The sequence below is a fragment of the Salvia splendens genome, chromosome 16, assembly GCF_004379255.2.
Source record: "Salvia splendens isolate huo1 chromosome 16, SspV2, whole genome shotgun sequence".
Classification (NCBI taxonomy): Eukaryota; Viridiplantae; Streptophyta; class Magnoliopsida; order Lamiales; family Lamiaceae; genus Salvia; species Salvia splendens.
Window position 1 is genome coordinate 27143155 of NC_056047.1, and position 144179 is coordinate 27287333.

At 39.1% G+C, this 144179-nt stretch overlaps 8 protein-coding genes, 1 long non-coding RNA gene and 2 pseudogenes across 59 annotated transcripts; 7 read left to right on the forward strand and 4 right to left on the reverse strand.

Annotated features, from left to right (window-relative positions):
- Window positions 1-57212: 57212 nt before the first annotated feature.
- Window positions 57213-57740, forward strand: LOC121770431 (uncharacterized mitochondrial protein AtMg00810-like). Its single transcript, XM_042167161.1, has one exon. The coding sequence runs from the start codon at window positions 57213-57215 to the stop codon at window positions 57738-57740; it is 528 nt and encodes a 175-aa protein (XP_042023095.1).
- A 586-nt stretch (window positions 57741-58326) lies between these two features.
- LOC121771619 lies at window positions 58327-61251 on the forward strand (annotated as a pseudogene).
- Window positions 61252-61306: 55 nt separating this feature from the next.
- LOC121771621 (G-type lectin S-receptor-like serine/threonine-protein kinase At1g11330) lies at window positions 61307-62650 on the reverse strand. The gene is made up of 4 exons (XM_042168450.1): window positions 62552-62650; window positions 62007-62461; window positions 61780-61930; window positions 61307-61705 (listed from the first exon to the last, which is right to left on the reverse strand). The coding sequence occupies exons 1-4, from the start codon at window positions 62612-62614 to the stop codon at window positions 61421-61423; spliced, it is 954 nt and encodes a 317-aa protein (XP_042024384.1). The 5' UTR covers window positions 62615-62650; the 3' UTR covers window positions 61307-61420.
- A 10581-nt stretch (window positions 62651-73231) lies between these two features.
- On the forward strand, window positions 73232-73760 carry LOC121770432 (uncharacterized mitochondrial protein AtMg00810-like). Its single transcript, XM_042167162.1, has 2 exons — window positions 73232-73529; window positions 73579-73760. The coding sequence occupies exons 1-2, from the start codon at window positions 73232-73234 to the stop codon at window positions 73758-73760; spliced, it is 480 nt and encodes a 159-aa protein (XP_042023096.1).
- Window positions 73761-74345: 585 nt separating this feature from the next.
- On the forward strand, window positions 74346-77270 carry LOC121771620 (annotated as a pseudogene).
- A 55-nt stretch (window positions 77271-77325) lies between these two features.
- LOC121770433 (G-type lectin S-receptor-like serine/threonine-protein kinase At1g11330) lies at window positions 77326-79237 on the reverse strand. The gene is made up of 6 exons (XM_042167163.1): window positions 79058-79237; window positions 78855-78957; window positions 78571-78761; window positions 78026-78480; window positions 77799-77949; window positions 77326-77724 (listed from the first exon to the last, which is right to left on the reverse strand). The coding sequence occupies exons 1-6, from the start codon at window positions 79235-79237 to the stop codon at window positions 77440-77442; spliced, it is 1365 nt and encodes a 454-aa protein (XP_042023097.1). The 3' UTR covers window positions 77326-77439.
- On the reverse strand, window positions 78913-80270 carry LOC121771622 (G-type lectin S-receptor-like serine/threonine-protein kinase At1g11300). Its single transcript, XM_042168451.1, has 2 exons — window positions 79033-80270; window positions 78913-78961 (listed from the first exon to the last, which is right to left on the reverse strand). Exon 1 carries the CDS (start codon window positions 80149-80151, stop codon window positions 79351-79353), a length of 801 nt encoding a protein of 266 aa, XP_042024385.1. The 5' UTR covers window positions 80152-80270; the 3' UTR covers window positions 78913-78961; window positions 79033-79350.
- A 587-nt stretch (window positions 80271-80857) lies between these two features.
- LOC121771627 (protein ALP1-like) lies at window positions 80858-81817 on the forward strand (the record flags this gene model as incomplete). Its single annotated transcript, XM_042168460.1, has 1 exon — window positions 80858-81817. A coding segment is annotated over one exon (960 nt), but the record flags the coding sequence as incomplete, so codon positions are not given.
- A 15787-nt stretch (window positions 81818-97604) lies between these two features.
- Window positions 97605-98318, forward strand: LOC121770434. The gene has a single exon (XM_042167164.1). It carries the CDS (start codon window positions 97605-97607, stop codon window positions 98316-98318), a length of 714 nt encoding a protein of 237 aa, XP_042023098.1.
- A 5030-nt stretch (window positions 98319-103348) lies between these two features.
- On the reverse strand, window positions 103349-104320 carry LOC121771624 (E3 SUMO-protein ligase SIZ1-like). Of its 2 annotated transcripts, XM_042168453.1 has the most exons (3): window positions 104099-104320; window positions 103862-103947; window positions 103349-103801 (listed from the first exon to the last, which is right to left on the reverse strand). In XM_042168453.1, the coding sequence occupies exons 1-3, from the start codon at window positions 104175-104177 to the stop codon at window positions 103586-103588; spliced, it is 381 nt and encodes a 126-aa protein (XP_042024387.1). In that variant the 5' UTR covers window positions 104178-104320; the 3' UTR covers window positions 103349-103585. The 2 variants fall into 2 exon arrangements, with proteins under 2 accessions (XP_042024387.1, XP_042024386.1); XM_042168452.1 differs by having other exon boundaries at window positions 103349-103947.
- Window positions 104321-122988: 18668 nt separating this feature from the next.
- LOC121771628 lies at window positions 122989-142312 on the forward strand. 50 transcript variants are annotated; one of them, XR_006044144.1, is made up of 36 exons: window positions 122989-123241; window positions 123311-123443; window positions 125095-125253; window positions 125386-125572; window positions 125709-125823; window positions 125911-126012; window positions 128416-128619; window positions 128772-129030; window positions 129141-129239; window positions 129560-129699; window positions 129906-129989; window positions 130651-130753; window positions 130829-130916; window positions 131677-132914; window positions 133013-133207; window positions 133429-133520; window positions 134008-134086; window positions 134222-134259; window positions 134444-134791; window positions 134893-134995; window positions 135123-135204; window positions 135356-135483; window positions 135551-135616; window positions 136191-136353; window positions 136469-137320; window positions 137678-138025; window positions 138127-138229; window positions 138357-138438; window positions 138590-138717; window positions 138785-138850; window positions 139425-139587; window positions 139703-139997; window positions 140452-140754; window positions 141351-141450; window positions 141519-141610; window positions 142165-142312. It is a non-coding gene; the product is annotated as an uncharacterized LOC121771628 (long non-coding RNA). The 50 variants fall into 50 exon arrangements; XR_006044146.1 differs by lacking the exon at window positions 133429-133520 and having other exon boundaries at window positions 134444-134518; window positions 134727-134791; XR_006044145.1 differs by lacking the exon at window positions 133429-133520 and having other exon boundaries at window positions 134444-134518; window positions 134730-134825; window positions 134912-134995.
- Window positions 142313-144179: the final 1867 nt, after the last annotated feature.

Genomic DNA, 144179 nt, shown 5'->3' on the forward strand with positions numbered 1-144179 from the left:
GTAAAGAGAGACAGATTTCTTTTCAAGCCACGGGCGAAGAGCCGGCTATCTTGTATGGGATCTCCATGAACCGACGAACCTCCATAATCTCCGCATTGCAAGCAACTACGATGATAAGAAAAGGGCATCCAGCGTATCTGGTATACTTGAGTGGGGAAGAAAAGAAGGATTTGAGAGTGGAAGACGTGGCAGTGGTGCGAGATTTTCCCGATGTGTTTCCAGAAGCTTTGCCAGGACCGCCACCCGACAGACAAGTGGAATTTACTATTGAGTTGGAACCAGGGTCTGCGCCAGTATCAAAGGCGCCATATCGAATGGCCCCTAAGGAGTTGGCCGAGTTGAAGGTACAGTTACAAGAACTGTTAGACTTGGGTTTCATTCGACCCAGTGTGTTACCATGGGGAGCGCCAGTTTTGTTCGTTAAGAAGAAGGATGGAACGATGAGGATGTGCATCGACTATCGTGAGCTTAACAAGATGACCTTGAAGAATAAGTACCCACTGCCAAGAATTGACGACTTGTTTGACCAACTTCGAGGAGCGGGCGTATTCTCGAAAATGGATTTGAGATCAGGGTATCATCAACTAAAGGTCCGACGAGAGGATGTGCCTAAGACTGCTTGTCGCACTCGTTATGACCATTATGCATTCGTCGTGATGCCATTTAGGCTGACCAACGCCCAGCCGTTTTCATAGACTTGATGAACCGAGTTTTCCACGAGTATCTTGACAAGTTTGTGTTAGTCTTCATCGACGACGTGTTGGTATACTCGAGGAACGAGGAGGAGCATGGACAGCACATACGAACAGTGTTGAAAACGTTGCGAAGGGAGAAACTTTATGTCAAGTTTAGTAAGTGTGAGTCTTGGTTGACTCGAGTGAACTTTCTTGGTCATATTGTGACGACAAATGGGATTCAAGTAGACCCAGCAAAGGTCGAGGCCGTACAGAATTGGAAATCGCCGAAAACGCCAAGTGAAATCCGCAGTTTCTTGGGATTGGCAGGATATTATCGACGATTCATCGAGGGATTCTCTAAGATTGCGAGACCGATGACGCAACTACTAAAGAAAGGAATTAAGGTAGTTTGGACGCCAGAGTGCGAGGCGAGTTTCCAATTATTGAAGGAGAAATTGACTACAACACCAGTCCTAGCGGTACCAGAACCCGACAAGGACTTCGCCGTCTATACGGATGCGTCGAAAGTAGGACTAGGATGTGTGTTAATGCAAGATGGGAAGGTGATAGCATATGCTTCCCGACAGCTGAGACCGAATGAGTTGAATTTTCCGACGCATGATTTGGAGTTAGCAGCAGTGGTGCATGCACTGAAAATTTGGAGACATCATCTCTATGGAGTGAGATGCGAAATCTACACCGATCACAAAAGTCTCAAGTACTTCTTCGAGCAGAAGGAGCTAAACATGCGACAACGACGTTGGTTAGAGGTCGTGAAAGACTATGACTGCGGTATTAATTACCATCCGGGCAAGGCGAACGTGGTCGCTGATGCTTTGAGTAGGAAGAACCAACCTCAACTGGCTTATTTCCTAACGCAAGAGGAAGCGTTGATTCACGAGTTCGACAAGATGAGTTTGGAGATAGTGAAAGCGCCCGAGACAGTGGGTGCAAGATTGGCGACGCTAGTGATTGAGCCAGATTTGAAGACCAAGCTCATAGAAGCCCAGCGACGTGATGGAAAGTTGGAGGAGTTACGTGCAAAGGTGAGAGCCGAAAAGCTTGATCATTGCCGCGAGGAGGCGGATAATGCTTTGACGTACGATGGACGTTTGTGTGTGCCGAGCGATGAGGCGCTAAAAGATGAGATTTTGAGTGAAACGCACGACACGCCTTACACCGCACACCCCGGAAGCACGAAGATGTATCGGGTTTTGAATCAACGGTTTTGGTGGAATGGAATGAAAGGGGACGTAGCGTCGTATGTGGAACGATGTTTGGCATGCCAACAAGTGAAGGCCTTGCACCAACGGCCATATGGGAAGTTACAACCGCTTGAAATTCCCGAATGGAAGTGAGAGCCTCTAGCTATGGATTTCGTGACGGGTTTGCCAAAGTCACAGAAGGGCAACACTGCGATTTGGGTAATCATTGATCGACTTACTAAAAGCGCGCACTTCTTACCGATGAAGATTACTTATGGCGCGGACAAACTAGCAAAGCTCTACGTGAACGAGATTGTGCGTTTGCACGGAGTGCCAAAGACCATTGTATCCGACCGCGATACGAAGTTCACATCAAAGTTTTGGATGAGTATGCAACGCGAATTGGGCACACAACTGAACTTCAGCACTGCATATCACCCGCAATCGGATGGGCAGTCAGAGAGGACGATTCAGACACTTGAAGATATGTTGCGAGCAGTTGTCTTAGATCGAGGGGAAAGTTGGGAAATAGTTCTACCATTGGTTGAATTCGCCTACAACAATAGCTATCAAGCGACGATCGATATGGCTCCGTATGAAGCCTTGTACGGCAGGAAGTGTCAATCCCCACTTTATTGGGATGAAGTCGGCGAGAGGAAGATGTTAGGGCCCGATGCTATAAAGAAGATGACTGAAATTGTGCATCAAATCCGCGCAAGGATCAAGGAAGCTCAAGATAGACAGAAGTCGTATGCGGACGTGCGTCGAACGGAAATCAAATTCGACGTTGGTGACAAAGTGTTCTTGAAAGTTTCCCCGACGAGAGGAGTTGTGAGATTTGGAGTGAAGGGCAAGCTGAAACCACGTTTTGTGGGACCGTACGAGATCAACTACGAAGTAGGTCCTGTAGCGTATTGTTTGGCGTTACCTCCCAGCTTTGGGAACGTGCACAACGTGTTCCACGTGTCACAGTTGCGCAAGTACGTGTTTGACCCCAAACATGTGATTCACCAAGAGGAAGTGATCCTAACCCCCTACATGAGCTACGAGGAAAGGCCCGAAGCAATCCTAGATCGGAAGGTACAAGAGCTACGAAACAAGTCGATAGCGTCCGTGAAGGTGTTGTGGAAGCACCATGGTCCCGAGAAAGCTACGTGGGAATTAGAAGATAAGATGAAAGAAAAGTTTCCCGAGCTGTTTGTGTGAGACGTTTAAATTTCGGGACGAAATTTCTGTTTAGAGGGGAAGGATGTAACATCCCAAACTTTTGTGACTCTTTTAATACGTTATTGGAGTTTTGGAATTTATGAAACGTTTGATTTTATGTGAATAAGTGCTTTGCGTGAAATAAATTGTCGTGGTAATTGTGGAATGATGAGCTCGAGTTTTTATCGTTTTCCAATGTGAGGAAAAGATTAATAGGATCATGCATTAATCCTTTTTCGAGTCAATTAATTGATACTTCCGGTCATTCCGAAATTATTGAAATAGTACTTCTCTTTGTGGATTTAATTAATTGTTTTGGGACTTTATTCCAAATTAAATCCAAACCAATGGACCCTAAATTACACTACATGAAATTCGAACTCCATCCCTTTTTCCTTGGGAGTTTCGAAAATCTCCAATAGGAGATTGGATTATTTTTCATTTGCTTTAATTGGTGCTTTATGGACTCTCTTCTTTTGAAGTTAATCCAATTAAATCATGTTATATTTTATTTCTTCAACCAAAGTAAACAGAGAGTTGGGATATTTCCCTTGGCTATTTATCCTAGCAATTTTCGGCCCTCTCCAATAAAATTGGGAGAATATTTTGTTTGTTTCCTAATTTGGGGAATCCCTCTTTATTCAAATAAATTCCTATGTCAATTTAATTGGGGATGTGAATATTTTTCTACTACTTCCCTTCCATGTCACACGCCCCATACTATTATTTTCCTTGTGGGAATTTAATTGATTGTTACCTATTTTATGGGAGCCTTTTTTTTCCATAAAAGAAATTACCAAATTTAAATCCTATTCTATTTAATTGGGGATTTAAATAATTTCCTTGTGCAAAGTCCTTGAAATTTTCGGCCCCCACCATAATTTTCCTACTTGGAGATTTAATTTAATTGTTTCCTTGTATTCATTATTTTTATTTCCCAAATTGTGGATTTATTTCTCTCCAAGTAAATATCAAATAATCCCTTATTAATTTGCAGCCATAATTTTCGAAAATTAGGCTCTTTATAATTGTGGGATTTTTATTCATTGGCCTATATTTTAATTCCCCACAATTTATTTATTTAATTCATTCATGGACTTAAACCTAGCAAATAAATACAAATTAAACAAACCCTAGCCCCCATCCTCCTCAAATTTTCGCCACTTTCATTCTCTCCCTCTCCCACACGTTTTTTTTCATCTCCTCCACTCTCCCATCTCCAAAAATCTTCCATTCAAGTTTGTTCTTGCAGCCATTGAAAGTACCTTCGAGAGTTTCCAACGGATCGCTTCGTTCTTCTCTTCTACCGATTGGTTTTTGTAAAGGAAGGTATATTTGCACACTTTTTCTTCTCCTTCTCTAGTGAACCACGTTTTGAGTCCTACATGCATATAGAGAGTGTAGATTTGATAGATCGCAAGTTCTAATGGGAGGGAAATTGTGTGTTCGTAAGAACTTGTGTGGTTTTTACGTTGTTGATTGAAATCATGTGAGTTGGATCGAATTATTGGGTGAATAATATGAGTTTGTATACAAATATGTGTATGAGGAACGTGTAAGCATGATTATGTGTTTTCGAGCATGAAAAATCGGTGGTTGTGTTGTGGAAGTTTAAAACCTTATTTTCGAACTGGAACCAGAAATCTGTGATGCACGACCAGTGACTTATGATCTGTATTCGACCCATCAAAAGAACGAATTTTGCTACGACATTTTTACTGAGTAAACTTCAAGGTGTTTTCTGTGTCTCGTGTGAATTTCAGCCCGTTTTATCGAAAAATGAATTTTTAATAAATTTTTGAAGTCGACTGCGCAAATCTGCCAGAAACGTGAGTTCTCGCCATGAATGTTTCGTTTTCTGTTTGACTGACCAAATGACCTCCGATTGATGCGATTCTTAAACTATATGAAAATTTGAAGTGTCTTCTGTATTGTGTTAAATTTTCAGCCTTTTTGGGCATAGTATGAATTTATGGTGAATTTTTAAAATGAACTGCGCAATACTGTCAGAAATGGTATGTTCCGACCAGAGAGTTAAATATGTGATATGACTGGCTGAATGACGTGATTTCGATATGAAAATTTTCATGGATGAACTTGAATGTGTCCTCTGTATCGTGACCAAATTTTAGCATGTTTTGAGGTCGGGTGAATTTATAGTAATTTTTACAAAACGGTCGCGCAGTTCTGCCAGTTTTCTGTCTTGTTAAAATAACACTTATTTTTCAGGTTTAAAAATATTGTATGATGCATGTATGTCCAAGAAATGTGCTTAAATGTTGAAATCACTTGTGATAAGTTGAAATGTGTTACGTGTGTTTTACACCTTTGAGATGTATGTTGGGTGTGGGAAAATTGAGGAAAGCGATGAGAGAGAAACGATAGGACATGCATAGTAATGTGTGTTGTGTGAGGCTGACTTGTGTTGTCGTTGACAAGGGTGTTGTGTATTCGTGAACTCGAGGATCGAGAGTTGCTAAGTTGGGTTGTGATTTTGCTAAGAGAACGAGGTGGGCTTTCTTTTCAAACCTCTTTACTTTTCCGAAAAATATTATGTGGAGATATAAGGGTGGTTTAACTGTTATGTCATGCCATGGACTGTTTTGTTATGAGATTGTGTGCCTGATGCCTAGTTCGTATGAGTTTACTCCGTTAGGCTATATGGCTGTTTTGTGAAACGAATTCGGGTCCGAGTAGGGCCGTAAACCCTATCGGGCTGTGTACACTGGTGGGATCGTGAGCCGTCCTTGCAAGTCGGCCGGTCTCGTGGGCGAATAGTGTGGCCACACTTTCGTCGCACTGTGGTTGTGATTGTTGGATTGATGTGAAAAGTGGGGAGATTATTTGACTGGCCAGTCTATGAAATATTTTTGGTGTTCTCGTGATAATTTCTTTACTGCGTATAAAACTCGAGATCACTGGTATGGATGACATAACTTGATAAATGTTTTCGGCATGAGCCCATTGAGTACAACAAGTACTCAGCCTTGCAATTTCTTTTAAAAATTTTGCAGGTTGAGCGGGATGTTGCGGTGGATGTTGAGCTGGCTAAAGACCCTAGGATACGTTGTGTCGTCATACATAGGCGTGATCCTTGACTCTCTTGAAACCTTATTTATCCGCTGCTATGTTTTAATTTATGTCTTAAGACCTTAAGCTTTTCGTTTTGGTGTTGGAACATGTATGGTGGTGTTAGGATTTAAACGTGCATCTACGTTGTCTTTTGAAAATGGTATTCTCTGAGATTTAAGTTAAGTGCTTGTTCTACTTTAGTTTTTAGTTATTATATTTCTTAAGTCTAATTTTTCCCATTGTCTTTTTAAAAGTATTTTATCTTATGTCTTTTCAAAATAAAATATGACCTTAAAATATTTAAACTAAGTAGTTTTCCTTTCTTCAAATTAATTAAGTTGTTCTTTTTAATTTGTAATCTATGCATGTCGGTCACGATCGCCGCGTTTGTGGTACCCCTTGTATGGGCGGTCGTGACAATAAGTAGACTATGTAGCGTGTGTTCTGTGTGCATGTGTGCGTTGTGTGTATTTTGTGCACTTTATGTATTTTTTGTGTAAAGTGTATGTATTATGTATAATGTGTGCAGTTTATGCATAGTTATGCGTATTTTTGGTGTAGTGTGTGTAAAGTGGAGTGAGTTTGTATTTTGTGTGGTGTTTATAGTGCTTGTATTATGTGTATACACATCTGCATTGAGTGTACCTTGTGTGTGTATATTGTGTGTAGTTTTGTTTTCTTTTCGTAGTATGTGTGTTTGTATAGTGTGCAGCTTGTGAGTTTGTAGTGTATACTATCAATCTCTGCTTATGTGTTATGTGTGTAGCTTGTTATGTGTGTATAGTGGGTATTTTATGTTTAAAGTGGGAGTGTGTAATGTAAAGTATGTAGTGCGTAAAGTGTATATAGTGTGCGGAGTGTGCATAGTGTGTATTTTTTGTATAATGTGTTTAACTTAGTATAATGGGCAAGGTTTGTAGTATGTGTGTGTGGTGTGTATGTATATTATGTGAGTGTTTGTATTATACATATATGTATACTTGGTTGTTTTTTGTGTGTACAGTCTATAATGTGTGTGCAACATTTGTGGCTTGTGTATTAGTTGTGTGTACTTTGTGTATTGAGTGTGTGTAGTGCAGTGTATGTATTTTTTGTGTATTGTGTGCAACATAAGTAGACTATGTAGCGTGTGTTCTGTGTGCATGTGTGCGTTGTGTGTATTTTGTGCACTTTTATGTATTTTTTGTGTAAAGTGTATGTATTATGTATAATGTGTGCAGTTTATGCATAGTTATGCGTATTTTTGGTGTAGTGTGTGTAAAGTGGAGTGAGTTTGTATTTTGTGTGGTGTTTGTAGTGCTTGTATTATGTGTATACACATCTGCATTGTGTGTACCTTGTGTGTGTATATTATGTGTAGTTCGTGTAGTATGTGCAATGAGTGCATATTGTGCCAGTAGTGTATATATTATCTATATTTTGTGATTTTTTTTATTAGTATAGGAAAAATGTCTGCGATGTGTGTATTTTGTAGTGTGTATATTATCTATGTTTAGGGATTTTTTTTTGTTTTGTATAGGAAAAATGTGTGCAATGTGTGTGATTTTGCGTGTACTATGTTTAGTATGTGTATATACTCTGTGTTTTCTTTTTATAGTGTGTGCGTTTGTATACTGTGTGTGCAACTTGTGATGTTTGTAGTGTATAATAACAATGTGTGCAGCAGCGTGTGTATGTTTTTTTAATGGTGTGTATTGTGTGCATTTTGTGTTTAAGGTGAATGTGTATAATGTAAAGTGTGTAGTGCGTGGAGTATAGTGTGTATTTTTTATACAAAGTTTTTAGCAGCAGTGTGTTGTACTTTTTGTGTATTTTATGTTAACCACTTCAATTCACATGACCTACAAACTTTCATAATACGATCTCTGATAGGTAATAGCTCAAAGATAGGAATATATTGGTTAATATAATATCATAGTAGTCGTCATATATTAAAAGCTTATTTCATAAATCGCTATAATATATGTGTTTACCTAGCCAACAAGCAAACCTTTTGAACTGAAATTTCCTTGCACATATAAATTTTATGATGTCTGTAATGTAATGGAATCATCATTTATTTCTAGATGGGTGTTGGCAAGGGATATAACTCAGCAGTAGAGAGTCACATCGACGTGGTGGAAGTCATCAGTTCGAGCCTGATTATACCATTTTAATCCAATTGACCTACAAACTTTCATAGTACGATCTCTGTTAGGTAGCAGCTCCAAGATAGGAACATTTTGGTTGATATAACGTAATAGCAGTCGTCATATCTTAAAAGCTTATTTCATAAGATCGCTCTAATATATGTGTTTACTTGACCAACAAGCAAACCTTTTGAACTGTAATTGCCCTACACACATACATTTTGTGATATTTGTAATGTAATGGAATCGATGACAGGATCATTTTAGTCATTAGAGCATAATAATCATCGTTGCCTCGTTGAAGTTCGTTCAAACCTTAACTCTTTATATTTGAGTTACTAGGCAACAAGCAAACCATTTTGTTCAAAATAAATTACAAACTTTGATTTTACGATCTCTATTATGAAATAACATCAAGATATGATCATTATGGTCGATATAACATCATAGTAGTTATTATATTTTAAAAGTTTATTTCATAAGATAGCTCTAATATATGTGTTTGCTAAGCTAACAATCAAACCGTTTGAATCAAAATTGCCCACACACATGGATAAAGCGCCGAAGAAGACCAAAGTCTCACCCAACAAGCGAGGGAGATGCGTTTTTTTACTGGAACACGACGAAGCAAGAACCCTGCCAGTTGCCTCATCTCCCAACACTCAGAGTCATCCTATAAGGACAAAAAGGACAAAAATGGTGAAGTGAAAAGAAGAGGAAGGGTTTGATGGCTCTGAGCATTGAGAAAGATGTGCAGTGTGTATACGCATTTGTATTTTTTATATGAGTGTGTATTGTGTGTATTTTGTGCATTTTATGTATTTTTTTAAGTATATGTATTATGTATAATGTGTGTAGTTTGTGCATAGTTTTGCGTATTTTTGGTGTAGAGTGTGTACAATCTATACATAGTGTGTATTGTGTACACACACGCATTTGATTCGAATTGGGAGCCCGCGGTGTATTTGATCTGCGAGCACCCGCCGTAGATGTAGGAGTCGGAAGCGGAGGTGGCCAGAATGAAGAAGAAAATGGCTATGATTTGGCGCTGGATAGAAGGTTTTTCCATGTTTTGGATGTGTGTGTGTGATGAAAGTGAACTCAAGTGAAAGATGGGATTGCGTGGAGATGTGTGTTTAAGTAGGGTATTACTTTTGGGATGGGAGTATTTAATTGGAAAAAGAATACACTAATGAGTCCATAACTTTTTTAGTCATTGGTTGGAAAAGTCTTTAAATCATTATTTTAATGTTTTGAGGTATTGAATAGGATAATCAGTGTTTTAAAAATCGAAACCGGTGTAATATGTTTGGATTTGAGCGCAAACTCAAAGTCCTAGCTATCAGACCTGTTGTGGCCTTAAATTTGTTAAGCCTTACCACTTTCTGGTGTTTTTCGATTCACCTTATTCATGTCTCTACACCGACGATCACTCCCGACTCTTACAACAAGTATACTACTCCCTCCGTCCCTATGTAGTAGAGGCATTTCTTTTCGGCATGGGATTTAAGAAAATTTGTTTTAAATAAGTTAAGTAAAAGGAGAATAAAATGTAGAAAGGAAAATGATAGAGAGATGAAGAGAGAGTAAAGTACTTTTTGCCAGAAAAGGAAATGACTCAGCTTCAGAGGGACAAAGAGAATACAAATTTCACAGCTGTGTGCTGAATTTACGAGATTTAAGAGTGAGAATAAAATCCCACTAAAATCCAAAAATTAATCTTTAATTTGTCATGTGTCTCCTAGATCCAGTAACAAGGATTTAATTACTAATTACTCTCTCCGTCCTATAAAAATATGGACAATGGATATGGCACGAGAATTAAGACAAAATTGGTAAAGTAAGATAGAAGGGGATAATAGTATAGTAAAGTAAGAGAGAGGAAGAGAATGGTAGTTGAATGCACATTACTTATTAAATTGATATAACTTTGATTACAAGTTCTCGAAATAGAATAATTCGTCCTGTCAACTAAATCAGAGTTCGAAGGTGAGACTTTGAAATTCTCACTTAACAAAATAGAGCGGAATAGGTCCCTACTGAACGACTTCGTGTATGAAGACACGAATTGTCGAGCAATCCACATGATTATTTAATAGCATCGACTCCGATCAATTCTCCTCCCTCTTGACGTTCAACCTGCACATTTATAAATACATGCAGGGCTGAGTACAGGAGTACTTAGTGGACACTTGCTGAAAATCAAAACATACATTATATAAGTTGTCATCCATCAAAAGTATCACATGGGGGTTTTTTCTTAAAAGGCCCGAGCATACAAAAATTCTTTTGTGATCTTAAAAGTCCAACTGTAGTCTAAGTTCGTGGAATTTACTACCATGTCTGAGAATAGTGTACTGTGAAGGTGGCCACCTTCAACGGACACCCTCGCCGGCCAACCTTTCTAGGATGGCTCACGGCTCTTGTGCACATTATTCCGAACAGGATTTGTGGTCCTATTGGGAACCGAATTCGTCACTAAATTTTTGGCATCTCCAAACTCTCGGCATATAGCCCTAACAGACAGGTCTCGAAAACATACTTGTCCCCAAGTATAAAGAAAAAGATAAGACAAATTTCAGGCATGGTTTACTTATTTCAAGAAAGTAAAAGAAAACGAAAAATAAAACAAGACTCGAAATAAAAACACATATTCACATAGATGCATTAGATCGAATAAATTTCCAACAATCATACCCGAGGTCGAGGTCAATCCATTTGCTAGGACTATTCACTCGGTATTGCCACAAATTTAATACCTTGAATAATATTGCACAAGATAGTTCCTTAAGGTCTTTGTTTTGGGTGTAATGAGGCTTAAGGGTAGTGGTGTATCAAGGTAGGGTCCTAGGGGTTCTAAGTTTAAAAATATAAACTGTAAAAAGAAAAAAAACACGTGAGTCAAGAAACCAAAGATTTGAACTTTTTATTTCGCCACTAGATATCTCACTTGGTCAAGTGGCGACTTCTAGCCTTGAATTTTGACTTTATTTTCTAACTTTCGACTTGCTGGGTCAGGTTACAAATTTTTCCTGCCCTCTTTTCTCAAACTTTTCTCGATAACAACATTTTTTTTACTTGATTTCTGACTTGATCAACCTGATTGACTAACTTGCCAACCCGGCTACCCTTTTATTTTGACTTTCTATCGGTATTCCCTTTTTTCCTTTGAAATTGACTCATCTCTCTGACCCATTTTCCTCACGTGTTTATAAAAAGTATATGGATGTGGGTCTCTGTTTTCAAAGAAAGGGTAAAAGTGTATGGGTTCAACTTGGCTAACTAGGGGGTGCCTTGCTTGACAAGGCTGGTTCTTGGAGCCAAAGAAGAAAAGACTCAAATTGGTTAAGTCTTAATGCCTTTAGTCCTTACTACTTGTGCAATTTTCATCTAAATATTAAAATTCAGCCTCTCGTTAAAATATTTTTCTTTTGTAAAAATACTAGAAAGTGTTATACTTTGGCTTATAACTCACGTATAGAGAGGCTTCATAGTAAGTTTAAAAATTGAGCTTTTCCATCATACTTACGTCGTTTAAACTGATCAAGTTTTTTTGCAATCAAGTTTTTACATGTAAACATACTGATTTTTTTCTCTAACTCTTCCCAAAGTAATCAAGCCTTCCACTTATCTAATTTCATGCATATTGCCTATTTATTACTAACTGGTATTTTGTATTTTCAAAACTTTTGACATGTATGATTTTTAATTTCTGGAACTAACCCTCCCCCCTCCCACTGCATATGAACTCGTCCTCGAGGGACTGAATGCAGTGGAAAAAGGGTTAGGTACAGGTAACAACACAACAGAAAAACAAGGAAAACTTCTCACACTTAGACCAGACACTGGGCTAAGTGTGAGATAGTGCCAACAATCAAACATGCCTATCAAAACCAGAAAAACAACAAACAAAACACATAGGCAAAAATTAGCAAAACGAACATGCATAACTTCTAAGTTTAGACCCAACCCTAAATATCAGTTATACATACCAAAAACTAATAAAAATAAAAATTGTTTTGAAACTTGGAATAAGTAGAGATTGGGGGGTGTCACGACCGCCCATACTAGGGGTATTATAAACGAGGAGATCGTGGCCACGTGATAGCAATAAAGACAACATTTAAGGATGACAGTTCATAAGAAAGACTAAATTAGCTTAAAAGAAACTTAATGTCATAAATTCATTATCAATTAATGCAAAGACTTATAGCAAACGATTTTTCAAAGGAAGCGAGGGGGTAAAATAAATATCAAAATCCAATTAACCTCCAAAAGAACAATTATTTTACTTTACGAAAACCCATTTTAGAGTAACGAAGTAAACAACGGATTAACGTCTAAAAGGATTTGACATGCCAAAAATAGTACGAAAAATAGAACTCTTGGGGCATAGGAAAAAAAATATATAGCAGCGGAGATAAGGTTTCAAAGAGAGTCAAGGATGACGTCTATGTATAAAGACACAACGCATCAAAAATTTCCTAGGCCGACTCAACATCCAGCTCAACCTGCACATAGGGAAAACACATGCAGGGCTGAGTACTTGTTGTACTCAATGGGCTCATGCCGAAAACATTTTATATATAGTTATGTCATCCATACCAGTGATCTCGAGTTTTACATGTAGTTAAGAAATATCACGAGAACACAAAAATATTTTATAGACTGGCCAGTCAAATAATCTACCCACTTCTCAACAATCCATCAATCACAATCATCATTCCATGTGCGACGAAAGTGTGGCCACACTATTCGCCTACGAGACCGGCCGACTAGCAAGGACGGCTCACGATCCTACCAGTGTACACAGCCTGATAGGGTTTGCGGCCCTACTCAGATCTGAATTCGTTTCACAACACAGCCATATAGCCTAACGGAGCAAGCTCGGACGAACTAGGCATTAGACAACAATCTCATAAACAAAACATCATGGCATGACTTAACAAGTTAAACCACCCTTATAACACCACATCATATTTTCAAAAAATAAAAGATTTGTAAAAGAAAGCCCACCTCGTTTACTTAAACAACACAATACCCAACTCAAAGCAACCCTCGTTCCTTGTGCTCACGTACACACAATCCCCTTGCCAACACCACAACACAATCAACCTTCCATCAATATAAATTATCATGCATGTCCTATCGTTCCTTTCATCGTTCTCTTAAATTACCCACCCCAACATTCATCAACATAAGGAAAAACATGCCATAATATTTCTCAACTTATCACACATAATCACGTCATAAGATACATTCCTTGATCATACATGCATCATATAATTCTCCCAAACTTGGCAACAAGTATTATTTTGACATAACAGAAATCTGGCAGAACTACGTAGTCGTTTTGTAAAAATCACCAAAAATCCATCCGACCTCATATGAAGCTATATTTTGGTCACTACACAGTAGACACATTCAAGTACGTCCAGTTAAAATTTCACACCGGAATAATATCATTTGGTCAGTCAAAAAACACAATGCAACCCTCTGGTCGGAACATAAAAATTCTAGCAGTACTGCGCGGTTCGATTGAAAAATTTACCAAAAATTCATCCAATTTTCAATGAGGCTGAAATTTTCAAAAAACACAGAAGACACTTCAAATTTCATCCAGTCAATACTTCACATCAAGATAAGGCCATTTGGTTGGTCAAATAAAAAACGAAACTCTCTGGGCGAGAATACAAGTTTCTGGCATAATTGCGCAGTCAACTTCAAAAATTTATTAAACATTCATCTTTCGTCAAAAGCGGCTGAAATTCACACACAACACAGAAAATACCTCAAAATTTACTCAGTTAAAAATTTGTGTCAAAATAAGAGCGTTTGGCTGGTCAAACACACGTTGAAATTAGGGTTTATTCCTCATTCATCTAAACACAATTATTCATGCTTCCAACACACAATCATGCTTCAAAAAGTTCTCACCATCATGTTCTCATATATTCACACATCATTCACCAATGAATCATCCAAACTTCACACATATTCATTCAAAATCGCACATCCACAAATTTTCTCACACAAACATAAATTCCCACCGATTAATTTTGCGATCTTTGATTCCTACACTCACTATATGCATGAGGGATTCAAAAACAATGATGCAATGGAAAGGATTAGGAAAAGATTTTAAATTATACCTTCTTGAATCAAAATCAAACGGTAGAAACAATGATTGATGCGATTCTTCAGAAACTCTTGAAATTCCAACTCCAATGGATGCAAGAACACGGATTGAAGGAGAGTTTTTGGAGAGAATGTAAAGAGGGAGGAGGAGGCGTGTGAGAGTGAGGGAGAGAGAGGTGGACGGTTGGGAGAGGAAAAAATATGGGGGCTAGGGTTAGGTTTAGGTGATTTTATAGTAGGTTTAATCCCCAACTAAATTTATTTATTAATTAATTATGGAGGAATAAAATAGAGGCCAATAAATAAAATTCCACAATTAAAAGAAGGGAATTTCCGAAAATTAGCTATTAAATTAACAAGGAATTTATTTGGTATTTTCTTGGAGAGAAATATATTCACAACTTAGGAATTAAAACAATGAATATTTCATAAACAAGGGAACAAAATAAATTACATCTCCAAGTAGAAAATAAAAGGGGGAGAGAGAAAATTTAATGGGTGCACAAGGAAAATTATTTAAATCCTCAATTAAATAAAAATAGGATTTAAATTTGGTAATTTCTTTATAGGAAAAGACTCCCATAAAATAGGTAACAATTAAATAAATTTCCACAAGGAAATTTGAAGCATAAGGGGCGTGTGATATGGAGAGCACAATACTTGAAAAATATTCACATCCCCAATTAATTTGACTTATGTATTAATTTGGTATTTATTTGAATAGAAGGGATTTCACAAAGCATGGAAACAATTATTATTTCCTTCTTAATCAAAGGGGCCGAAAATTTGGGTATTATTCCCACAAGGGAATAATTCGAATATTAATCAAATTATGGTGAGGAAACAAAATGTGACAAGATTTAATTGGATTTAAAATAATGATGGGAATCAACAAGGTACCAATTAAATCAAAGAAATAATCCATCATCCTAATTAAATTAGGGGATTTTTTCGATATCCCTCAAGAATAGGCTAGGGTTCGAAATTCATGTAGTACAAGTTTGGAATAGTTTGTTTTGGATTTAATTTGGATAAATATCCTAAAATAATTAATTAAATCCAAGAAAAAGAATATAGTTTCCAATAATTAGAGGGGCAGAAAGTAGCCACTTTATTTGGCTAGAACAAAATGCATGCTCTTATTTAGATTAATTTCCCACATTGAAAAAAATATAAATAACACTTCATTCCAAATTACCCATGACAATTTATTCCACATGGCCAACTCAATCACGTAGCAATGATTAAATTTCATAAATAAAATTCCCAATCGACATATTAAAATAAGAGTCGAGAATATTTTGGGATGTTACAGGGGGGTTGTACTTAATGCCTTCTGGGGGGTTGACCGGGAGATGCTGAGGGTGGTCGGGAGGATGATGGGCGCCGGTTTGGAGGAGAGCTTGTAGAGGGAGGTGGTGGTTGTCTGGCGGGGGTCTGGTCGTGGGTGGTGCCCAACAACCTGGCCAACAGGACCAGTTGAGTATTTGAATTCTCCACCAGCTGCATCAACGCCTGCTCCACTCGGAGCTTCCATGCGTCATCAGCACTTGCGGCCTCCTCTTGCTCCATCCTCGGAGTGGGCGCCCGATGTGTATCCTCCTTTTCTCCTTTTGCAATGGTTTTGCTGAGGTCTCCCCCGGCCTCGTTCTCCTTTTGGGTTGGCTTCTCTGTTGCTCCCGTCAACCGGCTGCATAAAATTGAAACCCCCCTCCTTGTGTCTTCTCCAGTACCTGAGTTCTAACAAAAAAATCAAGGTCAAACATTTCAGGACCGGGGCCAAGGATGGGACGTCCGACACATTCTATAATCCAGTTTCTCCTCAAATAGGTTCCGAGGAGGTGTGATAGGCTTGCAGGTTCTCGGTGTCGTGTTAAGCAAGGATGTATCCCCCTGATCAGGATAGAAACCCCAGCTAAGCCTGAACCTGGTATCAAAGAAATTCCTCAACCCACTTCTACTGGCTAGTATAGTGGAGGTAAGGGTCGAATCCCACAGAGATGGATACGCTTTGGTAATTGTGGTGATAATCTGGAGGGTTTTGGTTAGCTACCACGCTTGGGTTGAGATTCTACCTAGACAGGAATTAAAGGTGGTACTCTACTGACTGGGTGGTGTGAAAGTGAATGACATGTAGTTGTGTACATGAGAGTGGGGGACACGGTGTTTCAGAGACAAGTGGAAAGTACTCGGTTACTATAAAAGGTTAAACGGAATATCAGAGAAAAAGTGGTGGTTGAGTGGCTACACTGTCAGATCTGTAGGGTACCAGCAGAAAAGCAAAGGACAAAAGCAAAAGCAACTAAAAAAAAGGCAAAAGTGGTCCCAAACTTGGATGTGGATGTTGTCTTCTTCAACAAGCATGAACAAAATCAAACAAACTCAGATTCCATAGAAGAAATTACAGATTAACAACTCCACAATTCAGGTCCACAAACTAATACTCTAAAATCCAAAGATTAATCTAGCGAAACAAAAATCACGCTTACTGGGTAACATGCAAGGTGGCAGAATTCACGTAAACTCAGATTTCATACTTAATCACTTCGGAACTAAATCTAGACAACAAACTTAACTAACAAACTCAGATCAAGCAACTCGAAATGAAATCATGCTTTTAACACTTAGAAATTACCGCGACAACTAGATCTAAGCTACCTAGGCAGAATAAAACATATTCAAACCGAAGGAAATGCATAAAAACAACTTCATTGCATAAAACGTTTGGATCACAACAAACACTTCAAAAGATCTCAACAAACTCTTCTCCGGTGGACTGATGTAGTTCAGGTGACCATGGCTGTGGCGAGGAACGAGAAGATTTGGACGATGCTGAAGGAACTTCACTACCGAGAGAGAGAACCCTAACTAAGCGTAAAAGTTGATGATCATCCTCTTTCCAAGTGGCTTCCTTTTATAGGGAGGCCTGCCCTTGCTTTTTAGGGTAGACTCTCTGCGTGAAATTACTCTTTTGCCCTCGTTTGTGGTTGATCCTTCCCTGCAATCCTTCTTCTCCATCTCGAGCCTTTTTGGCATGCATCCTAGTCAGTATTGCACCCTTCTGGTGCTCTTTTCACCTGAGTTATCCGAACCCTCTCGTACTGAATAGGACCTTTTTCCTGCACACTTTAGCAACTGTTTTGCAGATATAATCAAATTACACACGTTATACTGACTAGTAACCAAGGCCTAGAATGCAACTTATCAAACTGTTCACACTTACCACATGCTTGTCCTCAAGCGTGAAGAACAAACAAAAGAAATAAGTCGAATTCTAGCCTGGTTACACCCCTGACCGACTCTATCCTAACCTGGTTACACCCCTGACCGACTCTATCCTAAACTATACTATAAACTTTGACGCAAAGAAAAACACATAAACGACGGACAAACACATATAAACAGACACACCGCACTTAAACACATTGAACGAGCTATATTTTCAACCATCTCTCCCCTAGGGATCAGGTGCAATCCGGCTTTAGACAGCCTTGAACTTCTGCCGCCCCCCCTTTCATTCCCAGTCAGTATATCTGCTCGTCAAGATCACCCAAACTCTCGGCCAAACACCAGATTCGCTCAGTCACTCATTCCTCACCGGAAATGTTAGGACTGTTTTCTCTCAAAATGCTGAACCACAGATGCTTGGGACTCAGATCTCACGTGCGGCTCCTGAAGGGCTTTAAGGTTTGTAATGGGGCTATTGGTTTGTAGTGTTTGGAGTGGATGTTCCTAAGGCTCTAAGGTTCAAAAACTACTACTTTATTTTGATGTGGGGGAACTGTGAGCATTTGGCTCTTGGCTGTTGCTTCTTTTCGGCTAGACGTTTCCTGATATTGGACTCTAACTAGTCAGTAGCTTCTTTGTGGCTTCGCCACCCTTATATATGCAACCAATAATCATAAAATTGAAAGAATAAGAAAACTCCCTGCCCCCCACTGGCATTCTTTCAGCCACATGTATTAGGAGAGCTTTCCTTCTCCACTTCAGCCCTTGATTTTTTTATCAACCTTGGAGACCGCCTTGGATAAGAATTCATGCCTAGACAAAAGAAAACGATCAAAAACAGAAAAATAAAGAAAGCCGAAAGCTATTTACAGTGTCATAGAAACAAAATCAAGTAGATAACGCCATAGTCCCCGCCAACGGCGCCATTTGAAGAGAGGATTTTTGCACGTGTGTCGTGTGCACGTGTTCCCCCTTTCAACAAGATTTATAATTTTCCCACTAATGCAACAAATATTACGAAGTATAAGCGGCAAGAGCAGGGTCGAACCACTGAGACTAGGGACCTACTCGAGATTGTTTCTACTACACATTCAGAAAAGTGATCGGCTGCTGCCACGCAACGAGAGGGTTGAGTTTTAACTCCTAGACCTGGGAAATTAAACCTAATCTATTCTATCTACTGGGTCCAGAGAATGGAAATTGCTTGAAATATAAATGCATGCACGATTCCAAACTGAATTTAACTTTGGAACATTCACCGAATTTCCTAGGTCAAGCAAATAAATTTCCTAAAACAGTCAGACAACAGATTGTAAGAAAAACAGCAGAACAGATTTCCCTAAATAGCCTGACAGAAACTGTAAAAGCAAAAAGCAAAAAGCAAAAGCAAAAGAAAAGCAGGTCTGATTCTCTAACCAACTTCCCACTTCATCTTCTTCATGTAACTAAGCTAAAATAGAGTGAAAACAGAGCATTGAACACCATTGTCGAAATAAAACGATCATGCTTCAAAACCTCTCGTAAACACGAAATTCAAGCTAGAACTAACAGATCTACTCTCCTGGGTCAAGCGGAAAGCAGAATAAACACAGATATACATTGCATGCATCACCTAAACTAACAGATCTCAGAAATCGAGCACGAGAACAACTAGATCTCAACCTCTAAACTACTGGAAATCATGTAAACATCATGGATCTAAACATCTAAGCCATCAATTACGAAAAGCATCTAAGAAACATAAGTAAAAACATCATCAACATGAAGTAAACACCAAAGCTTAATAAAACATGAAATAAGTCGAGATCCAAAGGCGGAGTCGTCAATTCCTCCGATGAAACTCGAGATCTTACTACATCGTCTCAAAAACGGTAAAGAAAGCAAGGATCCAACGTCGGAGTCGTCAATTCCACCGTCGAAACCATTGAACTAAGCTAAGAAATCAGCAACCAAACTAAACTAAGCTAAGAGAGCAGTGGCGTTAAGCGCCTATGAGAGTTTCCTATCTAAACTACGAGAACGGTAGCGTTAAGCGCTACCGAGAGCTCCCTACCTAAACTACCATAGCGTTAAGCGCTCCCTTTTCTTCATTCATGTTGGTCCCTTTATATAGGGAGGCTTCAAGCTCGAATCCCTAGGGTATGCTCTTCATGATTTGACATTTGTACCCTTAAAATAGGATCTTTTAAATCTGCTTTGCTCCATTTTCCCTGCTCCTGGTAATTGTGTGCGTTCCTGGGTTCGGCAGATTTTTCACGCTCCTGGTCTCTTGATAATTCTCCTTGACCTAGCGGATTTTTGACACTTTTTACTCATTTTCTACTCATTTTGCATCTGCTCGGTCAATTTGCAGCATCTACTTGACCCAGCAAATATCTGCACACTAAAGCTCAAATTTGCGCATTATCTCCCCCAAAAAGCATGTAATATTACCAAAAAACAATGCATGAAACGAGCCTTATCAAACTGCTCACACTTAAAACATGCTTGTCATCAAGCATGAAAGACAAGAAAAAAAAATAAGACAAGTTTCAATGCATGTTCCCCTTTTAACCGACCCTAAGAAAAGAAAACCAAACTAATACTCCTAGACCTAGGAAAACTTGGACACAGAAAACAGACACGAACACTCATACGGAAAACAACATGACAAAGAAAAATACAAAAACACATAAACGCATAAGCTGGTATTTTTCCTAGCAGCCATCCCCACAAGTTTAAGGTCAATCCAAGCATTTACAGCCTCAGATTCTTTCCCCTCCCTTCTTCTATCTAGTCAAGCTGTCAGTTCGTCAAGATAGCCTTAAATTTTACCTTCTGTTGGATTCACTTGATCACTCATTCCTCACCAGGGATGTTAGGATCGATTCACTCTTAAGTCAATGACACACCACTGATGCTTTGGGTTATGAGAGTTTCTCCTTTCTATAGTCCCCTTTTCCTTTTAAATCCTGGGTCAGGTTACTATTGCTTCATGCTCTTAGATTTTTTTTTTTTCTTCTTTTCCCCCTTTTATATATATATTTTTCCCCCTGGACTTCGTCCAGCTTATACCTCCGAATTTTTAGTTTATTTCTCCCCTGGACTTCGTCCAGTTTATACCTCCATTTCCTGGACTTCGTCCAGCTTATACCTCCAGAAACCCTTTTTTTTTTCTCCGTCAGACTCTTCTCCCTAAGCATTCAGTGACGGTCCCCCTTTTTTTGTTAGCTCAAAGTGTTTAGGCTCATAACTCACTCTTATAGAGGGGCTTCACAGTAAGCTTAAAATTTAGGCATTTTCTATCATTCTTACTTCATCCAACTGACTTTGATTTATTAAGAGAAAAGGATTCACAAATTAGCATGTATTTTCTCTTCAATTACTCTCCCTAAGGGGCTTTTGCTATTTATTATACCAGTTATGCATACACAAACACAGAACCTAAAAAAAACTACAGACTCTTAGACCTAACAGATTATTTACATGCTCGACACTAACTGCACTAACGCTCTCCCCCTCCCACTTCGTTCATGCTTGTCCCCAAGCAATCCCAATGAGGTGGAAAACAGGGCAGTTAGTGGCGACAACAAAACAGAGATCACAGACAAAGAAAACACAAACTTCTCACACTTAGACCAAGAATTGAGCTAAGTGGGAGAAGACACAAACATCAACTAACATAACATATATACACAACAATCTTCTCACACTTAGGCCAAGCAATGGGCTAAGTGGGAGAAGATATACACAGAAAACATAAATAACAAACACAAGCTATATTAACAAAAACTTCTCACACTTAGACCAAGAATTGGGCTAAGTGGGAGAAGGCACACAAAACATACATATATACAGACACAACGAAGCATGCACGATAACAGAAACAAAACATGCATAGCAGACATCTTAAAAAAATAAAAACTGAAAAATAAAAATTACTTGGTCAATTGGGGGTGGTGGATCAATTTAGACCCTGGCTCCTTTGAGAGTCAGCCTTTCTGGGGGTGCTGGGGTGCTTTCCTTCTTGGTCCTCTTGCTGGTCATGGGGGTTAGTCCTCTCTTGCTGGTACATCAACATTGATAGTTCTGGAGTTTGTAGAACAGGTTTGGCCACCCCCTGCTGAGCAGAATCATCTGTTTCCCCTGTTTCTGACTTGCCATTCTGCTGGGTCAGGTAGTCGTCTTCCTTAATTCCTGAATTGGGAGCTTCATCCTTGGAATTCCTTGGAGGTCCCTTGTACTCTCTTCCTGACCTACGAAACTAAAACTTGAAATTCTTAAGCAAACTGGTCAAGTGGATGTAAGATCCAAATTTTTTTCATTTATAAACTTCTTTCCCAGATTTACTTAGAATTTCGAAAATATTTTTGGGATTAAATTTTTTTCTTTATTTGGATTTTAATAAGGAATTTCAGAAAAAACATATTCACACTATGTACAACTTTTGCTCAAGTATTCTTGGGAGTATACTGGTTCAGTCAAAAAATTTTCAAATCCCTTCCTATCTACCTGACCCAGCAGATTCCCAAAGAGTACTTAGCAAACTGACCTAGGCAATAATAAGGTGCATGCATAGTGGAATTTCTTCCACTATGCGTAACTCCGAATTATCCCTAAAAACTATTTTTTTTAATTTTTTAAATTTTTTTTAAAACTTTTTTTTCTTTAAAACTTAAAATCTTTTTGTAATTTTATGATTTTTAAAAATGTTTATGATTTTTTTTAGAAAACTATTTACAAAAATTAAAACTCAACTAAAAGTATTTACAAAATGAGCTTCTAAATTATCCAAGGATTATATATGCAACCAATAATCATAAAATTGAAAGAATAAGAAAACTCTCTGCCCCCACTGGCATTCATTCAGCCACATGTATTAGGAGAGCTTTCCTTCTCCACTTCAGCCCTTGATTTTTTTTTTCAACCTTGGAGACCGCCTTGGATAAGAAGTCATGCCTAGACAAAAGAAAACGATCAAAAACAGAAATTAAAGAAAGCCGAAAGCTATTTACAGTGTCATAGAAACAAAATCAAGTAGATAATGCAAAAGTCCCCGGCAACGGCGCCATTTGAAGAGAGGATTTTTACACGTGTGTCGTGTGCACGTGTTCCCCCTTTCAACAAGATTTATAATTTTCCCACTAATGCAACAAATATTACGAAGTATAAGCGGCAAGAGCGGGGTCGAACCACTGAGACTAGGGACCTACTCGAGATTGTTTCTACTACACATTCAGAAAAGTGATCGGCTGCTGCCACGCAACGAGAGGGTTGAGTTTTAACTTCTAGACCTGGGAAATTAAACCTAATTTATTCTATCTACTAGGTCAAGAGAATGGAAATTGCTCGAAATATAAATGCATGCATGATTCCAAACTGAATTTAACTTTGGAACATTCACCGAATTTCCTGGGTCAAACAAATAAATTTCCTAAAACAGTTAGACAACAGATTGTAAGAAAAACAGCAGAACAGATTTCCCTAAATAGCTTGACAGAAAAGCAAAAAGCAAAAAGCAAAAAGCAAAAAGCAAAAGCAAAGCAGATCTGATTCTCTAACCAACTTCCCACTTAATCTTCTTCATGTAACTAAGCTAAAACAGAGTGAAAACAGAGCACTGAACAATATTGTCGAAATAAAACAGAGCATGCTTCAAAACCTCTCGTAAACACGAAATTCAAGCTAGAACTAATAGATCTACTCTCCTGGGTCAAGCGGAAAGCAGAATAAACACAGATATACCTTGCATGCATCACCTAAACTAACAGATCTCAGAAATCGAGCACGAGAACAACTAGATCTCTACCTCTAAACTACTGGAAATCATGTAAACATCATGGATCTAAACATCTAAGCCATCAATTGCGAAAAGCATCCAAGAAACATAAGTAAAAACATCATCAACATGAAAGTAAACACCAAAGCTTAATAAAACCAGAAATAAGTCGAGATCCAAAGGCGGAGTCGTCAATTCCTCCGATGAAACTCGAGATCTTACTACATCGTCTCAAAAACAGTAAAGAAAGCAAGGATCCAACGTCGGAGTCGTCAATTCCACCGTCGAAACCATTGAACTTAGCTAAGAAATCAGCAACCAAACTAAACTAAGCTAAGAGAGCAGTGGCATTAAGCGCCTATGAGAGTTTCCTACCTAAACTACGAGAACGGTAGCGTTAAGCGCTACCGAGAGCTCCCTACATAAACTACCATAGCGTTAAACGCTCCCTTTTCTTCATTCATGTTGGTCCCTTTATATAGGGAGGCTTCAACCTCGAATCCCTAGGGTATGCTCTTCATGATTTGACATTTGTACCCTTAAAATAGGATCTTTTAAATCCGCTCTGCTCCATTTTCCCTGCTCCTGGTAATTGTGTGCGTTCCTGGGTTCGGCAGATTTTTCACGCTCCTGGTCTCCTGATAACTCTCCTTGACCTAGCGGATTTTTGACACTTTTTACTCATTTTCTACTCATTTTGCAGCATCTACTTGACCCAACAAATATCTGCACACTTAAGCTCAAATTTGCGCATTATCTCCCCCAAAAAGCATGTAATATTACCAAAAAACAATGCATGAATCGAGCCTTATCAGTCCTCCTGGGCAGTAGCCTTCTTGCCTTATGCCTCGCACACACACAGTCTCAGTGGGTAGTGGGTTATATCTGGGTATAACTTTGGCTAGAAAGAAGGGTTCTAAGGGATGGTTTTTTTTTTCTTTTTCTTTTTTCGGATGGGGGTTTCCTACTGCCTTCAAGACTTGCTACACGCGGTCACCTTACCCTAGGCATCATGTGGCAGCCACTCTTTTTTTTTCTAAATTGGTGGAAAGTGGTTTCACTTAGGCTTATAACTCACCATTTAAGAGGGCTTTTGTATCTGGCTATAAGGATGCTTTTTTCTCTCATACTTGCATCATTTATACTGACTAGGAGATACTAGGGGGTGGTTTCCATTGTCCAGCATGCCTTATCTCCCTCAATTCCCCTCACCGTCAGTTCAAGGCAGTTGAGTTTTAAGCCCATTCATAAACACATATATACAAATCCTAGACCTAAACAAACACTAGCACATACAGTTAACACATACCACACATATATACATGTCATAGTGGCCATTGTCTCCCCCCTCCCACTTCACAAGTGTCTGCCCTCAGATATGGCTGTGAAGTGGAAAATGGGAATGACTAGTATTGCCGACATAAAGACGCATTAACAAAACAAGAACAAAACATTCTTAGTCTAAAACTTCTCACACTTAGACTATGCAATAGGCTAAGTGGGAGAGTTGAAGACTTAAACAGAACTCAACAAACACAAACGTATATATACATAAACTTCTTACACTTAGACTATGCAATAGGCTAAGTGTGAGTAAACATGCACACGAAAAGAACACGGACATATACACATGCGCCAAAGTAACAAACCCTGTACTTCTCACACTTAGACTATTGCATGGTCTAAAGGCTGTGAATGGGGTTTGCATACACATATGACAAATAATTACTCTACCTAAAACAAACAGAACAACAAATAATAATAAAAAAAAAAAACTAAAACTGGAAAAGAAAACTAACTGGTCAGTAGGGTGGGTGGTCACAAATTCCTCCTACTCCTCTGCGGGGTAGGTTTGGGTGCAGGTGGTTCCTCGGGTTCTTCATCCTCGGACTCAGATTGATTCTCCTCAAACTCTGCCGGTACATCGGATCCTTCTTCCTCCGGTTTTTCTTCATTATTCTATGTTACCTGTGGTTCATCATTGTGGCCTCCATGGCCGCTCGTTCCAGCCCCCTCAGCTGTCCTTCCTTTTGCTAACTCCTTCAGTATGCTCTCCATCACCTTCGTCAGACGGGTCAACTCTGCCCTTGCTAAACCCTTGTCCTCTGCTAGTTCAGCCACCGCCCTCTCCAGGTTCGCTTGCCTCTGAGCTTGAACCTGTGTGCCTTGGCCTGCTGCTATTCGCCCAGCAGGGATAGCCTTTTCACCCATGGCGTAAAAACGCGGGGCTCCTTCCCTAATGTAGACGGTGTTTGTGCGGACGAAGAAAGGTGTATCGAATGGGCCAGGGGGTCCACCATGTACAAGGGAGACAAATCTTTGGCCTCCACAATGGTTATGTTGTTCCTCACGAAGGCTCCCAATATGTGGCAGATGGATAGATTCCTTGCAGGGTGTGTGGCAATAAGGTGGCATTGATAAGCGGTCCAGAACCCAAGATGTACTTTCTTCCCGCGTTTAGCACACCAGAGTAGGTAGAGTTCGGTCATGGATGTCCGGACGACAGAGTTTGATTGCCCTAGCAGATTGAAGTCCAGGTAGAGTTGGACGAGGCGCAAGATGGGGTTGTTGAAATGGATAGATCAGAATATGGTAGACGCAAACTGCTCAGCAGCTGGGTGAGTCAGTTCCTCCCTCGCTTCCTGGGGGTCAAATTCAATATGTCTCCGGGGAATCCCCCTCTCCCTACTTCTCCATTCTGGCCCTATGGCCTCTTCTAGGCTACACATGCCCAACCTAACTGTCCACTCCATCAGGCTCATCCCGAATACCCGAAAGGTTATCGACTCTTCATCCAGGTCAGTAGTGACCCTGAATCTAAAGGTGGTGAAAAATTCCTTTGCCAGCCTAATGGTATACTCGGGTCCCTATTTTCCAACAACCAGTCGAAACCCAACGCACGCATATGTGACAAGAAGGGCTCGCAGGCATTCAATTCATCAAGAGAGGAGAAATAGAGTACCTTCCCGCTCTTAATCTGTTTGCTGCCACGTCTTTATCATCGAATGCATCCTGAAGGTTTTTGGTACTGAAATGCTTCATGTCTTCTATCAGCTCGTCCGTGAGCTCTACCTTCCAACGCCCTTACTTCAGCCTTTCCACCGGAGGATGTATCAACTCACGGTGGTTGTGTGGGAGCTGCTGTTCGCCATACTCCTCGTCTTCTAGGGAGACGTCGCTATCTGACTCCGATTCCTCACTGGCAGTGTACTCACTGTCACTTGGCTCCCATTGGCGTGGTGGGACTCTCTGTTCTGGCTCTTTGATTACGACGCCGGCTTTGCCCGTACGTTGTTTCTTACTGCTCTGCTTCTTCGTGACAGGGGCTTTCCCTTTCCATTTCCTCTCCTGGAGGTACCTATCTTCATCTTCGTCTTCGTCTTCCTCCAGTCTCTTCTCTATTGGTGTCGAAGGCTCCTTCTGGATAGTAGGCCGGGTCTCCATACAGATATTGGTGTTGTCATCTACTGGCTCTTCATGACCTACTGACTTTGATGCGAGGTCCAGATCTTCAGCCATCTCGTCAGTTTCTTCTCTCTGGTCACTAGGCGTGTGTGAGATCATCTCTGTTGTTGTCGAGGCGTCTTCCAGGTTGGTAGCTGACAAGGATTCCTCCCCAGGTTTTGTAGGAGTAGTCCTTTCTTCTTCTTCACTAGAGATCTCCACTGCGCCTGCTGCCGTGTTTGCTCCTGCCTTGCTGGATGTCCATCTCCCGAGGCACCTTTGCGACACTCTCTTTGGCTTCGACCTTTCTACCTTAGGATCATTCTTCAACACCAATTTTCTTTTAACTGCTTTTGGTTTCAATACTGGTGGTACCACTGGCTCTGGTTCCTCTGGTTGCACTTCGGTCTCCTTCTCCTCGATGTGTTTATCACCCTCCCATGCTTCCAGCTGGGGGGTCACTGACTTCAGCTTTTCTTCTTCGGTCTGCTTCTCTTCCACCTCGTCTGCTGATTGGTGGGCTAGGCCGTCTGAGTCATTTACTGTGCCAGATTCTTCACCTCCTCCTACTGCCTTCGATGCGAGGTCCAAATGTGCTTTCGTTTCTTCTTCCAGCCTGATGTGGTGCATACAGACATTGAGGCTTATTCCCACCAAATTTGTAAGGCTCCATCAAATTGCTCCTTTGTTCTTGCTCAGCACAGTCAGTAGCCTTGCCTCTTGCTCTTCCGTAAGGCTGCTGCTGATAATTACCGGGTATGAGTCTTCTACCCCGAGGAAGACATACTTCAGGTTTGCTGGCAGTTTCTTTAAATCAACTTGTGGGGGAAGTGTGTCTACGGGTAGAAGGTTTTTAGCAGCATCCTCCTCTTTTTCTAATTCACCATCTGAGAAATCCTCTATACTGGCTGGAAGTTAAGCCCCTGCGGCTCCAATAAATTCTGATTTCTGACAAAAGTCCTTAATTGCTCCTTCTATCTCTTCATCAATCAACCCTTGGCTGCTGATCAGATCGCACCATGCAGCTGCTTCTACATCACCCTGTCCATACACATCCAACGCTTGGAGTTTTTCCTGCAATAATTCGGTCTCAAGAAAATCTTGGACTAGGGGGTCAATACATCAACATAGCATAGATTTTCAGACTCGATAGGCTTCTTCATGGCCTCATTGATATCAAAAGTGAATTTTTCTCAATGAAAATCAATGCAAATTGTTCCCTTAGCCATGTCCACGATTGTCTTAGCTGTTCTAAAAAACGGTCTCCCTAACAATATACCGCTAGACTCCCTAGCTTCAAACTCACTCATCTTGATCACATAAAAGTCAGAAGGGTAAGTAAAATTATGCACTCTCACCAATACATTTTCCAACACGCCCTCAGGATTTATGCATGACCTATCAGCCAGTTGGATTAACACCCTACTGTTTGACAACCTTACTCCCTTCAACCGATTATAGATAGAAAATGGCATAACATTTATAGATGCTCCCATATCACACATCGCATGCTCGACTTTTACATCTCCAATAGTTATGGGTAAGGTGAACATACCTGGGTCAGCTCTTTTGGACGGTAGCTTCTCCTGCACAATTGCTGACGCTATCCCTTCCACCATGATTTTTCCATCTTCCTGGGCCTTCCCGACTTTGAACTCCTTGATGAATTTCCCAAGCGGGGTTAGCTTCACGGCTTGGAGGAATGGTATGGTGACATCCAACTTCCCAAAAATGGACATGTAGTCCACTGGGTTCTCCTTCTTCCTCCTTGTCACGAAACGGTAAGGAAATGGTTTTTTCCCCTTCGCCTCTTCTACCGGTTCTTCAACAGCCTTCCTGGAGCCTTTCCTGGGCACATTCTGGGCTGGAGTCTCTGTCGTGAGTTCCGTTTCTTTAGGAGGGTCTTCCCTAGGCTGTACGCCTTTGGTTTCATCTTTTTCCAATGGCGCTCCTTCCAAGAAAAATGGATCCTGCATCTGAGGCAGAGGTCTGTTGAGCTCTCCCACCGAGATGATGTCGCTCAGTACCTTCATTTTACTGGGCTCTCCACTTGGCTTCTTCGGTTGGGGTCCATCATAGGCAATACCGGACCGCAATATGACCTTGCTCACATTTGCCTTTTCAGGTACATGGACTGTAGACCTGAGTTTCCCTAAATCCCCCTTCAATTCACCCATTTGCCTATTCATCATATCCATGTTCGCCTTATGCTCCTTCTGGGCATTCTGCATCCCCTGCACTACTTCATTATTGGACTGCAACTCACCCTTGATACTCTGCTGCGAAGCGAGCATTTTTCCATCATGTCCTCCATAGATCTCTTTGACCTGTTAGGATATTGGAACTGATTTGGCCCTTGGTGCTAGTTATACGGTGGGTTTTGGTTGTGCTGGTAATTCTAGAAGTTTTGCTGGTTCTGGTTAGGTGGATATTGGTTATACTGGGCAGGAGGGTTGTATGGGTCTTGGTGATATTGATTCTAGTTTTGGAACTGGTTTTGGTTCTGGTTCTGCTGGTATTGTGGACCTTGACTATGCTTATTCTGGTAATTTTGGTAGTTCCTCTAGTGGGGTGGTATATGAACAGGGTTTGAGTTTTGGCTCTGTGGGTTTTGGTTTTGGGGTTGTTGGTTCCTCCCTGACCAGTTGAATTGATGGTCGGGGTTTGCTAGGCCACGGTTGGGATCTTGGTTTGGGTGGGGGTTGTATTGGTTCTGACCTTGACCTTGGTTTTGATTTAGGTTCCCATCTCCCCATCAAAAATTTAGATGGTCCCTCCATGGTGTGTCCCCGTTGTCTCCCCGGAATCCAATTCCCACTGGAGTTATAGTATCCTGTAGCATTTACTTGCTCCATATTGACCAAGTCATTCGGGTGATCGTAGGTTCGCCCTTGATTTCCCTGCTCTATACCCTTGTAGCCCCCAGTTGGGGAAGGCGGTGGCGTGTTCTTCTCGATCGCGCTCAGGAGCGTCTTTTTCAGCTCTTCCATCTTTAAGTCCATCTTCTGCTCTATCTTATGCTCTTGGTCAGTGGGCGAAGCACGCGCAATCCTTTCCCTTTGCTGTATCCATCCCTCGAATTGTCGTACTCCTTCTTCGCGCTCAAAAGCTTCCCTAGGACCTTTTTCGCTTTACTGACCCTCAGTTGCGTGAAGCTTCTTCCTGGCGATGAGTTTGCCAGATCCTTTGTTGCCTTATTCATCCCCTCATAAAAGGTGTGATGTATCTCTATATCTGCCATGTGATGGTTTGGACACGCATCCAAAAGGCTCATATATTTCGCCCAATAATCGCTCAGGGGTTCATCGTACTCTTGCTTCACACTGGTTATCTCTCTCTTTAGCGCACTCGTCTTTGATGACGGGAAAAATTCGCCTAGGAAGGCTGACTTGAAATCGGCCCAACTCTCAATGGAGTTGGGTGGCAGGCACATGAACCATGTGTTGGCCTCCCCCTTTAGGACGAACGGCAAGGCCTTCAATCTGTAGTCATCCTCGGTCGCCCCCGTTGGCCTTCTCTGTGCCTTACAAATCTTACAGAACTCATGAAGGAACTTGTAGGGCCCTTCATAACTCTTCCCACAGTACGTGGGTAGAATTGCGATAACATGGGGCTTCACATCACAGGCTGTCTGTCCTGGGGTGACAACTATGGCTTGCGGCGGTTATCCGTCGGCATGCGTGTTCAGCGATCCGATCTCTGGGTCATCGTCTACGTGGGCAGCCATCCTCCTTGGGTTACCTTCCAATTGTATTACATGTTCTGGTATTCTTCCTTCTATGGTGTCTTGCTCTTCGTCACTACTCGTGCCTAGGTCAGACAGGGCTGTCGACAGGCCAGAACGATTGGTCACGAGTATAGTCCCTCGTTAGAGTATCTTCGGCTTCCAATGGTCAGGAGCCGGTGCTAACATCGAACCCAAACCGGCAACACCGGTCCTGTTATATACAACCATTTGCCTAGGTATGTGTGGAAAGTGATTTCCGGCAACACCGGTCCTGTTATATACAACCATTATGTATATATATAATTTGTCATTATGTGCAGTATATTATGTGGAAGGGCTCGAGAGGGGTGCGAAAATAGTGTATGGATCAAGTTATATGGAAGATAATCGAACCGGTTGGATCAGTTAGCAAATGTCGTTCCCACTTGATAACTGCAATCTCGCTCTTAATCATTTCCTACCAAAGTAATTTATAAACTCCTAATTTTGCACTACTTTAACAGTAAAGCGGCAAGTTCAGGGTCGATCCCACAGAGAAGCTAGTGTATCGATTGTGTGAGTAGTGAACAGGGGGTTGGCTGCTGCCACGCTTTAACTTTGGGAGTTTTTAACTACTGATTTTAACTTAGACATAAAAGTAACTAACTACTTGCTCAAGGGAAATTTAACTACTGGGTCAAGTGTAGCTCAGACAGGAATGAAATTTAACGACTTAGAACAGTAAGCACGATGATGAAAACGAAAGTAACTTTGATTAAAACTAAAACTGAGAACAGTACATCGTAAAATTTAAACTAAGCTAACACTTCGGAACTACGAAAGCAAGTAAACCGAGGAGATCCTCGGCGGGAAACTTAAGAATACGCCGACAGATATCAAGTATTCTGCAGCGCTCCTTCAATCGCTCTTTCTAACTAAGCATTACTTTATCTAAGCTAAGCTATCTAGAGAACTAAACTAAACTAGAGAGCTAAACTAAACTAAACTAAAGATGGAAAGTAAAGGATCAGATCTCCCCTCATGTAGTGGCACATCCTCTATTTATAGGCTCGGCACGTCCTCCGGCTGGATAACGATCTTGGCAGGGAATATTCGCTCATGCTGAGAGTGAGCGACTCATTGATTGCTACGTGCTTTCCTTCTAGAATGACAACGCTTTTCTGTAACAGATTCATGACTCAGCTCCGTCCTTGCGTCTCATATATCAGCACGTGTCCCCTTCTAGAACGTTGTCCTTGATAACAGAATGTTGTGCACCATCCAGCTCATTGCCTCGCGTGTCCTTCTTCTGGAAGCCTGTGGTCCCCTCCTTGCCTGCTTGGTTGCTCCCCTTGATCAACTCCCCCGATTTCTGGCCTCTTTTCGCCTATTGTACTTGCTTGATCACTTTGGCCTTGTTGCCTTGGTCAAGCGGCATTCCTGCACATTTAACACTTGTTTTGCGCGATAAACTGATCAAGTAGCACACATTTTACCCTTAAACCGATGAATGAAATGAGCCTTATCAAACTGCTCACACTTAAAACATACTTGTCCCGAAGTATAAAGAAAAATAAAAGAAAAAGATAAGGCAAATTTCAGACATGGTTTACTTATTTCAAGAAAGTAAAAGAAAACAAGACTCAAAATAAAAACACATATTCACATAGATGCATTAGATCGAATAAATTTCCAACAATCATACCCGAGGTCGAGGTCAATCCATTTGCCAGCAGCTTATATTTCTTCCTTTTTGCTTTTGCTTGATCAAGGAGTCAGTTTGTCAAGATTGCTCAATTTAAAAACCACTGTTGGATTCACTCAGTCACTCATTTCTCACTAGAGATGTTAGGACTGTTCACTCAGTATTTCCACAAATTTAATACCTTGAATCGGATTGCAAAAGATAGTTCCTTTAGGTCTTTGTTTCGGGTGTAATGAGGCTTAAGGGTAGTGGTGTATCAAGGTAGGGTCCTAGGGGTTCTAAGTTTAAAAATAAACTGTAAAAAGAAAAAAACACGTGAGTCAAGAAACCAAAGATTTGAACTTTTTATTTCGCCACTAGATATCTCACTTGGTCAAGTGGCGACTTCTAGCCTTGAATTTTAGCTTTATTTTCTAACTTTCGACTTGCTGGGTCAGGTTACAAATTCTTCCTGCCCTCTTTTCTCAAACTTTTCTCGATAACAACATTTTTTTACTTGATTTCTGACTTGATCAACCTGATTGACTAACTTGCTCAACCCGGCTACCCTTTTATTTTGACTTTCTATCGGTATCCCCTTTTTTTCCTTTGAAATTGACTAATCTCTCTGACCCATTTTCCTCATGTGTTTATAAAAAGAATATGGATGTGGGTCTCTCTTTTCAAAGAAAGGGTAAAAGTGTATGAGTTCAACTTGGCTAACTAGGGGGTGCCTTGCTCGACGAGGCTGGTTCTTGGAGCGAAAGAAGAATAGACTCAAATTGGTTAAGTCCTAATGCCTTTAGTCCTTACTACTTGTGCAATTTTCATCTAAATATTAAAATTCAGCCTCTCGTTAAAATATTTTTCTTTTGTAAAAATAGTAGAAAGTGTTCTACTTTGGCTTATAATTCAACCTATTTATTACTAACTGGTATTTTGTATTTTCAAAACGTTTGACATGTATGATTTTTAATTTCTGGAACTGACCCTCCCCCTCCCACTGCATATGAACTCGTCCTCAAGGGATTGGATGCAGTGGAAAAAGGGTTAGGTACAGGCAATGGTACAACAGAAAAATAAGGAAAACTTCTCACACTTAGACCAGACACTAGGCTAAGTCTGAGATAGTGCCAACAATCAAACATGCCTATCAAAAATAGAAAAACAACAAACAATACACATAGACAAAAATTAGCAAAACGAACATGCATAACTTCTCACACTTAGACCCAACACAGGTCTATGTGTGTAACATCCCAAAATTTTTGTGACTTTTTTTATATGTCGATTGGAAATTTCATTTATGAAATTTAATTGTTACTACGTGATTGAGTTAACTATATGGAACAATTGTCATGAGTAATGTGGAATGAAGTGTTGTATATTTATATTATCCAATATGGGGGATTAATTAAGTGAATCATGCATTTTTGTTCTAGCCAAAATAATTGAGAACTTTTGGCCCCCTTCAATTATTGGAATTAATATTTTCTTCTTGGATTTAATTAATTATTTTGGGATTTTTATACAAATTAAATCCAAATCAAATTATCCCTAAATTGTGCTACATGAAATTCGAACTCTAGCCTATTATTTTTGTGAGTGTCGAAAATCCCCTATTTTAATTAGGAGGATGGATTATTTTCTTTGAATAAATTGGTGCCTTGTTGATTCCCTTCTTTTATTTTAAATCCAATTAAAATCATGCCACATTTTGTTTCCTCACCATAATTAAATGAATATTTGAATTATTTCCTTGAGGCAATTAGAGCCAATTTTCGGCCCCTTCCTTATTGTAGAGGAAATTATAATTGTTTCCTATTTTGTGGAACCCTTTTTATTCAAATTAATACATATGTCTAATTAATTGGGGATGTGAATATTTTCCTTCTATTTTGCCTCCATCCCACACGCCTACATGCTTTTGTTTTGCCTTGTGGAAATTTATTTACTTGTTACCTATTTTATGGGAGTCTTTTCCTATAAAGAAATTTCCAAATTTAAATCTTATTCTTATTTAATTGAGGATTTAAATAATTTCCTTGTGCACCCTACTAATTTTCGCCCCCCTCCCTTTTTATTTCCTACTTGGAGATTTAATTTGTTTTGTTCCCTTGTTTATGGAATAGTCATTGTTTTATTTCCTAAATTGTGAATCTATTTCTCTCCAAGTAAATACCAAATAAATTCTTGGCTAATTAATTAGCAAAATTTTTGAAAAACTCACCCCCAAGTCACACACCTATTTCCTTCTTTTAATTGTGGAAGTTTTGGCCTCTATTTTATTCCTCCACAATTAATTAATTTGTGGGATTAAACCTAGAAGTATAAAATCACCTAAACCTAACCCTACCCCCATTCTTCTCCCTCTCCCACACGTCAATCTCTCTCTCCCTCTCCCTCACACGCCTCCCTCCTCCCTCTCTTCATCCTCTCCAAAATTCCTTCCATCCTTGTTCTTGCATCAATTGGAGTTGGATTTTCAATAGTTCCCGACGGATCGCGTCAATACTTGCTTCTACCGTTTGATTTTTAATTCAAGAAGGTATAACTAAAATCTTTTCCTCATCTTCTCCTTTGAAACCTCCCTCATGCATATAGTGAGTGTTGGAATCATAGATCGCATAATTAATCGGTGGAAATTTGTGTTTTGTATGAGGAGAATTGTGAATATGCGATTTTGAATGAATATGTGTGAAGTTTGAATGATTCATTGGTGAATGATGTGTGATTATATGAGAACATGATTGTGAAAACCTTTTGAAGCATGTTTGTGTGTGGGGAGCATGAAAAATTGTGTTTGGATGAATGAGGAAGAAACCCTAATTTCGAAAGTGTGAAACCTGAAAACTGTGGTGTTCGGACAGTAGATTCCGACGTATGTTTGACTGACCAAACGATCTTATTTTGGTGCGAATTTTTAACAGAGTAAACTTCAAGGTGTTTTCTGTGTTGTGTGTAAATTTCAGCCCCTTTTTACGAAAGGTGAATGTTTAATAAAGTTTTGAAGTTGACTGCGCAATTCTGCCAGAAACTTGTATTCTCGCCCAGACAGTTTCGTTTTCTATTTGACGGACCAAATAACCTCTTTTTGATGTGAATTTTAAACTGAATGAAATTTGAAGTGTCTTCTGTGTTGTGTGAAAATTTTAGCCTCATTGGACATCGGATGAAATTTGACAAATTTTTCAATTGAACTGCGCTGTACTGCCAGAGTTTTTGTTTTCCGACCAGAGAGTTGCACTTTTGTTTTGACTGGCCAAATGACATGATTTTGGTGTGAAATTTTAACGGGATGAACTTGAATGTGTCTACTATGTTGTGACCAAAGTTTAGCTTCATATGAGGTTGGATGGATTTTTGGTGATTTATACAAACCAACTGCACCGTTCTGCCAGATTTGTTATTATGTTGAAATATCACTTGTTGCCAAGTTTGGGTGAATTATATGATGCATGTATGATTAAGGAATGTATCTTACGACGTGATTATGTGTGACACGTTGAGAAATATTATGGCTTGTTTTCCTTATATTGACGAATGGTTGGGATGGGTAATTTAAGAGAACGATGAAAGGAACGATAGGACATGCATGATAATGTGAATTGATGGAAGACTGATTTGTGTTGTGATGTTGGCAAGGGTTATTGTGTGTACGTGAGCACGAGGAACGAGGGTTGCCTTAAGTTGGATATTGAATTGTTTAAGCAAACGAGGTGGGCTTTCTTTTACAAATCTATTATTTTCCGAAAATATGATGTGGTGTTATAAGGGTCTTGATTGAGATTGTGTTGTGATGTTGGCAAGGGTTATTGTGTGCCATGATGTTTTGTTTATAAGACTGTTGTCTGATGCCTAGTTCGTCCGAGCTTGCTCCGTTAGGCTATATGGCTGTGTTGTGAAACGAATTCGGGTCTGAGTAGGGCCGCAAACCCTATCACGCTGTATACACTGGTGGGATCGTGAGTCGTCCTTGCTAGTCGTCCGGTCTCGTGGGCGAATAGTGTGGCCACACTTTCGTCGCACATGGAATGATGATTGTGATTGATGGATTGTTGAGAAAGTGGGGAGATTATTTGACTGGACAGTCTATGAAATGTTTTTGTGTTCTCGATGATATTTCTTAACTACATGTAAAACTCGAGATCACTGGTATGGATGACATAACTGTATAAAATGTTTTCGGCATGAGCCCATTGAGTACAACAGGTACTCAGCCCTGCATATATTTTTCCCTATGTGCAGATTGAGCGAGATGTTGCGATGGATGTTGAGTCGGCCTAGGGAATTGGGATGCGTTGTGTCTTTATACATAGGCGTCATCCTTGACTCTCTTTACAACCTTATTTCCGCTGCTATATTTTTGAACTATGCCTCAAGACTTTATTTTACTTCGTACTACTTTTGGCATGTCAAATACTTTTAGACATTAATCCGCTGTTTACTTCGTTACTCTAAAACAGTTTTTCGTAAACTAAAACCTTTGTTCTTTCAGAAATTAATTGGATTTTGATATTTATTTTTCCCCGCCGCTTCCTTTGCAAAATTCGTTTACTATAAGCCTTTGCTAATTAATAATGAATTTATGACATTAAGTTTCTTTAAACTAAAATATTATTCTTTTAAGCTAATGAAGTCTTTCATATAATCTGTCATCCTTAAATGTTGTCTTTATTGTTATTCCGTGGTCACGATCTCCTGGTTTATCGTACCCCTAGTATGGGCGGAAATGACAGAGTGGTATCAGAGCTTCGTTCTTTCGCTCTGGTCAGAGAGTCTTCTTACTTCTTAAGTCTAGAATAGTAAACCTTAAACTAGAAGGGTCACGAAGGCTCAACATCCAAAGCATCACGCTCAACCAAAGAAAGTGAGGTATGTTTTAAGTTGTTGCAAACATGTGAGATCGATGCATAAAATTGACGATGATATGATGATGATGTTTTGGCAAGTGTATGCATGCGAATGAATGTTATACGTGAAGATGAATTGTGATGATATGATTATGTGGAATATGAGTATGATTGACATGATAATTTAGGCACGTGTTATATATGTGAATACGATGTTGTGATAGTATGATTATGTGAAGTATGAGAATGATTGACAAGATGATCTAAGCACGTGTTGTATGTTGATTATGTATTTGTTATAGTGTGATTATATGGAGCATGAGCAATATTAGTATGATGACTAAGTATGTGTTATATGTGTGAAAGTACTACAACGTGAGCATGTGAACATAGGATGATGGAGTGTTTTACATGTAGGATGAAGGTTGATGAGTTGTTTTGAGTATGTTGAATTTTTTGTTTTTTTGAAAAAAAAAAGTAATTTAAAAATGTTGTTTCAAACATATATGTGAAGTGCATGAGTGTTTTGTTTGGAATACAAATGTGTTATGAGTTTTGAAAGATTTGCATGGTTTGATATGTAGAAAAAAAAAGAAAAAGGATTTTGTGGTTGATGTTTTGTAATATTAATGACTAGTTGTTCTAGTGGAGTTTGATTGAGGAAAAATGTTTATGTTTTGCAATATCGTTGAACTTCAAATGAAAACATGTTAGTTCTTTCTTTTGGAGAAAATTAATTGATCAATGGAAAATATTGTGTTTATGAATTGTTCAAAAAAATTTAATTACCTTTTCGTTTGGAAAATTGAGCCATGGAAGTGTGATGTTATGTATGTTATGAGGTGCGAAGTATGATGCGTTATTCTATGGAGTGTTTTATACGAGTGATGAAAGTTGATGCGAAAGTACGTTTTAGTTTGAGTCGAAACTTTTTTTTCGGAAAGTGTGAAAGTGTAAAGAAATTTTGTTTCAAAAGTTGTGAATATAATTGTGAAGTTCGAAAGTGTTTTGCTATGGGATGTGAAAATGTTGTGTGTATATCTTGAGGTCTGAATGACGTAAATTGTGGTAATTGTGTTGTGAACTTAGAGTACCTAAAATATAAGCCTAGTTGACCGCGCGAATCATAGTTCCAAGTTGAAAACTTAACTATTGCTTCTCTGAGCAATGAATCGTACGAGAACATGAAAGTTGAGGCAAACCCTTAAGTCAAGGTGCGAGACAAGAAGAGCTGAAGCTAAGTGATATTTTCATGCAACGACGAGCGGTCATACTCGCGATTTAAATTAGTATAGTGTAATCTTGCGTAAGTGGTAACACAATGGAGATGATCTTCATACCCTGCTAAGGAGCACGAGGATGACAACAATATCCTACGAGGATAATCATTATGCCATGCAGAGAACTTTATGAAGATATGGACTCCGACTATCATTATTAGTGGCATTGACACAAAGAATCCCAGCGTGGAATCCACAGTTCTTAGAGCGATGTTACTAGTCTCGGCTTGCGAAAGATGAACGAGGTGGTGCGACTTTAATAGCTATAACAAACTAATTTAATCAACATTCTTACTTGGATTCTAAGAAGTTATTTTTCAGGACCTTTCAAATAACCGTGAGCCCTTGTCTATTTAACAATTGTTTCATTCACCCCTTGCAAGTGATACATATTATTTCTTTTCCTCCATTGAGTCATAACTCACTTTCAATTCTTGGAAAGTGGTGTTGCCTTCATAACTTTGGACAATTAGATTGATTGTAGTCTTCTTTGACTTATTATTTATACGAACAATATTTTGACTTTGTGAGTCTTTGCTATTGAACTGCATTCCTAAGGCTGCTTGCAGTCATGTCCTTAAATATAGTCACGTTTCACAGACATGTTTTCTATGAGATATTCTTCTTTGAACTTTTGTTCAGCTTTTCATTTTGTAACCATGTCTGTGTCAAGTTCTTTCTCATAGAGTGAAATTCTTTTGGTTCAGTTCCACTATATGTATTCTTTCCATAATAGAACCATTCTTTTACAAAACAAAGTTAAGGCCTACATTTTGTACCTTTCCTTAACAAACTTAATCCACTAGTTTTTTTTCAAAAGCCCCTTTGACTTTGGTTGCCTTTCACAAACATATAAACCCATTGATGTGATTATATTATTCCACATTATGATTTTCGTTGAACCATGATCAGTACCGCTTTGTGACATCTGCCTACATTTCTCAATCCTCATACAACTGATCATTTTTTTTTCTCAACCCTATAAGTCATTATCCATTGATAAGTGGACCTTTCAAATTTGGTCGAACAATTGAATTATCTTGTTTGGTAGCCTACTATGAGAATTGACTTTAATTCGATTTCATCCCATATTCATGACCTATCTTATGTACTTTCAAGCTCCGTGGGGATGATCAAAACCAATTGTTACAATTCGAAATCGGTTCATATCCAAGTTAAGACTGTTTGATTAAACTTTGAGTTCTTGATACATATTCCGAGTTTTTGATGCAATATTTGCAAGGAGAGGCAAATTTCTTTTCGAGACCCTGGCGACGAACCTCCATAATCTCTGCTTTGCAAGCAACCACCATGATCAGAAAAGGGCGTCTGGCGTATCTTGTGTACTTGAATGGAGAGGAGAAGAAGGACTTGAAAGTGGAAGACGTAGCAGTAGTACGAGACTTTCCCAATGTGTTCCCTGAAACCTTACCTGGACCGCCACCCGACAGACAAGTAGAGTTTACCATCGACTTATAACCCGGATCTGCGCTAGTATCGAAAGCACCGTACCGAATGACCCCTAAAGAGTTGGCTGAATTGAAGATTCAGTTGCAAGAACTGCTAGACTTGGGATTTATTCGGCCTAGTGTATCACCGTGGGGAGCGCCTGTGTTGTTTGTGAAGAAAAAGGACGGAACGATGATGATGTGCATTGACTATCGTGAGCTCAACAAGATGACCTTGAAGAATAAATACCCACTGCCAAGGATTGATGATTTGTTTGACCAACTTCGAGGAGCGGGCGTATTTTAGAAAATGGACTTGAGGTCGGGATATCATCAACTAAAGGTCCGACGAGAGGATGTGCCTAAGACTGCCTTTCGCACTCGTTATGGCCATTATGAATTCGTCGTGATGCCATTTGGGCTGACCAACGCCCCGGCCGTCTTCATGGACTTGATGAACCGAGTTTTCCACGAGTATCTCGACAAGTTCGTGTTAGTCTTCATCGACGATGTTTTAGTATACTCGAAGAACGAGGAGGAACATGGACGGCATCTGCAAACTGTGTTGGAAACGTTACGAAGGGAGAAGCTTTGCCAAGTTTAGTAAGTGTGAATTTTGGTTGACTCGATCGTGACGGCAAATGGGATTCAAGTAGACCCCGCAAAGGTCGAGGCTGTGCAAAATTGTAAATCACCGAAAACGCCGAGTGAAATCCACAGTTTCTTGGGATTGGCGGGATACTACCGACTCTTCATCGAGGGATTCTCTAAAATCACGAGACCAATGACACAACTTTTGAAGAAAGGAATCAAAGTGGTTTGGACGCCGGAGTGTGAGGCGAGTGTCCAACTGTTGAAAGAGAAGTTGACTACAACACCTGTTCTAGCAGTACCGACAGCCGACAAGAACTTCGCCATCTATACTGATGCATCGAAAGTAGGACTGGGATGCGTGTTGTTGCAAGATGGGAAAGTGATAGCATACGCTTCCCGACAGTTGAGACCGAATGAATTGAATTTCCGACGCACGACTTGGAGCTAGCAGCAGTAGTGCATGCACTGAAAATTTGGAGACATCATCTCTACGGAGTGAGGTGCGAAATATATACGGATCACAAGAGTCTCAAGTATTTCTTTGAGCAGAAGGAGCTAAACATGCGACAACGAAGTTGGTTAGAGATCGTGAAAGATTATGACTGTGGTATTCACTATCATCCGGGCAAGGCGAACGTAGTAGCCGATGCTTTGAGTAGGAAGAACCAACCGCAATTGGCTTATTTCCTAACGCAAGAGGAAGCGTTGATTCGCGAATTCGACATAATGGGATTGGAAATAGTAAAAGCGCCCGAGACAGTAGGAGGAAGAATCGCGACGCTAGTGATTGAGCCAGATTTGAGAACCAAGCTCATAGAAGCCCAACAACGTGATGAGAAGTTGGAAGAGTTACGTGTGAACGTGAGAGCCGAGAAGCTTGATCATTACCGTGAGGAGGCGGATAATGCTTTGACATACGATGGACGATTGTGTGTGCCGAGCGATGAGGCGCTAAAAGATGAGATTTTGAGTGAAGCGCATGACACGCCTTACACTGCTCACCCCGGAAGCACGAAGATGTATCGAGATTTGAAGCGACGTTTTTGGTGGAATGGAATGAAAGGAGACGTGGCGTCGTATGTGGAGCGATGTCTAGCATGCCAACAAGTGAAGGTCTTACACCAACGGCCATATGGGAAATTGCAACCACTTGAAATTCCCGAATGGAAGTGGGAGCATCTAACTATGGATTTCATGATGGGTTTGCCAAAGTCACAGAAGGGAAACACTGCAATTTGGGTGATCATCGATATACTAACTAAAAGCGCGCACTTTTTACCAATTCGAATCACTTATGGCGCGGACAAGTTAGCCAAACTTTACGTGAGTGAGATTGTACGTTTACATGGGGTGTCAAAGACCATTGTGTCCGACCGCGATACGAAGTTCACATCAAAGTTTTGGATGAGTTTGCAACGGGAATTGGGCACACAATTGAACTTCAGCACTGCTTATCACCCGTAATTGGATGGTCAGTCAGAGAGGACGATCCAAACGCTTGAGGATATGCTGCGAGTCGTTGTCCTATATCGATGGGAAAGTTGGGAAACTGCTCTACCGTTGGTTGAATTCGCCTACAATAATAGCTATCAAGCGACGATCGATATGGCTCCGTATGAAGCATTGTATGGCAGAAACTGTCAGTCCCCGCTCTTTTGGGATGAAGTTGGCGAGAGGAAGATGTTAGGACCCGACGCTATAAAGGAAATGACCGAAATTATGCATCAAATCCGTACAAGGATCAAAGAAGCTCAAGATAGGCAGAAGTCGTATGCTGACGTGCGCCGAACGGAGATCAAATTCGATGTTGGTGAAAAAGTATTCCTGAAAGTATCCCCGACGAAAGGAGTTGTGAAGTTTGGAGTGAAAGGCAAGCTGAAACCACGTTTTGTAGGGCCGTACGAGATTATCGATGAAGTATGTTCTGTAGCTTATCGTTTGGCGTTACCTCCCAGTTTTGGGAATGTGCACAACGTGTTCCATGTGTCGCAGTTGTGCAAGTACGTGTTTGACCCCAAGCATGTGATTCATCAAGAGGAAGTGATCCTAACCCCCGACATGAGCTACGAGGAAAGGCCAGAGGCAATCCTAGATCGGAAGGTGCAAGAGTTGCGAAACAAGTCGATAGCATCCGTGAAAGTGTTGTGGAAACACCGTGGTCCCGAGGAAGCCACGTGGGAATTAGAAGATAGAATGAAAGAAAAGTACCCCGAGTTGTTTACGTGAGACGATCAAATTTCGGGACGAAATTTCTGTTAAGAGGGGAAGGATGTAACATCCCAAAATTTTTGTGACTTTTTTTATATGTCGATTGGAAATTTCATTTATGAAATTTAATTGTTGCTACGTGATTGAATTAACTATGTGGAACAATTGTCATGAGTAATGTGGAATGAAGTGTTGTATATTTATATTATCCAATGTGGGGGATTAATTAAGTGAATCATGCATTTTTGTTCTAGCCAAAATAATTGAGAACTTTTGGCCCCCTTCAATTATTGGAATTAATATTTTCTTCTTGGATTTAATTAATTGTTTTGGGATTTTTATCCAAATTAAATCCAAATCAAATTATCCCTAAATTGTGCTACATGAAATTCGAACTCTAGCCTATTATTTTTGTGAGTGTCGAAAATCCCCTATTTTAATTAGGAGGATGAATTATTTTCTTTGAATAAATTAGTGTCTGGTTGATTCCCTTCTTTTATTTTAAATCCAATTAAAATCATGCCACATTTTGTTTCCTCACCATAATTAAATGAAGATTTGAATTATTTCCTTGTGGCAATTAGAGCCAATTTTTGGCCCAAGGAAAAAGGAGCAAGACACCACTTCGAAAGAAAACAAGATAGACATAGAGGCTATCCGGACACACTCCATGATCCAGTTAATCCATTTCCTTCCAACGCCCATGCCTACTAGCGTATCCTCAAGAAATTCCTAGCGAATTGTATCGTATGCCTTTTGAAAATCTAGTTTAACGATCGCACTGGACTACCATTACTAATTTGGTATTAATACACTCCCTCCGTCCCATAAGAATATGCACTCTTTTCTTTTTAGTCTGTTCCACAAGAATATGCACTTTCTAATTTTGGAAACTCTTTTCTCTCTAAGGAGGTGAGATCCATTTCCCACTAACAATACTTTAATTATTTTTCTCTCTACCTCTCTCTTATTTCATCAATTTTGCATTAAAACCTGTGTCGACCTTAAAGTGCATAATGATAAGGCTCGTTTCATGCATTGATTTTGGATTAGAATTCTGTGTTTTCGGAGCACTAATGTATGTTTCTACGTTCAGGTGCGTAAGAAATTTTCCAGACCCAGAAGTTTGTGCTAATTGACCTGGCAGATGCAAAAGAGATGATTTTGAAGTGAAACACCAGAAATTGTCGCTCGGACCTAGGAGAATCAGGAAGTTGACGACAGGAGCGGAAATAGAGTAAGGATCAAACTTTAAAAGATCCTACTCAAGGGGCACAAGCATCAATTCACCAAGAAGATGCTCTAGGGATCAGAGCCTCACCTATTTAAAGAGTTCAACATTGCAAAAGAGAGCATCTTGACACACACATTCGCTCCAACACCTTTCAGCTCACTTTCTTAGCTCCACACTTCAATTTACTGCACACTTGGACATGGGGTGATTTTCGGCTGCCGTGGTGGTTTTTCGTCTAGATTCTGCTGTGTAACACCGTCCTACGTGGGCGAAGAAACAATATTTCATTTTCTGCTTTAGATTACTTCTTAGTTTCAAGTATTTGCTGGTTTTTAGCTTAGTAGTTTCTGATTCTGACTTTGATCTGGTGGATTTGAACTTAGTTATGAATATTATGGAAGTTTCTGTTGGTTTTTATTTGGATCTTGCTGAGTTGATGTTTACATTTTGTTATTCTGTTCGTATTGAGTGATTGTTGGTTGTTTGGAGTTGGAATTTGTTGGATTGACGTTGGATTTGGTGGATCTGGTTGTGTAGACGTTGGGATCTTGTTGAATCGTGGTGGATCTGAATCTTAAATTGGTGGATCTGGAGTTTGCTGTTTAAATTCTGCATGATTATGGCTGTTTACTGTTCATTCTCGTATCTGCTTGGTCCAATAGTTTAGATCTGTTAGTTTAGGCTTTAATTTCTTGTTTAAACTTAGATCTGGAACTTGCTCTGTTTTCATGGTGTTTGATGCTCTGCTTTATTTTATATTCCCGTTGGATTCCTGAAGAAGACGAAGTTTGTTAGTGGTTAGGATCAGATCTGCATTTGTTTGTGCTTTCTGCTTGTCTTTTGTACTTTCTGCAGCTTTTCCAGAACCTGGTCAGTTAGGGCAATTGAAAAAGCCTTAATTTAAGCCAACTATGAAGCCCTCTAAAAGTGAGTTAAAAGCCTAGAGTAGAACACTTTCTACTAAATAACGAAAAAAATAGAGAGGTTGTCATTGATGCTAAGAGACAAATGACATAGGTAGTGAGGACTAAAGGCAATAGGGAGCCACTTGAGCTCAATTCTTTCGAACCTGCTGAACCTGCCTCATTGGAAAGGCACCCATTAGTGAACACTTTGAGCCTACATTGAATCTTCCCCATCTTTTTGAAACTATTGGCCTTCATGCCATGTGAACAAGGGGACAGGAATGGAGCAGCTCACCAATCGGGGTAGGAAATAGGGTGATAGAACATGGGAGAAAATGAAAAAAAAATTAGGAAAAGAATGGGCAGGAAAAGCTGTCACCCGGGAAAAAAATCAGAAAAGGAAACGGGCAGGAAAAGTTGTAACTTGACCTGGGAAAAAAATTTAGAAAAAAAAAATTAGAAGAAGGAAAAGCTAAGGGCAGGAAAATTGTGTAACCTGGCCCAGGAAAAATAGGAAAAGAAAAAGGGCAGAAAAAAAAATTTGATCTGCCCCGGTAGAAAAGAATAGGGAATAAGGCCAAAATGGCTAGGGAACATCTCCAAATTTTAGGAAATTAGAATTGTACATAGGGAGGTTGTCTCCAAATTTTGTCCCTAAGTTCACATGTCTGCAGTATGTTTTTACTTAGACTTCTTGAACTTCGGACCCCTAGGACTCTCGCCTATATACCCTGTAATCCAGTAGCCTCATTACAACCTAATGAAAAGACCTTAAGGAACTATTCTGTGTCCGTCGACCTCAAGGCATCAGTGGGATGGCAAAATGATGAGAGAATGATCCTAACATTCCTGGTGAGGAATGAGTGATCGAGTGAATCCAACAGATGGTAAGAATAAGGGCTATCTTGACGAACTGACAAGCTGACCAGATAGAAGAAGGGAGGGAGAGGAATCTGAGACTGTAGACGATTGGATTAACCTTAAGCTTGTGGGGACGGCTGCTAGAAAATCAAACCAGTTTATGCACTTATGTTTTGATGTGTTTTTTCTTTGTGTCTTTCTGTGTGTTAGAGTAGTGTTTTGTGTGTCCATATGTGTTTGAATCTCAGTTTGGTTTTTGTTCTTTTTCTTTAGAGTCGGTTAAAAGGGTAACCATGCATTGAAACTTGTCTTATTTCTTTTTCCTGTCTTTTTCCTGTCAGTTAGAATTCTTTGTTTTCGGAGCACTAATGTATGTTTCTAAGTTCAGGTGCATAAGAAATCTGTCGGACCCAGGAGTTTGTGCTAATTGACCTGACAGATACAAAAGAGATGATTTTGAAGTGACACACCAGAAGTCGTCGATCGGACCTAGGAGAATCAGGAAGTTGACGATAGGAGCAGAAATAGAGTAAAGATCAGACTTTAAAAGATCCTACTGTGAAGATTGGGATCTTGTTTAAACACTAGTTTGATTGGGATCTTGTTGAATCGTGGTGGATCTGAATTTGAGATTGGTGGATCTGGAGTTTGTTGTTTAAATTATGCATGATTATGGTTGTTTACTGTTCATTCTCGTATCTGCTTGGTCCAATAGTTTAGATCTGTTAGTTTAGGCTTTAATTTCTTGTTTAAACTTAGATACAGAACTTGCTCTGTTTTCATGGTATTTGATGCTCTGTTTTATTCTGTATTCCCATTGGATTCTTGAAGAAGGCGAAGTTTGTTAGTGGTTAGGATCAGATCTGCATTTGTTTGTGCTTTATGCTTGTCTTTTGTACTTTCTGCAGCTTTTCCAGAACCTGGTCAGTTAGGGAAATTGATCCCCACTTTTTGTTGCTAGTTTGTTTGGCCATTTTAGGAAAGTTAGTCTAGTTCTCCAGCTCTAGTTACGTTAGTTTAGTTCTCAAGCTCTAGTTACTTCAAGCAGTCCGATTTCGTTTCTTAAGTTATTTTAGTGTTCTGGGTCATGCATGTGTCGTACGTTCTTGTTTCCTAGACCCAGTAGATAGAGTAGTCTAGTTTTAATTTCCCAAGTCCAGTAGTTTAAATACTTAACCCACATGTTGCGTGACAGCAGCCGACCCTTCCCAAAACATCTCAAATGCAGTTTCGTAGCACGTCCGTACTCGTGGGATCGATCCTTTACTTCCCTATACTAGCCAATAGTGTAGTGGGTTAAGGTTTTGATGAGCTGTAGTTTCGATAGTGCACCCAACGACACCCGAATAGGTTTAGTAAATCCTTTGGACCAGGTGGTTTAGTAAATCCTTTGGACCTGTTTGCTTGCTTCTTATTTGATCTAATTAATCCAGTGTGTGCGCAATGAACTTTAAAAGCTAACATCACATATCCTTTGGGGATGGAGGGAGTATAATACTAAAGTTTGGGGGAAGAGTTGTACTCCTTTATTAGCTACTGGATTCACAACTATTAAGTATAAAGTGTCCACTATAGGGGCGGCGCGCTGGCCGCTCCGGAAGCGGCTACGCCGCGCCTGTCTATAGTGGGCGGGGCGGGGCGTCCGCCCTGAAGTGGACAAAAAAATCGGGGGTGGAAGGGCGTTCGGCGAGAAGGGGGCGAGGACGCGGCTGAGGAAGAAGGGGTGGGGCGAGGGCCACGGCGCCCTATTGCGTGGAAACGGGGCGGACGCAAGCGGAGCGGCTATGAAACGGCTGTGCGAGAAGGGGGGCGGCGGTGGGAGGCGGCTGTCCTCCTATAGTGGACACCCTAAAACCCACAAACTATTCTCATTCGGATTTTAATTTTTGTTGTGAATCCCTTCGTCTCCTCTGTTGTCGCACCGTTTGTAGTTAATGCCTTCCCCTAGAGGACGAGATATTGAAAAGACATCCGACAACAAACCATAGATCATTTGTTTGTTTCCTCCATTATCATTATTATTATTATTATTATTATTATTATTATTATTATAGTGGTTAATAATTTTATATTCTGCGTGAAATTATCGAGGAAATGGCGCATGCATTATCAATGTGTAGAGTGATATAAAAACTTGGAATTGTAGCATATATGTTGGGTGTAGGTCAACGTCAATTTATTAGAGTAAATTGGGGATCATACAATATGTATATGTATAACGAAACATATCACAAGAGAATAGTTATTGTTGTTGGTATTTTAGTATATATGTTGGTGGTACGTCAACATTAATTCATAGAGTAAGTTGGGGTTCATACAATATGTATATGTATAACGAAACATATCACAAGAGAACAATTATTGTTCTATGGTTACTTGACACATTTTAAATGACTTATGCCAATAGTGCTTGCATTCTCCATTATGGTTTCATCTAAAAAGCAAAGGATTAAGTGCATGCAATATCCAGAAGTATAAGTCAAATTTTGGTTTGTTTCGTAATTTTAAAATTTGAATAAAAAATTATCAGTTTAACAAATTCTCTATTGTCTAAAATGAATTTTAAGTAATGTGTACGCATATAAAAATTGTTGATGTCGATGAACAGTGATGTTACGTGACAATATGAATTATTAAGAATCTAAAAAATTTAAAAATAAAATGATATAAAACAAATTTGTTGAAACATGACGATTAAGAAATTTTAAGACTTTGTGATTTATCATTCAAATTTGGAAAGAGGAGGGACAAACCAATATTTAATCAAACAATATGATTTTATATGCAATTAATCCAAAAATAGATAACTTTCCTACATTTTTAGAAACTGAAAGAGGGTACTGATGGAGTTAGTAGATTATTTAGACAAATTCTATTCGTGTAATTATAAACATGTATCATGCATATAACTTGAATTAAATTATGTTTTTGATTAATTGAAATCTAAAACATGATTTTCTACAAAGAGAATAAATTACCCTCTTGATTCTCCAAAGAATCGCAGACAAGTGGCTTGCTACTTCTTCGCGTGATGATCTTCAATACTCGACAGCGAATCTTCTAACTGGTACCCAAACAATATTCTGATATCAGGGTGGGCTGATCTTATCAAAATATATAGGAAAAATAATGAAGAGACGGAAATCTCACAGAGAGAGGAAGAAGGAAATCGGCGTCCACGAAGAGAGAGGGAGTTGAAAATAAGTTTTTTTGTTGGTTTGTTGTTTTGTTTCTTTTATTTGCTTTGAGACTCTCTACTCACCAGTTGTCGGGGGTTTGAGCATTTTAATGCATTGATTGCACTTATCAGAAAAAAAAAATTCACTTATCTCTCCTATTTATGATAAAAAAAAAAGTAAGAGAAAGTAGTGTTAGTGGATTGTGAGATCCGCATTATAGTAGTATTTAAATATTTAAAACTTTTCATATTTAGAAATTAGTCTAATTTTAATGGACAGCCCAAATAGTAAAACTAATATATTTTTTATGGACAGAAATAATAGTTTATGTCCTCTTTCTATTTCTTACTTTATTTTCACTCTTATTTTATTACATACTTCTATTCTCACTTTTATTCTATTTGTTTAAGAGATATTGTAATGGTAAGTTTTAATCACATAAAAACTCTTATTTTATTACATACTAGTATTAACCTCCGTACTATGCACGGGACATAAGAGTTTCAAATAACGAATACAAAATATAATAAAAATATAGAAAAGAAGAACTCAAAGCAATGTGAAGATTTTAAAAAATGGACTTATCTTCTCTCACTCTAAATGAAGAATTTACTACTCCTTAATGAATGTATTATTTATATACAATTTTAATTTATGATCCAAGTGGAGTAAAAATAATAAAATTAATGACAAAAAGAATATGTGTAACTAAGGATCAAAGAATATAAGTTAATTAGAATAAATATACAAATAAAGAAAATATGTGTGAGTAAAGATCAAAGAGTAGAAATTGGAATAAGAAACGTACAATAACAGTATACTCATATTAGATAATTCAAAAAATATTTTAATTAATTAACTATAAATTTTAAAATAAATATTAACTAAAACACACTAAAATATATAATATATATAGAGCAATCACACTTCAATGACATACTACAACTTCGTATAAAAATAGTAGTATTTTTTTAATATTCAGTTAAACTCAAGAATAATTAAAACTTTCGGTCATTCAATTTAATCGAATATAAAAAATGTCTTTATTTTTATGAGGATGAAATATTAAATATTTTAATTAAATAAATATAGCATGAAAATTAAATTATATATTTGTGTTGCCATTTAGTTTATAGATTAATTCAGAGAAGAAATTATTACAATGATGAATAAAATTTTAATTTTAATCCAAATAGAAGGCAAATTAAACTCTTTAGTTCCAATTTTAACTCAAATAAAAGGCAAAATAACAATACATGAAGAATTAATTTGATGGCCCGAACGAAATTAAAACCATGCCTAAGTTCATCATTTTTTTTTGCCCAATTCAATTTAACACAGAGAAAAAAAAGCAGCCCAATTTTAAAAATATACTCCCATCCGTCGACTGCCTCTCTCTCTTCTCTTCTCCACAATCCATTCCTCCCCCAAAATTGAGGATCGGCGAAACCCTAGCTCCATCGCCACCACCATTTCCCGTCACCATCGTCGACCACCACCGTGCCGGACTCCGCCTCTCCTCTCTCACCTCGCTTTCAAATTTTCCAGCTTAGGTAGGAACCTTAGCTTGACGTGAAACCGGAATCCCCCCCTTCGCCGCCAGTCGACCATCGCTCTTGGCGGCACCGACGCCTTGGCGGAAGCCACCGTCCGTCGGCTCGCTCTCACGACGGTAGAAATACATCCGTCGATCATCAGTGCCATGCGCCCACTGTCCGTCGTCTCCTCTCGTCACTCCACGGCGACCCGGCGCGCCGGCCTTGGTGTCGCCGTCGTCCAGCCTCAGCAGAGGGAAAAAGAGCATCGATCCCCCCTCCGAGCTCCGGTTCCGATCGAGAGCCCAGCCACCCGTCGGCCAGTAGCTATGCCCCCCCCCCCTAAGTCCTCGATGCACTCTTTCTCCTTCCTCTTTCTTCTTCTCACCCTTCTCTCTTCACGTTTCATTTTGCAGATTCAATGTTGCTTTTTAATTGTTCCAAAGCTTACTTGGGAAGCTATCATTTTATTGGACCAATTTTCTTCCAATGTTGCCATTTTTTTAAATGACCAAAAGGGTAACCACAGATGCTTTGAAGTTTCCCGTCAAAAAAGGCAAAAACGTCTTTTCAACAAACTGGCACTTTAGATTAGTACAGATTTCTATTCTCACTTTTATTCTATTTTGTTGAAGAGATATTGTAATGGTAAGTTTTAATCACATGAAAGCACTCACTGATGTTATATATTTTATTTTCATTGTATTGACGTGCTTGTACTCTCAATTTATTGATTTATTCGTAGAATTAAATTTGGATTTAAATATTAATATGCTCTTGCAATAATAGACTCCAGCAGATTGGAGTCGTTAATTTTATCTCCGGGCTTCTAAGCCCACTATGAGCATATATCGGTTTAAAAATTAGGCATCAGCCCAATAAGTACAAGCTGCATCGATCACGACATAAGTTGACCGGTTAAAGAAGTTGGGCTTAGAATTAGAATTAGAACTGGAATTGAAATTAAAATTTGATTTTTCAATTTCAAATTTAATATTTGGATTTAGATTTAGAATTGAATAACAATGTTAAATTTATCAGTTTCATAATTTCATGTTAATCACTCAATTTACCGAACTGTAGTAATTTAAAATTAATTCAATTCAATTCAATTCAATTCAATTCAATTCAATTTCATAGAATTTTAACCCAATTCAACTTCATTTCCATATACAAATAGACTCTCAATAGTCAATACAACAATTTAGTACTTCCGAAACTATAAATGGTCACTTGTCTAAAAAGAAAGAAATATATAAAAATCAAGCACGGACTATGTAATCATCACTCATCACATGATTTTTCTTAACATGTGGAGTACTAATATTATTTTTTTAGTCCGTCCAAAAATTATTAGCAAAATCGAAAAACTTGTCCAATGCACATGCTTTCGTTAAACGACTACATAGCCTACATGTTTTCTCTTTATTTTTTATTCATTCATATATATAAATATCCGTTATTTATTTCATTTTTGCTATGTAATTCCAATTCTTTGCAATTTTTTCTCCAGCTTCTTTCTATATTTGAATAATTTTAACAATCAAATTCTTCTTCTTTCGATATAGATCAATGCAGCGCCGGTAAGATAAATCCGACGAAGATAGTTCGTCCGCACATGACATTTTGAAATTACCGAGAGTGTTGTTGTGAGTTGATCATGCACGATCGTGAAGCTATAATAAGATTTAATTATAGAAATTTGCGTTCACTTGAGTCCTTAATGGATGATTATAGTTTTTAAATACCTATTTAACTTTTTAGAATGGTCTAAGGAATAGTACTCCATCCGTCCGATATAAGATGACACATTTTTCTTTTTAGTTCGTCCCAACTAAGATATTACATTTCATTTTTGGAAACTTTCTCTCTCCAATTAAATACAATAACTAATAACTCCTAAAATTCCATGCCAAGAAATGTGTCATCGACTGACGGATGGAGTACCATTTATTAGTACAAACAATAAGCCATGAAAATGAAATACAATTACATATGATGATGATGAGTTGATTAGATATGTCACAACTACTTTCTTCCGGTTTGGGACAACTACTTTCTTCCGGTTGCCCAAAATAATCATCTCACCAAAATTGGCAGAATCACCCAACCACCAGCTCACTTAACTGATTACATTTGTAACTCAGTTTCTTCTTCTTCCTCATATCCCATCTCATCATACTTTTCATTATCAAAATTATCACTACCTCATCTTAAATTTATCATTCTGATGACTGCTATTTTCGAGCCATCATCCTACTCTCAAGCTATCACCAGCAGCAAGCTATGGCTGAAGAACTAGCAGCTTTGATAAAGACCAACACTTGGTTAATCACTGCTCTTCCCCCGGGAAAGATTCCTATTGACTGCAAATGGGTTTATAAAGTAAAATTTAGAGCTGATGCATCTGTGGAGAGATACAAAGCACGTTTAGTTGCTAAAGGCTACACACAACATGAGGGAATTGATTATCTTGATACTTTCTCTCATGTGGCTAAGTTAACAACAGTCAAGTTTATTTTGGCTCTTGCTGCTATCAATGGTTGGTCTCTCTCACATCTTGACATTAACAATGCCTTTCTCTATGGTGATCTAGAGGAAGAAATTTATATGAATTTATCCACTGGGCTTCTTGTTGAGGAGGGCACTAATCCTACAGTAAAGCTTGTATGCAGGCTCAAGAAGTCACTTTATGGTTTAAAATAGTAATGTGAATCTTATGGATTCAAGACACATATGTTTGCCCCGGACTTGCTCTTGTAAATATTTCAATAACCCAAACAAACCCAACAAGAAATTAAACAATAAAAATGGTGGAAAAGGGAGAAGGTGAAGGTGTTATGATTTAGATAGATGCTTGGAACCTATGGACCTTCTACAAAACAATGAAGACAACCCAAGGCAACTTTCACCAAAGCAAGAATCTAATGGCTCCACAAAACTAGTAACACAAGAACTAGAATTGCATACCTTAACATTCAATCTAAGCCCGACAATAGATTAAAATGCAACCACAAGGGATTTTGATAAATCTTCAAAGATGAAGAGGAATGCTCACAATGGAGTCTTTGGTAGGTTTATAAAATGTTCAAAAGCTGCTCAAGAAAAAACCCTAACATGTCTATTTATACTAGAAGTGAAAAAGGAGCAAAATAAAACAATTCTTGGTAAAAAAGACAACTGATCTCTCGACAAAAACGCCCGACCGGGCATTTTGCATGAGGAAAAACGCCCGCCCGCACGTTTTGTTCTGCATTGTGCGGCTTTCTTAAAACGACCATAGCTTCCTCATCCTGGATCCGATTGAGGCGTGCAAGATACTCACGCGAAGCTATTTCGACAATGAAGACAATGGTAGTCTTAGGAGAGGATTTGGACTTTATCTTCATAGTGAAATTCCAGTTTGAATCAGACCTCTGAATCTGGCTTGGCTCCTTGTCATGTCTCCACCCTCTTCTCAGACCCCAATCAACCCATGGCCCTCGATGTCATTGTATCCTATGATTGTGAATACCCGGATTCACATCATCCTCTCCTTCTTTGTGAAAGGATTTGTCCTCAAATCCGGTTCTTCGATCCTTCTTTGGGACACCCGGATTCACATCATCCCCTCCTTCTTTTGAAGGATTTGTCCTCAAATCCAGTCCGCGCGTACCTACAAGAGTAAACACGAACATATCAAGTATCATAGGACGATAAAAGAGATAAAAGGGATGAAGACCACAACAACCTCCAACTCTAACCTCAAGATCATACAAGGGAAGGTCATTAACAACCATTAACACCTCAGTCATGCCCAAGTAAGTGCTATTCCACAAATTGGCAAACTTATATGCAACACATAGAGTAGGTTCATCACAATTCACATCAAGTTTGCAAGAAGATATATCAATCAACAAACATATTTTTATCAAAAATGATTTCACTCAATTGCCCCAACAATTTCAAAACATGAGCACAAATATGAGAACAATACATTGTCATGCCATTAGTCACAACACAAACCACATGTGACATGTGAGTGGCAAAATCCTTCACAAAACGGCCATAAAACATTCCAATCCCATTAAAGGGTTTAACCATTTCGCAACGAGAATATAGCAAACACCAAGTTCTAAATTCATCAATAATTTCACTCCTCTTGGTTCTACTATTCCCATCCACATAATCATGAAGCACAAAATCACCAACAAACGAAAGCTTAGTTATCTTTGTATGAAAGGAAGTAATTCCAATATTCAATATAGAATCCACGAGAAAAATCTCATGTCTATTAATACTTGGATTTATCAAGAAATGATCAACATACGAAGCAAAGATGGATTTATGATTTAACAACTTAAGCTCTTGATGCCACATATCACACACATCAATAATGACAAATCGATCAACACAAATAAGCTTCTCTAATCCAACCACATTCAAAGGGGCATCAAAAGGAGACAAGGCTAGTGCACTTGAACCTTTGGCAAGGAGTTCCTCGACTTGCTCTTGTTCTTCTTGATCCATCACCGGTAGCGTAGTCTCCAAGACAAGTGCAACATGATGCTCCACTCCCGTGCCTTCACTTTTGCTTCCTACAAATTCATCAACACAAAAAGACATACAAGAAGTGTTAGTGGGTAAAAGCTTATATTCCTCACCAAGGGCAAAGGGTAAAGGATTATCTAGTGCCCACCCAAGGTTGGCCTTAGAATCTAACAAGCACCCTTCACTCACTTGTGCTTGTGGTTTTTCTCTCATTTGGTGTTTATCTTTTCTCTCACCCCCTCCACTCTCTCTTGACTTTTTCATCTCACGCTCAAGTCTTTTTTCACACTCACTTGGCTTTTTAGGCTCACTTTCACTCTCAAGCCTTTTTTCTCTCTCTCGGTTCTCTCTCAAGCGCTTGTTTCCATTAGCAACCTCATGTAGCTTTGGTTTGGTGTTCAAGATTTGAAGGGCATTCAACGGCTCACATTCATCTTCGGCTTCCACTATGCTAGACACGCCATCATTGAAAGTTGGGCGTGCGTCTCCTTCATATATGGCTGTGGACTCTTTTTCATCATCACATTGCTCTTCATCTTCGTTGGCAACAAAATTCACCCTATATTTGACACGCTCTTTAACAATGCGGTTAACATTGTCACGTTCACTTTGAATCAAGCTCTTTGAAGGAGCGAAATTGGATGACAACCATGACGAAACCTTCGTTCGATAGCTAGAATGAGATAGGTCCACCTTCTTTAGGGAAATGCTCCTTTGGCTCGTGTCACCACCACCAAGTCGGGGGTTAAAGCCTTTCCAACTCGAAGTAGTGTTTCTTGGATGAACTTGCTTGTTTATAGAGACACTATCTTTAAGCATGGTATAGGTACTAGCTTGCATTGTGGACACACGTGTATCTATCTTGTCCACCTTATTTATCAAAGTGGCCAACATCTCCTCAATTGAGGACTCGGCATACGAACCCATATTGATGTACCTATAAAACAAAATGTACAAAACTAGGGACAAGTCCCTTTTGTTAGTAACACAAATAACACACACACACCCGAGAATTGAGAATTTAGTGAGGAGCTCACTTCCCATATTTTGTACCCCTTTTCCCCAAAACTCACACCCAATGTCACTCGGAGGGCTTAGAAATTTTGGTGGCTAGGATACTCTCCCTCACTTGCTCTCAAGATGATAATCCACAAGGGTAGCACAATTCACAAACAAGATATGCAACTAGGCAAGTAATTACTAGTTCTAGAAGCCAAAAGATAAGTGAAAGTAAGGTGCTAGGCCAATGGGACAAATCAACAAACACTTTGTGTGCACAATTTCACCCAACAACAATAGACCCAACAATTGATGTACTTTTGGTCTACAACTTTGGAACAATCACATTGACATACCCAAGAACACATATATCAATTTATAGCTAAAGCCCATGGATATATTTTGAAGTATCTTTTTTTTTTATAATTTTCTAATAATTACAAGAACAAGAACCAATGGCTCTTGATACCAAATAATGTGAATCTTAAGGATTCAAGACACATATGTTTGCCCCGGACTTGCTCTTGTAAATATTTCAATAACCCAAACAAACCCAACAAGAAATGAAACAATAAAAATGGTGGAAAAGGGAGAAGGTGAAGGTGTTATGATTTAGATAGATGCTTGGAACCTATGGACCTTCTACAAAACAATGAAGACAACCCAAGGCAACTTTCACCAAAGCAAGAATCTAATGGCTCCACAAAACTAGCAACACAAGAACTAGAATTGCATACCTTAACATTCAATCTAAGCCCGACAATAGATTAAAATACAACCACAAGGGATTTTGATAAATCTTCAAAGATGAAGAGGAATGCTCACAATGGAGTCTTTGTTAGGTTTACAAAATGTTCAAAAGCTGCTCAAGAAAAAACCCTAACATGTCTATTTATACTAGAAGTGAAAAAGGAGCAAAATAAAATAATTCTTGGTAAAAAAGACACATCCCGGACAAAACGCCTGATCGGGCGTTTCCCTAGGTTCATTTCGCCCGCCCGAGCGAATTTTCTGGACAAAAACTGATCTCTCGACAAAAACGCCCGACCGGGCGTTTTGCATGAGGAAAAACGCCAAGACAATGGTACCTAAAACTCTCTGAAGATTTAGCTAATTTTGGTCTTCAACAATCAGCCTCAGACCACTCCTTCTTCTTCAAACATGACAACATCTGTTTCTTTGGCATTGTTGTATATGTAGATGACATTTTGATAGCTACAAACAACCCTGATCAGATAGAAAAATTCAAGGAATTTTTGACTCTACACTTCAGGTTAAAGACCTTGGAGTCCCAAAATACTTTCTTGGTTTGGAGATTGCAAGAAACAAGAAAGGGATCATGATCTCTCAGAGAAAATATGCCATGGATCTGATCAGAGATGCAGGGCTATTGGGATGCAAGCCCTCTCATGTTCCTATGGATCCTCTAAAACAGCTCAAACAAGATTCTGGTAACTTGATGGAGGATCCATCTAAGTATAGAAGATTGATTGGAAGATTGCTATACTTGTGTATAACTAGGGCGGATATAACTTTTGCGGTTCACAAACTCAGTCAATTTGTGTCAAAACCTTGTGAAAAACATTGGGAGGCTGGTGAAAAGGTCCTAAGATATCTGAAGGACACACCTGGGCACAGTTTATTCTACTCAAGTGCTGCTAATTCTATACTTAGCAATTTCTCAGATGCTGACTGGGCAGCATGTCCAGACACTCGAAGATCAATGACTGGTTATTGTTTATTTCTTGGAACATCATTAATCTCCCGGAGGGCAAAGAAACAACATACCATATCAAGATCATCAGCAGAAGCTGAATATCGTGCTATGGCACAAGCATCTTGTGAGGTAGTGTGGGCCACTGCATAGCTGAATAATTTTGGGGTCGAAAGAAGAAGGGCGGTGCCCCTATTTTGTGATAATCAAGCTACAGTATATATATGCTCAAATCCAGTTTTCCATGAACGCACTAAACACATAGAGATTGATTGCCACACGGTGCGAGAGAAGTACTTGGAAGGAGTCATCAAACCAATGCACATCAGAAATCACTTGCAGTTAGCTAACATATTCACCAAGCCCTTAGGAGCATCTGTGTAATACCCGCTTTTATTATTACCTTTTCATGATAAGATGTTGTTTGAGAACGAGCAGATGATATGATAGACAGTGAATAAAAAAAATCTGTATTTGTTTTGATTGGTTGCGACTGGAAATATTAAATACTTGAATTGTTGTTGGTTAATCGTGTGGTGTAAGTAGTCGACGAGAATGACGTGTGATTTGTCGATGGAAAAATTTGAGCGTTCGTTAGTATTTGGAATAACACCAAAGTACTAAAATAAAATACCACAATTTAATCAATACTCAAAATCAAATATTTCGCCCTATCCCTTTTATCTATTTTGTTAATTATTTCTGCCGTCAAATATTTGGTTAAATAATTCTCCTAACTTCTCCCACACGGTTTACCCCATATCCCATCTTTTCTTCAAAATCTCCAACTGAAGAATCAAATCTTTCTTCCTCATTGTAACGCACGCAGTCTTCTTTTCCTCACACATTCTTCCATCCGAAATCTGAGAAAAAAAAAGAAATCGCAAAACACCTTGAGTTTGACATCCAATCTGCCGTTATTTTCTTCTCTTCCTCGAAAGGTATTTTTCTCCTCCTAAACTCCATTAAACAAAACAATTTCGTGTATTAATCGCCAGCCACAATTTCTTAACAGAGGAGAACCGAGAGAGCTCTCAAACCCTCCTATTTTGCTGGCAAGTTTTCTTCTTTCCAAAGGTATACCCCTTTATTTCAGAAACTCTGTACATTCATCCCATGACATAGTCCCATATATTCACAGTAGTTCACAGGAACAAATTCTTTTGAAAATCTGGAAACATGTATGTTGATACATTTTGTTAAAGCCTCGATCTTTAATGCTATTAGAAGTTGCCATTTTGTTTTATCTCTTCAACCTTAATTCTGGAAGATACTTCTGGCCACTAATATTTGATATTTGAATAATTAGAGAATTTAATAAAAGGTTTAGAATGGGGAAAAGGGGATGGGACTTACCTGTTATGCGAGCAGTGCTGCTCGGCGACGGCTGCGAATTGCAGCGGCCATGGACGGCGGCTGCTGGTACAGCAGCGAGCGAGAGGGAGATGGATACTCTGTTTCTGACTTTGGATGAAAATTTGAGGGAGAGAGAGAATCTGTTTAAGGGATTTTTTGTGTCTACTTGGATATAGAGACGAGAACTTGAGCTTGGTATTGAGGGAATTGTTTGTTGTGAATTTGTGGAAGCTGTAATGGTCTGGAATTGCCTATTTGTAGTTGTTTGAGAGGGTTTGAGCCTGTGAATGAGGAAGAATGGGGGAGAGGGAATTGGACTAATGGTTGTAGGAGGAAGAGCCAGTTGCAGTGTGGAGATGATGGATTTGAGAGGTTGCGGTATATGAAGGTTCCGGACTTTGCTCAACCCTTGCTTTCGAGGGTTCAAGACGAGTGTCAGACCACGTGTCTGAGGAACTGCTCATGCATAGCTTATGCTTATGATATTAACATTGGTTGTATGTTTTGGAGTGATAGCTTGATTGACACACAGGAGTTAGACCGTGCTGGTGTTGATCTCTACGTTCGTCTCTCTGCTTCTGAGTTTGGTAAGTTTCTTCAAAATTTTTACTAGTTAATGATGCATCAAGGTTGAATGAATTTAAATGATCTCTATTTTATGCAGATAACCACAAGGAGAGAAAGTTGTTCATTATAATTGCAGTATTTGTGGGTTTTGTATGCATATCTTTTATACTGTTTATTGCTTGGTGGTTGATGAAGTGGAAAGGTGATTGGCCTATTGATATACTATTAGTTTTGAAACATTAAGTATATAAATTGTTGCATGTCACTCTTGAAATGATCATGTCCTTTATCAAATTAATCAGGGAGAAAAGCGCAAGATTCAAGTATTTTGGAATCAGGGCAAATGTTCACGACGGATTCAACTGCAATCGTGCAAAAAAATGAAACAAGGGAGGTTAATATTGGCGATTTGCCAAAGTTCACATTCGAGATGCTTGCTAATGCAACCAACCAGTTCCATGAAGATAATCTTCTTGGGAGGGGAGGTTTTGGTCCTGTTTACAAGGTACAAAAACTTTACAATTAGATGCACTCAGTTTTGAACTGATTGAATGGCAAGATCTTATGATGACTGATGTGTGTTTTGGCAGGGAGTTCTGGCAAATGAGAAAGAAATTGCTGTGAAAAGACTATCTGCAGAATCTGGGCAAGGGATGCAAGAATTCATGAATGAAGTGATAGCCATTTATTTCCAAACTCCAACACAGGAATCCTGTGAAACTGCTGGGAGGTTGTGTAGAGAAAGAAGAAAAGATTCTAATATATGAATACATGCCAAACAAAAGCTTGGATGCTTGTCTCTTTGGTCAGTTCAACGATCTTCATACGCATGTAAAAACATGTTCAACAGAAAGTTTTCATAATCTGTATGTTTTGAACAGGTTCTACCAATTCAACAAAGAGGTTATTAGATTGGAATATGCGTTCCAGCATTATCGAGGGCATTGGGCGAGGCATCCTGTACCTTCACAGAGACTCAAGACTAAGGATCATTCACAGAGACCTCAAGCCAAGTAATGTTCTGCTAGATAAGGACTGGAATCCAAAAATCTCAGATTTTGGGATGCCAAGAATATTTGCAGGCAATGAAGACCATGGCAGTACTGCAAGAGTCATGGGAACATAGTAAGTTGATATTCAACAGTTGTATACAGCTTCGGAGTGCTGATTCTTGAGATTATAAAAGGGAAAAAGAACACACACTATTTCAATGATGAATTGTCCTTGAGTCTCATAGGATGTGTAAGCAGTTGTAAAATTTTTTATAATAGTTTGAAACTATTCCTGGTAGTTAAATAAGTTATGCTTGAATTTCAGGCATGGAAAATGTGGAATGAGGGTAACGGTTTGAGTTTCGTGGAGGAAAGCATCGTAAGTAGGGAGACGGAGGAAGAGATGGTTCGATGCATTCAGATAGGCCTACTGTGTGTGCAAGAATATCCCAAGGATAGACCTTCCATTGAAATCGTGCTTTCGATGCTAAGTGGTGATATTGTGGAGCTACCAGTGCCTAAGCAGCCAGTGTTTGCGGAAAATGGTTCGACACCAGGCCTTAATGGATCAACACAGCAAAATATTTACTCCAATAACGGGCTCACTCTCAGCGTGCTTGAGGGACGATGAATATATTAATTGTTATCCCTTCTTGCTTTGTAGTAGTACTACAATTTTGTTTCCTAGAGCTGTTTGTATTGTTAATGTCCTTTCTTTTTATATTAATTAAAGATGAGTACCCGAAATAGATCCAAGAACATCTTACTGAAAGTTGTGTAGCTATGAAAAGATTCGACGAGGAATGAGACGCCAAAACTATATATACCAACCAAATATTGATTTAGAACGTGAAAACACTATAAAAAAAATAGAATATCAATCAAAAGTGAATAATATAATGAGAGTTGGAAAAAGATTCATCGTCCATCAAGCACACTAATAGTGAGCTCGTAGCTTGTGTAAACATTCTGGTCTGTTGATCCATTTTCCGAAAGCACTGGCTGCTTTGGTGCTGCCAGCTCCACGATATCATGATTCAACATCGAAAGCACCATTTCAATGGAAGGTCTATCCTTGGGATGTTCTTGGACACAAAGCAGCCCTATCTGAATGCATCGAACCATCTCTTCCTCTGTCTCATTACTTGCGATGCTTTCCTCCACAAAACTCAAACCGTTACCCTCACTCCACATTTTCCAAGCCTGAAATTCAAACATAAATAATTCAATGGCTGGATTAGTTTCACAATAATATTTGAAAGTTGGGAAGTGCTTACACATCCAATTAGGCTCAAGGACCATTCATCATTGAAATAGTGTGTGTTCTTTTTTCCTATTATAATCTCCAATATCAGCACTCCAAAGCTGTAGACATCAGATTTTTCAGAAAATCTGCCTTCCATTCCGTATTCTGGCGCCATGTATCCGCTGTAAAATTATCTCACCGTGTTAGCAAAACTTACTGGTTTATTCTTAGCATGGTAACTGATTAAGACCAACTTACTATGTTCCCATGACTCTTGCAGTATTGCATTGGTCTTCATTGTCTCTGAATATTCTTGCAATGCCAAAATCCGAGATTTTGGGATTCCAGTCTTGGTCTAGCAGGACATTACTTGGTTTCAGGTCTCTGTGAATGACCCTTAGTCTTGAGTCTCTGTGAAGATACAGGATGCCTCGACTTATGCCTTCGATAATGTTGTAACGCATATTCCAATCTAACAACTTCTTTGTCGGATTCGTATGACCAAAGAGACAAGCATCCAAGCTTTTGTTTGGCATGTATTCATATACCAGAATCTTCTCTTCTTTCTCAACACAACCTCCCAGCAGTTTGACAAGATTCTTGTGTTGGAGTTTGGAAATCAGAATCACTTCATTCATGAATTCTTGCATTCCTTGTCCGGAGTCTGCTGATAGTCTCTTTACAGCGATTTCTTTCCCATTTGCCAGAATCCCCTACCAAAATACACATCAAACATCGTATGATCTTACTGTTCATTCTATTGGTGCTGAATTGAGAACATCTAACAATTAAAGTTTTTGTACCATGTAAACAGCCCTTCCAAGAAGGTTATCTTCATGGAACTGGTTTGTTGCATTAGCAAGCATCTTGAAAGTGAACTTTGGCAAATCACCTATATTAACTTCCTTGTTTCATCTTTTAGCACGATTGCAGTTGAATCCATCGTGAACATCTGTCCTGCTTCCAAAATACTTGAATCTTGCGCTTTGCTCCCTGATTAATTTGATAAAGAACATGATCATTTCAAGAGTGAGATGCAGCAATATATATTTGTTGAGTGAAAAGCAATACTAATAGGTCAATCACCTTTCCTCTTCACTATAAACCACCAAGCAATAAACATCACAACAGATATGCAAACAAAACCCACAGCAACTCCAATTATGATGTACAACTTTCTCTCCTTGTGGCTATCTGCATGCAGAAACAGATCATTCAACCTTGATACTTTATCATTAACTAGTACAAACTATGAAGGAAATTACCGAATTCAGAAGCAGAGAGACGAACGTAGAGGTCAACACCAACACCATCGAACTCCTGAGTGTCAATCAAGGTATCACTCCAAAACATACAACCAATGTAACTATCATAAGCATAAGCTATGCAGGAGCAGTTCCCCCGACATAAGGCCGCACACTCGTCTTGAACACTGGAAGACGAGGGTTTAGCAAAGTCCGGAACCTTCATATACTGCACCCTCTCAAATCCATCGTCTCCACATCGCAACTGGTTCCTCCTCCTGCAACCACTAGTCCAATTCCCTCTCCCCCATTCTTCCTCATTTACAGGTTCAAACCCTCTCAAACATCTACAAATAGGCGAGCATTGCAGCTACCAAACACCCCACACTTGCCATAAACATCACACTCGTTTTTTCGGATAGGCCACCACGTCCCATCTCTTCTCCATTTTATTCCACACCTTTCGTATCACACTTCGTGAAGAATTCCATATGACAATCCATCAATCGGCGGAGGAGAGAAGAAGAAGATATTGCCAGCACCATCACTATTCACTTGAGCGATCGCATCTAAGTAGGCGTAGAACACGTCCTTTATCCCAAGAAATATCTGCCCGTTCCACGGTCCGCTCCTCCAGTGCGGCCGCCCGTCATTCCACGAGAAAAGCTGCACGGTCCCGCTCATGGCGTCGATGCCCCCTGTAAAGCTCCCCATCCCCGGGTCGTGTCTCGTTTTTCCATGCCGTCAGCAGCACCTGTTTCCCGGTGTTTACGTTCTGGCTTATCCTCATTCCCTGAACCATAGCATCCGTAGGATGTGAGAAAGACTCCCACAAACGTGTCTCCAGAGTCCTCTTCCCGCAAGACGAGATTCCCAGTATCCAGGATTTGGACGATTGAATTAATGACGGGAGAGGTAGTGGTGAGATTGGTCGACCAAACAGTTCGATTAGTCCCGTCCAAGACGACGAGATTGCCGCCTTTAGACAGAGTAGCGGCGCCGGAAGAATCTTTAAGGGGTGTGTCTCTGTTGGCGACCCAAATCACGGTTTCTTCCGACAAGGAGAAGGAGATTCCTACGTAGCGGTTGGTGGTGTTTGGAGGAGAGAAGAATCTCAATATGTAGTTCTGCTTGCTGATACCATGGTTTCTCCATCTTTGATCACCACACCGGCTGAAATTGTGTCATTTTGTAAGCTCAAACATACAGTGCTTTGAAGAATTAGAACAAGTGTTGATGTATGAACAAAGAATTGAGTGATTATTTGAGACATCGTACGAGCCAAACACATCCTTATACGCATAAGACCATCCACTACGCGTCCCGCGCCGGCTCGCGTCTCGTCCCAGAGGGACGGGTCCTCCGCGGGACGCGTTTGGCAACGACCATCCGTCCCTAGCCCGCGCCCGTCTCGTCCCGTAGCCCGTCTCGTCGAGACACGGGACGCGCTGTCCGCCACACGCCAGCGACACGGTCTCGTCCCATGCGTGCGGACGCCCACTCGCTGGCCCGCGAGTGGGAGTCGTCACTGATGACGCAATAATTCGTTTTTTTTTTAATTCGACTTTTAATAAATAAAAAAAAATTAACGGTAATATTACCGTTAAATTTTTATTTTCGTTTTTTTAATTTTTTTAATATTTTACTTAGAAATAATCCTATTTCATACTCATTTCAAACACAAACACACATCTATTCCTCTCAAATCCTCTCTATCACTCCAATTTCCATCTTCAATCAATTCAAACAAATGGATCCTTTTGAGCAAATGCGTCAATTAATGGAACAATCACTCGAAGAAGATCGACGACGAGAGGGCGGAGGAAGCCGCGCCACCCCCACGACGCTCCCGGAAGTACATCAATCGGAACCGGGAGGAAGCCGCCGCGCACGGTTAGTACGCGACTACTTCTGCGATAACCCGATTTGGGGAGATACCTACTTCCGTCGCCGTTTTCGCATGCGGAAACCGCTATTTCTCCACATAGCGAATACTTTGGCGGCCAGGGAGAGAGTTCTTCGAGAAGGGTTCGACGCGTGGTCGGCCGTCCAGCCACACGACGCTGCAGAAATGTACTGCAGCCATCCGGCAGCTTGCGACTGGACAAACGGCCGACATATTCGACGATACCTGCACATCGGAGACACCACTGGGCGCATGTGCTTGCTCAACTCTGCAGAGGCGTCCAGGCAGCCTTCAGTGACGAATTTCTCCGGAGGCCAACCACGGAGGATTGTCAGTTCCTCCTCAACCTGCACGAACAAGTGCACGGATTCCCCGGGATGCTTGGCAGTGTCGATTGCATGCACTGGCAATGGAAAAATTGTCCGGTGGCTTGGAGGGGGTCCTACACGAGCGGCCACAAAGGCACCCACCCAACCTTGTACTCGAGGCCGTTGCCGACTACCGGCTTTGGATCTGGCACGCGTACTTCGGGGTTCCTGGCTCGAACAACGACGTAAACGTGCTCCAACAGTCCGACCTCTTTATCGAAGTTTTGGATGGTAAAGCGCCGGCCATCAACTTCGTCGCCAACAACCGGCTGTATAAAATGGGGTACAATCTCGCCGACGGCATCTACCCGAAGTGGCCGACCTTCTTGAAGACGTGCGGCAGGCCTGCGAACCCAAAGCAGGCGCTTTTTGAGCAGAGGCAGGAGGCTGCGCGCAAGGATGTGGAGAGGGCGTTCGGGGTTCTCCAAGCGCGCTTCAACATCATCAAAGCCCTGGCTCGTTCCTGGTTCATGGAGAGCATGGTCGACATCATGTATACGTGCATAATCTTGCACAACATGATGTCCGAGACGAAGGACCGATGCGGGAAATTGGTTCGACCCCGAATCCCCCTGAAGCTCAACCGCAAGTAGTCCGCCGCGAAGTGGAGCGCATCCGTCTATACAAGAACGGTTGGCTATTCGGGCAAGGACACGCGACTCTAACGCCCACACCCAACTCCAAGAGGATCTAATTGAGCACATTGGAAAAACTTTGGCGGAGCAGATTAAATTATGTCATTTTTATTTTTTTAGAATTTTAATTATGTCTTCGTTTTTTTAATTTAAGTTGTAATGTTGTTTTAATTTTAATAAAGTGTGTTTGTTTAAATTGAATGGGGTTAAAAAAATTATTAAATGAAATGAATGAATAGTAATTAAGGGACGGTTATAGAGACGGTTAAGGGACGGAGCGTTGCAGGTTCCGTCCCTTAGTTAAGAGGATGGATGAAAAAGGACAGTTGGGGCCCCTCAAATAGTGCTCAAATAGTAGTTAAGGGACGGTTTAAGAGACGGTATAGAGACAGCGTAGTGGATGGCCTAAGAACTCATCTATAGTTTTGAAGATATAAATAATTGAATAGTAGACGCATGGCAGTAGAGTGGACTTTGATTAATCTTAATTACATCATGTGACATAACGGCATTTTCTTATTTATTTTTTTTAAAAAAATTAACTCCTATACAAGAGGAAATTACAAATAAACTCATATACTATAGAAAGGAGGAAATTACAACAGATGTCAAGAGGGCTCAAACTCGACACCTCATACAATAATGTCTAAGCTTCTTGCTGCTAGGACAAAAAATGGGCATATGATTTCCAATAATTGAAGTACTCGCATGGGCATTTTATTTCAAATTTTCAATATAATGCATGTACAGTACGTGTATTGTGTTGAAATACTTTTGTAATTGTGTTCACATTTGTAATACGCCATGTTAATATACAAAAACCATGAAAATATCATATGATAATGGAATGACAATTTTACCGATTTTATTTGCTATTTATTGAAATTCATGAACTTTAATTTATCTACTCATCTCAAATCTAGAAGTGTAGATTTAATCATAATTTTGAATTATAATACTATAATATTATAAGAGGACTACTGGATGGTACATGGGTATTACTCTCTCCGTTCCAGATAGTTTGTCTCACTTTGACCGGACATGAGTTTTAAAAGATGTAATGAAAAGTGAGTTGAAAAGGTTAGTGGAAATGTGAGTCCTACTTTTATATATTAGTTTTATAATAAAATGTGAATAAGAATGAATTAGTGGAATATGAGTCCACTACCAAAAATGGTAAAAAGTGAAATGGGACAAACTACGTGGGATGAACCGAAATGGAAAAATAAGACAAACTATCTGGGACGAAGGGAGTAACTATTAAGATCATCTATTCACACTTTAGTGTCCTAATTCCAATTATCACTTTTAATACAATCTTTAATCATTTTATTGCGTTAATTAGAATGAAATGATGTTGTGGTCACCAAGGGGGAGACTTTGAAAATTGATTGCAGGAGACTTGGATTTTGACTCTTCCAATTATAAAGCCAAATAAATTTTGTTTGCAATTGCAGCAGTATCATTTTTCTCCATTTTGTGGGACCGGGGCCTAGTAAGTGGCTTAATGATTCCGCTCGGTAGAAGAGAATGACACGTAAGAGTAATTTGATTATCACATTGTGATAAAAAAAATCAAAAAATCATGTTTACTAATTTTATTTCATGTTGAGTTGCGTTTTTTCCTAAAATTTTGGTCTATGAGAATGTATCTTAGCCACTTCATAATGCCAAAATTAAATTATATTTCATGATAAACAATTTCACTTTATCCTAAGTCTAACTTAACTTTAGAAAAAATCTTATTGTTGTTTATAACATATTGTATTTTATCTTTATCTTGGATATTGCGATTGGTGTTAATCCATAGTATTATTCAAATATGTAGAATTTGAACTATAATGGCACCAGAAAGTATAGGCATTTAAACAATCAAATTGAGGTATAATTTTGGATTAATTCCCCTAAAATGGACCCGATACATAAAAACACGTATTTTTTTAAAAAATTGAGACAACATCATGTATTCTATGTGGCCCGATGAATCAATGTAAAACATGTGCCCCCATGTCCGGTGAAAGCCGTGCCCCCTTCTCCGGTCAAAGCCGGGATTGTTTATTAGGCCAGAAATCGGGTTCGGATATCCATATTTTTTTGACGTGGATACTCGATTCGATACCCTAATTTCTGGGAATAACATCTCCTTTTACAAGTAGATGATAACATCCATGTCCTCTTAAATATTTCCATGATGAAATTATTCATAGTTCTTGGGCTTGTTTATTTTTCTTTAGTGGGTACGGATTTTAAATTAGTGCAACTAATAATGCAATTCCAAGTGTGGTTGGCGTTAAATTATGCTCTTCCGATTCTCACGTAACCACGAAAATTACATACTCGTTAGATTTTCTCCATTTCATAAAAGATTTAGCTATTAAAAAAAATTTAGAACTTATTGATATTAACACTGCCATAAACATGACGTAATTCGCTATAACAGAACCCGAAACTTTCAAGAATAAAATGCATTTATTATATTCCCCTTCACTCCCTTATTGAATAAGTCCATGAAATCGAAATAAATGTAGGATAAAGAAACTATCTACCACTTCAAATTTCAAGCATCAAATCTCCAAGTCGTGGAGTAATTTATTTTTAAATTTCAGGCATGGAAAATGTGGAGTGGGGGTAACGGTTTTGAGTTTCATGGAGGAAAGCATCGCAGAAGGGAGACGGAGGAAGAAATGGTTCGATGCATTCTGTTGAAGGGAGGAATTATATTCAGTCAAGTATATACAAGGAGAGGGAGTACAAACTCATATAGGCAGAGAGCATTCTACATATGGTAAGATATATACATGATTTACCCTAGCTAAAATTAGGGAAAGAAATTATAATTGATTCCGTAATCTTCGTGTATCTTCCGTGATTTTGTATATCTTCCAACACTCCCATCAAGTTAAGTAAGGGGATTTCCCATTTCTTAAACTTGCCTATACTCACCAAAACTTCCGCATCACTGCTTTCGTGGGGAGGGCTATCTGCTAGCTGGTCTTTTGAACGGACATTGGGAGATCTATTCACATCTTGACATTAACAATGCCTTCTCTATGGTGATCTAGAGGAAGAAATTTATATGAATTTATCCACTGGGCTTCTGTTGAGGAGGCACTAATCCTACAGTAAAGCTTGTATGCAGGCTCAAGAAGTCACTTTATGGTTTAAATAGTAATGTGAATCTTATGGATTCAAGACACATATGTTTGCCCCGGACTTGCTCTTGTAAATATTTCAATAACCCAAACAAACCCAACAAGAAATTAAACAAAAAAATGGTGGAAAAGGAGAAGGTGAAGGTGTTATGATTTAGATAGATGCTTGGAACCTATGGACCTTCTACAAAACAATGAAGACAAACCCAAGGCAACTTTCACCAAAGCAAGAATCTAATGGCTCCACAAAACTAGTAACACAAGAACTAGAATTGCATACCTTAACATTCAATCTAAGCCCGACAATAGATTAAAATGCAACCACAAGGGATTTTGATAAATCTTCAAAGATGAAGAGAATGCTCACAATGGAGTCTTTGGTAGGTTTATAAAATGTTCAAAAGCTGCTCAAGAAAAAACCCTAACATGTCTATTTATACTAGAAGTGAAAAAGGAGCAAAATAAAACAATTCTTGGTAAAAAAGACAATTGATCTCTCGACAAAAACGCCCGACGGGCGTTTTGCATGAGGAAAAACGCCCGCCCGCACGTTTTGTTCTGCATTGCGCGGCTTTCTTAAAACGACCATAGCTTCCTCATCCTGGATCCGATTGAGGCATGCAAGATACCCACGCGAAGCTCTTTCGACGATGAAGACAATGGTTGTCTTAGGAGAGGATTTGGACTTTATCTTCATAGTGAAATTCCAGTTTGAATCAGACCTCCCAATCCGGCTAGGCTCCTTGCCATGTCTCCACCCTCTTCTCAGACCCCAATCAACCCATGGCCCTCGATGTCATTGTATCCTATGATTGTGAATACCCGGATTCACATCATCCTCTCCTTCTTTGTGAAAGGATTTGTCCTCAAATCCGGTTCTTCGATCCTTCTTTGGGACACCCGGATTCACATCATCCCCTCCTTCTTTTGAAGGATTTGTCCTCAAATCCAGTCCGCGCGTACCTACAAGAGTAAACACGAACATATCAAGTATCATAGGACGATAAAAGAGATAAAAGGGATGAAGACCACAACAACCTCCAACTCTAACCTCAAGATCATACAAGGGAAGGTCATTAACAACCATTAACACCTCAGTCATGCCCAAGTAAGTGCTATTCCACAAATTGGCAAACTTATATGCAACACATAGAGTAGGTTCATCACAATTCACATCAAGTTTGCAAGAAGATATATCAATCAACAAACAAATTTTTATCAAAAATGATTTCACTCAATTGCCCCAACAATTTCAAAACATGAGCACAAATATGAGAACAATACATTGTCATGCCATTAGTCACAACACAAACCACATGTGACATGTGAGTGGCAAAATCCTTCACAAAACGGCCATAAAACATTCCAATCCCATTAAAGGGTTTAACCATTTCGCAACGAGAATATAGCAAACACCAAGTTCTAAATTCATCAATAATTTCACTCCTCTTGGTTCTACTATTCCCATCCACATAATCATGAAGCACAAAATCACCAACAAACGAAAGCTTAGTTATCTTTGTATGAAAGGAAGTCATTCCAATATTCAATATAGAATCCACGAGAAAAATCTCATGTCTATTAATACTTGGATTTATCAAGAAATGATCAACATACGAAGCAAAGATGGATTTATGATTTAACAACTTAAGCTCTTGATGCCACATATCACACACATCAATAATGACAAATCGATCAACACAAATAAGCTTCTCTAATCCAACCACATTCAAAGGGGCATCAAAAGGAGACAAGGCTAGTGCACTTGAACCTTTGGCAAGGAGTTCCTCGACTTGCTCTTGTTCTTCTTGATCCATCACCGTAGCGTAGTCTCCAAGACAAGTGCAACATGATGCCCACTCCCGTGCCTTCACTTTTGCTTCCTACAAATTCATCAACACAAAAAGACATACAAGAAGTGTTAGTGGGTAAAAGCTTATATTCCTCACCAAGGGCAAAGGGTAAAGGATTATCTAGTGCCCCACCCAAGGTGGCCTTAGAATCTAACAAGCACCCTTCACTCACTTGTGCTTGTGGTTTTCTCTCATTTGGTGTTTATCTTTTCTCTCACCCCCTCCACTCTCTCTTGACTTTTTCATCTCACGCTCAAGTCTTTTTTCACACTCACTTGGCTTTTTAGGCTCACTTTCACTCTCAAGCCTTTTTTCTCTCTCTCGGTTCTCTCTCAAGCGCTTGTTTCCATTAGCAACCTCATGTAGCTTTGGTTTGGTGTTCAAGATTTGAGGGCATTCAACGGCTCACATTCATCTTCGGCTTCCACTATGCTAGACACGCCATCATTGAAAGTTGGGCGTGCGTCTCCTTCATATATGGCTGTGGACTCTTTTTCATCATCACATTGCTCTTCATCTTCGTTGGCAACAAAATTCACCCTATATTTGACACGCTCTTTAACAATGCGGTTAACATTGTCACGTTCACTTTGAATCAAGCTCTTTGAAGGAGGCGAAATTGGATGACAACCATGACGAAACCTTCGTTCGATAGCTAGAATGAGATAGGTCCACCTTCTTTAGGGAAATGCTCCTTTGGCTCGTGTCACCATCACCACCAGTCGGGGGTTAAAGCCTTTCCAACTCGAAGTAGTGTTTTCTTGGATGAACTTGCTTGTTTTATAGAGACACTATCTTTAAGCATGGTATAGGTACTAGCTTGCATGTGGACAACACGGTATCTATCTTGTCCACCTTATTTATCAAAGTGGCCAACATCTCCTCAATTGAGGACTCGGCATACGAACCCATATGATGTACCTATAAAACAAAATGTACAAAACTAGGGACAAGTCCCTTTTGTTAGTAACACAAATAACCACACACACACCCGAGAATTGAGAATTTAGTGAGGAGCTCACTTCCCATATTTTGTACCCCTTTTCCCCCAAAACTCACACCCAATGTCACTCTCGGAGGGCTTAGAAATTTTGGTGGCTAGGATACTCTCCCTCACTTGCTCTCAAGATGATAATCCACAAGGGTAGCACAATTCACAAACAAGATATGCAACTAGGCAAGTAATACTAGTTCTAGAAGCCAAAAGATAAGTGAAAGTAAGGTGCTAGGCCAATGGGACAAATCAACAAACACTTTGTGTGCACAATTTCACCCAACAACAATAGACCCACAATTGATGTACTTTTGGTCTACAACTTTGGAACAATCACATTGACATACCCAAGAACACATATATCAATTTATAGCTAAAGCCCATGGATATATTTTGAAGTATCTTTTTTTTTTATAATTTTCTAATAATTACAAGAACAAGAACCAATGGCTCTTGATACCAAATAATGTGAATCTTAAGGATTCAAGACACATATGTTTGCCCCGGACTTGCTCTTGTAAATATTTCAATAACCCAAACAAACCCAACAAGAAATGAAACAATAAAAATGGTGGAAAAGGGAGAAGGTGAAGGTGTTATGATTTAGATAGATGCTTGGAACCTATGGACCTTCTACAAAACAATGAAGACAACCCAAGGCAACTTTCATCACCAAAGCAAGAATCTAATGGCTCCACAAAACTAGCAACACAAGAACTAGAATTGCATACCTTAACATTCAATCTAAGCCCGACAATAGATTAAAATACAACCACAAGGGATTTTGATAAATCTTCAAAGATGAAGAGGAATGCTCACAATGGAGTCTTTGTTAGGTTTACAAAATGTTCAAAAGCTGCTCAAGAAAAAACCCTAACATGTCTATTTATACTAGAAGTGAAAAAGGAGCAAAATAAAATAATTCTTGGTAAAAAAGACACATCCCGGACAAAACGCCTGATCGGGCGTTTCCCTAGGTTCATTCGCCCGCCCGAGCGAATTTCTGGACAAAAACTGATCTCTCGACCAAAACGCCCGACCGGGCGTTTTGCATGAGGAAAAACGCCAAGACAATGGTACCTAAAACTCTCTGAAGATTTAGCTAATTTTGGTCTTCAACAATCAGCCTCAGACCACTCCTTCTTCTTCAAACATGACAACATCTGTTTCTTTGGCATTGTTGTATATGTAGATGACATTTTGATAGCTACAAAACAACCCTGATCAGATAGAAAAATTCAAGGAATTTTGACTCTACACTTCAGGTTAAAGACCTTGGAGTCCCAAAATACTTTCTTGGTTTGGAGATTGCAAGAAACAAGAAAGGGATCATGATCTCTCAGAGAAAATATGCCATGGATCTGATCAGAGATGCAGGGCTATTGGGATGCAAGCCCTCTCATGTTCCTATGGATCCTCTAAAACAGCTCAAACAAGATTCTGGTAACTTGATGGAGGATCCATCTAAGTATAGAAGATTGATTGGAAGATTGCTATACTTGTGTATAACTAGGGCGGATATAACTTTTGCGGTTCACAAACTCAGTCAATTTGTGTCAAAACCTTGTGAAAAACATTGGGAGGCTGGTGAAAAGGTCCTAAGATATCTGAAGGACACACCTGGGCACAGTTTATTCTACTCAAGTGCTGCTAATTCTATACTTAGCAATTTTCTCAGATGCTGACTGGGCAGCATGTCCAGACACTCGAAGATCAATGACTGGTTATTGTTTATTTCTTGGAACATCATTAATCTCCCGGAGGGCAAAGAAACAACATACCATATCAAGATCATCAGCAGAAGCTGAATATCGTGCTATGGCACAAGCATCTTGTGAGGTAGTGTGGGCCACTGCATAGCTGAATAATTTTGGGGTCGAAAGAAGAAGGGCGGTGCCCCTATTTGTGATAATCAAGCTACAGTATATATATGCTCAAATCCAGTTTTCCATGAACGCACTAAACACATAGAGATTGATTGCCACACGGTGCGAGAGAAGTACTTGGAAGGAGTCATCAAACCAATGCACATCAGAAATCACTTGCAGTTAGCTAACATATTCACCAAGCCCTTAGGAGCATCTGTGTAATACCCGCTTTTATTATTACCTTTTCATGATAAGATGTTGTTTGAGAACGAGCAGATGATATGATAGACAGTGAATAAAAAAAATCTGTATTTGTTTTGATTGGTTGCGACTGGAAATATTAAATACTTGAATTGTTGTTGGTTAATCGTGTGGTGTAAGTAGTCGACGAGAATGACGTGTGATTTGTCGATGGAAAAATTTGAGCGTTCGTTAGTATTTGGAATAACACCAAAGTACTAAAATAAAATACCACAATTTAATCAATACTCAAAATCAAATATTTCGCCCTATCCCTTTTATCTATTTTGTTAATTATTTCTGCCGTCAAATATTTGGTTAAATAATTCTCCTAACTTCTCCCACACGGTTTACCCCATATCCCATCTTTTCTTCAAAATCTCCAACTGAAGAATCAAATCTTTCTTCCTCATTGTAACGCACGCAGTCTTCTTTTCCTCACACATTCTTCCATCCGAAATCTGAGAAAAAAAAAGAAATCGCAAAACACCTTGAGTTTGACATCCAATCTGCCGTTATTTTCTTCTCTTCCTCGAAAGGTATTTTTCTCCTCCTAAACTCCATTAAACAAAACAATTTCGTGTATTAATCGCCAGCCACAATTTCTTAACAGAGGAGAACCGAGAGAGCTCTCAAACCCTCCTATTTTGCTGGCAAGTTTTCTTCTTTCCAAAGGTATACCCCTTTATTTCAGAAACTCTGTACATTCATCCCATGACATAGTCCCATATATTCACAGTAGTTCACAGGAACAAATTCTTTTGAAAATCTGGAAACATGTATGTTGATACATTTTGTTAAAGCCTCGATCTTTAATGCTATTAGAAGTTGCCATTTTGTTTTATCTCTTCAACCTTAATTCTGGAAGATACTTCTGGCCACTAATATTTGATATTTGAATAATTAGAGAATTTAATAAAAGGTTTAGAATGGGGAAAAGGGGATGGGACTTACCTGTTATGCGAGCAGTGCTGCTCGGCGACGGCTGCGAATTGCAGCGGCCATGGACGGCGGCTGCTGGTACAGCAGCGAGCGAGAGGGAGATGGATACTCTGTTTCTGACTTTGGATGAAAATTTGAGGGAGAGAGAGAATCTGTTTAAGGGATTTTTTGTGTCTACTTGGATATAGAGACGAGAACTTGAGCTTGGTATTGAGGGAATTGTTTGTTGTGAATTTGTGGAAGCTGTAATGGTCTGGAATTGCCTATTTGTAGTTGTTTGAGAGGGTTTGAGCCTGTGAATGAGGAAGAATGGGGGAGAGGGAATTGGACTAATGGTTGTAGGAGGAAGAGCCAGTTGCAGTGTGGAGATGATGGATTTGAGAGGTTGCGGTATATGAAGGTTCCGGACTTTGCTCAACCCTTGCTTTCGAGGGTTCAAGACGAGTGTCAGACCACGTGTCTGAGGAACTGCTCATGCATAGCTTATGCTTATGATATTAACATTGGTTGTATGTTTTGGAGTGATAGCTTGATTGACACACAGGAGTTAGACCGTGCTGGTGTTGATCTCTACGTTCGTCTCTCTGCTTCTGAGTTTGGTAAGTTTCTTCAAAATTTTTACTAGTTAATGATGCATCAAGGTTGAATGAATTTAAATGATCTCTATTTTATGCAGATAACCACAAGGAGAGAAAGTTGTTCATTATAATTGCAGTATTTGTGGGTTTTGTATGCATATCTTTTATACTGTTTATTGCTTGGTGGTTGATGAAGTGGAAAGGTGATTGGCCTATTGATATACTATTAGTTTTGAAACATTAAGTATATAAATTGTTGCATGTCACTCTTGAAATGATCATGTCCTTTATCAAATTAATCAGGGAGAAAAGCGCAAGATTCAAGTATTTTGGAATCAGGGCAAATGTTCACGACGGATTCAACTGCAATCGTGCAAAAAAATGAAACAAGGGAGGTTAATATTGGCGATTTGCCAAAGTTCACATTCGAGATGCTTGCTAATGCAACCAACCAGTTCCATGAAGATAATCTTCTTGGGAGGGGAGGTTTTGGTCCTGTTTACAAGGTACAAAAACTTTACAATTAGATGCACTCAGTTTTGAACTGATTGAATGGCAAGATCTTATGATGACTGATGTGTGTTTTGGCAGGGAGTTCTGGCAAATGAGAAAGAAATTGCTGTGAAAAGACTATCTGCAGAATCTGGGCAAGGGATGCAAGAATTCATGAATGAAGTGATAGCCATTTATTTCCAAACTCCAACACAGGAATCCTGTGAAACTGCTGGGAGGTTGTGTAGAGAAAGAAGAAAAGATTCTAATATATGAATACATGCCAAACAAAAGCTTGGATGCTTGTCTCTTTGGTCAGTTCAACGATCTTCATACGCATGTAAAAACATGTTCAACAGAAAGTTTTCATAATCTGTATGTTTTGAACAGGTTCTACCAATTCAACAAAGAGGTTATTAGATTGGAATATGCGTTCCAGCATTATCGAGGGCATTGGGCGAGGCATCCTGTACCTTCACAGAGACTCAAGACTAAGGATCATTCACAGAGACCTCAAGCCAAGTAATGTTCTGCTAGATAAGGACTGGAATCCAAAAATCTCAGATTTTGGGATGCCAAGAATATTTGCAGGCAATGAAGACCATGGCAGTACTGCAAGAGTCATGGGAACATAGTAAGTTGATATTCAACAGTTGTATACAGCTTCGGAGTGCTGATTCTTGAGATTATAAAAGGGAAAAAGAACACACACTATTTCAATGATGAATTGTCCTTGAGTCTCATAGGATGTGTAAGCAGTTGTAAAATTTTTTATAATAGTTTGAAACTATTCCTGGTAGTTAAATAAGTTATGCTTGAATTTCAGGCATGGAAAATGTGGAATGAGGGTAACGGTTTGAGTTTCGTGGAGGAAAGCATCGTAAGTAGGGAGACGGAGGAAGAGATGGTTCGATGCATTCAGATAGGCCTACTGTGTGTGCAAGAATATCCCAAGGATAGACCTTCCATTGAAATCGTGCTTTCGATGCTAAGTGGTGATATTGTGGAGCTACCAGTGCCTAAGCAGCCAGTGTTTGCGGAAAATGGTTCGACACCAGGCCTTAATGGATCAACACAGCAAAATATTTACTCCAATAACGGGCTCACTCTCAGCGTGCTTGAGGGACGATGAATATATTAATTGTTATCCCTTCTTGCTTTGTAGTAGTACTACAATTTTGTTTCCTAGAGCTGTTTGTATTGTTAATGTCCTTTCTTTTTATATTAATTAAAGATGAGTACCCGAAATAGATCCAAGAACATCTTACTGAAAGTTGTGTAGCTATGAAAAGATTCGACGAGGAATGAGACGCCAAAACTATATATACCAACCAAATATTGATTTAGAACGTGAAAACACTATAAAAAAAATAGAATATCAATCAAAAGTGAATAATATAATGAGAGTTGGAAAAAGATTCATCGTCCATCAAGCACACTAATAGTGAGCTCGTAGCTTGTGTAAACATTCTGGTCTGTTGATCCATTTTCCGAAAGCACTGGCTGCTTTGGTGCTGCCAGCTCCACGATATCATGATTCAACATCGAAAGCACCATTTCAATGGAAGGTCTATCCTTGGGATGTTCTTGGACACAAAGCAGCCCTATCTGAATGCATCGAACCATCTCTTCCTCTGTCTCATTACTTGCGATGCTTTCCTCCACAAAACTCAAACCGTTACCCTCACTCCACATTTTCCAAGCCTGAAATTCAAACATAAATAATTCAATGGCTGGATTAGTTTCACAATAATATTTGAAAGTTGGGAAGTGCTTACACATCCAATTAGGCTCAAGGACCATTCATCATTGAAATAGTGTGTGTTCTTTTTTCCTATTATAATCTCCAATATCAGCACTCCAAAGCTGTAGACATCAGATTTTTCAGAAAATCTGCCTTCCATTCCGTATTCTGGCGCCATGTATCCGCTGTAAAATTATCTCACCGTGTTAGCAAAACTTACTGGTTTATTCTTAGCATGGTAACTGATTAAGACCAACTTACTATGTTCCCATGACTCTTGCAGTATTGCATTGGTCTTCATTGTCTCTGAATATTCTTGCAATGCCAAAATCCGAGATTTTGGGATTCCAGTCTTGGTCTAGCAGGACATTACTTGGTTTCAGGTCTCTGTGAATGACCCTTAGTCTTGAGTCTCTGTGAAGATACAGGATGCCTCGACTTATGCCTTCGATAATGTTGTAACGCATATTCCAATCTAACAACTTCTTTGTCGGATTCGTATGACCAAAGAGACAAGCATCCAAGCTTTTGTTTGGCATGTATTCATATACCAGAATCTTCTCTTCTTTCTCAACACAACCTCCCAGCAGTTTGACAAGATTCTTGTGTTGGAGTTTGGAAATCAGAATCACTTCATTCATGAATTCTTGCATTCCTTGTCCGGAGTCTGCTGATAGTCTCTTTACAGCGATTTCTTTCCCATTTGCCAGAATCCCCTACCAAAATACACATCAAACATCGTATGATCTTACTGTTCATTCTATTGGTGCTGAATTGAGAACATCTAACAATTAAAGTTTTTGTACCATGTAAACAGCCCTTCCAAGAAGGTTATCTTCATGGAACTGGTTTGTTGCATTAGCAAGCATCTTGAAAGTGAACTTTGGCAAATCACCTATATTAACTTCCTTTGTTTCATCTTTTAGCACGATTGCAGTTGAATCCATCGTGAACATCTGTCCTGCTTCCAAAATACTTGAATCTTGCGCTTTGCTCCCTGATTAATTTGATAAAGAACATGATCATTTCAAGAGTGAGATGCAGCAATATATATTTGTTGAGTGAAAAGCAATACTAATAGGTCAATCACCTTTCCTCTTCACTATAAACCACCAAGCAATAAACATCACAACAGATATGCAAACAAACCCACAGCAACTCCAATTATGATGTACAACTTTCTCTCCTTGTGGCTATCTGCATGCAGAAACAGATCATTCAACCTTGATACTTTATCATTAACTAGTACAAACTATGAAGGAAATTACCGAATTCAGAAGCAGAGAGACGAACGTAGAGGTCAACACCAACACCATCGAACTCCTGAGTGTCAATCAAGGTATCACTCCAAAACATACAACCAATGTAACTATCATAAGCATAAGCTATGCAGGAGCAGTTCCCCCGACATAAGGCCGCACACTCGTCTTGAACACTGGAAGACGAGGGTTTAGCAAAGTCCGGAACCTTCATATACTGCACCCTCTCAAATCCATCGTCTCCACATCGCAACTGGTTCCTCCTCCTGCAACCACTAGTCCAATTCCCTCTCCCCCATTCTTCCTCATTTACAGGTTCAAACCCTCTCAAACATCTACAAATAGGCGAGCATTGCAGCTACCAAACACCCCACACTTGCCATAAACATCACACTCGTTTTTCGGATAGGCCACCACGTCCCATCTCTTCTCCATTTTATTCCACACCTTTCGTATCACACTTCGTGAAGAATTCCATATGACAATCCCATCAATCGGCGGAGGAGAGAAGAAGATATTGCCAGCACCATCACTATTCACTTGAGCGATCGCATCTAAGTAGGCGTAGAACACGTCCTTTATCCCAAGAAATATCTGCCCGTTCCACGGTCCGCTCCTCCAGTGCGGCCGCCCGTCATTCCACGAGAAAAGCTGCACGGTCCCGCTCATGGCGTCGATGCCCCCTGTAAAGCTCCCCATCCCCGGGTCGGTCTCGTTTTTCCATGCCGTCAGCAGCACCTGTTTCCCGGTGTTTACGTTCTGGCTTATCCTCATTCCCTGAACCATAGCATCCGTAGGATGTGAGAAAGACTCCCACAACGTGTCTCCAGAGTCCTCTTCCCGCAAGACGAGATTCCCAGTATCCAGGATTTGGACGATTGAATTAATGACGGGAGAGGTAGTGGTGAGATTGGTCGACCAAACAGTTCGATTAGTCCCGTCCAAGACGACGAGATTGCCGCCTTTAGACAGAGTAGCGGCGCCGGAAGAATCTTTAAGGGGTGTGTCTCTGTTGGCGACCCAAATCACGGTTTCTTCCGACAAGGAGAAGGAGATTCCTACGTAGCGGTTGGTGGTGTTTGGAGGAGAGAAGAATCTCAATATGTAGTTCTGCTTTGCTGATACCATGGTTTCTCCATCTTTGATCACCACACCGGCTGAAATTGTGTCATTTTGTAAGCTCAAACATACAGTGCTTTGAAGAATTAGAACAAGTGTTGATGTATGAACAAAGAATTGAGTGATTATTTGAGACATCGTACGAGCCAAACACATCCTTATACGCATAAGACCATCCACTACGCGTCCCGCGCCGGGCTCGCGTCTCGTCCCAGAGGGACGGGTCCTCCGCGGGACGCGTTGCAACGACCATCCCGTCCCTAGCCCGCGCCCGTCTCGTCCCGTAGCCCGTCTCGTCGAGACACGGGACGCGCTGTCCGCCACACGCCAGCGACACGTGTCTCGTCCCCATGCGTGCGGACGCCCACTCGCTGGCCCGCGAGTGGGAGTCGTCACTGATGACGCAATAATTCGTTTTTTTTTTAATTCGACTTTTAATAAATAAAAAAAAATTCAAACGGTAATATTACCGTTAAATTTTTATTTTCGTTTTTTTAATTTTTTTTATATATTTTACTCTAGAAATAATCCTATTTCATACTCATTTCAAACACAAACACACATCTATTCCTCTCAAATCCTCTCTATCACTCCAATTTCCATCTTCAATCAATTCAAACAAATGGATCCTTTTGAGCAAATGCGTCAATTAATGGAACAATCACTCGAAGAAGATCGACGACGAGAGGCGGAGGAAGCCGCGCCACCCCCACGACGCTCCCGGAAGTACATCAATCGGAACCGGGAGGAAGCCGCCGCACGGTTAGTACGCGACTACTTCTGCGATAACCCGATTTGGGGAGATACCTACTTCCGTCGCCGTTTTCGCATGCGGAAACCGCTATTTCTCCACATAGCGAATACTTTGGCGGCCAGGGAAGAGTTCTTCCGAGAAGGGTTCGACGCGGTCGGCCGTCCCAGCCACACGACGCTGCAGAAATGTACTGCAGCCATCCGGCAGCTTGCGACTGGACAAACGGCCGACATATTCGACGAATACCTGCACATCGGAGACACCACTGGGCGCATGTGCTTGCTCAACTTCTGCAGAGGCGTCCAGGCAGCCTTCAGTGACGAATTTCTCCGGAGGCCAACCACGGAGGATTGTCAGTTCCTCCTCAACCTGCACGAACAAGTGCACGGATTCCCCGGGATGCTTGGCAGTGTCGATTGCATGCACTGGCAATGGAAGAATTGCCCGGTGGCTTGGAGGGGGTCCTACACGAGCGGCCACAAAGGCACCCACCCAACCGTTGTACTCGAGGCCGTTGCCGACTACCGGCTTTGGATCTGGCACGCGTACTTCGGGGTTCCTGGCTCGAACAACGACGTAAACGTGCTCCAACAGTCCGACCTCTTTATCGAAGTTTTGGATGGTAAAGCGCCGGCCATCAACTTCGTCGCCAACAACCGGCGGTATAAAATGGGGTACTATCTCGCCGACGGCATCTACCCGAAGTGGCCGACCTTCTTGAAGACGTGCGGCAGGCCTGCGAACCCAAAGCAGGCTCTTTTTGCGCAGAAGCAGGAGGCTGCGCGCAAGGATGTGGAGAGGGCGTTCGGGGTTCTCCAAGCGCGCTTCAACATCATCAAAGCCCCGGCTCGTTCGTGGTTCATGGAGAGCATGGTCGACATCATGTATACGTGCATAATCTTGCACAACATGATTGTCCGAGACGAAGGACCGATGCGGGAAATTGGTTCGACCCCGAATCCCCCTGAAGCTCAACCGCAAGTAGTCCGCCGCGAAGTGGAGCGCATCCGTCTATACAAGAACGGTTGGCTATTCGGGCAAGGACACGCGACTCTAACGCCCACACCCAACTCCAAGAGGATCTAATTGAGCACATTTGGAAAAACTTTGGCGGAGCAGATTAAATTATGTCATTTTTATTTTTTTAGAATTTTAATTATGTCTTCGTTTTTTTTAATTTTAAGTTGTAATGTTGTTTTAATTTTAATAAAGTGTGTTTGTTTAAATTGAATTGGGTTAAAAAAAATTATAAATGAAATTGAATGAATAGTAATTAAGGGACGGTATAGAGACGGTTAAGGGACGGAGCGTTGCAGGTTCCGTCCCTTAGTTAAGGGATGGATGAAAAAAGGACAGTGGGGCCCTCAAATAGTGCTCAAATAGTAGTTAAGGGACGGTTTAAGAGACGGTATAGAGACAGCGTAGTGGATGGCCTAAGAACTCATCTTTATAGTTTTGAAGATATAAATAATTGAATAGTAGACGCATGGCAGTAGAGTGGACTTTGATTAATCTTAATTACATCATGTGACATAACGGCATTTTCTTATTTATTTTTTTTAAAAAAATTAACTCCTATACAAGAGGAAATTACAAATAAACTCATATACTATAGAAAGGAGGAAATTACAACAGATGTCAAGAGGGCTCAAACTCGACACCTCATACAATAATGTCTAAGCTTCTTGCTGCTAGGACAAAAATGGGCATATGATTTCCAATAATTGAAGTACTCGCATGGGCATTTTATTTCAAATTTTTTCAATATAATGCATGTACAGTACCGTGTACTTGTGTTGAAATACTTTTGTAATTGTGTTCACATTTGTAATACGCCATGTTAATATACAAAAACCATGAAAATATCATATGATAATGGAATGACAATTTTACCGATTTTATTTGCTATTTATTGAAATTCATGAACTTTAATTTCATCTACTCATCTCAAATCTAGAAGTGTAGATTTAATCATAATTTTGAATTATAATACTATAAATATTATAAGAGGACTACTGGATGGTACATGGGTATTACTCTCTCCGTTCCAGATAGTTTGTCTCACTTTGACCGGACATGAGTTTTAAAAGATGTAATGAAAAGTGAGTTGAAAAGGTTAGTGGAATGTGAGTCCTACTTTTATATATTAGTTTTATAATAAAATGTGAATAAGAATGAATTAGTGGAATATGAGTCCACTACCAAAAATGGTAAAAAGTGAAATGGGACAAACTACGTGGGATGAACCGAAATGGAAAAATAAGACAAACTATCTGGGACGAAGGGAGTAACTATTAAGATCATCTATTCACACTTTAGTGTCCTAATTCCAATTATCACTTTTAATACAATCTTTAATCATTTTATTGCGTTAATTAGAATGAAATGATGTTGTGGTCACCAAGGGGGAGACTTTGAAAATTGATTGCAGGAGACTTGGACTTTTGACTCTTCCAATTAAAGCCAAATAAATTTTGTTTGCAATTGCAGCAGTATCATTTTTCTCCATTTTGTGGGACCGGGGCCTAGTAAGTTGGCTTAATGATTCCGCTCGGTAGAAGAGAATGACACGTAAGAGTAATTTGATTATCACATTGTGATAAAAAAAAATCAAAAAATCATGTTTACTAATTTTATTTCATGTTGAGTTGCGTTTTTCCTAAAATTTTGGTCTATGAGAATGTATCTTAGCCACTTCATAATGCCAAAATTAAATTATATTTCATGATTAACAATTTCACTTTTATCCTAAGTCTAACTTAACTTTAGAAAAATCTTATTGTTGTTTATAACATATTGTATTTTATCTTTATCTTGGATATTGCGATTGGTGTTAATCCATAGTATTATTCAAATATGTAGAATTTGAACTATAATGGCACCAGAAAGTATAGGCATTTAAACAATCAAATTGAGGTATAATTTTGGATTAATTCCCCCTAAAATGGACCGATACATAAAAACACGTATTTTTTTAAAAAATTTGAGACAACATCATGTATTCTATGTTGCCCGATGAATCAATGTAAACATGTGCCCCCATTGTCCGGTGAAAGCCGTGCCCCCATTCTCCGGTCAAAGCCGGGATTGTTTATTAGGCCAGAAATCGGGTTCGGATATCCATATTTTTTTGACGTGGATACTCGATTCGATACCCTAATTTCTGGGAATAACATCTCCTTCTTACAAGTAGATGATAACATCCATGTCCTCTTAAATAATTTCCATGATGAAATTATTTCATAGTTCTTGGGCTTGTTTATTTTTCTTTAGTGGGTACGGATTTTAAATTAGTGCAACTAATAATGCAATTCCAAGTGTGGTTGGCCGTTAAATTATGCTCTTCCGATTCTCACGTAACCACGAAAAATTACATACTCGTTAGAATTTTCTCCATTTCATAAAGATTTTAGCTATTATAAAAAAATTTAGAACTTATTGATATTAACACTGCCATAAACCATGACGTAATTCGCTATAACAGAACCCGCAACTTTCAAGAATAAAATGCATTTATTATATTACCCCTTCACTCCCTTATTGAATAAGTCCATGAAATCGAAATAAATGTAGGATAAAGAAACTATCTACCACTTCAAATTTCAAGCATCAACTCTCAAGTCGTGGAGTAATTTATTTTTAAATTTCAGGCATGGAAAATGTGGAGTGAGGGTAACGGTTTGAGTTTCATGGAGGAAAGCATCGCAAGAAGGGAGACGGAGGAAGAAATGGTTCGATGCATTCTGTTGAAGGGAGGAATTATATTCAGTCAAGTATATACAAAGGAGAGGGAGTACACGCCTCATATAGGCAGAGAGCATTCTACATATGGTAAGATATATACATGATTTACCCTAGCTAAAATTAGGGAAAGAATAATTATAATTGATTCCGTAATCTTCGTGTATCTTCCGTGATTTTGTATATCTTCCAACACTCCCATCAAGTTAAGTAAGGGGATTTCCCATTCTTAACTTGCCTAATACTTCACCAAAACTTCTCGCATCCACTGCTTTCGTGAGGATATCTGCTAGCTGGTCTTTTGAACGGACATATGGGAGATCTATCACTCTTGCTTCTATGTTCTCTTTGATGAAATGTCGATCTACTTCAACATGCTTCGTTCAATCGTGTTGTACCGGATTTTCAGATATACTGATCGCTGCTTTATTGTCACAAAAAAGCTTGCACGACTCCTTTGACATCAAGCCAAGTTCTGTCAGTAATTTCTTTAGCCATAGGATCTCCGTTATCCCACTCTTGATCCCACAAAATTCTGCTTCTGCACTTGATAGGGCTACCACCTTTTGCTTTTTGCTTCTCCAAGTCACCAGATTACCCCCAACGAAGGTAAAGTACCCTGCAGTTGATTTTCGATCATTCGGGTTCCCTGCCCAGTCTGCATCTGTGAACCCATGCACTTCCAAGTTCCCGTGGTTCTCAAATAGGATCACATGCCCTGGTGTTCCCTTCAGATAGCGCACAATTCTTAGGGCTGCTTCCTAGTGATCAACTTGGGGTTTGTGCATGAATTGACTGACTACTCCCACGGCGTATGCAATATCAGGTCTAGTGTGGGAGAGATAGATGATTTTACCCACCAGTCATTGATATCTCGTTTGATGAGTGAGTTCGGCTCCTTCAGTCAGTCGCAGACCGTGGTTCTGCATCATCGGGGTGTCTGCAGGCTTGCAGTCTAGCATTCCTGTTTTAGTCAAGAGGTCCAGAACATACTTCCGTTGGTTTATAAATATTCCCTTCTTTGATCGCATTACTTCAATACCTAGAAAATATTTCAATAGGCCCAGGTCCTTCATCTCGAACTCGGTAAACAAGTTCTCCCTCAACTGTCTGATTTCTTCCTCATCATCCCCAGTAAGGATCATATCATCCACATAAATAATTAGACAAGTGATCTTTCCCTCTTTCCTTTTTATGAACAGAGTATGATCGGAATTACTCTGTTTGTATCCATATTTCTTCATTACCTCATTAAATCTTCCAAACCATGCCCTTGGTGACTGCTTCAAACTGTAAAGTGTCTTTTTGAGTCTACACACCTCCCCTGCCTTGAACTCTCCATCGAACCCTGGTGGAGCTTCCATATAGATTGGCCGAGTCAGCTCTCCATGCAAGAACGCATTAGTTACATCAAACTGATGTAGTGGCCAGTTTTTCGTCGCGGCAATAGAGAACAGTACACGAATAGTGTTCATCTTTGCTACAGGTGAGAAAGTCTCTGCATAATCGACTCCACAGGTTTGAGTATAACCTTTCGCAACCAGTCTTGCTTTGTAACGGTCTATCGATCCATCCGATTTCCTCTTGATGGTAAAAACCCAGCGGCATCCCATGGGTCTAGATCCCTCTGGCCTCATACATACTTCCCACGTTTTATTCTTCATTAGTGCCTTCATTTCCACAAGCATTGCTTCCCTCCAATGTGGGATTTTTATTGCCTCCTCTGCTGTTCGGGGAAGCTCTTCTTCCTCGTATAATGCGGCCATAAAAGCCTTTGCCATTTCGGTCTGATTTACCGTTGCCAAGTTCGCCACTGAATATCTGCTTTTCTTGGATATACGCTCGGGACTGTATCTTTTAGATGGAACACCCCTTGTGCTCCTGTCTGGGAGTATGTATTGTCCAGTGTCCCCATCAATCGCAGCATTCTCCGTGTGTTCTACATCAGTATTGTTAGGAATAGTTGCACTATTGACATCAGTTTCAGTGGTTACCCCGAATATCACTGGAGAAGAATGGTCGGGTGTGGGTGACTGAGGAGGCTCTGCTGGTGACAAGACGGGCTCGACGACAGTGGTAGTTGTCTCTGTTGGTTCCGCCGCAGGGTCGCTTGGTGATGACACAAACCAATTTAGGGGTCCACTTGACCGATCAATAGTTCTACTCTCCCCCTGACCACTAAGATTGGTGTAGTAGTACTCACACTCCAAGAAGTTACAGTTCATGGTCGTTATAATCTTCCTAGACGATGGATCATAGTACCTATATCCTTTCTGATTTATTCCAGAAAACACACTTTATTGCGCACGCGGAAAATTTTGTTCTCTCGTGTTTAGGTACATGGACATATACCGAGCATCCAAAGATTTTAAGGGGTAGGGTAAGGGGTTCAGGCACATCGGCTAGAGAAGACAAAAGATGCAACGGAGTTTTCATTTTTAAGATTTTCGTAGGGAGACGGTTCACCAAATAAACAGATGTAGCAACAGCTTCAGGCCATAAAAATTTGGAACATTTGAGTCAAAAAACAAAGCACGAGTTATTTCCATAATGATCCTATTCTTTCTTTCGGCCACTCCGTTTTGTTCGAGGGTATAGGGGCACGAGGTTTGGTGAACTAACCCTTTATCCATGAAAAACTTTGACATGTCCCTGTTAACAAATTCCCTCCCATTATCAGACCTAAGGACCTTTATAGTTGTCTGAAATTGGGTCTCGATCAGTTTGTAAAAAAGGACAAATTTTTCATAAACTTCAGATTTGTTTTTCAAAAAATATACCCACGTCATTCTTGAACAATCATCCACAAATAATACGAAATTTCTAAAACCATGATCACCAATAACGGGCACGGGGCCCCAGACATCAGCATGCACGAGTGAAAAAAGACTCTTAACACGAGTTTTAGTAGACTTAAACGATTGTCTGTGGCTTTTCACCAAAACACATTACTCACAATCAAAATCCTTAAGATTAGAAAAATTTGGAAAAAGTAGTTTAAAATAACCAAGAGATGGATGACTTAAACGTCTATGCCACAACCAAGCATCTCGAGTAGCAGATCCATGAGCCAGCATTGCTGCACTGTCTTGGTGAGCCATCTCGTCAACATAGTAGAGGCCTTGACGCTCAGTGTCACGCCCAATTATTGTTAGAGTTTTGTATACTAGAAATCACCTTTCGAGTGATTGGATACTGTAAAACTCTAATGGCTATTTTCCAATAAATGCAACAGATTATTTTTGTCATAATGTTGTTATGTTTTACATTTAATGGTTGTTTATTGCATATTTAAATGTATGAGCAAACGTAACAAAGTCTAAGTCTTTGTTTTAGTAGACCGGTTGTGGGCGTCGTTCAATTTAAGGTAACACGGTCAGTTCTAAACAAAGAAAAATAAGAATTTCACAACCTAGATAGGCCTAGACTACCTATCGCGAAAGGTTGCAATGTCAGTCCGATTATTTCTAAACCTTATTGAAATAAGATGACATTGGTGTGGTATAGCACTGAATGGATCTAACAGCAAGACGAGTCTTTATGCTATCTACTGAAAGACGAGGTCTTGAGAATTAATTTCTTAATCAATGTACGTTAGCATTGAGCATACGATATTGAGTATCTACTACTTTGACTTACCAAAGGTGTGGGTTTTTCGTAACCCAACGATCCAGGTATATTGGGTAGTGGTGATCATTATCTAGAGGTGCTAGGATTGCTATTATGTTGAAACGTTCGCGAGGAGAGTCTCGTTTGATAACATCCACAAGAGGAGCTCGAAATGAGGTTTTATTATTCAGAACCTAGCTAGTTGGAGTTTAATTACTCTATGAATAATAAATAAGAGTTTCTTGCTAAGTCCACTCTTGGAATTCGAAATATGTTAATTAATTAAGTCTATAGCAGACATTAATTAATTAATGGGTATTTCTATCTTAAGCGCGGGAAATGAACCAAATAAATTAAAGGAAACCCGGAATACTTGTAATTTCGGATTTGGAAGGTAGTGCAATATTACTTCTGTAGTGGCTGCTCGTAATATTCCAATATAAGCTTATATTAAATTGTGGGTTCAATTTAATTAGTAAAAAGCTAATTAGGTGAGGCCTGTTCCAGATTCTTCCTTAGATCCCTGACTGGGCCCAATATGTGACTTATATAAATAGGAGAATAAAGGAAACAGAAAACACAACAATTATTTTGCAAAATTTTCATCCCCCCCTCTTGAGAGAGTTTTCGAAAATTGTGCTCCCTCCGTGAGCTGAGTTCTGTCTTCAATTATTCGAGTCCTAGTCGTTGGTGAGATTTGCCCACACAAATATCAGCGTATAGTTCGGGACACCAGTCAGAAGATCCGAGGTCTTGTATTGAAGATCTTCACGAGGAGACGGAGCAAGCCATCATCGATTCTTGATTGAATCAACGAGGTAAATTGGCTAATTCCGTAGTAAGCATGTTTTAGGAATTTTATGTGCTAAAGCATGTTTTAATTCAAGTTATGAGCATGATACATGTGATAATTACACGAATAGATTTTGTCTAAATAATCTGCTAAATAGATCAAATTCATGTGATCCGTTTTGTACGCACGCTTCCGCTGCCAGCCCCTTCAATTATCCTCCTCGTCCTGATATCCTGTAATACACAGAAATTGGGATGCATCAGTAAAGTACAATTCAATTCCTTCGTCATGTGACTAATCGACATCAACTTATGTGACAATTTGGGAACATAAAGACAATTTGACAATTTCAATATCGGGGAAATTTCAATTGTTCCACTCCCCTCTACGGAAGTAAATTCCCCATCTGCAGTCTGTATTTGACTTTTCATAGTCCCACAAAAATTCACGAAATCCTGTTTATCATGGGTCATAATATCGGTCGCCCCATAGTAAAAAATCCATCGATTATCTTTTTCTCTAGTCTTATGTTGTACCGCACATGCAATGGGTAATTTATGCAATATTTCAAAACTGTTGGGGCTAATACACAAATCATCACACAACATGGGGTTCCTTTTATAATTAATCAAAGTTTGGGGGGCAGAATGCTTATTTCGGGGGTCAATTAGTAATTTTTTAGAAATTGGAGGTGCATATGTAAAATGATATGGGCTAGGTTTCAGAACCCTATCCCATTACCTCATTCGTCGGCGCCGCTCTCCATTCCCCCCGAATCGACCGACGAAAGCTGCCTGGCCAACCTCCTCCGCTCGCTTGCCGCCGCCGCCGCGTGGAGTGACGCCGTCAGTACCCCGTCCACGGGTGGTGCTCTCTGTTCCGCCGGTTTCCTCCACTCCGATAGCCAATTTGGCCTTCCCCTTTTGGCTCTCGTCCCACCATTCTGGGAATCCGATCAATTTGAAGTAATTTTCCCGGATATGTTTGTTCATCCCGCAGTTTGAGCACCATAACTTTGTTTTATCTGGCTTGGTGGCTCCGCGGCGATTATTGGTGGCAGTGAGCGGTTGTCCGGGACGGATCGGCGCCGGTTGTGTCTGGAATCTGGTTTGTCGGGCTCCGAATCCAAGCCCCACCCCGTTAGCTGCTGTGGTTGAGTCGGGGTTCGCTGATAGCATGATTTTAAGTCGTATGGCTTCTCGCTTGACCCAGCCGTATGCAACGTCCAATGGAAGCGTTGGACTCTCTTTGAGGATGTCTCGTCTGGTTCTTCGAATTAGGAGTTTAATCCCGCCAAGAACTTGTACAATCTCTTCTGATTAATGATGTTTCGATACTCACATATTCCCTTATCACAGCAGGTGATGGTTTTGGTTTGGCATCGATCAATTTCGATCCAAACCCCATGTAGAGTCCTCCAATAAGTCTCCAGATCCATGTCCCCTTGGACAATCCGGCTGGCCTTGTCCTCCAAATCATATATCATGTATGAGTCTGACGTACTCTGGTACGTTACGGCCAAACTATCCCAAATCGCCTTCGCACTCTGGTGGTGTGCGAAATCTGCCACAATCTTGATCTCTATGTTGTCTACGATCCAGGAGAAGACCACTAAATCAGTCTCCTCCCACTCCAGATAATCTTTATCTGTGGGTTTTGGGGGTGATATGCCGCAGTGCCCTTCGGCTTCCGATGGATACCCGCATTAATCGGGCCCATAGTGCATAGTTTCTTCCATTTAGCTTGAATGCTACTGTCACATTCTTGCTTGCTTTCAATTTGAGATCACCGGTCTTGACATCTTCTTCGTCTGCCATTTTCAGGTCTTGATTCGTCCGTCACCGCCTTCTGGTCGGGACAGGTATTCGGGCAATGATGAAATTAAATTTGTTGAAGGGAGGATTTGTATTCATTCAAGTATATAAAAAGGAGAGGGAGTACACGCCTCATATAGGCAGATAGCATTCTACATATGGTAAGATATATACATGATTTACCCTAGCTAAAATTAGGGAAAGAATAATTATAATTGATTCTGTAATCTTCGTGTATCTTCCGTGATTTTGTATATCTTCCAACACATTCAGATAGGGCTCCTTTGTGTGCAAGAACATCCCAAGGATAGACCTTTGACAAACACGGATTTTGCATGTTTTTAAGGACTAGATTTGACTTATTTTAAATGTCAATCATGCAAATTATGTTCTTAAATTGCATATTTTATGCATTTGTATTTTTGACGTATTTGTTGATAAATGATAGAAAAGGGTGAAAAAAGGCCAAAGTGTAGCAGCATCAGTTCAAGCCGATTTTTCCAGCAAATGTGAAGTCCAATCAATTCTTAATGCATACCATTCTCTTTTTCTTCGAAAGAGCTTCGCGTGGATATCTTGCACGTCTCAATCGGAGTTCTGTGGAGAAAGTTATGACTATTCTACGAACGTTGCACAGTACAGTCAAAGCTGACTAGAATTTAAGTGGAAATTCACGAAAGAAAAGAAATTATTATATTGTGAAGCCAAATCTCTCCCATCTCTTGAAGGTCATGAAAGTTATCAAATATAAACCTTTTTCCAACCTATAAATACCTTTAACCTAATTCACAATCTTCATCTCAGAGCCTCCAATCCTTCTCCTCTCTACACATTCATCCATCTCATATTCCACACATAATTCATCCACCTTCCATTGGAGCGGAGCTCTGGATGCTCTGCAGATCCAGGCAAGAGAAGACTAAATATTGAAGATTCAACCTTGGGTTTTATCAATTTCTTTCATATCTCATACTTTATTTGTAGTTTTTACTTGTCTATGAGTAGAACTTCAATTGTTGAATTTTTGGTGAAGATATTCAATTGGTTTTCCTTGTTAGCTCTTGCAGTTATTTGATTTATCCTTGTGCCTTCTATATTCAATTGATTAACTACCTCTTGAATACATGTTAGAGTTGATTAGAGTACTCGGGAGACACGAAATAATTGATTTGGAAAAGGGATAATTCACATTTTAATTCAATAGAACTCGGTAGAGTTGAGGTTTCAAGTGAGGTCATTGGTCTTAACGATCTTTTAGGAGTTAGATGTTAGAGATATAAAGGGGACTTTGATTTCAACACCTAATCTACGGATTTCTCACCTCGGGAGGGGGTTTAATTTAGTTAAGTGGCCGACTTAATAATTCTAGAGACCGTAATTCAAGGAAGTCGATTGTGTTTTGGGTCCTAAAATTCTACATTCATTCGCCTATTTTGTATCATATGTTTTTACGCTTTTTGTTATTTGTTTATTTATTTTCCGTCTAGCTTTATAAATCAAATCCAAAAATCTTCGTGTCTCTAGATAGTATATGACGCTTAGTATATGGTAGTCAGTTGCAATCTTATTCCCTTTGTTCGATATCCCGGTACTGACCTTTAGCTATACTAGATCTACCTTATATGTTTGCAGGTATTTTTAGTGCTAATAAATAGTGCATCAACCTTCCATTGAAATCGTGCTGTTGATGCTGAGTCGTGATATTGTGGACCTGCCAGTGCCGAAGCAGCCCGTGTTTGCAGAGAATGGTTCGACACCCGGCCCCAAGGGATCAACACAGCAAAATGTGTACTCCAATAACGAGCTCGCTCTTAGTGTGCTCGATGGACAATGACTCTATTTCAGACTCTTATCATTATAATGTCCCCAGTTTCTTTATACTAGTAATAGAATTTTGTTTTCATAGATCAATTTGAATTGTTTATCTCTTTCATTATAAAAGTAATACGTACTATAGTATTTGATTGGTCTTTGTTTGTGGACTAATGATACTAATAAAATTCATCCTAGATCCTAAAGGTAAAAACATCAGTGTGAATGAATTTGCATGTCTTTGTCACCGACCAAGCTGAAACGAGACGCAAACTTTGGAATTGGTCCAGCAAAATGGAGAAAAATGCTACTCCATATTTCTGCAATAGCAAACAAGTAATTTTCGGAATTACATGAAAGACTCAAAATCCAAGTCTCTAGTCTTGTAAAATGAATTTTCAAAGTCTTCCACCTTTGGTGACCACAACCTCTTTCATTTCTTTCTTATTTTCTAAAGTATTTTCAAAACAATCGATACGAGTATTGTAGCGGTGTTAGATTTTGATAAAAAAAATGGCACCCAAATTCGAGCATATCGTAATTCATAAATCAATTCTTCTTCTTATAATCATCCAAAGTGTTGCATGTTTGAGCATGGAAACAGACACAATTTCAACCGGTGTAGTGATCAAAGATCCACAAACAATCACATCCCAAAAACAGATATAGAAATTAGGATTCTTCAAACCTCCAAACACTACCAACCGCTATTTAGGCATCTTCTTTACCTTCTCCCAAGAAACCGTGATTTGGGTCGCCAACAGAAACAAACCACTCAAGGACTCCTCAGGCTCTGTTACTCTGTCTCGAGACGGAAATCTCGTGGTCTTGGATGGGACTAATCAAACCGTCTGGTCCACCAATCTCACCACCACCTCTCCTGTCAGTCTGATCGTCCAAATCGTCGACACTGGCAATCTCATTTTGCGGGAAGAGGCCACAGAAGACGTGTTATGGGAGTCGTTCTCACAACCAACAGATGTCCTGGTGCAGGGAATGACGTTAAGCCAGGTGTTACATTTTGTAACACCTGGATGATAATGGTTACAGGTGTTACATTTTGGAACCGAGCTACTACCTCCACTGCTTGCAACAGACATAGATTGGGGCTCTGATTGTCTCCCGGATCTTCCCCCTTGAAATTTGTATGGCGTGGAGTGTTGGTCTGCTTTTGCTTAGGAGGTGCGGCATATCTTTTACCCTCTGATTTTGTTTCACATGGCATTTGCATATATTCTTCGGCATAACGTGCTCGTGCTACCATGTCAACAAAAATAATATCCCGATGGGGGGCAATTCTATCTCGAATGGCAGGATTAAGGCCCCTAAGGAAGCGGCAGCACTTGTTCTTGTCTGTTGGAACAAGTTCACGAGCGTACTTGCTTAATCTTATAAATTCGGCATAATAATCTTTAACCTTCCTCTCTCCTTGCTCGAGGTTCAAGAACTGAAGCTGCATATTTTCCATAAAAAGCTCCCCCACATATTCTCGCTTGAATTCATCAAGAAAGAACTTCCAGGTAACCTCATTCTCTGGGACCGTTGCACGAACCATTTCCCACCAGTGGTGGGCTTCTCCCTGGAGAAGGGACTCAACGCACCTCAACTTTTGTTCTGGGGAACATTCAAGATTTTTCAATACTCGCTCAGTACTTTCTAACCATGCTTCGGCCTCAGAAGGGTCGATTCCGGAAGTGCCATAAAATCTCTCAGCCCCCATCTTCTTAAGACGAAAGATAGGGTCACTGGGAGGCGTATGTGCTACTGACGTCGCAGGGTTTGAGAAGGCTCGAACAGTTTGGCCAAGAAGTCCCATAAAGTTATGCATGAATACTTTTGGATCAATGTGGTTTTCTTGAGCCAGCGCTCTAGACGGTGAGTGTGTAGCACTCTGATTTACTTCCCCTTCAAAGCCATGAGGGGGAATGTCTTCAGGAATATGTGATGATAAGGACTTAGGATGACTTTCGTCACCCGTTCGACCGACACCAGAATTATTTTCAGACATTCTGCATTAGTACAAGGAAAATAGAGGGGTGAGGCACGTCGATAGCACATTAAGAACACATCCTAGTGGCATATACATAGTTCAGTACCTCATAAAATCCAACTAAAGCATGAAACATAACCCAAGTTATGAGTCCGAGAATCGACTCAATTTTGAGTTAACCATGCTCTGATACCGCAACTGTAACACCCCAAACCAAAATAGAGGATACGGCTCATGAAAAATTCTAATGTTAAACATTTAACTAAGATCATAGCTAATTAAACTTTATCACCAAAAGTCAGTTACAGGCAAACAAAATAATTACATTCCAAAAGCTTAAGTATATGCCACTAGAGTTTAAGTTCAAAAGTATATACAAGCAACACTAAAGGAACAGAGGCAGGTGTGCTATCGTGCCGAATTTCCCCCAATCTACTTTTCCCTTGTTGAATCTACAAGAATGCAAGCAATAGAAGAGTAAGTTATTGGTTAAATTAGTGGGATTGCAATAACATAAATAACAAAGTGCAATATCAGACACACTCCAATAATTAAATCAAATGTGCACTTTGTAGCTAATGGACACAAACTATTTGAATATTAAATCTTTATACAAAAGGCCTTGAACCAAGACTCTCAAATACTTCATATTTCATCACAGAAGCTCCATAACAGGAACTAAACCATCTATAACGAGTACGAGATGGAGACTACTTGAGCCTTTGGGATAGATTCAGAATGGAAGTTATGCCATCCATAGAATATTACAGAATGGAGGCTAATCATTCCATAGGATAGGCCTGGCATCCTACGGACTATCTATGTGCCATTCCACAGAATCCCAAGGCTATAACATTTTATCCACCACTATACAATAACAAGGAAGTACAACGTAAAATATTATGGAATTCTCAACCATCAGTGTAATAAATTCAACAAATTCGAAGGTACAATTGTAATTTTCAAAACTCATATTCCTACTGTGGAAATTTCCATCTCCATTTCCATAACTATAATAGGCAATGCAGACACTAATTCAAACATATTTAGTCTTCCACAAGTCACCAATATTTATGAAATAAGCAAGAGTTCATAAAATGAAACAAGGATAAACATTGTCTCCAATAACAGGTAAAAATACTCCACTCAAAGGCAATTAAAGGAAACAACACAAAATCGAAAAGTAAGAGAGTTTCTATGATTAATTTCGTGTCTACAAGGCGAATTAAGCAAAAGTTGAGCTCCTACCTTATTATGCCAACTTAACCTTGGTGTTGCCTTCAAGCTCTAAGTTTTTACTTCCATGGAGGAAAAAGTGAGGAGATTAGGAGGGGGTAGTCTAATCAAGGAATCTTGGACCCTAGAATGCACGGTGGTGAGCGAATTGGTAGTCCGTTCACAGCAGAAGGTCGATACCGAGAGAGAGAGCTTCTATTTTACTTCAAGAGCTAAAATTTTCAATGTTGGGCTCTTTCTCGATTCTTCTCTTAAAAGAGAAGAATTGATCTCTTTTTGTTTGTAATTATCCCCAACTAGGATCACTTAGAGGCTTTCCCCTTATTTTTCTTCTATAGTAATATTTTAACAAATTTAGTTTAAATACATAAAAAAAATACTTATTACTAATATAGGCATAAACCAAAGGTCATTAGGACTAATAATTTCTTGACCCAAGTTCTTGGGTCGTCACAAGAGGACCCAGATTCGGGGGGCACAGATGCAGCGCTTGTCGTGTTCACGGCGACGGAGGAACCACGGAAGAATACGGCGGGTGGCAAGAAGGAAGTCAAGAGGAGCATCGGAGAATGACTGAAAATGAGAAAATCCACTCCCAGACTAGTCATGAAAGGAGAAGGCAAAAAGAGGTAATCTAACACCTTCACCTAAGATTAAGCCGGTGTTCAAACACTCAATAGTTTGTGATAAATTTGAAGGAGGAAATCCCAAGGAGGTTCACAAACGCAAGCTTTTGGGGGACCTAGACGATGCGTCGGAAGAAGGTGAGGAAGAGGCTAATATTATATCGCGCAAAGATGAGAATCAAGGGAACGAAATGGTTTAACCCTATGGTGCAGAGATGGAGAAGAGCCGGAAAGGGGGGTCGGAAATAGAGTTAGCACTGGTGGAAGGTCAGATTACGCCAGAGACCTTGGCGGGGGAACCTCTGACTCGGAAAGAATCCTCTGCTGGGCAGATAGCATCGCCGGAAAATGTGGTGGCTCAACCGGAAAAATCAGAGTTGACCGTTGGAGGGGACAACCCACATCCACCAATGGACAACCAGGCGGTACAGGACATGCAGGCCATTGTTTTAGACTTTTAGTGGGTTCTCAATTTGAATACCAGATTGGGAAAGAGGAGTACAATTGAAGTCAAATATAGAGCCTAGCTGGTCAACATCCCCCTTGCCTTTTGTCTCAAAATGACATACATCTAGATAAAGTAACATCTCAGCCCCTACAATGCCTCACTCCAAACCCGTTGAAAAGTCATACCCCAATCTTGGATGATGTGGAAATTCAAATGGCAGCCATACCAGGTTCCAACATCCTCTGTAGCGAAAACTTCCCTCCCCTTCTCCATGGAACGACGAAGTCTCTTACTGTGAAATTTGAAGGTATGCGGCAAAAGGAGAATGTATGGAGTCGGCAACCAGCATCTGCAGCGGATTATATCTTTTTAAATGACCAAAACGGTGGTTCGAACGTGGTGGTGTTTCGTAGAGAGGAGGAACTCGTTCTCCCGATAAAGATGAACTCCTCTATTCCAAACAACTTTGACAGGCCATCTATGGCTAGTAAGGTGGTGAATGGAGTTACTGCTACCAAAAGCAATGAGCCGTTCGTTCTTCAACCTGATAAGATCAAGAAGATTGGCTGCGCGGGACTAAGGGAGGGTCGGCCTTCACTTTATTTATAGGGAGAGGACACAAACTTCCTTGCGGAGAAGATGGGGCACGCGATTGTTGGTAAGTTCTCTCACTCGACTACGTCCACTAACCAAGTCCAGAAAATGCTAGGTAATATCAAGTTCATCAAAGGCTTCAAGTGGAACTACATCAATGCTAAGCATCTCATCATCCAATTTGAATTTATCGAGGATTATGCAAAGATGTTGAATGGGCCTAGCGGTACACCGGTATGGTATGTTGATCATCATCCGATGAGGGTGTTCAAATGGACGCCGGACTTCGACTCATTCTTTGAAACGCCAATTGCAGCAGTTTGGTGCAAAGTGATAGGTGTGCCTATCCATCTATTTGAGGTGTCAACACTATACGCAATCGGCAATCCCATTCAGCTCGATCATGACACGACAAGCAGGAAACGACTATATTTCGCCCGCATTTGTGTGGAAATTGACATATCTAAACCGCATACGGAGGAGGTAGTGCTAGACATTCTCGGGAAAGAGACTATCCTCAAAGTCAAGTGGGACAAAATCCCATCTTATTGTAGGGAGTGCAAGCACGTTGGCCACTCTAGTAGAAACTGTCATGCTTTTGGTAAAAAGGATACTCCACCAGCAAACTACCCCAATCTAGCCTATAATAGGCGGCAATGGAACTACCAGGCTAAGCAACCTGCACAGAGCGAGGGGCAAAATCACACCCTCAAGAATATGAGAGAGCTTGTTTTTGAGAAGGAGAAAAGGAAGCAATAAGAACTGCAAATGATGAATGAGGAGGGCCACACCCATGGGAAGGACTCGGGTAATATTGTCCGTCCAAAGTCTCCGCCAATCGCGGACTTCATTAATGAGGATGGATTCATTCAACAAGGTCACCGAGGGAAGAAAGACAAGCAAGGTAACAATAGAAATGGTCAGATACCGAGATCAAACTCAGTGGGGAAGAACATAATGGATGCCAAAAAAGTGGATAATGTGGAGCTGGGAGTGAGGGCCTCTTCTGCTACGGCAGATTCTCTAAAACCGAGGAACTCGGAGAGCCGATCACAATAGGATCAGGCTACTTGGTCATTACAACAATTTGCGAAACCCAAGTTCTTCCGACATCTTGAACAGAGGGCATTTGTGGAGGACCCGATTGGTAAAGACTATGTGATGGAGGAAGTTTTGACTCTACTTAGTTGGGACGAAGAGAATATGTTTTGGGGTTTTTCTTGTACTTTTGGATTTCATGCGTTGCATTTCATTAGTTTTTTTTAATCTTCATTCCACACCTTTCCATTCAGTTCCACACTACCAACTTTCAAGTTCCACCGGGGACTCATTCTTCCTTCGCCTCAACATTTGTCATCGTCGGCTTATCATTGCCAAAGCTAATTAAGACAAAATCTAGAATTAGTCTATCAAAAATTTTAACATGTTAAATGTTTTATTAGTAATTTATGTAAGATATGATTACTAATTTGCATAAAGAATTAATTATAATTAATGCCGAAATAATGACACGAACACAAGCTTTAAATCAAATTTAGTGCTTTAATTTTAATTTTATCTTTGTGTTAACCAAGATGAAGGGCTCATCTCCAACTAATATTGAAAACCATGAAAATTTAAAGATTTATATGATTTTAAAACTAAGAAAAAAATGTCTAAAAATTAAAATTATTTTACAGTGGAATATTTTGATAATGAGAGGTTGTTTTTAAAAGCTTTTTGGCCAGACATAGTCCAATGAGTTAGCCCGAAACGTGATGGATAAGGTTAGGGTTGAAACCCGAAAAATTCATAACTCGAATAGCCCCACCAAATAGCCTGACAACCCGAACGAATTAGCCCGATTGACATCCCTACCACAACACAAGATAAACTAAGCAGTAGCGTGGTTGATGCTCGGACCAAAGGTCATGGGTTCAAATCCATAGTGGCGGCTTTTAAAATTTATATTCATTTGCTATTTGCTAATAAAAAAAGGATAGACCATCACCAACATACTAGTCTTCATTCGAGCTATTATTAGAGGTATTATAATCTGTTTGATCTATATTTATTTTAGAAGGAGTTGATCGAACTGAAGAAAAAAAATACTCCCTTTGTCCCATTAAAAATGAAAAGTTTTACTTTTTGGGTTGTCCAATTAAAAATGAAACGATTCTTAAAATGGAAATAAAATCATATCCACTTTTCTCTCTCTGTTACTTTATTTTCTATTTATTATCTCACAAAATATCACTACATAAAATCACATGCCGAAAAGCAAATGTTTTGTATTTAATGGACGGAGGTAGTATTAAATGAGTTGAAATTAAGTGCCAGTTCCTTATATATTTCTAAAACTTTCGTGAAATTCAATCAATTTTAAAATCTACTTCCTCCGTCATGCCACGTGATGGTTTTCTTTTGGACACAATATTTAAGATAATGATTTATATTGATAAAAATAATGTATGAGAGAGGAAAAAGTAGGAGAGATAAAGAGAATAAAGTAAGAATGAAAGAATAAAATAAGAGAGAGTTAAAGTTTTATTTTTTGTTAAAAGAGGAATTTGATCACTTGTGGTGGGATAACCCAAAATGGAAAGATGATCACTTGTGGTGGAACGAATGGAGTATATGTTTGTCATTGAATCATTGATTTGGTATAATTATACAACAAATATGTTGATTTCAGCCAAAACAAAATAATTTTTGACAAGAACTCCCTCCATCTAAAGGAAGATGACCCATTTCTTGGGTGGTACATAATTTTAAGTAACTTTATTTTGTGGGTTAAGTGGAGAGAATAAAGTAAGAGAGATAAAATAAAGTAGAAATAAAGGTTTTTCCATTTTTAGTAATGAGTCATTTTAGTTGGGACAAGGACAAATCGAAAAAGTAATGCAATCTCAAATTAATCCGCCTTCAATATTGGCACCGTCAAAATTAGAACACGTACCATTTCAGAAACAATGGAGTGAATATAATACAATCTCATTTTAATCCGCATTCAGTATTGGCACGTCAAATTTAGAACACCATCCTCTAATAGTACCATTTCGGAAACATATACTATTTAATAAGATAATATCGAATCATTACTCGATGATAAAGCAAAGAATTAGTAGTCACTAGTTATTAGGCTTCACAAAAGCTTGTGTGTAATATTTTATCTCACACTGCTAAAAAACTAATTATTAATTTTGACAATGAGATAGATAGACAGGCTAGTCTCGTTAAGAGAATAGACGTCTTAATCCAAGTCTAACTAGAACCAAAAATAAATAGAGTTTCTCAACATTACTGAAACAGTTGAAAAATGAAAGATGAAGCTCCACCTGTTCTTGGATTAAGCAAAAAATATCAGGCATCTAGCGAATCGACTCTTAAACTTAGGCGGAGTTCATGCGTCAAAGCAAGGCAACCCAGCCCTGTTGGGCTGAGCTGACCATGAGTTGCCATGTGGATACCATGCTTATGGGTAGCAACAATGATATCCAACCCTTTCAACAGTTACTCTGACTCGGTATCAATAGACAGATGTAGCCTTGGTCTTACAGAACGCTTTTGACGAGGAAATGAAAAGGGACTGTTAGGAGGGAGGGATAGGTGCAGCGACAGAAACAGCACGAGATGTGCTCGTCCGACAATTGAGATAACACAATAAACTGAGAATTGCAAATTGAACACAGAAAATAGACTCGGCTTTATTGAATGATAATGGAAGGGAAATAACAACGGAAATTCCTAGATGCTCGCATCCTCTCAAAGCACTGATATTAATATGCTTACAAATGAAAAACAAATCTATAACAACTTAAACAAACTAGCCAAAATATGCTCCTCACTCCGATGCCTCCTCCAAATTAGTTGGCTACCTGATCTTTCTTTACTGGTCTTACCAGACCCTATTGTCGTTGATTCCAAGCAATAGAGGTGATGCAGATATATGATAAAAAGAATAGTCAAATATCTACAAAGGAATGACAAGATCTTTCACAAAAGGATTAGCAAAATTGCAACATGAATCGGTAAGGTAAAACCAAACTACTCCATGTTTGTTCAAGAGATTTTGTTGGGTTTTTTTGGAAAAAGAAAAGAAAATATTGGGGGGCCCATACCCATTATCAGCTAATGGATCTATGGTACAATCCTTTGACTGCCCTGATCTCAAATCATTCCCAGCAGCACCCATCCCCAAGCCTAAGACCACCTTTATTGGTCATTGAAGGTCGACCTTCACGTGGTATTACAATTAAAAAAAAATAAAAATCTAAACATAAGTCTCTCTCTCCTTGACCCATGTCTCTCTCTCTCCTCAAACCAACCCACGGGTCTCCCTTCTCATTTCACCATTCAGCCAATGAGGTTGTGCCAAATGGCACAATTTCATTGGCTGATATTATTATTTTTAATAATTAATATATCTTTAATATATTATATTAAAAAATTATAAAATTTATACCAAAATTCATAATTTTTCTTCCTCTATAAATAGAGACCACATTTGCTATAGTTTTGCACACAAAAAAATATCATCTTTTCTCCTCCTATAACCCTTATTGTTTAGTAGAATTTCATATTTTCTAGTTTCCCTTGTTGCTAGCTATGGAGGATGATGAGGATATTATATTCTCCGATTCCCAAAACTCCAACCCTTCCCAAAACTTCAACCCTTCCCAAAATATTAACCCTTCTCAAGATTATTTCCCTAGCTTTGATGATTTTCCGAATTCTGAGCAATTTCAAAGTTCTTATTTGGGATCGTGATATTATGGGGAAAATAATTATTGCTTGCATAATCTTGCACAATATGATAGTGGAAGACGAAAGAAGCACGTATTCGAACTATTGTGATCCAGCAGAATTTATTCAAGATCGACTTGGACAAAGTAGTCGTGAGAATGGAGATGGCGATGCGAATAATGATTTCATATATTCTACGAGTAGGATTGCGAGTCTAGCGTCTTACATGAAAAATAAAGCCCAACTTCAAAACAGAGAAGCTCACAAAGCTCTGCTAAACGATTTGGTAGAGCATATATGCGCAAATTTCGGCAATTGCAATTTGAATGTCTAGTTTTCATCTTATGTATGAGCACCAATGATGTATTTTCAATTTCGTATTTCCATGATTGTAATTTATGTTTTTTATTTGTTTGTTTTTATAATTTTTAGTTTGTCTTTTATTACGTTTTTCGATAAATTTACAATAATAAGTATTTCATGTAATAATAATAGTAATAAAAATAAATATATAATAGTGTGGTTGGATGGTCATTGATAAACCATGAAAATATGTGTGGTTGAGTTGGATGAATATTAATGATGTGGAATATTAATGATGTGGAGGAGATAGAAATGAATTAAATATTGAAAAAGTGGATGGTTGGGTTGGGTTGGGTTGGGGGTTGCTGATAAACATGGTCTTAGAGAAATCCAGTCCTCTGTAGGAACACAATTCGAAACTTCTGGATGGTCTCTTGACTCAGGCGGGCCCAACAGATGCCTCGGATGGCCTGGTGGGCAGAAATATTTGCAGAGAGGGGTCGTTTTCATTAAATATTAGTATTAGAGCAGGAGATCCCATGGCAGTCTCTGTAGCAAATGCATAGCCATTTAAAGATGAACGGCAATTAAGAGGGCCAAGCTGCATTTCAACTAAAGAAATCAGAGTTAATGTGATGATGGAAACTGAACTTCACCATTATCTAGACCAGTGTTAATGTGGTTGGCCGCAGAAGAAATCAGAGGTTCAATTTCTTCGTCAGAAGCTATTCGATCATTAAATCCAAGTGTTGGATCAATGCTAAGAGAATTAGTTTCATATTCAATACCATTTACCATACAGAAATGAAGGGTTCCCCCACCATCCTGATTAACAAACACTAACATCTTCACAATCTCTACCACTGCCAGTAGCACTGCTGCTCATAGGATAATTTGGCCATTGTTAATAAAATTTCTTCGAACCTATATATGCAGGTAAAATTCCCTAAAAATCATCTGATTTCCCGGCTACCTTTCTGGTTGTTTATCACCCCTAGTCAAAGACCAGCATTACTATCTGAAGCGACGACATCAGGTTTAACTGGTTTATGATCCATTTTCTGTCTCAATGGATGCACAGAGAGTTCCGTTAGGTGAATGCCACAGGCCAAGCTCCCCAAGACCCTGGCGGTCACTCTCTGCTCTGCCTTAACACACCACGAGCCATCAGGCTTCACCTCAATCTCTGCTACATCTTCCCCACAATTTTTCATCTGTAATTCTGGAAAGTTAAGAAGAAAAAAAATTGACCTCATGACAATCCATGAAAATACCTTAGATGTGATCCGATTGAAATAGGCATGGCATCTATGATGATTTTCTCCAAAGAATAATTCTTCAAACATATAGGACATTGCCACTACATCCACAAACAACAATTGAAATACATGAGCAGGAAAGTGAAAAAACATTTAAGTTCTGTAAGCAAGTAATTGCAAACCAAAGACCAACTTTTTTATAATTGAAACTATAAGGCAAAAAATAAATAAATAAATCTTATATTTACTTACCTTCCTTGACCGCTGGTTCATTTCCACGATCAAAACAGCCCATGTGAGCATGGAGTTTAAATTTTCCAGCTACCTTCATTCTTATACCGCTCACCTGGCAAGCATTAATAGGATTTTCAATTTGACCTGGGCAAATGAAGCAGATCCTCCCCGTGTGAAGACATAATAATAGAAAGGCCCCTACAACAAATCACATTGAGCCACTTACTACTAAGAATACGTTGAAACTTGTAGGTAATTACATATAAAGATTTATTTTTAATACTCCCTCTCCCTATCACATTTCATTTTCTTTTGTGCTCATTTTAGAAAAATGATACCCCCACCGTCCCAGCTCAAGTGATTGATTTCTATTTTGGCCGTTGTTTTGCGAATGTTAGAACTCGTAGGGGAAATTATTCGTGTTATTCATTGTGGACATACCGATTACATGTTATATAGACTAGGATATTCTACATATAAGGTAACCCTAATTTATAATTAATTACAATATATTTTCCATATAATTCCCCTGATTTGGTGTGATCTTCTCCTTGATCTTCTCCTTGATTTCGTGTATCTTCTGACACTCCCCCTCAAGCTAGGTAGTGGGATTCCCAATGCTTAGCTTGCACAATACTTCGTGGAACGACTTCGAGTTCACCGTCGTTGTCAAGATGTCGGTCAGTTGATCTTCCGATTTAACATACGACATTTCTACCACCTTGGCTTCAATGTTCTCCTTGATGAAGTGTTTGTCTACCTCCACATGTTTCGTTCTGTCATGTTGACAATTCCCCATGGAGAAAAGCATTGGTCACATCAAACTGATGAAGTGTCCATTCCTTATTGGCGGCGACCGAGAATAGTACTCTGACGGTGTTGATTTTCGCCACTGGTGAAAAGGTCTCGTCATAATCTACACCGTGAGTCTGAGTATATACCTTCGCCACAAGACGGGCTTTATACCTGTCGATAGTACCATCTGGTTTCCTCTTTATCGTGAATACCCATCTGCACCCAACTGGTTTTGCTCCTTCGGGTAACTTGCTCCGTACCCATGTACTGTTCTTCATTAACGCCTTCATTTCCACCATCATTGCGTCTTTCCACTGTTTATGTTTCATCGCCTCTTCGGCTGTCTGTGAGATTTCCTCTTCTTCATATAACGCAGCCTCAAACGCTCGAGCCATTTTGGTCAGATTCCCTTGCACGAAGTTTGTTATGGCATAGCGGCTCTTCTTTCCAATCTTCTCTGGGGAGTATCGTTTCGGCGGAATTCCCCTTGTACTCCGATAAGGGAGCACGTATCTTCATGTATCTCTATCAATTGTATTGTCGTGGGGTTCTGTTTCAGTAGAGTCAGTGGTAACTAGTATCTCAACTATGCTTGGATCAGGAATTACCTCGGATATCATCGTCGGAGGAGTTCCGGGGCTTGGCTGAGATGGCTTTTGTGGTAAGACCTGCTCGGCAGAAGTGACAACTGGATCGGTTGGTTCCTCGATCGAGGAGCTTGGAATTGGCACAACCCAACTTAGATAGTCCGTGGACCTATCTGGATCACTCTCCCCCTGACTACTAATGTGACTGTGGTAGAAAAGTTCGGTTTCCAAAAAATTACAGTTCATGGTAGTAGTGATTTTTTTGGTATTGGGATCAAAACATCTGTACCCCTTTTGGTTTACCTCATATCCCACAAAGACACATTTGATGGCACATGGTGATAGTTTCGTTCTTTCATGTTTAGGTATGTGGGTAGAAACGGTACAGCCAAAGACTTTCGGAGGAAGACTAAGGTATTCGGGAATTCGGGCTTGTTTTAGATAGGATATCAAGAGGGGTTTTCATGTGAAGGATTTTGGTTGGTAGGCGATTTATGAGATAGATTGATGTGGCGACGGCTTCTGGCCAGAAATGTTTGGGAACTTTGGATTCAATCATGAGAGCTCGGGTCATTTCTAGGATCACACTATTTTTCCTTTCTACTACCCCGTTCTGTTCGGGCGTATATGCACACGAAGTTTGATGAGTAACTCCGTTTTCTTTACAAAAAAAGGGTCATAGCACTATTAATAAATTCCCTCCTATTATCTGATCTAATGGTTTTTATGGTGGTTTGAAATTGTGTTTGGATCAGTCGAAAAAAGGATGAGAATTTATCAAAGACTTCTAATTTGTGTTTCAAAAAATAGGTCCACGTCATCCTAGTACAATCATCCACAAATATCACAAAATAACGAAAGCCATTTCCACCAACAAAAGGCGCAGTGCCCCAAACATCAGTGTACTAAGGAAAACATGGATAGCATTCGAGTATTCGTAGGTTTAAAAATCTGTCTGTGGCTCTTGGCCAAAACACAAGTCTTGCATGAAAAATCAGAAGGAATAGAAAGATTCGGGTAAAGTAATTTAAAGTAACTAGGAGAGGGGTGCCCTAGTCTTCGGTGCCAAAGCCAAGTTTCCTATTTCGTGGATCCGTGAGCCAGCATCGCACTTCCAGTTTGAGCAATCTCATCCATGTAGTAGGGCGCTGGCACTTCCAGTTTGAGCAATCTCGTCCATGTAGTAGAGCCCCTGTTTCTCAGTGCCACGCCCAAGAATCCTCCTCGTCTTAATATCATGCAGAATACAAAAATCAGGATGCATTAGGAGTGTGCAGTTCAATTCTTTCGTCACATGACTTATAGACATCAATCTTTGGGGTAGGGTCAGAACATAAAGACAGTTTTTGAGCCGTAGTGCAGATGATATTTCAATAGTGCCGGATCCCACAATAGTAATTAATTCCCCATTCGCAGTTCGAATATATGATCTATCAGAATCTTCAGTATAATCAACAAAGTCATTTTTATCCGGAGTCATGGTGTCAGTTGCCCCACAATCAAATATCCAACCTTTTGAATTTTTTCCAAAGATATCATAAATATGGAATGCAGCAGAAATTTCTCGTAAGGGTATAAAATATTCTTTGACACAAAATTGGGGCTATTTTCGGATTTATTAACAGCTGGGGGCCTTTTCGAATTTTCTGAAAATCTGGGGGTTCATGCATAAGTGGATGGGGTCTGTTTTTGTATTTCACATGTTTCTGGGGAGGTAAATAATAATAAGGCAAAGTTGATTTAGGGTTTGGATTATATCCGAACCCTTTACCTCATTTCACTACGCCGCTTCCTCTGATTCCTCCGTTTCCTTCGATTTCTGTCCACTCAGCCAAATTTCCGACGCCCCTCACGTTGCCGCCGGCCGGTGGAGGCTCCTGACGTACCCCAGTTCCAGTTCCGATTGATTCCCCATGGTTCCCGGCCTCGGTTCACCGCGGGACTCCTTCTCCATTCACGCCTATGGCGATTTTCGCCTAGGCCAGGAACGTCTTTGCCTTCTATTGTTCCTCCCACCACTCCGGGTAACCGATCCGTTTGAAGCAAGTTTTCCACGTATGCTTTTGCCTTCCACAATAGGAGCACCACAACTTGGAGGTATCTGGTCTGTTTCCCGGCCGGCTGGTGGCCGCGGGTCGCGGCAATGGCGCGTTGAGTCGGTGCGGTGGTCGCTGGTTCTGTGCGATAAGCCCTTGTCCGATCCCTCCGCCATATGATGATTCGGTTCCACCATTGGCTTCACCGGTGGGTGAGGGCGACGTCGGTGGCATGATTCTCCGTCGAGCTTCCTCCGTCTTCACCCACCCGTATGCCGCCTCCACAGATGGCGCCGGTTCTTCCTTCAAGATCTCCCTACGGATTGAGTAATATTCCTGATTTAATCCAGTCAGGAACTTGATAAGCCTTTTCGAATTGGAGTAATTTCTGAATTGTTCGACCCCCTTGTCAAAACAGCTGATTGGTTGTTTCTGACTTCGATCTATGTTAATCCACAATCCGTGGATCTTTCTGTAATATGTTTCAAGATCCATGCTTCCCTGCTTGATGTTGATCGCCTTTTCTTCCAGGTCATAGATGATGTATCGGTCGGCTTTGCTTTCAAATGTGACGGCGAGGTTGTCCCACAGGGCTTTTGAGGTCTGATGGTGTGCGAAATCCGCAATAATGTTGTTTTCAATGATATCGACAATCCACGAGAATACCACAAGGTTGTTCTCTTCCCATTCGTCATAACCTTTGCTCCCCGGTTCTAGGGGATCGCTCTTGATGTGTGGGTATGCACCCCTGCCTCCAATCTTTACTTTGATTAGCCGTGCCCATAACAGGTAGTTCCGACCATTCAACTTGAATGGTACCGTGATACTCTTGCTGTTTTTGAGACACGATCTGATTTGCATCCTTTGTATCCTCTGTGTCTGACATGTTTGATGTAGGTTGATATTTCGGATGGTTTGATTCTGGTCGGAAAAAGGTCGGGAAAGTTATTTCGGTTGGCTTGATTTCGGCCGAAAAAAGAGGTCGGGAAAGGTATTATCGGCTATGATGAAACTTCTCTGAGCCAAGTTCGATTTCTGGCTCTGATGCCATGTTAGAACTCGTAGAGGAAATTATTCGTGTTATTCATTGTGGACATACCGATTACATGTTATATAGACTAGGATATTCTACATTAAGGTAACCCTAATTTACAATTAATTACAATATATTTTCCATATAATTCCCCTGATTTGGTGTGATCTTCTCCTTGATTTCGTGTATCTTCTGGCAGCGAAGATGATAATAAATAGTTAGAGTTGAGAGAAAGTAAAGTAGTATACAAAATAATACTCCCTCCGTTTCACCATAGTTGAGGCAAAACTTTTCGGCACGGAGTTTAAGAAAGGGATATTGAGTGTGTTGAATAAATAGATAAAATAAGTAAGAGAGAGAAAAATGTGGAGAGAATAAAGTAGAAAGTGAATAAAATAGAGAGAAAAAAGTAAGAGAGGGTAAAGTAAGAAAGAGAAAATAATTACTATATATGGAAATGACTCAACTATGAAGAAACTTCCCGAAATGGAAAAATGACTCAACTATGAAGAAACGGAGGGAGTATATAAGTGAGTCGTATCTACATTGTTCTCTTACTTACTTTACTTACTCTTCACTTTAACTAATTATTGTCATTTTTTCCCAAACACGTGCCGAAAAGCAGTCAATCACTTGAGACTGGACGGAGGGAGTAATAAATAGTTAAAGTGGAGAAAGAGGGTAAAGTAAGAGAGAGAAATGTAATAAATACTTCTCTACTTTATTCTCTCTCTTACTTCGCACTCTCTCTACTTTAACTATCAATTTTTCAAAACGAGTGCAAAAAATAAAATATGACAAATTTTCCCAAGGAAAAAAGTTTTTCAAAAAGTTTCATGGTAAACGATTTATGCAACTATTATTGTAGACCAAAAACATAAATCAGAGTTCATAGATTGGTGCTTATAGTTTTTAGAATAGACCTTGCAGCAGGTACCAGTTTTCGTTGTGGCCTCAACTTTTGGCCAGCGCATCGTTGTCCGCCTCCTTACTCGGAGACGGTTCAAAGGTCCGCGTACCTAGAGACGGTTCAAAGGTCCGCCCTTCAGGGATCTTCCATGGGATGCAACTTTGGATGGCAGCCGAGGTTTTCCCTAGCTCTTGTTACGTATTTCCATTGCGGAATATCGACGTTATTTTGGGCGTTACGTGGCTAGCCTCGCTAGGCAAGGTCATGGCAAGTGGCGGGGTTCATCGATGGAGTTAACTTGGAGTGGTAGGCCGGTGAAGATTGAGGGCGACCCCACCCTCCCTCGCAGAGCATGCTCATCCCACGACATCAACACTCCGAATGACGACGATCCCTGTTAGATTCTGCATTCCATGCTAAGCAATGACCCAACTGCGGATTTCGGGTTCGACCCCTCCCTGCCGCCGAAAAACCACTCTCAGTTACAGGCATTAGTGGAGGATTTTCCTTCGGTCATCTGACAAACGACGGAACTACCACCATTTTGCTACACTGATCATCACGGTTCACCCATACCGATACAATCATATGCAGAAGGATGAAATGGAGCGTTTGGTAGCAGAAATGTTTGCCTCGGAGATTACTACTCTAGCCCAGTGCTACTCGTCCGTAAAAAAGACGATTCGTGGAGATTTTTTTGTAGATTATCGAGAGTTAAACAAGCGCACCTTTCCAGATAAGTATCCAATCCCGGTCATTCAGGAATTGTTGGATGAGCTACATGGAGCTCGATGGTTTAGCAAGCTCGACCTCAAGGCGGGTTATCATCAAATCTGAGTGGCCACTTCGGACGTTCCCAAGATAGCTTTTCGCACGCACTCAGGCCACTACGAGTGTCTGGTTATGCCTTTCAGGCTAACCAATGACCCTGCCACTTTTCAAGGCCTTATGAATGACATTTTCCGGCCCTGGCTTCTCAAGTTCGTTCTGGTGTTCTTCGACAACATATTGGTTTATAGTGCATCTTGGGACTCCTATGTGGAGCATTGGCGTCAGGTGTTTCGCACCTTAGGGGACCACTCTCTCGTTGTTAACCCAAAAAAGTGCCTCCTCAGTCGGCGGTAAGTGGAGTATCTTGGTCATGTGGTGTCCGCCAAGGGAGTTAGCATGGACCCAACCAATGTTTTGGTTGTCCTACGTTGGCCCACACCCACATCCCTCAAGGTTGTTCGCGGGTTTCTTGGCCTCACCGGATATTATCGCGGGTTCATCCACGACTATGGCAAGATAGCCGTGCCCCTTACCCAATTACTTAAGAAGCCGGCAGACACCAACAAAAGTAAGCTTGGGTGTGGCCGGTCGAAGTAGAGCAGGCTTTTAAGGCTTTGCAATCGGCTTTAACCTCTGCCCCCTCTTGAGAATGTCGGATTTCTCAAAAGATTTCATCATCGAGTGTGACGCATCAGGACGAGGTTTGGGGGCAGTCCTTATGCAAGATAAATAACCGGTGGCTTACTTTAGCAAGACCCTATCCAGCAGATGGTTCGCAAAGTCGGCATATGAAAAAGAGCTCATGGCGTTGGTCCTTGCCATTCATCACTGGCGGCCATATCTCTTGGGTCGTAGTTTCGTGGTTCACACCGATCAACAAGTTTGAGGCAGCTTCTTGTCCATCCCCTTTCCATGCCGACACAACAAAATTGGGCAGCGAAATTGCTCGGTTATGATTTCACTATCGCCTATAAAGATAGCAACTTGAACCGCGCGGCTGATGCCCTATCGCGGCGGGACGAGGAGGCAGTTGAACTATCGGCTTTGTCTCGCCCAACCTTGCCCGAGTGGTCGACTATCCAGGCAAAACTGACGGAGGACCCCTGACCTCTACAAGATCAAAACCAACTGGGAAAATGGGCGGAAGTCCAGACCCCATTTTGAATTGGTCCACAATGTTTTATTCTATAAGTGTCGGATATGTTGTGAGCTTATACTTGAATTTTGTACTTTTGGTTACATATACGAGCAAGCAATGCAGTGAATTTTTAAAAGAAAGAGTTAGTGGAGTGATCAGAAAATCGAATATTCTATCAATATGAAACGATAAATATGAACAGGATGATCTTACATGTAAATGCACATAGAAATGTGGAAAAGTCCACTTACGGGTCAGCTCTATTCATGTAAAAGATGATGAAATATGATCATGCAGCGTGAGCTTTGCAACAGAGAAAGAGATAGAAATTAAAGTTGGAAGAGTTGGTGCTGTGATGAATAAAATGGCGCGGTGTGCATGCATGCTAAGTTAGCATCTGATGAGTTGGCACGTCATCAGCAAATAGATAAGAATAAAGAATTAGTTGTGAGTTAGTTAGATGTGGATATTGCTTGTTTAGCTAGCTGGCTTTGTAGCCTTAGTATAAAATAGCTTTTGTTGCTGCTTTGTAACTTCTGAAGTTTTGAATCAATAAAGTGTTGGTTTCTACATGGTATCAGTTGACAATTAAATCCTTCCGCTTGTTTGTTTCTTCATCTTCTCCGATATGAATCGCAACAAACGAGGTGCTAATGCAGCTCCTCCGGTTCCTCCAATGGAGGATAGCTCTAGCCCGTATTATCTACATCCCAGTGATAATCTGAGCCTTCAACTTGTTCCTCATGTTCTCACTGGCTCCAATTTACATCAATTGGAGTAGATCGGTGACGACTGCTCTTATAGCGAAGAACAAAATTGTTTTTATCAACGACATTCTTCTTCAGCCGGCCGATGATGATTTGTTATTCTTTGCTTGGATTCAATGCAACAACATGGTTGTATCGTGGCTGCGGAATTCTGTTTCTGCTTAGATATGTTTCATTATCATGTACCTTGACGGTGCTCATGAGATCTGGTCCGATCTACGTCTGCACTTTTCTTAGCTCGACACTGCTCGAGCTTATCATTGCAACAGAAAATCATGTATCTCTCATAAGGGCAGGCAGTGCTTATTTCACCAACTTGCGTATTGTATGGGATGAATTCAAGCACTCTCAGCCTAGTGCTTGGTGTAGCTGTGGAACTTGCAAATGCAATAGTGCGTCGAAATGGCATGATTACCAGGAATAGAGTGCACGATGTAGTACCTAATCGGTCTCAACTTAGTTTTTTCTCAGATTCGATCAAGCATCCTTTCAATGGTTCCTCTTCCTCCTTTCATAAATTAAGCTCCCATTCTACAAAATTTGCATTGAGGTGGTCGACACACACCATAATCACATCTATGAGAAATGCAGACAACCCCGCTTCATTTAGAGTATCAAATAGGAAAGCCCAACTCACGATATCATATGCTTTCTCCATATCAACCTTTATTGCTATAATGCCCTTCTTCTTTCTCATATAATGGATCTCCTCTTTCATCCACTTATTATTAGCACTAAAAATACCTGCAAGTATAAAGGGTAAATCTAGTATAGCTAAAAGGTCAGTACCGGATATCGAATATAGGGATTAATTTTACATATTGTCTACCACATACTCAGCCTCATATACTATTTGGACACAAAGTTGGGATTTGATTAAACTAAGAAAAACTATAAATAAGAGCAAGTAAGAAAGCAATTAAATGGAAACCGTGAAATAGTTTCGCAGTTTGCATTTAACTTGGTTTGAGAAAACACATGAGACAAAGAAATTCTAAGGTAGGGATTTCATTAACTCATTAGTAATTCTAATTATTTAGTTTTATGTTCATCTGACTCAAGCTCTACTCGGGGTTATTTCTATCGTGTATCAACACTCATGTCACAATTATTGCATTGACACATAAAATATAAACTAATCAAAGTCATCACTGATCAAAGATTGACAATAATCAAGGTAACAGCCAAGCAGTTAAATATAAACTATGGAATAATAAAGTAAAAAGAGTTTTGAACAGTAAACAAATAAAAAGAACTACATAGAGTCAATTACTTTCATCCCGTAGGATTCTATAAATTTAGCTATCCATAGACAGAAAAACGAAATAAATATAAGTAAAATAAGACATGTTCAATCTAACAAAAACTAGATAAAATCCGGAAGAATTAATATTGCTCTTGTTTGATCTCCTTTTGAATTCTTTGCTCCTTGTAGAAGATGGAGTAATGAAGGAATTTATGGGTAAGGTGGGAGATGGAATGAAGGCTCAAGATTGGTGATTAATATGAATTAGGTTATGGGGTATTTAGGGAGTGATCAATTGCTAACTCAATCTTTAATTACTAACTACAACTAATTTAAAATCAAAAGATTTATAGAAATCTAGTGGTCTATAAATTGTCATATGTAATTTCATTTTATTACTCCCTCCGTCCCAAAAAAGTATGTGCATTTGGGATGGCACGAAAATTAAGAAAAAATTGGTAAAGTAAGAGAGAGGAGGAGAATGATAGTTAAAGTATGTTAGTGGATATTGAGACCTACATTATTAAATTGATATAACTTTCTAAAAATTGAATGCACATATTTTTGTGGGACGAACGAAAATGGAAAGTGCATATATTTTTTGGGACGGATGGAGTATTGTTTAAATTTAAAAAGATAAGAAAATTATCAAAATTAGGATTTTGGATCAAAATGTCAATATAGTGTATTAAACATATCAATACGATTCATTGAATATGTCAACACAATTTAGCATTGACATTGTATATGTATTATATTGACATATTATGATAGCTACATTGACATTGAGCTGCTTTTTCAAAAATACAAAAATTCAAAAACAAAATACAAATTTTGACATCAGATCATATGCAAGTTAGACCTCGTTAGAATCCTTATAAAATTAACTTTAATTTGATATAAGTTGTGTAAAAAAATAATTTTAATTGAGATAGTTATAATCATTTAAAACTTGTAGATATTTTTTAAAAGTTAGTTATAACTAACTTTTGGTCAATTGACATTAATACCCCTAATTGACATTTATGTGTATTGCATTGATACTCATGCATGAATGATATTGTGCATTGATTTCATGATACCATATCTATCATTTAGTTGAAGTAGTTAGCAATTTAAGAATTAGTTAGCAATATAACACACCCCTACGGTATTTATAGGCTAGAAAAAGGTTTGGAGAAGGTAAATTTCGTGCTTCATAGGTTAAAGAAAATATTTGGCTTCATAAGGTAATATCTTCTTTCCTTCCTTGAATTTCCACCTAAATTCCCACCAGCATTTGACTGCAATGCGCGACGTTCATAGAATTGCCATAACTTTCTCCACATATTCTGATTGAGATGTTCTAGGTACCATCGCTAAGCTCTTTCGAAGAGGAAAAGAATGGTGTGTAGAACGCCCTGATTGAACTTCATAATCTCCGAAAAAATGGGTTTGAACTAAGACTGCTGTGCGCGGAACTCCCAGCAAGGCGCTGGAATGGGCCTAATCTCTCTGTGCAGCTTTCAGCGACGCTGGCCCAACGGGCTGCTGGGTTGTGCTTCTTCTCCAACTTCTAGATTTTGACTTTGTTATGCCCCTTTTCAGCTCTATTTTGCACATTTCTCACAAAACATGTTAAATTACCAAAATGGATAAATATGCAAATAATGGACATGTAATGCAAATTTGACACTCAAAACGGACCAAATAATGGCCCTTAAGACAGTGCAAAATTTGAGCGTATCACTCTTGTGCTATGACTACATTATCAGTAATATACCTTCCTGCTATAAAGCTAGATTGAAAAGGCCCAATGATGAGAGGCATTAGCTGCTTCAAGTGATTTGCAATAGTCTTTGTTACCAATTTATGCATCACACTGCAAAGAGAAATAGGTTGAAATTGGGTTATGAGTGTTGGGGCTTTCACCTTAGGGATAAGATAGAATGCCGTTCTATTCATCCTGCCATCCATCATTCCACTCCCCAGATTCCAAGAATATCAGCGCAAACATCTGCACCTACCACGGCCCAATGTTTTTGAAAGAAGTATGCTTAAAATCCATCTATGTCGAGTTCTTTCCATGACTTCATGGCAAAAAGAGCATCCTTGAGACTTCCTTTGAAGAAAACTGCACTCTTATCTCATCAGCAATGGTCAATAGCTGGGAAACAATCACGTTGCGAGTATAGAGGCCTATGAAGCTTATCTTCTTCATATAACTCCTTACTGCCAACGTTTGTAATCTAACCCGGTCTTTTACCCACTCGCCATCTCCATTTTTAAGCAGCTCTATTATGTTGCTCTTTCTTCTTCGAATCATCCTCAAATGGAAGAAAGAGGTATTTTGGTCCCCTAGTTTGATCCAGTCACTCTGAGATTTCTGTTGACATAATGATTCCTCGTGCTGGAGAACTAAATCCAACTCTTTCTTTAGTTTAGGCTCTAGTGCCAAAAGACTAGACGACCCTCTATATTCTAGTATTCTCTATAGCTCTGTAATTCTAATATAGAGATTCTTATCACCGAAAATATCCCAAAAACTTCTTTATTCCATACCTTAATTTGCTCCGTAAAATGATGGATAGAATCTATGCAACCATGTCTTTGTATCCACGAGGAAGTGACAAAGTCATTATATTGATCACGTGACATCCAAGCTCTAAAAAAATGGAACGGTCTCAAGAGGAAAAAATGCAAAGCTTTAACAATAATGGTCGATGGTAACGTGCTAGGTGAGTCATTGAAGCCTGTGGGAACACCAACCTCCAATTTGAACAACAAAGGCTTTTGTCCAAACTCTCACAAAGATTTCCCCGTCGCCAAGTAAATTGTGGCCCTAGAAACCCAAATACAAACATGAATATATTGCGAAGCTGTTGCAAGGATCTCAACATGCCAAAAGTCATCCCATAATAACCAAATACCTCTAGAAAACCCTATTGCTTCCACTGTTGCGTAATACCTCTTGATTGTTCTGTTAACTTGATCCCCACTAATGTGTGGTTCAAACAACACAATGACATGTAAGTTATGCATTTTAATCACAGTTTCCAAAGCTTCGATAAATAGACCTTGACAATTCCAACTTTAAATCATTAAAAAATGACTAAAAATTCCCCATAACCATCTCCCTTCCTTGCGTATGGTACGGTACCACCTCAATCATATTTCCATCATCATTTGTGCTAAAATTCTTAATATCTTGTCCCACATCGACTTGGTAACGATCCTAGCTCACCTATAAAAGTATGGATAACCCTCCCCCTTATAAGGCATTTTAAGGGGTGAGTGGCTCATTTCTAATATGGTATCAGAGCGGGCCCAAGTCGATGCTGGATTTTATTTCTTTATCTCTTCTCTTGCCTACCCACGCGATGGAAGTCCGATGTGTCATTCCGGCCCACACGTGAGGGGGCGTGTTAAAATTCTTAATATCTTGTCCCACATCGACTTGTTAACGTGAGTGGCCCATTTATAATATGGTATCAGAGCGGGCCCAAGTCGATGATAGATCTTATTTATTTATCTCTTCTCTTGCCTACCCACGTGATGGAAGTCCGATGTGTCATTCCGCACGTGTGGGCGTGTTAAAATTCTTAATATCTTGTCTCACATCGACTTGGTAACTTGAGTGGCCCATTTCTAATATGGTATCAGAGCGGGCCCTAGTCGATGATGGATTTTATTTATTTATCACTTCTCTTGCCTATCCACGTGATGGAAGTCCGATGTGTCATTCCGACCCACACGTTAGGGGGCGTGTTAAAATTCTTAATATCTTGTCACACATCGACTTGGTAACGATCCTAGCTCACCTATAAAAGTATGGATAACCCTCCCCCTTATAAAAGTATGGATAACCCTCCCCCTTATAAGGCCTTTTAAGGGGTGAGTGGCCCATTTCTAATAATTGGGGCTTAAACCCGATGTCATCGTAAGAACATCATTCCCTCGATCTGGTGGTCTTCCCACTTCCTGCATGTCCTGCATCTCAACCATTGGTTTCATAATCATATCCTCACACACCCTCACCTTTGCACTACTATGGTTGCCAACCTCATGTATTTCTCCCGACTTTTGTGACAAAACCCCCTGTGCATCTTTCGTCACCGAACGCACTATCTTCTCCTCTAATCGCGCCTTGCTTTTGTATTTAAACAGCTCACCAAACGTGGCTTTAGCTGGTTTAGAGTTTCTTGACTGAAATCTGATGAGACTCATTTAGTGCCTTGGTTACTGGTTAGTTTACCATGTTTTTAACGGGTAATATGTAAAACAGTTGCTGAAGTGTGCAGGATTAGGTGCAAGTGAAAGGAGTCAAGAGGAGTTCGGATGAAGGAATTGAAAAAAGTGTTATACTGCCCAGAATGCAAGCTATCAAGCTCAAGTTGGAGACAGAAGAAAATTGCTCATAATAACCAATTCCTAAGAAGGGCAAGGATGCCATTTCATGAGGGGAGAAACCCTAAAGATCAGAGGAAGTCGTTCAATAAATAGGAGGTCACAAGAAGAGAGAAGTGTGCTCGGTTACCAGTTTCACTTACCTTCGGAGGCAAGCCCTACCCTTTCCATTTTCATTCCTCATTCAGATCCAACGTTCACTTACCTGCTTTCGACCACCTGCTAGAGGAGCGTCATCACCGTTCCAGTTCGCTGTCCAGTCAGAAGCTTCACCGGATTCTGCAACAATTTCACTCATTTCATCTTGCAATTCTAGTTTAATGTTTTCTAGTGTGTTAACACTTTGAAGGAGATTTTAGTTTGATTAACAACTTGGGTATCGTGTTTGGATCGCGGTTTCAATGGAGTCTTTCAATTTATTAGGCATGATTTTTCATTCCAATTGCTTATTTACCTTTATAGTTGTTAGATCTGAGGATTAACCTTCTATCCTCTCGCTTGCATGAAGAATTGTTTAAGTTAGTAGATCTAGAGATTTTGATTGAGTATTGGAAGGGTGGTCTTGATAGAATGCATGAGATCTATTTGATTTTTGCAATCTTGTACTATATGTCAACCAGTCGGCGTAATTGTTGGGTTCAGTATGATTAGTCATTTGATTTTGCAAATCGAGTTCCAATTGTAGGAATATTTATTCCTATATGTGACCTATGTAGATATTGGTTTAATATTAAAGATCAAGTTCAAACATATCAGTTGGATTCTAATATAAAAGACGATACTGTGATGGATCGGTTTCGATTAAAGAATTAGAATCGGGTGTATTGATAACCCTCTTCTCTTGCCTTGCATAGATGGTATAAATATGTGTACATTAAAGTGTATAGAAGATGGAAAGCTGTAGAATAAAGTCTACAGAAAATCTGATGGGTTTTACATGAAAGGGTATAAGTGAACGGATGCAACCTTTCGTGAAAGGTTGCGTATAACTTATATAAACAAATCAGATTTTCAGATTTGAATGTTACCAAAATCTCTGCAGAATTCTATATACATAAAGGGAATACAGAAAAGTCATATTGTTATCAGATTCTTCTCCATCGAAAGAATTTGGAAAGAAAAGGCGAAAGAGACGATAATATCAACCGCAGCTTTTAGGGGAAACATCAACTCGTGGAATACAACCCTACATCAAATATAAGCTACGGATGGAGGTTGGTAAATCATCTCTTTGATGATGTATATGTAGTGGTTGAATTAATACAAATCTAGTATCAGATTTCGGTATAGAAATCGGTAAAGGGGCTAACACCAATCTGATATTGCATTGTGTTTTTGTTTGATCCTTCATCCATGGAGTTGGGTTTTTGTATTTCCGTGTTTCTTGGTGAGGACGATAACCCAGCCATCTGAAATAGGGACCACCGTGTGCTTGTCGCCATCTTTAGCTTTCCGTCCTTTCGTCTTTACAGCTTTTCTGTGCCCACCAACAGACTAGATTGGAAGTCCAAAACCGTTATGTGTTTAATGCACGGCAGTTTACCAATAGTCACGTAATCACATCTTATTTTTATTTTTCTTCTCAATAACACTGAACTATTTCTATGTTACATATGCGGCACATGTTAGTTACCTTCGTGAACGCCTATGTTGTTAGAGGAAAGGCGTAGGATCAAGGAGCATGAGAGGTGCTCGTCCAAGTGGCGAGGAAGAAGTAAACTTCAACTCCACAAAATATATATTTGATGAAACAGTAATGAAATAGCAGGAAGGGAAAGTCGGCAATATTATTGATAAAAGGAATGACAAGGAAATAAGAATCCTCCACAGGAGGCCTACGAAATTAATTGTCCCAAACTCTAAGTTTTCCAAGATCTTTCAATCTCACGCAGGAGGTCCTTATTTATACTAATGGTTGCAGCTAAAATAAAGGGAATGAAATAACAATAAGGAAATAACAATAATTTGTTGATGACTTCTGCAAAGGTGAGTCCTCATAACCACTCAGCCTCCTTCCGTAACAAACTCCTCTTCTTGCTCTGCTGACTCGGTCGGCCAAACAACCTCACGAGATCCTCTCTGATCCACTATGTATCACATGTTTATTCATGTTCCTCGGCCAAACACTACTCTCTCTCTCTCACACACTATGTTTTGCCCTCTTTCTCTCTCCCGCCTCTCTCGGACTATGTTCAGAATCCGACCGTTAAGGAAATTAACAATTAATCTGGAGTCAGTCTCTGTGGTGTAGAGATCAACCTCAAAGACTCTTAACTATGGGAGACAACACAGGTATAGCAGCAGCAACATTTGCATTGGGCTTCAGTCTCGGGACCTTTTACTGGAAATTTCTCATGCAATTAGAAGAAAAGATCGCCTTGCCAAGTCCAAAAAAAAGATAAATATTAGTAGTAAATACAAACAAACATGATTTTGTCAAGTGTTTAGTGATGGTTATATCTTCGAACTTGAACAAGAAACTCTCTAAATAATAATTTTGTTGAACAAGAAACTGCTACATTGTTGTTCTTGAATGTGACCAAATCACTTTTTTGCCACCCTCTTCACATAGCTCATGAATGTAACGATACAGACTTGACTTTTACTGTAGATGTAAATAGCATCCATCGCATGAAACTGAAAGAATCAAACTTTTACTTGTTTGCTTTCTGGACTCCATGCGAGAAGATTTGATCGTCCACCAACCTGAAAGTATGAGTCGACTAACCATGACCATTGTGTTAAAGGGAACTGTTTTGAATTTTATAGGCTCCATGTTCGAAAGGTGAACTTTCGACATTGTAGCCGAATATGATCATTGTATTGCACCACTGACATCACAAGTCAAACATAATACATCTTTAAATCAAATCCCATAAGCCCCATTGAATATATTTCCTGAACCTGGCAACCTCGTATTGCATTCTTCATAACCACTGTAGAACTTGCTGCTATGTCCCAACCTCTCAGTTCTGAGCAGCTCAGCCATAACAAAATTATTTACACTCCGGGCTTCATTCCACCCATCACATTGACGATTAGAAGTTATTCCATTTCTAGACTGATGTAGGTTGAGCTGTGAAAATGGAGAGATATTATTGGATAGCATCTGCTCGACAACTGGAGATACAGATACCTGAGATCTTGAAACTGTTCAAGGAAAGTAGAGAAAGAGATTAAGGGTACCAAATCAAACAAATTACTAGTAATCTAATTTGAGAAAACACAAACATAGTAGCAAGCGTAGATGTTTGCGTAGCTCAAACAAATTATCTAGGAACTTGCTCAAACTAATCAGCCAAATCATATAAAAAGAAAGACAAAGATAAAGGTCATCAAATGTTTTTTTGTCATAGATTGTTTAAACTAAATAAAGGTGAAAATAGATATATCAGTTAAGGAATATATCCCATATTCTCTAATGTTACAGATCAAGAGCACTCTATCTATGCCACTCCAAGAGGGATGAACAAGCACCCAAACTATGCAAGTCTAACATTACCGGGGGAGTGTTATATTGCTAACTCAATACTTAATTGCTAACTATAATTAAATAATAGCCATTACATATTCAAATCAAGGGCCTAGATCATTAGCCCCGAAATGTCAATACGATCAAGAAAAAACGTCAATAAGGGTATTAGTGTTAATTTACAACAAATTAGTTGTAACTAACTTTTGAAAAATATCTCATAACTTTAAAACGCATATAACTTTCTCGATTTGAATTATTTTTTCGCACAACATATATCAAATCAAAGATAATTTCATAAGGATTCTAACGAGATCTCACTTGCATATGTTTCCATGTCAAAATTTGAAAAAAATTTCAAAAATTTTCATAAATTTCGGTAACAACTTTATATCAATACACGACACATATTATGTCAATACAATGCCTGTACAATGTCAATATGAAATTGTATTGACAATGTCATGTCTTTGTGTTGATATATTTCATACACTGTATTGACATTGTGTTTCTAAACCCTAAATTTGCTAGTTGCTATTATTTTTTAATATAAAAAAATAAAAAACAAAATTACACATGACAAATTGTAGACCGCAATATTTCTAAAATCCTATGATCTTAAATTAGTTGTAGTTAGCAATTAAATGATGAGTTAACAATTGATCACTCCCCAACATTACTAAATAAACAGATATTTTCAAGATAAATTTGCATAATTTTGAACCCCAAACAAAAGTGAAAAAGATAGTCAAATACTACCTCCGTCCCTTAAAAACAGAAACAATTTCCATTTGGTCCATCCCTAAAAAATATAAACTTTCTATTTTATGAACTGGACCCCATAATCTACCAACACTACTTCCTCTATTTTTTTTCTCTTCCTCTCTCTTTACCCATTTTTCTCTCCCTCTCTACTACTCTACCCTTTTTCTCTCTCTGTCTTTCTTACTTAACCAATTGTGCATTAAAACTCATGCCGTTTCAAAAGTTTCTATTTTTCAAGGCCACATGTAGTAGTAGGTAGTACTTAAGAAAATTATGAATTACTATTAACTTACAAGGAGGCTTGTTGGAAGAAAATTGAGTAACATCGTTAGTAAAATAATCTTGTTATGTGCCAGTTGAAACAGGTAAGCCATTCGTGCAAACATTTTCGTTTCCTCCTCTCTAGCAAACGAAAATCTTGACTGACTGCTATTCAGAGCTTTCCAGGAACCTAGTGCTCCATAAGACCCTTGTCGTCTATCAGTTTCACCTAGCAACTTTGCCAGGTTCTGAGGTGAAGTTACAAACTTATCCCATGAGTCAAAGTCTAGTGATAAAATATTTGATATAATGCTGCTTTCCCCTGTATCAATAGCAGAAGCATCATTGCCCACTTCAGTTTCATATCTCCCAAACTGAGATATTTTCTCTTTTCTAAATAAAAGAGTGGAATCTACAGTACCATTATTGAATTTACCTTACTCCAATTATGAAGGGCACAAACAAAATTAAGGCAATAAATACCAAAGCTTCAACTACATAACTTACTGGTTAAATAAATTTAACTTCAAAAATTAATTATAATCATCATAAAAGTTAGACTAGACCAACACAAACATTTAAAAGAAGATTTAGACTCAACTATTAAAATTTTAGAGAATTTATTTCATAATAAAGAATAATTAAAAATAAAACTCAAAACTTAATTAATTGAAAGTCCATCCTTTAGCCAAGAAATAAAAATGAAACCCTACTCTATTCAAATTCAAACTCTCGCTTGCGCCTCCTTTCCCCCACGCCTCTTTCTCTCAAATCTCCCTTCTCTCTCGCCTCTGCCGGAAACGTCTGCCACCGCCGGCACCGATCAGCCGCCGGCCATCTCTCCCTTCTTCCCTTCTCTCCTTCTTTCCTCTCTTCTCACTCTCTCTTTCGGTCTCCCTCTCCGCCAGCACCGCCGCCGGCTGGAAACTGCCGCTGCTGTCGTCGGGCTGCCGCCGCCGCTGCGCCGGCCGCCGTCGCCGTCGTCGCTCGGGAGGTAAGTATATTTCACTTTTAATTTGTAAAAACAAGTTTCTAAACCTTGAATCTTTGCTTCAATTTTCAGAAATTAAGAGGGGTTGAAAAGGAGCCAAGAAGTGTCGTTGTTTGCCGGATTTCGCCACCACCGCCGGATGCTGTCGCCGCCGCCGACCCGGCGCTGCCTCTGTTGCTGACAGAGGACAGAAACTCCAGCCAGGGTATGATTTCTTACTTCCTTAGTCAAATTCTTAATTGAGTGGCTTATGTATTTGTGATTGAAGAGGGCTAAGGTTTTTCCTATTTATGCATAAAAGTTGAGATCTTGAAGAAACACTAAGCATGCTTGTGTTTTGGGTTTTGGGACAGAGATATGTACTAAATTATGGCTTGCTTTGAACAAAGAATTTTGGTAGGGAACTTACTTAGATATGAGAAAAAGCTTGATGAATGAACAATATGCAACTTTCCTTTCCTTGCTAGCTAGACTCATGAAGCACTTTCTTCTAAACTTGAATGTGTGGAAACATGGATTTTTGTGGGTGGGATAGATGAATTTATGTGATGAAACTGATGAGTGATTGTGATGGGAAAAAGGTTGATAGGGATGTTCTATATATAGTGAATTTCTTACCGAGTGATCTTGAATGTGGCGACAAGATACATAAGGCTCCTCTCCTCTCATTCTTCATACTCATCATGGTGTTGGGGACTTTGTTCCTTTGATTCTAATTAACTCACTGTTGGAGCATGCATGGGGAGGGATTGTTCTTGCAAGATTTTGAAAGATGATAATGCGTGTGTGCTTTGGTGTCACCACAAAGAGAATGGCGTCAAAGTTGTTGAACCAACCCGAAATGCCCCGCAAGAGGTCCCCTCTTCTGCTTGAAATTACTAATTGGGCTCTAGGTAGCACTACTAGGTACAGTCCGTCCAGTTTTGAGAAGTAAATGATTTTGTGTGCTAATTTGTTAATCCTTGTTCAAATGAGTCTGGCTAGTTGCTAAATTTGCCTTGGTTTCTTTCTCAGCCCTATCTGTTCGATTGGAAAATGGGCTGTGCTTCTCGTTGGTGAAATCTGAATTTTTTCACCATCTTCCTGCATTGATAGATGTTTAGAATAGTTTTGAGGTGTGGGTGTTTGGATGCATGCTTCTTTTTGTGGTTGTATTTTATCCTATTTGTGTGTGCATGCAAGGTTTTCTCTTTATTGATTGTTACCAGAAACTTTTTTTATCGTTTATTACGGTTGGCCTGCAGTACGTTGTTGTCACTTACTAACTACTGGAGAACTAAGATTCCCTAATTTAAAAAACCTAATATTTTAATAATATGTTAAAATGAATCTATGCGGCTTCTAAATAAATTTGTTAATCCTTATAGCTATAGTTTCACTTTTGACTTTTGACTGCAGTACCTTGTGACTTTTGTTTCACTGGTAGGTTTCACGATTTAGTTTAAATAAATTTGGAAGCCTTTATCAAGATTAAAGAAATACATAGGCCATGCATGTTTCCGTGTCATGTAATCATTGATGCATATCATGTCTGAAAAACATACTTACTTTTAACCAACTGGATGATGAAGTTCCTTCCAGCGTATATTAAGTGGGTCCCTAATCCTGATGGTAAGGCCACATGATTTAGATGTGTGGAGAGTTATAATGGTCTCTTGATATTTTATCTGTGCTGAACGTGTTCTATTGATGTTTTTTCTGTTGGGTGGGATTTACTTATTGGAGCAATAATACTAGCAAATAACTTATAAATAATTTGTTCAAGTGTTATGTTAATTTAGTCCAGTATGTATGGGTTTGGAATTCATATTGTTTGTATTTTGTCCTTGTTGCATATTAACCTTGTTTACATGCAGTCCAAACCATTGAAGGGGAAACAGATAAACACATTTCTGTTAGGAGAAAGCATAGAGACAGCGTTGAGCCACTTTTTTTATGCTAGCCTATATGCGCAAGGTCAAATGAGCCCTTTATGCTAACCAGGCCACTTTTCACATTCACAACGAGTTTATGAGGTGATTCTTTAACAAATTCTAGGATATCTAAGTTGATTCACGTGGCCAGATATGTATAGTCTCTAGTTCATCTTTGTGATCTTTATTTGTATCTCATTTAATTTTGTCATTTTGTCTGCTGTATTTTTCTAGTTTTCTAGAGAATCGGTCCACCTAGAGCTCAAATGCATTTCCAATTTCCCCCCCCCCCGGCTTCGTCAGGAATAAGTGGTAGCGTTTACTCATCTAGCCTTGTTAGCATTGGAATGGGTGCTATGCCCTAAACACCGGAAATTGGCTCTGACGATATAGAACCTGTTGGATCCCAGATTCCTTCTAGGTTTGTTTAGTTTATGTTTTCTTTTGATTTTTATATCATTTATTAATTATTAGTTTTGTTTTCCTATCAGTAAACCTTGCGGGCAACTAAAAACAAAAATGAATCAAATTAGTAAAATTATGGTGATCGTTTTCAGTTCCTTCATCTCACATTTCAATTGGCGATGGTCCACAAACTCCTGAAAACGACATCATTCCTTCATTCTCTCTTGCTTTGGCTAGCTACTGATGGAACCTTCCAGTTATGCAAAAGTGAGTACAATCTGTTTGCATATCAACCATTGTTTGCTTGTGCAATTTTTTACCTGTGCACTCTATTAATGCACTTTATCAATGCAGGAAACTGGAAATGCTGCATATCCTACTAATGCAACTCTGTCTTCCTAGCATCTTGGGACTAATGTCTGTGAGCCATTTATGTACCATACTATCTCAGAGAAGGTATATATACTATGAGCCTTTACTATTTAAATATCAATTTCTTAAAACTCGTGCTTTAAAAAGTGCCTCGCTTATGGTTGGAAGGAGGGAGTAAAAAATTACAAACTATAGCTATAAGTTTATTTGAGTATTACCTTAGTTGTTATCCTCCAATATGTTGATGTCAACTTATTATGTGGTATTCCTTTTTTCTAAAATGACATGGTGGATTGAGCATAAAACATTTAGAATGTTGACTTTTCCAACTCTTGATACGATCATGCATTTTACCTAGACTTCAATTGAAGAATCCACATCTAACATGGTGCGAGTGTTAGGTGATAAGCTAATTACTTGTCTAAAGTTGCATTTGCATCATTCATGGACATTAGATTCCTATGTAGGTGAATTACTAACTTAAGCATATTGTTCTTGATTCATAACTGTTTGCAAAGAACCGAGCTTAAGCATATTGTTCTTGATTTGCTCAAAGTACGCACTAATTCTCCAATGATGCACTGTATAATTTCATATGCTGGCCTCGGTTTAGATGTGGGAATGATGTCAATCCTACATTGTATGTAAAATTAATGTGCACAATGTATTTATTGTTTTGTTAAGATTTATATGTTCTTCCTTGATATTAGAATGAGTTGTTTTGATGATAAAACCTCATTTTTTAATATTTCTACAATATGTGTGCCTGCGTTAGATAATGAAGCACAAGTATGAATAGCAGCAGCCGAAAAGGTTACAAATTCTATCGGATTATTTATCTAGAACTTGTTGTCCAACATATTAAGTTGTATTTAAGTGAATACTTTTGAATATGCACTTTAAGTATTTGTTACTTATGTTGTGCTTCATTTCTTTATTTTTATTTATCAGCTGCTTTATATAATTGATTTTATTTGTTTTGTGTTTGTTGTGTAGGAGTTGAGGAGGAGCTAACTTTTAAAGGGGTTATTAGTGTAGACTTCGTTTTTCTCAAGGGTTGATCCGCCAACTTAGTTGTTGCTTACTAACTTCTGAAGTCCTAGGTTTCCCGTGCTTCAAATAAGTGATACCAGTGTTCTTTGTTGCCCGATTTCTTGAGCTAAGGAGAGAGAACTATTCCGGTTTTGAAAAATTAATTGAAAAAGCCATAGGGCCGATCGACTGAATGAGAGCTTTATGAGTTGCAATCTTGTTGATATTGGTGCATAAAGATGATTTAGGCAATAGGAATAAAGACCTCATATCCAAATTATCACATGCCTGACCCTGCATAAACCCCTAGTGAGCCAATTTGAGCCCCAAAAGCCTAATTTCTTTGTTGAAAATTTTGAAGTCCTTATATCTGCTTACCTATTATATCCCATTTGTTGGCCTATATTTTCTACCCTAGTCACTAAATTTAAAGTGCTAGCACATTCTTGGGAGGGTATTATGGTGGCAAGAAAAAGATGGAGGTTTTGTACCATTCATTAGGTGGTATTTATTTATAAGATACAAAGTGAGTGAAAAGCTGTCCCCTTCAAACGAAAATAGAATAAAAAGGCAGCCTTTCATGAGTAAAAAAAAAGCCAAGGCTAGAAAAAAATAAAAAGGCAGCCTTTCATAAGTAAAAAAAGCCAAGGCTAGAAAAAGATAAAAAGGCAGCCTTTCACTAGTTAAAAAAAGCCAAGGCTAGAAAAAAATAAAAATAAAAAAGGCAGCCTTTCATGTCTAAAAAAAGCCAAGGCTAGAAAAAAAATAAAAATAAAAAGGCAGCCTTTCTTGAGTAAAAAAAAAAGCCAAGGCTCGAAAAAAAATATTGAGCGAAAAATAGAAATGATTCAAAAGAATAAGTTGACAGATGGTCGAAAAATCTTATGTTTGGGGTGTTGAGCTGTAAGAAATTTGTATGCAGTGAGTGAGATGTGAAAGGTTTTGTGATGGATGTGCTAGTATTTTAAGAATGGTGGTAAGCTACTTAACCAAATATTATCCCACCTCTACCAAAAGCCCCATTACATCCCAATGAATAAGACCTTTTGATTTGTGCATCATATTGACTTGGGAGTGATGAATTTTGCTTGATTTTGGGAGAAAGATCTTATGTGCTTAAAATAAAGAATAGGTAGAAGAACTTCTCTTTATGAATTAGTGACGATGGTTTGAGACTCCCAAGACACAACTCGAACTTAGATTGAAGCATGGGATGCCTAGTTCTTAGGGACTTAGTTCGTGTACAATTCTTGTTCTTAAGTTTTACCCGCGAGTGAATTCGGGGTCGGCCTAATTTCCCTACTGATTCATATGGTTTGGCGTGACTTGAAGCAGAGGATTATCTAATATATTGTGAGTGTGATTTATTGTGTAACTTGCTCGAGGGCTAGCATGACTTAAGTTTTGGGGGTGTTTGATGTGAGTGGGTAATTTTCTAACTTGTTCCTCGTACAGTATACAATGGAATGGAGGGTAGCGTATTACTGCTCCTAGCCAATTTTGGCCACTTTGATATTAAGTGTCTCTCAGTTCATACTAAAGCCGTCAATGAAGAACTACTGCAAAATCTGTCTGATGCTCTTCGCTTGTCGGTACCTGATAAAATTGGAGTTGATCTTGCTTTGTCTAAAACTGACGATCACGATATCAGGATGTGTGGTTAGCTATTCTCCTCCTTATACATACATTTAGATATAATTTTTGTTTAGTTGTAGGAAGTGGAATACATACAATAATTTATTATTTTTATTTCCTTGGATTCTTTCTATATGTTCCACTAAACCCTTTTACCCTTTTCTTGTTGTATGCAGGAAAGAATTTTTCTTTGAGTCAGATTAAAGAGCTGTGTGCCTATCTATTGCATTTGAGGCGACTGAGATGATTCAAAATATGCTCGTGTTACACTTAGTTGATCTAACGGCCTCTCTAAGCATTCAGATTCATTCTTGCAAATGTTAGCTCTTGTGCAACTAAGGTGCTTTCCGTGATAGTTCCTCGTGCAAAAATAAACTAGAATTTCTTAGTCAATCTGAAGGCCAAGGCCCAACTACGTGGAGATCACTTCTTCAGGTGCTTTCAGTGAAACTGCCTAGTGCATAAATAGACTAGAATTTGTTATGGAAACCAATTTTTACATTTATGCTTGTTTATATTAGCGTAGTTTAAAACGCACCGCGCAGGTGGAAGAGCAAGATCTGGGGACGGCGGCCCGGTGGGGGCAAGTCGTATGGCGGTAGGGGGAGACTTAGTTCTTAACTTATAAGAAGCCGGGGGAAATGGTGAGCCTGCTTTGCTTAATCTTCTTCTTCTTGGTTGTAGCGAATATATTTTTCTACTTATTTGATTCAATTTCTGCTGCCTTTTGCAGCTTCATAAATCTATCACATATATTTTTGGGTATTATACTGTGCCTGGTGATTTCCTACTTTTTCTAATCCACTTCTTGCTACCTTGCATCTATATAATTAATATATACTTATTATCCTATTTTTTTTTCGTCATATGCCGTGTACATAAATGTGCTATAATAGTATTTCTTTTCTTTGATATATAAACCCCATTGATTGTCAAATCTTGGCATGTTAAATTGTTTTCACAGGCTCTTCCCAAGTACTTCCTAGATATGTTTCTTTTTTACTTTGGCATTCGGTTTGCTGTACCTGCATTAAAAAAGAAATCATGGGCCTTGGAAGCTGGATGAGCACTCAATTAGTGTCTAGTAAAGATGCTTTGTATGAGGTTAGTGTTTTCTCTTTTTAAAAATCCCTCCCTATTAAGGTCCCAAGGACACATAGAAAAGCAAGTTAATTTCTGTTGTTGTGTAAAGAAATCATTCTGTGAGATATTATTTGCCAAGACTAATTTTTGAATTTGCATCTGCCAGTGCCATCTTGTGGTCTGTTATAATTGTAATTTCATGCTCCGGTTTACGTGCATGCCTCCAGGAATAGATCAAGTTTCTGAAGGATGTTCAGGACCTCTCTCCTAGTCACATTCAATCTTTGGGTTCACTTTTGAATATCTTTCTGGTATGAATCTGGGCATGAAATTATTGAATCCATAGTCTGGTTTTGTTGTTGTATTTGTCATGATGTATAGCCAAAATTTCATGTACTATATACTGTGACATGTTGTGCCTCTTAGGTTATGATTTCTTTTTCTTATGTATGGTGTTGGATTGATTTAAGCATCAAGTAGCTGGTTCAGAATTTTGAAGTCAATTTCTTTGTATGAAATGGTAACTAATGGATTATGCTATCATATTAGAGATGTCATATGCAAGCACTTCCAAGAAAACTAAAGACTATCTCTATTTATTACATTAACTCTCCACTTCCTCTGATCATTCTCAAGATTTTAATATTTCTGCAATGCCAGCTTATTGCTACTTCTATGGCTGGGTGACTCCAGAAATCATATAAGCTCGTGTAGGAAAATCAAATCAAAGTTTGGACATACATAATGGAGAAGTTTCCTACATTGCTTGATTTTAGAAACAATTTTCCGGCAGTAAATTATTTGATTACCGCTCTGGAAATGTTGTGATACACCCAAAATTTTAAATATTATTCCAGCAGTTGAGTTTGTCTACAACAGTTTGATCAACTATCGCGGGACCAAATTTTCTATAGATTGCAAACTTGAGTTTGCTCGTATTGCACATCTAAATTCTGCTGTTGTTCATTCCAGGTTGTGTGTAAGGCTGCGTAGCAAGTAGAACTCAGTCCCGTGTTGAGAGCACTACTTCAGCGTTGATAAGTTCTAGAGATATCCCCTGTTCTTCTTCAGCGAGGTGTTATAGCTGTAACCACTAACCTCTACTCATAGCATTCTTATGCCAGTACACTTTGATCAATTTCTTTTGTAGGGACTAACCCCGGAGTTGTCCAGGTTCTCGCTTCCTGTATAGGGGTGTGATCCTGGCACCACCCCTTACTTGCTTTCTACCCAAACAAGTGAGTATTCTATCTCCTTTTACATTTTCTAGTCCTTCACATTGAGGTGTGGGTGTATGCGTGCATTCTTCTTTCCTTTGTTTTTGCATGCAATGTTTTTTCTCTTGCATGCAATGTTTTCACTCTTGATTGACACCAGACACACTTTTAATGGGTTATTAGTGTACACTTAGTTTCTCTCAAGGGTTGGAGAACTTAGATTTCCTAATTTCAAACACCCAACTTATTAATATTTTAATATGTGAAAATGAACAAGACATGCTGCTGAACAAGACCAAGTACATATCTTATATTTTCGATGGTGTCTTGATACATTCTTTGTGGTGATGTTTTCACTGATGAATGAGATTTACTTATTAAAGCAATAATACTAGCAAATAACTTATTAAAAATTCGGTAAAGGCTTGTGTTAATTATGTCCATTGTGTATGTGTTTAGAATTCACAGTTTTTTTTATTTTGTCCTTGTTGCATTACCTTGTTCACATGCAGTCCAAACCAATTATTGGGAAATAGATCAACAACTTTCTATTAGGGGAAAACATAAGAGATAGTGTTGTGCCACTTTTTAAAATGCTAGCATTTAAGTGGCAGGTCAAATGTGACCTTTGTCCTAAGCTAGGCACCTGTCACATTCACAACCACAAGTTTATAAGGTGATACTTGACAATTTTTAGAACATCTAAGTTGATTCACGTGGTCAGATATATATTATCTAGTTCATTTTTGTGATCTTTATTTGTGTCTCATTTCATTTGCAGGAATCACTAACAGAGTTGACACCGATGAATGGAATCCATCCACTGATACACATCTTCCTTGATTGATAACCGCTCTGCAAATGTTGTGATGCACTCAAAATTTTAAATATCATTTCCAGCTTTTTTGTTTGTCTACGACAGTTAGATCATCTATCGAGGGACCGAATTTGCTTTAGATTGCAAACTTGAGTTTGCTCATACTGCTCATCGAAATTCTGCTGCTGTTCATTCCTGGTTGAGTGTAAGTCTGCGTAGCAAGTAGAAGTCATTCCTGTGTTGAGAGCGCTACTTCAGTGTTGATAAGTTCTAGAGTATCCCCTGATCTTCAACAGTGAGGTGTTATAGCTGTAACCATTACTCGTAGGATTTTTATGCTAGAGCACTTTGAGCACAAACTTTTGCAGGAACTAACCCGGAGTTGCCCTGGTTCTCACTTCCGGTATAGGGGTGTGATCCTGACACCACCCCTTAATTGCTTTCTACTCAAACAAGTAAGTATTCTATCCTCTTTACATTTTTTGTCCTTCACATTGAGGGTAATGTTTAGAATAGTTTTGAGGTGTGGGTGTCTGCTTGCATTCTTCTTTTTGGGGTTGTAATTTATCCTATTTGTGTGTATATGTAAGGTTTTCTCTCTATTAATTGTCACCAGAAACACTTTTTAATGGTTTATTAGTGTAGACTTAGTTTCTCTCAAGGGTTGGAGAACTAAGATTCCCTAATTTAAAACACCTTACTTACTTATATTTTAATATGTGAAAATGAATTTGTGCTGCTGAACAGGACATGCTGCTGAACAAGGCCAAGTACATATATTTTCTATGGTCGCTTGAAATTTTCTCTGTGGTGAACGTGGAGTCTGTAGATGTTTTTTTCCGTTGAATGGGATTTACTTTTTAAATCAATAATACTAGCAAATAACTGATATAAAAACATTGGTAAAGGCTTGTGTTAATTTAGTCCATTGAGCATGGGTTTGGAATTCATATTGTTTGTATTTTGTCCTTGTTGCCTTTTTTAACCTTGTTTACATGCAGTCCAAACCAGTGATGGGGAATAGATCAACAACTTTCTATTAGGAGATAGCATAGAGACAGTGTTGTGCCACTTTTTTGATGCTAGCATTTATGTGCAAGGTCAAGTGAGCCTTTTGTCCTAAGCTAGGCCACCTGTCACATTCACAAAACGAGTTTATGAGGTGATTCCGGACAAAGTCTAGGACATCTAAGTTGATTCAGGTGGTCAGATATATATTATCTATTTTCATCTTTGTGATCTTTATTTATGTCTCATTTCATTTTTTCATTCTGTTTGCATCATTTTGCTCGTTTTCTAGGAAAGAATCGATCCATCCAGAGCTCAAATGCATTTCCAGTTTGCCCCTCTGCTTCGTCAGTGGGTGGATTTTCCTGGAAATTTGCATCTCTACTTCTGACCAAATGAGTGTTAGCACTGGAATTGGTGCTATTCCCCACACACCTGAAATTGGCTCTGACGAGATGGATCCTGTTGGATCCCAGATTCGTACAAGGTTTGTTTAGTTTATGGTTTCTTTTGATTTTTATACCATTTATTAATTATTAGTTGTTGTTTTCCTATGACTAAACCCAGCGAGCAACAAAAACAAAATTGAATCAAATTAATAAAATTATGGTGATCGTTTTTAGTTCCTTCATCTCACATTGCAATTAGCGATGGTCCACAAACTCTTGAAAATGACATAATTCCTTCATTCCTTCTTGCTTTGGCCAGCTACTGATGGACACTAATACAAATCTGTCTTCCGAGCATCCCGGGACAAATGTCTCTGCGCCATTTATAACCTTTGGTGATGCATTGCACATGTAACATACTATCTCAGAGAAGATATATATACTATGCGCCTTAACTCTTAAATATCAATTCCTTAAATCTCGTGCCCAAAAAATTGCCTCGCTCATGGTTGGACGGAGTGAGTACAAAATAACAAACTATAGCTATATATTTATTTTACTATTATCTTAGTTGGTAATTGGTATCCTCCAATATGTTGATGTCAACTTATTATGTTGTTTTCCTTTTTTAAGACATGGTGGATTAAGCATAAAACTTTTACTGACTTTTCCAACTCTTAATTTGATCATGCGTTTTACCTAGACTTCAATTGTAGAATCCACATCCAACAAGGTATGAATGTTATTTATTGAGCTAATTACATGTGTAAAGCTACATTGCTTTGCATCATGGACATTAGATTGCTATGTAGGTAAATTACTGCTTCTATACTGTTTGCAAAGAACCGAGCTTAAGCAGATTGTTCTTGAGTTGCTCAAATTATGCACTGATTCTCAGGATAATATTTCCGATGATGACTATATAATTTCAAAAGCTGGGCTCGGTCTAGAAGTGGGAATGATGTCAATCCTACATGGTATGTAAAATTAATGTGCAAAATATATTTATTATATTGTTTAGATTGATATGTTTTTTCCTTGATATTAGAATGTGTTGTTTTGATGATACAATCTCATTTTTGTATGTTTAAACATATGTGTGTCTGCTTTAGATAATGAAGCACAAGTCTGAATAGCAGCTGCCGAAAAGGTTACTAATTCTGTCGGATTCCTTGTCTAGAACTTGCTGTTCAGCATATTAGGTTATATTTAAGTTGATATTTTTGAATATGCACTTTATGTATTTGTTACCTATGTTGTGCTTCATTTCTTTATTTTTATTCATCAGCTGATTTATATGGTTGATTTGGTTTGTTTCTGTGTTTGTTTTGTAGGAGTTAAGGAGGAGCTAACTTGTAAAGGAGGCATGATGAGGGAAGAAATACCTAACTTCCCATGCAAACAAGAGAGTATTTTGTTTCCCCTCACATTTTTTTTCCTTCACATAAAGGGCAATGTTAAGATTAAGATTTGGGGTGAGGGTGTTTGTGTACATGCTTGATTATGTGGTTGTAAATAATTTTATTACTCTATCTCCGATGTGTTGATTCTGAAGGACCCTTTTTCTGAAGTGTATATAACGATGCGAATACTAAAGAAGTTATGTGTTTTAAATAGCAGGACTATGCCATGGAGCCCGATGAGAAACTTATGCGAAATGCAGCACATTAGATGATAGCAAGGTTGGCAGGAACTCTTGCTAATGTAACTTGTTAGGTATAGATAACCTTTGCTTTATTACTCTCTTGTGTGCTGATTGAAAAGACCCGTACATCACATTTAGGAACCTTTACGTGGTTCAGTATCAAGCCAACTCAGAAGGTCACTTCAGGGCTTGGCCATAGCAAAGGATCTTCTGGAGCAGTCATTTTAGCGGGTGACTAATGGTAATCTCCTTTCATACAATGTGTCTTTATTTCCATGATTATATTAAATTAAAAGAGATGCGAATAAAAGATGTTAGCATCAACCAAACTAATTGGTTTTAATTAGAAATACCATACGGCTTTGCAGGAATCACATGCAGCGATGATACCGATGAATGGAATCCATCCACTGATACACATCTTCCTCGATCGATAGCCGCTCTGGAAATGTTGTGATACACACAAAATTTTAAATATTATTCCATCATTTGTATTTGTCTATGACAGTTAGATCAGCTATCGATGGACCAAATTTGCTTTTGATTGCAAACTTGAGTTTGCTCGTGCTGCTCATCTAAATTCTGCTGCTGTTCATTGCAGGTTGAGTGCAAGGCTGCGCTGCAAGCAGAACTCGGTCCGTTGTTGAGAGCGCTATTTCAGTATTGATCATGTTCCAGAGATGTCCCCTGATCTTCAACAATGAGTTGTTATAGTTGTAACCACTAAACGTAGGATTTTTCTGCTAGTAAACTTTGAGCACACCCATTTTTAGGGACTAACCCCGGAGTTGTCCAGGTTCTCGCTTCTGTTATAGGGGTGTGATCCTGGCGCCATCCCTTACTTGCTTTCTTACTCAAACAAGTGAGTATTCTATCTCCCTTTACATTTTCTTGTCCTTCATATTGAGGGTAATGTTTAGAATCGTTTTGAGGTGTGGGTGTTTGCATGCATTCTTTTTCTTGTGCTTGTAATAAGGTATCCTATTTGTGGGTGCTTGCAAGGTTTTCACTCTATTGATTAAATTTGTCGGGTGGGTTATTAGTATAGACTTAGTGTTTCTATCAAGGGTTGGCCTGCAGAACGTTGTTGTCACTTACTAACTTCTGGAGAACTAAGATTCCCTACTATAAAACACCTATTAATATCTTAATAATATGTGAAAATGAATTTGTGCTGCTGCTGAACAAGACCAAGTGAACCAAGAGCATTTCGTAAATTTTTTCAATGGTCTCTTGGTATTTTCCATGTGGTGAACGTGGATTCTATTGATGTTTTCCCTGTTGAATGAGATTTACTTATTAAAGCAATAATACCAGCAAATAGCTGATAAAATTTTTGGTAAAGTCTTGTGTTAATTTAGTCCATTGTGGATGGGTTTGGAATTAATATTGTTTGTATTTTGTCCTTATTGCATTTTAACCTTGTTTACATGCAGTCCAACCCATTTATGGGAAAATAGATCGATTACTTTCTATTAGAAGAAAGCATAGAGACAGTGTTGTGCCACTTTTTTTAATGCTAGCCTTTATGCTGGAGGTCAAACGGAAGCCCTTTATCCAAAGCCAAGGCACATGTCACATTCACAACGAGTTTATGAGGTGATTGTTTGATAAATTCTAATATATATTATCTAGTTCATCTTTGTGATCTTTATTGGTATCTCATTTCATTTTATTATTTTCTTTGCCGCATATTGCTCTTTTTTCACAGCAGAATCGATCCACCCAGAGCTTCAAATGCATTTCCAGTTCGCCCCTCGGCTTCATCAGGAGCTGGATTATCCAGGCAATTTGCATCACCACTTCTGACCAAATGAGTGCTAGCATTTACTCATCTGGCCTTGTTAGCACTTGAATTGGTGCTATGCCCCATACACCGGAAATCGGCTCTGACAAGATAGAACCTGTTGGATCCCAAAAACTAATACAAATCTGTCTTCCGAGCATCCCGGGACAAATGTCTCTGCGCCATTTATAACCTTTGGTGATGCATTGCACATGTAACATACTATCTCAGAGAAGATATATATACTATGCGCCTTAACTCTTAAATATCAATTCCTTAAATCTCGTGCCCAAAAAATTGCCTCGCTCATGGTTGGACGGAGTGAGTACAAAATAACAAACTATAGCTATATATTTATTTTACTATTATCTTAGTTGGTAATTGGTATCCTCCAATATGTTGATGTCAACTTATTATGTTGTTTTCCTTTTTTAAGACATGGTGGATTAAGCATAAAACTTTTACTGACTTTTCCAACTCTTAATTTGATCATGCGTTTTACCTAGACTTCAATTGTAGAATCCACATCCAACAAGGTATGAATGTTATTTATTGAGCTAATTACATGTGTAAAGCTACATTGCTTTGCATCATGGACATTAGATTGCTATGTAGGTAAATTACTGCTTCTATACTGTTTGCAAAGAACCGAGCTTAAGCAGATTGTTCTTGAGTTGCTCAAATTATGCACTGATTCTCAGGATAATATTTCCGATGATGACTATATAATTTCAAAAGCTGGGCTCGGTCTAGAAGTGGGAATGATGTCAATCCTACATGGTATGTAAAATTAATGTGCAAAATATATTTATTATATTGTTTAGATTGATATGTTTTTTCCTTGATATTAGAATGTGTTGTTTTGATGATACAATCTCATTTTTGTATGTTTAAACATATGTGTGTCTGCTTTAGATAATGAAGCACAAGTCTGAATAGCAGCTGCCGAAAAGGTTACTAATTCTGTCGGATTCCTTGTCTAGAACTTGCTGTTCAGCATATTAGGTTATATTTAAGTTGATATTTTTGAATATGCACTTTATGTATTTGTTACCTATGTTGTGCTTCATTTCTTTATTTTTATTCATCAGCTGATTTATATGGTTGATTTGGTTTGTTTCTGTGTTTGTTTTGTAGGAGTTAAGGAGGAGCTAACTTGTAAAGGAGGCATGATGAGGGAAGAAATACCTAACTTCCCATGCAAACAAGAGAGTATTTTGTTTCCCCTCACATTTTTTTTCCTTCACATAAAGGGCAATGTTAAGATTAAGATTTGGGGTGAGGGTGTTTGTGTACATGCTTGATTATGTGGTTGTAAATAATTTTATTACTCTATCTCCGATGTGTTGATTCTGAAGGACCCTTTTTCTGAAGTGTATATAACGATGCGAATACTAAAGAAGTTATGTGTTTTAAATAGCAGGACTATGCCATGGAGCCCGATGAGAAACTTATGCGAAATGCAGCACATTAGATGATAGCAAGGTTGGCAGGAACTCTTGCTAATGTAACTTGTTAGGTATAGATAACCTTTGCTTTATTACTCTCTTGTGTGCTGATTGAAAAGACCCGTACATCACATTTAGGAACCTTTACGTGGTTCAGTATCAAGCCAACTCAGAAGGTCACTTCAGGGCTTGGCCATAGCAAAGGATCTTCTGGAGCAGTCATTTTAGCGGGTGACTAATGGTAATCTCCTTTCATACAATGTGTCTTTATTTCCATGATTATATTAAATTAAAAGAGATGCGAATAAAAGATGTTAGCATCAACCAAACTAATTGGTTTTAATTAGAAATACCATACGGCTTTGCAGGAATCACATGCAGCGATGATACCGATGAATGGAATCCATCCACTGATACACATCTTCCTCGATCGATAGCCGCTCTGGAAATGTTGTGATACACACAAAATTTTAAATATTATTCCATCATTTGTATTTGTCTATGACAGTTAGATCAGCTATCGATGGACCAAATTTGCTTTTGATTGCAAACTTGAGTTTGCTCGTGCTGCTCATCTAAATTCTGCTGCTGTTCATTGCAGGTTGAGTGCAAGGCTGCGCTGCAAGCAGAACTCGGTCCGTTGTTGAGAGCGCTATTTCAGTATTGATCATGTTCCAGAGATGTCCCCTGATCTTCAACAATGAGTTGTTATAGTTGTAACCACTAAACGTAGGATTTTTCTGCTAGTAAACTTTGAGCACACCCATTTTTAGGGACTAACCCCGGAGTTGTCCAGGTTCTCGCTTCTGTTATAGGGGTGTGATCCTGGCGCCATCCCTTACTTGCTTTCTTACTCAAACAAGTGAGTATTCTATCTCCCTTTACATTTTCTTGTCCTTCATATTGAGGGTAATGTTTAGAATCGTTTTGAGGTGTGGGTGTTTGCATGCATTCTTTTTCTTGTGCTTGTAATAAGGTATCCTATTTGTGGGTGCTTGCAAGGTTTTCACTCTATTGATTAAATTTGTCGGGTGGGTTATTAGTATAGACTTAGTGTTTCTATCAAGGGTTGGCCTGCAGAACGTTGTTGTCACTTACTAACTTCTGGAGAACTAAGATTCCCTACTATAAAACACCTATTAATATCTTAATAATATGTGAAAATGAATTTGTGCTGCTGCTGAACAAGACCAAGTGAACCAAGAGCATTTCGTAAATTTTTTCAATGGTCTCTTGGTATTTTCCATGTGGTGAACGTGGATTCTATTGATGTTTTCCCTGTTGAATGAGATTTACTTATTAAAGCAATAATACCAGCAAATAGCTGATAAAATTTTTGGTAAAGTCTTGTGTTAATTTAGTCCATTGTGGATGGGTTTGGAATTAATATTGTTTGTATTTTGTCCTTATTGCATTTTAACCTTGTTTACATGCAGTCCAACCCATTTATGGGAAAATAGATCGATTACTTTCTATTAGAAGAAAGCATAGAGACAGTGTTGTGCCACTTTTTTTAATGCTAGCCTTTATGCTGGAGGTCAAACGGAAGCCCTTTATCCAAAGCCAAGGCACATGTCACATTCACAACGAGTTTATGAGGTGATTGTTTGATAAATTCTAATATATATTATCTAGTTCATCTTTGTGATCTTTATTGGTATCTCATTTCATTTTATTATTTTCTTTGCCGCATATTGCTCTTTTTTCACAGCAGAATCGATCCACCCAGAGCTTCAAATGCATTTCCAGTTCGCCCCTCGGCTTCATCAGGAGCTGGATTATCCAGGCAATTTGCATCACCACTTCTGACCAAATGAGTGCTAGCATTTACTCATCTGGCCTTGTTAGCACTTGAATTGGTGCTATGCCCCATACACCGGAAATCGGCTCTGACAAGATAGAACCTGTTGGATCCCAAAAACTAAAAGGAATCAAATTAGTAAAATTCCGGTGATCATTTTTCAGTTCGCTCATCTCATATTTCAATTGGCGATGGTCCACAAACTCTTGTAAATTACATCATTCCTTCATTCCCTCCTGTTATATATATGCCATTGTTTGCTTGTGCACTTTTTTACCCGTGGAATTTGTAAATGCATGAACCTAGAAATGCTGCACATCCTACTAATGCAATTCTGTCTTCCGAGCATCCTGGGACAAACCTTGATATTAGAATGAGTTATTTTGATGATACAATCTCCTTTTTATATGTTTAAACATATGTGTGTCTGCTTTAGATTATGTAGCACTAGCACAAGTTCGAATAGCAGCTGCCAAAAAGGTTACAAACTCAGTCAGATTCTTAATCTAGAATTTGCTGCCCAACATATTAGGTTGTATTTAAGTTGATACTTTTGAATATGCAATTTAAGTATTTGTTACATATGTTGTGCTTCATTTCTTTATTTTTATTCACCAGCTGATTTATATAATTGAATTTGTTTGTTTCTGTTTGTTTTGTAGGAGTTTGGGAGTGGCTAATTTATAAAGGAATCAAGATGAGAGAAGAAATACCTAACCCCATCACCTAACTTCCCATGCAAACAAGGGAGTATTTTGTTTACCATGCAAATAATTAGATTACTCTATCTCGTTGATTCTGAAGGACCCTTTTTTCCATAGTATATATAACAATGCAAAGGCTAAAGAAGTTATATGTTTTTAAATGGCAGGTCTATGCCACGGAGCCTGTTGAGAAACTTATACGAAATGCAACACATTTGTAGTGGCAAGGTTGAAAGGAAGTCATGCTAATGTAACTTGAAGGTATAGATAACCTTTGCTTTATTACTTTCTTGTGTTATAAATGTTAATGATCTTGTGAATTGTCAGAACACTACTTTATATACCTTGCGTGCTGATTGAAAATGCCTTTACATCACATTAAGGAACCTTTACGTGGTTCAATATTTAGCCAAACTCGGAAAATCACTTAACGGCTGGGCCATAGCAAGTGATCTTCTAGAGCAGTCATTTCAGCTCAGCTGGTGGCTAGTGATAATCTCCTTTCCATCAACGTGTTTTGATTTTCATAATAACTATTTAAATAAAACAAGAGAGGCGAATAAAGACTTGTTAGCATCAACCAAACTAATTGGTTTTAATTAGAAATACCATACGGCTTTGTAGGAATCACAAACGGAGTTGACACCGATGAATGGAATCCATCCAGTAATACACATCTCTCTCGATTGATAACCGCTCGGGAAATGTTGTGATACACTCAAAATTTTAAATATTATTCCATCATTCGTGTTTGTCTACGACATTTAGATTATCTATCCAGGGACCATATTTGCTTTGGATTGCAAACTTGAGTTTGCTTGTACTGCTCATCTAATTTCTGTTGCTGTTCATTCCAGGTTGAGTGTAAGGCTGCGTAACAAGCAGAACTCGGCCCCGTGATGTGAGCTTTACTTCAGTGTTGATCAAGTTCTTGAGATGTCCCCTTTCAACAGTGAGGTGTTATAGCTGTAACCAATACTCTTAGGATTTTTATGCTTGTACACTTTGAACACACACTTTTGTAGGTACTTACCCTGGAGTTGCCCTGGTTCTCGGTTCCGGTATAGGGGTGTGATCCTAGCACCACTGCTTATTTGCTTTCTACGCAAAAAAATAAGTATTCTATCTCCCTTTACATTTTCTTGCCCTTCACATTGAGGGCAATGTTTAGAATAGTTTTGAGGTGTGGGTGTTTGCGTGCATTCTTCTTTTTGTGGTTGTAATTTATCGTATTTGTGTGTGTTTGCATGGTTTTTTCTCTATTGATTGTCACCAGAAACACTTTTTTATGGGTTATTAGTGTATACTTAAGGCTTGGAGAACTAAGATTCCCTAATTTAAAACACCTTATTAATATTTTAGTATGTGAATGAATTTGTGCTGCTGAACAAGGCTGAACAAGACCAAGTACATTATTTCGTATATTTTCTATGGTTTTTTGATATTTTCTACGTGATGAACAAGACCATGTACATTTTTTATAGTTTCTATGATCTCTTGATATTTTATATGTGGTGAACATCGATAACTTGCTACCCCACATATTAATTTGTATTTAAGTTGGGTATGCACTGTTAAGTATTTGTTTACTTATGTTGTACTTCATGTCTTATTTTATTCATCAGCTATTGATATAGTTTATTTTGTTTGGTTTTTGTGTTTGTTTTGTAGGAGTTATTGAGGAGCCAACTTTTTAGGAGACACGATGAGAAAAGGAATTGCTTAACCCCCACCACCTAATTTCCTATGCAGACAATGGAGTATTCTGTCTCGCCTCACATTTTATTGTTCATCACATAAAGGGAAATGTTTAGATTCATTTTGGGGGTGTAGTTGTTTGTGTGTACTATGTGCACCATGTATTTTATGTATAGTGTGAGTGTAGTGTAGTGTAGTGTATGTGCACAATATGTGTGTTTTGTGTTTAGTGCGTGTATTTTGCGATTTTGCGTGCAGTGTGTATGTGTGTTTGTAGTGTGTATTTTATGTATGTGTGTGTACAGTGTGTTGTGTGTATTTTGTGTATGGTGTGAAAAGTGTGTATTATGTAAAGTGTGAGTTTGTATTGCATGTATTTTGTGTATAGCGCGGTGTTTATATTGTGTAGAGTGTATATATTTTGTAGACTGTGCATATGGTGTATGTGTAGCTCAATGTTTGTATTTTGAGTGTAGTATGTGTATATATATGAAGTGTATGTTGTGCTTTTGCAGTGCATGTATTATGTGTATAGTGTTTAGTATAATGTGTGTAGTATGTGCGCAGTGTGTTTATTGTGTAATATGTATAATAGTGTGTAATTTCCTTACATGTGTGTATTTCCTTTACGTGAATATAGTTTTTTGTTTACTTGTGTTTTTTTTCTTATAGGGTACGTGTTAGTATATTGTTTGCAGTATGTAGTGTATGTATTAATTTACCCTACATGTGTATGTTTTTGTGTATATACTGTGTTTTCGTTTATAGTATGTGCGTTTATATATTGTGTGTTCAACTTGTAAAGTTTGTCGTGTATAATAACAATGTGTGCAGCAGCATGTTGTGTGCGTTTTGTATATGGTGTGCGTTGTGTATTGTGTGCATTTTGTGTTTAAAGTGAGTGTGTGTAATGTAAAGTGTGTTATGTGTGGAGTGTTTATATAGTGTGTGCAGTGCGTGTATAGTGTGTACTTTTTATACAAAGTTTGAAGTTCTTGGTAGCAGCTTAATATTTTATGTGTATTGTACGTATTATGTGTACTGTCTGTGTAGTGTATGTACTTTGTGCACTGTATGTGTGTTAAGTGGTTGTATTATGTTTCTTGGTTGTAATTTATGTGTACTGTGTATAGTGTTTATTTTTTGTATAGAAATATGTATGTAATATTTATGGTTTGTGTATGTATGTTTATTTTGTGTATTGAGTGTGTGTAGCACGGTGTTTGTATTTTTTGAGTATTGTATGTATTATGTGTACTGTGTGCATTATATGTATGTATATTGTGTTAAGTGTTTGTATTATGTTCCTGTTTATACTTGGGTTGTAATTTATGTGTAGTGTGTATAGTGTGTATTTTTTGTATAGCAATATGTAATGTTTATGATTTGTGTATGTGTGTTTATTTTGCGTATTGAGTGTGTGTAGCGCAATGTATGTATTTTTTGTGTATATGTGTGCTTCTGTATATTTTTGTATACTTGTGTTTTCTTTTTACGGTGTGTGTTTGTATAGTGTGCAGTTTATATTGTATGTATTTTTCCTACCTTTGTGTATTTTATTCTATATTTGGTTTTCTGTTTGTAGCATGTGTTTGTACGGTGTGTGCAGCTTGTGAAGTTTGTAGTGTGTAGTATCAATGGATGTATGCGTGTGTGTTATGTGTGTATTTTATTCTTTAAATGGGTGTGTAAAGCAAAGTATGTAATGCGTGGAGTGTATATAAAATGGGTAGAGTGTGTATAGTGTGTATTTTTTTGTATAATATGCTGCACATTGTTTGTAGTGTGTGTTGTGTGTTGTGTGTTGTGTATGTATATTATGTGAGTATGCATTATACGCATATGTGTATACTTGGTTGTTTACAATGTGTGCGCAACATTTGTGGCTTGTGTATAATTTGTGTGTGTAGCGCAGTGTATGTATTTTTTTGTGTATTGTGTGCAACATAAGTAGACTATGTAGCGTGTGTTCTGTGTATGTGTGCGTT

Excerpts from the sequence above, each read along its gene's own strand:
- LOC121770431 (XM_042167161.1), top strand. The coding sequence starts at position 57,213 with ATGATCTCTCAGAGAAAATATGCCATGGATCTGATCAGAGATGCAGGG.
- LOC121771621 (XM_042168450.1), bottom strand. The coding sequence starts at position 62,614 with ATGCTTGCTAATGCAACAAACCAGTTCCATGAAGATAACCTTCTTGGA. Across the intron at positions 62,462-62,551 it reads TTGGAAGGGCTGTTTACATG|GGGATTCTGGCAAATGGGAA; the intron begins GTACAAAAACTT and ends GTATTTTGGTAG. Across the intron at positions 61,706-61,779 it reads CCTTGAGCCTAATTGGATGT|GCTTGGAAAATGTGGAGTGA; the intron begins GTAAGCACTTCC and ends TTTGAATTTCAG.
- LOC121770432 (XM_042167162.1), top strand. The coding sequence starts at position 73,232 with ATGATCTCTCAGAGAAAATATGCCATGGATCTGATCAGAGATGCAGGG. Across the intron at positions 73,530-73,578 it reads GAAGGACACACCTGGGCACA|ATGCTGACTGGGCAGCATGT; the intron begins GTTTATTCTACT and ends CAATTTTCTCAG.
- LOC121770433 (XM_042167163.1), bottom strand. The coding sequence starts at position 79,237 with ATGAAGGTTCCGGACTTTGCTAAACCCTCGTCTTCCAGTGTTCAAGAC. Across the intron at positions 78,958-79,057 it reads GTGTTGGTGTTGACCTCTAC|CCACAAGGAGAGAAAGTTGT; the intron begins GTTCGTCTCTCT and ends GCATGCAGATAG. Across the intron at positions 77,725-77,798 it reads CCTTGAGCCTAATTGGATGT|GCTTGGAAAATGTGGAGTGA; the intron begins GTAAGCACTTCC and ends TTTGAATTTCAG.
- LOC121771622 (XM_042168451.1), bottom strand. The coding sequence starts at position 80,151 with ATGGTATCAGCAAAGCAGAACTACATATTGAGATTCTTCTCTCCTCCA.
- LOC121770434 (XM_042167164.1), top strand. The coding sequence starts at position 97,605 with ATGGGGCACGCGATTGTTGGTAAGTTCTCTCACTCGACTACGTCCACT.
- LOC121771624 (XM_042168452.1), bottom strand. The coding sequence starts at position 104,177 with ATGAAGGTAGCTGGAAAATTTAAACTCCATGCTCACATGGGCTGTTTT. Across the intron at positions 103,948-104,098 it reads TGAACCAGCGGTCAAGGAAG|TGGCAATGTCCTATATGTTT; the intron begins GTAAGTAAATAT and ends TTGTGGATGTAG.